Below are 141,656 nucleotides of genomic sequence, written 5' to 3'. Positions count from 1 at the left end.
GACACAAGGAAAGTCCTTCTAGTATTATACATAGATACACACGGACTCACTCACACACACATACCGGAACAGAGATATGCACACAGCAGCCGCCGGGAAGGATGCAGAAATCCAGAGGGATGCTCAGGTGTCCAGAGACACACCCAGAGGACACCTGAGCACCCAAAGACACATGTAGACTCACATATAGATATACAAAAGGACATACAGACATGCTCCCCTCACCAGCTGTGTGACCTAGGTACATGGCCTGACGTCTCTGAGACTCAGTCTTGTCACCTGCCAAATGGGCACCACAATCCCCAGCTCATGAGGACAAGGGGAGGAGTAATGAGAAAAATGTCTACAAGTTCTTAGATGCCTTCGTTCATCTACTCAACCAATATGTACTGTGCACCTGTTATGTGTCAGGTATCTGCTGAGCTGCAAGAAGTGAGCTAAGAAGGGCCTGCTCTCAAAAAGCTTGCAATCTAGTTGGGGAGATAAGCCAACACAAACAAAACAATTTTGAATTGTGAGACTTGCCATGGAGACAATAAAACAAAATAAGTGACGTGGGAGAGAGAGAGAGATTAGGGTAGTCAGGGAAGGCTTCTACTAGAGGAGGCAATATGAGCCCAAGTTGGATGATGGAGCTGGACACGGAAGGGTGTAGAGAAGAGCATTCCAGTCAGCAGGAACAGTGGTTGCAAAGGCCCTGAGGTCAGAGCAGAGTGCTCCTGGAGCACCAAGGAGGACAGTGTGGCTGCAGCGGAGGGTGACGGGTGCACGATGAGTCCAAGAGTAACCAGGGACCAGATCAGGTAGGACCTTTCAGGCCAACTTATAGACTGTGGGTTTCATTCCACATGAGATGGGACCCACTAAAGTGTTTCTGTCAGGAGATGACCTTGTCAGAGTTGCATTTTAATAAGTTCACTTTGGCTGCTGGGAGGGAACTGCCTTAACGGGGTCGCACTGGACATGGGAAGACGAGAGTAGAGGCTGTGGCAACATCCAGGACACAGATGACTGTGGGCTGGACCAGGGCACTGGCAATGGTGGTGGCGAGAGATGGTCCATGAATTCATGCATTCAGTGCATTTTTGTTGAGCTCCTACACCGCACCAGGTACTGTTCCAGGCACTGGAGACACGGCAGCAAACCAAACAGAAATCCCTGCCCTCAGGGGGTGTATGATCTTGAGGGAAGAGAAAGGTAAATGAGTAAATAAATTATAACAGAATCATCAGCAGGTGATGAATGGTACTGAGTGCTGTGGAGAGAAACACATCAGGGAAGGGAGGAGTGGGGGTGAGGGCAGAAAGTCTTCACAGAAAAGGTGACATTTGAGCAAAGATCTTAAGGAGGTGCAGGAGTGAAATCAGGGGTCAGAGAGTTCCAGGCAGTGGGAACAGCAAGTGCAAAGGCCCTGAGGCAGGATCATAGCTGGGTGTGTTTGAGGAGAGCAAGGAGGTCCACGTGACTGTGGTGAAGTAAGGTGGGGTGAAGGGAAGAGAGGGAAGGAGAGAGGAGGAGGAAGGGAGGGAGGGAGAGAGGGACCTGGATGCTTACAGGAGGGAGGGGAGCCAGTGGGGGAGGGCAAGAGCTCCAGGTCAGGCCTTGTCCCATCCCCATTTGCCCAGGGAGACCCGGCTCAAGGAAGCAGAATTTCCTCCTTTTATCCCCTAAACTTTCCCTCATTCATTTTCCTGAGCAAATATCTTAAGGGGGCCTGTGGCTTTCCAGGGGCGGGGGGCGGGTAGTGTGCCCTCAGACTGGTCTGGCAGAGTCTCAGAAGTCACAGAAAGGGGTGCACGGCCATTGGTGACTGGTTTCAGGGCTCCCAAACCTGCTCGCAGACACCCCAGCCTTGATACAGGGTAGTGGGTGGTCCCCAGAGCTGAGCCCCCTCAGCTTCCGGTGACAGAATGGATTTCCCGGGCAGCAGGCAGTTCATCAGGGCGCGGCCTCCCACTGCTCTCCAGGCCCTGGGGTGCCCTGGGATGGATTTCAGGCTCGTTAGTGTCTTGACACAGACGAGCAGAACCTCTCTGGCTATGAGCTCTCCTGCTGCCCAGCCCTGCCTGGCAGGAGTGGGGAACCCGAGGGGGATTCGCAGCGACACGGTACGGCCCCACACCCCAGTCACCCCCAAGGCGGGCCTGGGTTCAGGCAGGCGGCTTAGGAGCACCCCTAGCCCTGCCCGAGCCTCATTCTTCTTCGTTCAAAGCAGATCAGAACTCTTTCCCCCACCCTGGCGCCCAGGGCCAGGAGGAGGTAGATTAAAGCACGGAAGTCAGAGTGGCCGGAATCATGAAGGGGACAGGGAGACCTCCGTGTGCCACCACAGAGGGTTCTGAGGACAGTGTGAGTGAGCAGCAGCTTGCTGGTCTCCCTGCTTCTGCCCTTCCCTGGGGCCTCTCTCCCCACTGCCCTGGGACGCCCTTTGTCAAATGCCAGATTGGAGAATGGCCGTAGGATCCAGCAAGGCCACTTCTGGGTGTAAATCCAAAAGAACCAAAAGCAGGGACTCGAACAGATTTTTGTACACCATGTCCGTAGCAGCATTTTCACAACAGCTAAGAGCTGGAAGCAATCCAAGTGACCATTGATGGATGATGAATGGATAACGAAAATGCGGTAGACACATACATACAATGGAGTATTATTCAGCCTTTAAAAGGAAGGACATTCTGACACCTGCTACAACATGGAGGAAACTCAAGGACATGATGCTAAGTGACACGAGCCAGTCGCAAAAAGACAAATACTGTGTGATTCCATTTATATGAAGTCCCTCGAGTAGTCAAATCCATAGAGACAGAGAGTAGAAAGGTGGATGTCGGGGGCTGGGAGAGGGGGTGAAAATTTGAAACTCTGTCCCCATTAAACAGTAACAGATTTTCAAGATGAAGAGAGCTCTGGATGGTGGTGGCAGCACAAGGATATTTAATGCCCCTGACCCTATACCTACAAATGGTTAAAATGATATCTCTTATGTTGTGTATGTGTATTTTATCACAAGAGAAAATCACGCGCACACACACACATACACACAGGAAAAATCCACCGTAGACCAAGCCTCTCTTCTGCTCAACATCTTCCTGCGGCTCTCATCACCCTTCCGGCTCACTGCAGCCCCCACAGCGCCCCCTCCCCTGTGCTCTGCACCCCAACCTCTCTGACCGCACTGCTTCCCTCCCCCGCTCACCCCGCTCCAGCCCCATTGGCCTCCTTGCTCTTTTTCCAACCCACTAATTTCATGCCAGCCTTGGGGCCTTGGCATCCACTGGCCTTTCTGCCGGGAAAGCTCTGCCCCAGATTTCCACAGGGCTGCCTCCTCCTCAGCCGCCAACGCTCAGGTCAGATGTCACCTCCTTGGAGTGCTCCCCAACCACCTGGACTCATGGCCCCCAGCCCCCTCCTGTCATTCCTGCCCCCCTTTGCCGGAATTTATGTCTCTTCATAGCATCTATCACCACCCGAAGCGATACGTTATACTTACCTGCTGTCTCCTTTATTGGACTGTCAACTCAGAAAGGCAGGAATCTCGCTTTTATAGGCCCTGGAATGATACCAGGCACATAGTAGGTGCTCACTAACCCATTTTGCAAGGGAGGAAAAAGGACCAGGAAAGGCCTGGAAGGATGCGCCCCAGGCCGACAACGGTGAACCAAGGAGAGTGGGCGGAAGGGGTTATGGGCAGCGGAACTTTTGTGGTTACTCAGTACGCCCAGGTATTGCCTGAGACCGACAGTGGAGAACAAGGTCAGTCATGCGGCACCTATGTGAGCTTTTAAAAAGAGATCTGAGGTTGTGATGCCATGTGCCATGTAGTAATATCCCCATGTGATTTTTCTCACCTCACCTTCCAGCAGCGCCTAGGAGGGTATTGCTACTACCACCCGCCTTTCCCAGTGCGTCTCTTTCTCCATCCCTCAGAGACTCACTACATGCCAGGCACTGTTCTGGGCCTCAGAGACACCGGAGGGAAGAAACAGTCCCACCTTCATGGAGCTTACACTTGAGTGGGGGAGACAAGCAGTCAATAGATAAATAGAAGTGGTCTATGGGGGAATAATGCTATGTATGGCTAAGTGTACAAGAGTGACAGGGTGGGGGCGGGGGGGGGCAGAGGAGGCACATGGAGGAGGGGTTGCAGCTGAAGTAGTGAGATCACAAAGACCCTCACCGGGAAGGTGACATGTAAGCAAAGACCAGAAGGAGGTGAATGAGGAAGCAAGCCATGTGGATCCATGCAGGCAAAGGCGTGCAAAGGCCCTGAGGCAGGCGCATCCGTGCCCTGGAGCACTGGTGAGGAAGCCACTGCGGCTAGGGGGCATGTTCTGGGTAGGGGAGGCTCAGAAGGGTGAAGTCACTGGCCTCACCAGGAGGAGGGCAGCTGAGAGCAGTATGTTGGGCCGGACCGGAAAGCCAGCGTTCTTACCTACAAAGGGCCTGACACTGTCCCAGGGAGGACAGTGGAACAGGTTGAGAGCAAGTTAGGTGCCAGGCCCTGGGCCAGGCACCGGGGTAACCATGTGGGTGAAGCCCCACCCTCCTGGGGTTGCTGTTCCGAAGGAAAGGGGGAGGAGCCTGCGAGGAGTCAGCTGAGAGTGAGACCAGTTTCTGCAAGAGTGCATGTGATGTTGTTTCCATGACTGTGTGTGTGGACGGGGCAGGGGTGGGGCCTCCAGGCTCCCCGGGCACACGGCGCACCTGTTCTGAGTGTGGGTCTGCGCGCATAGGCTGTTCACAGCCGGGGTGGGGGTCTGGAGTAAAGTGGCGGTTTACTCAGAGCCCCGCGTCCGGGGGAGTGTGAGTGAGCGTGGGCACCCTTGTCTTGCCCTTGTGGCTGTGCATCCCAGAAGGGCTCCGTGTCTGTCACGGGGCATGTTCTCTGGGTCCACGTGTGTAAAGCGGAGACTGCGTCATTGCGTGTGTGAGTTGCAGGCGTGTGCAATGATGAGGCGCTCTCTCCACAGCACGATGCCTGGGTTGGAGTGTAGGGTCTGCCACTTACTTAGTATGGCCTCCAACGAATTACCTAAGCCTTCTCTGCCTCACTTCCCCCATCAGAAAAATGGGGATTTTTTTTTTTTAAGATTTTATTTCTTTATTTGACAGAGAGAGAGAGAGCGCGAGAGAGGGAACACAAGCAGGGGGAGCGGGAGAGGGAGAAGCAGGCCTCCCGTGGAGCCGGGAGCCTGATGCGGGGCTCCATCCCAGGAGCCTGGGATCATGACCTGAGCCAAAGGCAGACGCTTAACGACTGAGCCACCCAGGCGCCCCATAAAATGGGGATATTAATAAGACGTGCTTCATGAGGTTGTTGTGAGGATCCAATAAATTAATATATGTGAGATGCTGGGACGGTGCCTGGCGCATGCTAAGAGCCATGTGTGAGCTGTCATGTTAGGGATCTGTCTGCAGATGTCTGTTTGTCTGAATGTGGGCCCCCTCTATGTATCTCTCTGCACGTACAGCCTCAGTCTTAGCCCTGCCTTTGCAGGGCTTGGTGTCCTCTCTGGCCTCTGACAGCAAATGTGCTGGCTGGGCCGGGGGCCGGGGAAGGAATGGCAGGAGGCGGTTCCTTCTCCGGCCCGGCCAGATGGACTTTTTACAGCCCAGTGCCTCTGTCCCTCGGAGTGGCCAAGCGGCTAGACAGGCAGGCATGAGCCTATGGTGGAGGCACTGCTAGCCCGGATCCCACGGCTGGGGTCTACATTTCTCATGCTCCAGGGATTGGAAGATCCCAGAGGGCAGGGCCGTATCTGAGCCACCTCGGAGTCCCCATGTCACAGCATTTAATCTGTGACACTGTGAGCTGGCTGAGTGCCAGGCCCTGGTCTCCACTCGTACATAGCCCGACTTGCTGAATCCTCACAGCGGCTTTTCAAGACCGGTCCTCTCATTGTCCCCACTTTACAGATAGGGAAACTGAGGCATGGAGAGATGAATTGTTTATTTAAATCACACAGCTGCTGAGTGAAAGACTAGAATTCAAACCTGGTTGTCAGGCTCCAGAAGCTGCAATCTTCTACCCCATCTCTTTTACTGAGGTAAATATACTGAATTAAATTTACTGATTAAATATATGTGAAATGAGTGAATCAGTGAATGAGAGAGAGAGAGAACGAGGTGTGGGGTGGGCCGAGGCGGCTGAGAAAAAGGTGGCGAGTGATTCTGGCAGAAGAGGGGGCCAGCTTGGTGCCCTGCTGTGAAGCCCTGCGAATGGGAGGGGGAGGTGGATGGGACCGAATGGTGGGGGTCTGCAGGGCCAAACAGAGGGGCTGGGATCTGAGTGGCTCCACTCTTCAGAGACCTGGCCACACTGAGGTGCCATGGGGACAGGCCACCTGGATCCTTCTTTGTGGATACATTGGTAAGCTGAGTCCAGGCCTCCGGGAGCTCATGGCTGAAGGCAGACTAAGGGAGTGGGACAGAACAAAGGCTCTGCAGCTAATGTGGGGCTGGAAACCCAGGGCCCTTGCTTCCTGGCCAGGGGCCCCGGGGGCAAGTCACCTCCTGTTATCAAACCTCAAGTTTCTCATCTGAATCAATGCGTTCAAGAGATGAAAGTCATTAGCGCAATGCTTGACCTACAGTACTCAATAAATGATCCTCTACTAGAAAACAAGGACTTTAAAAGAATTATATATATAAAAAAACCCCAAACAATGAAAAGGTCTAGTGGAAAAGGTGGACAACATGCACAAACAGATGGGGAGTTTAGGAAGGGAAAGGGAAACCATGAAAAACCAAGAGCTGACTGGAAGTTCCAGAACTGTGCTAAAAAGAAAAATACGGTATCAGAGAGGAAGAGTTCTTTTGATGAAGTTATCAGCAGACTGGACCCAGGAAAGGAAAACAAACTTGGTGATGGGGCAAGAGAAATCCTCCAAACTGGAAAGTGAAAATGAGAGTAAAAATTCATAACGCAGGCTTCCTAGATTTGTTAAGATGGTTGAAGCCCAGTGCCAGACACATGCTGGTCAGTAGTCTCAGTCCTTCACTCACCTGACAAATACGTATTGCACTGTTCAGACACACCAGACAGTGTTCTTGGTACTGGGATCGCAGTGGTGAGCAAAAGGACAAAGGTTCCTGCCCTCATGGAGCACACACCTGAGACACGAGTCAGACTAATAATAAATAAGTAAAACATATAGTATGTATAGGTGCTCTATCCTATGGAGAAAAAATTCAGGAGGGGGTCAGGGAGAGGAGAGGTGGGGGATGCACTTTTAGAAGAGTATTCAGGGAGGGCCTCAGTAAGAAGGTGACATTTGAGCAAAGACTGGAAGGAGGTAATGGAAGGAGCCACGTGATTATCTGGAAGAGCATTTGGAGCAGAACAGCAGCGAGTGCAAAGGTCCTGGGGCATGAGTGCTCACAGCATTTGTGGGAAATCTGGAAGGCCAGGGTGGCCAGAGCTGAGTGATCAGGAATGATGGAAAATCAGGTTAGAGAAGTAAATGGGGGGTGAGGGCCACCAGGAGGGAGGCAGATGGTCATGTAAGGATTTTGACTTCAACTGTGGATGAAATTGGGAGCCTTTGGCGGATTTTAACCAGAGGAGTCACATGACAAAACTTCTGTTTTAATGGGCTCCCTCTGGCTGTTACGTGAAGAGCAGACAGGAGGGGACCAGGTGAAGCAGGGAGGCCAGCGGGAAGTCTCCAGTGACTTCCAGGTGCAATTATGGCACCTGGAGTGGAGGTGAGGGCAGTGGAGGTCATGGCAGGTTTTGGACTCAGGGTGCATTTTGAAGGCCGGGCTGATGTTGGGAGAATCATAATTGTTACCGTTGCTATTGTTAGGACTAATCAGCACCTGGGGAGCTTTGTCAGGGGGTCCCCACCCACAGAAGCAGGAGGAAGCTGCCCACCTGGCCCCTTCTGCTGGGGGAATCTCACTGATCCTGCTGGGTGGTGAGCTGCCAATGACCTTCCGTCCATCGGTCTCTGGAGCTGGTGGGGCAGGCTCCTAGCCCCCAGGCAGCCCTGCATGGGTGGCAGGCTCAGGTCTGCTCCGCCAGCAGCCCCCCCCCCGCCCCCCCACTCCACAGCTGTAAGGCTAAGTCATTTGTTTACTTGCAATCAACAAAGGTCAACAGCAGATTCATCTGGAGAAGATGGTCCCTGCAGCATCAGGTGGCCCCATGTCTCCCCGTGAACCTTCACAGGGAGAGGAAGCAACCTCTCCTAGACCACCCACCTCCTGCACCATTCCCCACCCCACCCTCTCCTTCACTGCGCTGCCCAGGCTGGCCCCTGCCCTCCACCTGGCTGGCTCTCATGGGCTCCTTGCTGGGGCCTCGGCATCCATCCCACTCTCTTCCAACCACCGCGTAGCAGAGGGGCCTTTCTGAAAATATGACAACAGCGTGGAGTCCTCTTCCTACATTTCTATACTAGGCAAACTTCCATTCATCCATCAAGTCCAATATCAATGCTCTCCTCTCCAGAGGGGCCTTCCTTAACCACCCGCAGGCTGGCTTCTCCTTCTGGCTCCCACAGGCCCCGTGTGCCCTCCTCTTCACTGATTCACATTGCATTACGAGGGTGACTCCGGCACATATGTCCCTCCCCACTGGCCATGGCAGACATCACTAAGCCATCAGGGTGCTCTTTCCCACTGAGCCCAGACCCAGCCTTAGAATCGCGGCATCCTAGGACTAACTGCAATTAGAAAGAGGTGAACAGATAGGTTAAAACCTATTTTTTCATCTGCAATTCCTGGTTAATGTTATGCACCACACACACACACACACTCACATGTGCACACATGCACGCGAGCACACACGTGCATGCACGCACGCACACCCCTGTAGACCATGGCTTCCTAGAGGGCAGAGACTCATCTGTCTCTCTGGGATGCCACAGAGGGGCTGGCACTGCGGAAGTGCTCACCCAGGCTTGTCCCCCGCTCAGCCCCTGCCGTGTCCTGGAGACAGCTGAGAAGCGCATCACTGACAACCGGGCTCTGTCCTGTTTCACAAGTGAGACAACTGTGGTCTGGGAGCAGGCGTCCCCCCGAAGCTACCCTCAAGGACAAGCAGCAGCCCCAGGTCTGGAGCCTGGTGATGTCTACCTCCCCTGCCCAGCAGAGGTTCTCTAGGCCACACTGAGCTTCCCAGAATGTCCTTTGCACCCAATTCCAAGGAGCATTTGTGTCTACCCTGTTCGACACTGGGCCTCCCTTCGGAGGAAACTCACAGACCATTTGAGGAGAAATTTGGGGAACTGAAACCTTTACCCTATCTGGATTCTCCCCCCACTCTGTCTACACTGCCTGTTATGCTTCACTGCAAGTTAAAAGCCATGGTTTATGGGGTAGGGGTTCAGCTTGACAGCATTTCTCAGAATTGTCCCATGTCCACTGATAAAAGGATTCTAGGGACATAGGTTCTGGAAATTCTATGTGAGATCTTCCCCTTGCGAAGCTTCGCACTTTACATAAAAGAATCTAACTCAGGCAAAAAAAAAAAAAAAAGTTTGTTAAGCTTTGTCTGATCTGGTTCTTCAGACTTCTTTAACCACATGCCCTTTTTTTCAAAGTTCCTGTTTGCATCTCTATCAGTTACCGTCCTGTGTGTTACATCAGAAAACTCAGTCGAGCTAGTCTACACAACTAAAAGAGTACGCGAGCTCTTGTGACTGACATGTCTCGAAGTCATGACGGTCTCAGGTATGGTTACAATAAGGGTTCGGCTCCGTTGCCAGGGAGTTCCCCTCGGATGTCTATTCCCTCCTCTGGGCCTTTGTCAGCTTCTTTGTCTGACTTCTCTCGTGGCAACAAAATGGCTACGGCAGTTCTGGGCATCCCATTTGCGCACCCACTTCACAGAGGAAGAGAAGCCTTCTCTCCTCCCTGTTATGGACTGCATGTTCTGGCCTTATTTAGTCCAAGTGCTCATCCCTGAGCCAATCACCAGGCAAGAGGAATGGGGTCTCGCAAGCCCACCCCAAGGATGAAGTCGTCGCGTTTTCTACAAAGCCTATGGAATATCCTGTCTCTAGTAACACTCATCCCACCTACCCCCACCCCCTTTCTTCCTGCTAAGATCCTCCTAAGGACGGTTAGGCCCCTTCCCGAGGCCTGGGTTTAAATCTTGATTTGTAGAGACATGTAATCCTCTTGACTAACAGCTGGTTCATAAGACTTGGTTCTAGCTAATTAGATGCAAGCAAAACTCTGCTGGGTGGGGCTTCTGGGAAAACTTTTGCCTTTCTGATATAAAGAACAGACCTGGCTGGCATGCCCCTTTGCCCCATTACCATTCCTTCTTCATCAAACCCAGAAGGAGGATTCAATACCTCAGAGGCGTGGCAGCCACCTTGGGACCATGAGGCAGCAACTGTGAAAACTCACGCCACCTTGCCAGAGATGGCAGAACAGAAGGACGGGTCCTGAGGCCCAGACAGCATCTCCAGGCAGCTACACACACCCCGGACTGCTATCTTCAGTACAAAATTAGAAATTCATATTTGTTTAAGCCAAAGGCATTTCTCGCTGACACAAGGCCGAGTCATTTTTTGCAAACTAGGACTTGTGTGGGCATAGAGACACGGCCCTGAAGGCACGGTTCAAGTTTCAATGAATCCCAACGACTTCTTAAACACATTCTGCCCCCCGGATGTTTGTGAGAGAGCAGATTATCCAAGCCTTTATCCACTCCAGCAGAGGGTCGAGTGCTCCCTGTCTGAGTGGGGTACCAAGTGGCAGGCCGCAGAAGGCAGCCACTGGTTCCTCCTCCCACCCCAGGGCATCCCAGGGTTGCTTTGCGGCTGATTTCAGAGGCCTTTAGCAACGCCAGCACGAAAGGACGTTCTTCATTCCAGATACCGGTCGGGGTCCAGAAAAGTCTCTCTAGAGCCTTAAACTTACTCCCCCTTCCACCCCAGTCATGCTGGGGCCTCTCCTGAGAAAATACCCCAAAATAAAAAGAGAAAAAGCCAAGAACATAAACATTATCATCACAGCCAGATACACCGTAGCCAAAAAAAAAAAAAAAAAAAAAAACAGAACAAAAATAAATGTCCTATCGCAAGGGAAGGACTAAGAAACTGTTTGGTGGAATATTACATGGACGTGAAAACGATATTTACAAAGTTGGTACTACCAAAGGGAAATAGGCAAAATATTTGTTACTAAGAAAGCCAACCACAACCTCTTATATATATGGTATGATCTCAATTATACAATAATTGCACCAGCGAGGAAAGAGATACACTGACATGTTAACAGCAGTGGTGCCTGGTTGGGGTTACCATGAGTATTTTGGGGGGGTATTTTTCCTGCCGTTCTCTATTTTCCCATTTTGCCTATATGTTCTATTTTGTAAGCAGAAAGAACAAAATTGACTTTTCTTTTTAAAGCTTCCAGGCCCCTCCACTGCATGAGATCATTGCTGTCGCCTCCCCTCCAGTAAAGCAGATAATCAAGGGCTTCCTAGAGCCGGTGACCCCTTCTGCACTGGGCCAAAATAAAAACAAGCTTCCAAATCTGGCATATTTGATTAATAGCTTAAAACTCTTTCAATAGGCAAAGGGAGTGGTAGGGAAAGGGGAAGATCAACACCCTATTTTTAAATGCTGATGTAAGCTTACAGGAACTAAAGACAAGAGGAGATACGCACCATTCCAGTCCATATGCAAATCTATGCAAATGAGATGCAGTCCCTAGCTAAGTGAGAATTCTGGGCCTGAGCTCCCACCTGGATTCCTGGGTCTCACTGAGCTGGGCAGGGAAGACAGGAGGGAGGGGAGGGAATAGTGATGACCCCCATTTGTTGAGCACCCTGAGCACATCCTGAGGTGTAAGTGAGATGATTGTCCCCACTTTGCAGTTAAGACAAATGGGGCTCAGAGAGGGAAGTGATTTATGCAAGGTCACAGAGGGACCAGCCAAGTCTGAAGCAGGTGATACCTGTGACCTGGCCAGATAGTCCTGGGGCGCAGGATGTGGCATCTCTGGTCCTCCAATGAGAGGGTTGGGGGTGGGGGAAGGAGAAAGGAAGGGAGGGGAGGAGAGAGAGGCAATGCCATTAGACATCCAGGTGGGATACGCGCACAGACCTTACCTGGTCTTTGCACCTGCTGTGCCCTCTGACCGAAATGCCCCACTGATGTCTACTGGCTTGTTCTAACTCCCCAGTCGGAGGGGCCTCAGCATCACCTGCCCGTAACTCCAGCCCCCACATCTCTGCCCTGCCCTGCCCAGCTTGCTTTCTCTTCGTAGCACTTACCACCTCTCTTCTCTATGTATTTGCTAATGGCAAGAAAATGTGCTCTGTGATAGTAGGGAGTTCAGCTCTGGGGTTCACCTGCGTTTCCAACACCTGGTACATACCTGGTGGTCAAGACACAAGCACCAAATGAATTAATGAGTAAATAAACGAATCCCAACTCCCTCTGGACCTAGCTATACAAGCTTGCACAATGACCCAATGACAGTAATAATAGCATAATTATTAATGGTGCATTATTATTATTATTATTATTATTATTATAACTAACATTCCTGAGCACATGTTTTTACATCTGTCACTTAACCCTCACACTGACCATCTGAGGCAGGAGAGAGACCTGTTTCCATCAGACAGCTGCAGAGGCTCAGGCTCCAAAGAGTCCGCTACATGGCCCAGAGTCAGACAGCCTCACCAGCAAAGCCAAAGCTTGAATCAAGTACATCTGATTCTAGAACTTACTTCCCTACCCACCATGTGATGATGTGCTGGGTGGATTCCACCCAATGAGAAGAAGGGAGGTGCTACCTCTGAGTTATTCACAGCTGTATTCCCTGTGCCTGGCGCTCTGGATGAGAATTAGTTAAATAAATCAGTGGTTCCCAAAGTCTAGTCCCTGGATCAGCAGCAGCAGCTTTGGGAACTTGTTATAAACGTTGACTCTCGGCCCGCTGCCGACCGACCGAGTCACACCAGGGTGCACCTAGAGTGTCAGAACCACAGGCACAAACGAACAGAAGCCCCAAATTGTTGCCCCATCCCTACAGCGGGGCTGATCATTCAGTAGGGTCTTAGTGAGGGCAGGATGAGATCTCACCCCGTGCCGGACCTGGCAGGGCTTCCAGCTTTCCTGGTTCTTCCCACAAGTTACTGGAGGAAAAGTTTTCGGGCTCACATTTCAGGCCTTTGATTTTGGCCTCATCTGGCGGGGAAGATGCTAGCTTGTCAGAGGGAGCAAAGAGCGGGGAGGGATGGTGCTGGAGAGGAGGATCTATTATTAATTACCATGTAACATTGATTAAGAGCCCACAGGGCACCGCAGCTGCAGGAGCTTGGGACAGCCTCCACTCCTGCCTGGAGGGGAAAATGATTAGCCACATTACCAAAGGAAATATTCATCCTGTAGCAGCCCTGAACAAACACCTCCAGGGGCGGGGGATTTCTTTCTCCCAGGGATCTCTCTTCCTGGAGCAGGGCAGCTGGCTCAGGGGCCTATTGGGGTAGGAGGCTGGACCAGCTGCCCTCTAACCCGCCTGCAATCATCAGGTGGATTGACAGATCTGAGAGTACGTGCACCTTCGCCCCGTTCTAGGTGGTCCGAGATGCCCAGCTCGGCCTCTTGAGAAAGCAGTTCAAGGTGGCTGGATCTTTCTGATTGAGAGACAGAGGCAAGCTGGATTGGGATGTCAAATCTCCCCATTTTTAAATATGGTTAAAATAAATTCTGGGTTTCTAGCTACTCAGCTGCCATTGTCCCATTTAATCTTTTCAACAACCCCATCTCCGTCTTCTAGATGAAGAGACTGAGGCTCAGAGTGGTCACCAGCACAGCAGGTTAGTGGAGGAGCTGGGATTCAAGCCCACGTGTACTTCCTGAGTCCTACTGGACCACCCAGGTGTCTTGCCCCTTGTGTCCCCAAACCACCTAAACATATTCCAGAAAGTCTACAACTGCTGCCCAGTCCGGGCTACCCCCCTCCAAACTGTGCCTCACACCCAGGTCTAGCATAGAAATCCCTAGTCTGACAACACATCTAGGTGTTCGGATTCGAACACCTGGTCAATCCACCTATGCTGTGCTTCTGGAGGCGACTCCCTGCTGCTTCCCGAACCAAGTGCCCATGAGCCAGCCTCCCCCTCCCACGGGGCCTGCTTCTGATCTCTGATCTCACATTTCCAAGAGAGTCAAATGGGACTGACCAACTGCCTCTCACTTTGGGGCCACGAGAGCACCACAGGACGCTGTTTTCTTCTGCCACTGACTAGTCTCAAGCTTTAGGCAAGACCCTACCCTTCTCTGGGACTCGATATCTTCTGTGTGCCAACGAGGACTGTTTAGACCCAAGAATCAAGTTCCTCACTTCGTTAGTTCTATGATCAAGTCACTGGCCAAGGTGATTCCTAAATTCCAGAGCAAGAAGACGGACCCTATAGATGGTGGTGGCGATGAGGATGATGCCAAGATACCAGCTAACGATGTTTCCATGCAACCTATGGAGCGAGGCACTTAGCGTGGGTTCTCTTGTTTGAGCCTCATGCCAGCCCTACAGACAAGGCCGTATTGTAAGTGCCGTTTTACAGAGATGAGATTCAAGCCCAGGGAGGGAAATTACTGCAGAGCCCACGCTCGGAGCCATCACTCCGCTGTCCACCCTGTACCTTCTCCCTTGGCCCCTAAACATGAGGCACATTGGCTCCTTCTAAATTTCTCTATCTGTAGTCCAGGCCACACAAGATCCCTGGGGGCTGAGCAGGTTGTTCTTGTTTCCCAGGAAACCATTTTGAGCCCTGCAGACTTATTAAGGAATCCACAAACTTGGGGAAGAGTTTTTAAATTGGTCCAGGTGACTACCAATCCCCAGGGAGGTAGTAAGCTCCCCGTCCTCTCAGATGTGCAAGCTATGGCCAGGCAATGAATCTGGGGGAATGTTGTAACAGAGTTTCCAACACCAGATGCAGAGACAGAGGATGAGCTAAGTCAGCGGCTTTCTGGGGAGAAAACAGAAGTAAGGAGTCAAACTGCCTAGGTTCAAACCCCACTTGCTTTGCTATCTGACCTTGGGCAAGTTGCTAAGGTTCTTTTTGCTCCGTGCCCTGTCCTTTAGAACAGAACTAGTAATAGGACCTACCTCATTGCACGGCTGTAAGATTAACAAATTAATATGTGTGAAGAAACATTTAGCAGAGTGCCTGGCACATGGCAAGTTTATAGCATATAAGTTTAAAGCATTAGCTATTACTTTCAAACTTTTGATTGGAACTTTGGAGTCCAATCTTCCAAACCTAATTGCAGCTGATGCTGATACAAGAAACGAATCAAAGAGAAGCCGCTTGCCCCAGGAAGCGGGCGCAGGGGCACGGGAGCCCGGCCAAATCTGCCCCCTTCCTGCAATGGCCTCAGTACCACATCAAGGGTCCGTGTGGCCGATGTGCCAGCCACAACCTGTGTTACCTCGCAGGCTCAGACACGCTCCCTGCCATCAAAATCCAGTCTATGTGGGACTCTCAGGACGATGACGTTCAGCTGCCGTGTTTTACAGATGAGGTCCAGAGGGGAGTGGGAGCTTGCTTGGGTCACCAGCCCGTGGAGGGACAAGTTCCCCTGATAGGGCAGAGGGGCTTCTCAGCCCCATTCCCAGAAAAAAACAAGCAACACATCACAGAAGGGCCCGGGGAGACTCCTCATCGCCCCCTCCCCAAAGCAGGGCCTCCCACGGCAGGAAGCTGGCTTCGGAGAACAGTTGTGGCCTGCTGGAAAGTCAGTGAGAGGAAGTGATATTTAGAGAAGGAAAGAGGGGTGGCAAGAGGAGAGAAGGTTGAGGTGGGGGGGCGGTGGGAAGGCAGCTCAGGCCTCCCCGAGACAGAGAGAGGCTCTGCCCAGCACCACTCGCCAAGCCTGGGAGGGAGGAACCTGCAGTCAGCAAACTTGGAGTAGCCCTCAGACTCCCCCCACTGCCCCCACCAGGACCCTGCTGCCCTCCATACTAGGCCTGGCTCTCAGGGAAGGCAGGGCCACAGGCTGCCTGAGGTGTCCTGTCTGGTAGGATTCTGTCTGAGTTCCAATCGGGAGAGGCCTGTAGGAACGGTCAGATTCCAGACCCTCATTATACAGAAGGGACACCAGCCCAGAGAGGGGCAGCAGCTTACCCAAAGTCACACAGCAGGTTGAGGCCGAGTGGGGACCAGCCCTCTGACACTGGGGCCCTATCGCTTTCACTGGCATCCAAGCTTATCAGAACAACAATTGAAGAAGCAGGCACAATTCTAAGTCCTCATAAAGCAACCCCATAGAGAAGGACCAGGATCCCCATTCCACAGACGAGGCATCTCGAGGTTACCGAACGTGCCTGGCACACGGCTGGTACTTGGTAGAGTGGGGATTACATCCCACATCTTGATCGCTACTCTGTCAGTGGGGAGAGGACCTTTTTTTTGGAAGTTCGAGCATTAGTCAACATGGGTGAAGGGGACTTTAGGGTTTGGGGAACCACCATAGAGCTGTTTAAGCCATGTGTGGACAGCTGCCGTCCACACAGCTAATATTCCTCTCCCACCAGCTATAGGAAAGCCAAAAACGTGATTTTTCCCAGCTTCCCTTGTGGCCCGGAGTAGCAAGTGGCACTGATATGGTCAGTGAGTTTACGTAGATGCCTCAGAGGTAGCATTTCTCCACAACTAGAAAGCCCTTTCTTTTTACTTAGTCCTTTCCCTTCTTCCTCCATGGAACAAAGATGCAACACCTGAGACCAGGCAGTCATCTTGGAACCACGAAGGCCCAGGAATGAGGACAAAGGGCTACACGCAGAAGATGGGAAAGACTGGTGAGTGGAGCCCGGGCAGGGCCCAGAGGCATCAGCAAGAGCCATAGTGGTTCTGGGGGCCCACCCTGGACGTCTTGCCATTTGGACAGTAAGCACCAGCCAGGTTATGCCTTAAGAGTAGGGCTTCTGCTATTTGTAGCTGAATGCATTACTAATTCTGTTAATGGTGGGGACGAGATGGGACCACAGGCCCGTGTGACCCCAAGCCCATGCTCCGTCTGTGGAATCCCACCGCCTCCCAGGGGTCACCCCTTTCCTCCTTCCTGTATCCCTAAATGCATAGCATTAAGCCTCAGCCTGGATCAGGGCTCAGAAAAGGCTCCTGAGCAATTAATTGCCCCTCAGGCCACACTGTCACCAGCCACCAGACCACCTGACACGAACCCACTGGAGAATTGTAAGGAATGGAGTCTTGGGGTCTTGCCCTGAAGCACCGACATGAAAATTCTAGGGTACCAAGTATCCAGAAACTTAGACCTCCAGGCAGCACATTTTACTGGGACTGCGATTATCCAGTGCACCCACCCTTCATTTTACTCTGAAACAAATATTTATGGAGGGCATGCCAAGTTCCAGGTGCTCGCAGGTGACCAAAGCCAGCCAAGTCCCTGCGGGCAGAGCTCAACATCCTAGCGGGGAGGCAGACCATGAGCAAGCCAGCAGCTGCATTCCTCTTAATAGCACCTCTCGGCTTTACAAAGCACTTTACCGTTGACATTATCTAACTCCATCCCCTCAATGACCCTGTCAAGTCGGGGCCACTTTCTGGTTTTACAGAAGAAACAAAGATACCAAATGGGGAACTAAGTAGACTTCCCCAAAGTCACCCAGCCACGTCCAGGAGGCAACAAGGTTTGAACCTTGATCAGGCTGGCTGCAATGGCCCGTCCCAGGGCATGTCCTCTGTCACCAGAACAATCAAAGCACGTCCCTCGGCCACCGGGATCTGTTGCTCTGGGCACCACAGACCCACCATCAGAAATAAAAGGCCTCCACCCAAAAACCGAGTTGGGCTGGGGCACGGCATTCCCAGCTACACAGCAACACCCTCACCAAGCTGTTGGCGCCTGATGGTTCTTTAATTATTCATCCCCGCTGAACACAGGCCCAGGGCTTAAGCCATGCTTTTGGAGTTCACCCGTGGGGGAGCCTGGGTAATGAGTCCAGACCTGTCAAGAAGTTTGGAATCTGGGGCGCCTGGGTGGCTCAGTTGGTTAAGCGACTGCCTTCTGCTCGGGTCATGATCCTGGAGTCCCGGGATCGAGTCCCGCATCGGGCTCCCTGCTCGGCGGGGAGTCTGCTTCTCCCTCTGACTCTCCCCCCTCTCAGGCTCTCTCTATCTCATTCTCTCTCTCAAATAAATAAATAAAATCTTTAAAAAAAAAAAAAAAAAAGAAGTTTGGAATCTGTCTGCCCACAACATGTTCCCTGGTCCTCCCACACCAGCCCCGTCAGGCAGAGCAGAGTATGACAACGAGCCAGGATGCTTCCAAGACACCAGGGCCCCGGCTGGGTTTGCAGTTTGGAGAGCTCCAACCCCTTGGCCCGATTTCCATGCCATCCAGCCCAAGGACTTTCAGACTTCGAGCTAAGCAGAGGAAGTTGTGAGGGTGGGGGAGGGGGGAGGGGGGAGGGCGGGGGAGGCATTTCTTCAGGGGACCTGCGGGGAGGCAGTGGCTCAGTGGTTTGAAGAAGCCACCAGAGAAGAAGAAGATCTCCTTTCTCAACCTGGACAGAGCCCCACAGACCTGGCTTCGATCTTGGTTCTGGCTGGCTAGCTGCGTGTCCTTGGGCACTTACTCTTTCTGAGCAGGTACCTTGGATATAAAACGGAGATCCATTCATCCCATGAATGTGTACTGGGCCCCTCGCATGCTCGGGCACGTGCGATACAGCAGGAAGCATAACAAACAGACCCCTCTGCTCTCACGTGGGGCTTTTGTGAAGACTGGAGTACATACACGGCATTGTGGTCCGATGGATAAGGACTCAATGCCCGGGCATTATGACTTTGGTTATTATAAGAGAATTTAGGCTTTATATATCCAATTCTTTTCTATCACCCACCCCGTATGATCATTTTTACTGCAGCAGAAAAGGATGCCCCCTTGCCACTCACGCAAGCGCACATGCACACACACACACACACACACGTGCACGCATACACACGCGTGCCAGCCATTTTGAGGGAATTTATGTCCTTTTCCAAAGTTGCCTTTGACACTCATATTTTCTGGCCTGCGAGTTTTTTGTCTCATTTCCCCTCCATCCCAAAGTCTCCTAACTTGACCTGGCGTCGTCCGGCACTGAGCAGGGACCAGGGACTGTTGCCTGCCCTCACTCCCTGTTCATTCGGCCATTCGTTCATTCACTGGACAGACATCCATGGAGTCCCACAGTGTGCCAGGCCCTGCTGCGACCAAGACAGATGGAAGGCCTGCCTCGTGGAGTTTCCATCCTCAAAGGGAAGACACAGGACAGGTTAAAGTACAGTGTACCTGCAGGTGTTGGATGCCAGGAGGGGGGTGGGGTGGGAGGGCCATTCCAAAGGGGCTGTCGAGAGAAGGTGCACTGCAGCGGCGACATCCGAGCCCCGCAGGGTAGCCTGCCCTGGGTTCCCAGCCGGCCACCACAGGTGATCAGGCAGAAACCCAAAAACAGGCGCAGATAAAGCCTGGCGACTCCCTGGATGCACTCAGACTCCTAGAATAGGGGCTCGAGAGGTTACCTCCGACGCCAACCCCTGTCTGAAGAATTGGGAGAATGGGGAACAGAGAGGGAAGGGGGTTCCCCAAGGTCACAGAGCCAGCAAGAGCACACCTCCTAACTCCAGCTGGTGCTGTAGTCACAAAACCACTCACTGCCCTTCTGGATGTCACACTAAGGGGTCAGGAAGATCCTGGGAGACACAAAGGGTCGCACAGGTTCACGGACAATCTGGAGACAGAGAAACGCGACGTGTATCTCCACTTCCAGCCGTGCTTGTCCTCATGCTCAGAGAACCACAGGAACCCACAGCCAGCAGCCCCCATCCTGGCTCAGCATCTGGGAACCATGGTTACAGCTGCCTTTTGATGGGCAGGGGATCCGGAACGCCTTCGAACCACCCCCTGGTTCCTAGAGGTTGTGTCAGAAGCAGGAACAAGGTTCCAGGGGACAAGCTGGAGGTCACTAGTCACCCTGGGATACCACCCCTTTCACCTTCCCCTCCCGAGCCGATCATCCGGGCACCTTGCACCACCGCGAAATCCTTTTTAGAGCCCTGAATTAAAAATAAATTTGCAAGCACATAACCAGATGTTACATGGGGAAAAGATAAATAACTCAGCCTGTCAAGGAACTGCCTCATCTCAGTCAACCCTCTCTCTTTCACAAGGTTTTAATTTTTAATTTCACAGCGGTAACTATAGCAACCTGCAAAAATAATATATTCCAAAGCAAAACAACTTTCTTGGCTCTGGCTTGGCATCTCCATGTTCCCTCCTTCCCTCCTCTCTACCAACTTCACGCAGGTCTGTGCCCAGAGTGGATGAATGTTCTCAGCTTTGAACTCCCTTATTCATTAAGCAATTAGTTCAGTCATATGGAAGTATCTCTCGCCACCCAAATCCACGCCACTCCTGAGTTCAGGTGGCAGAATGTTGGACAATGTGTTCAGAATCGTGAGGGATGCCATGTTACCCAATGTACTGGTTCCTAAGTTTTGAGTGGATAGGAGTAAGGGTTTGGCTAGCAAGGGACACCTGTATTCATTGGACGCCTAATTTGTCCGAGGGTCAGTGCTGGGCACTGGGACGAAAGAGCTGAGGAGGACTCAGCCTGCCTTCAAGGAGTCCAAAGTCCAGTGGGGAAGACAGACATATAAACAGATCATTGCAGGGGTGCCTGGGTGGCTCAGTCGGGTTGAGCATCTGACTCTTGATCTCAGCTCAGATCTTAATCTCAGGGTCATGAGTCCAAGCCCTGCTTTGGGCTCCCAGTGTGGAGCCTACTCAAAAAATTAAAAAAATTAAAAAAAACCCCAGATCATTGCAATATGATAAGACAAGTCTCAGATAAAAGGGGTGAATAATGTATACAAATGGGGCACAAAAGAAGGAAGAAGTTTCAATATCTAGGGGGGTCTGGAAAGGCTTCCGAGGGGAGGTGACTTCTGAGATGGGTCTTGCTGATGAGCAGAAGTTTTCTGAGTACCTAAGGTAGGAAAGGGCCTGCCAGGCAGGTGGAACGAAGTGCAAAGGCAGAGACACGGGAGACAGGTTGGTGGGGCCCACAGGCAGGATGCAGGCTGGGCCTCAGTGTGTGGAATGCTAGAGAGGTCGTTAGAATATAGCACTCAAAGCCTGGGTCCTGAGGATTTCCACTTGGAGGCAAGGGGGAAATCAGCGAAGTCGTGGGGATGGACAAAACATGGTTTAAGAGGTGACTCTGGGGACAAGTGTGGGGAATGGGTTGGAGGGGACAGAGTGGAGACAGCTTGTGGGCAAGGCGGCGGGGAGTGGCCTACAGTGAGTCGTGGCTGCAGGGCAGGAAGGAGGGTAGAAGTCTTAGTTCAGGTTCCCTAAGAAGCAGACCCTGAGCCAAGGGTTCAAATACATGGGAGGTGATCCCCAGAAGCCCTGACTGTGGGTGAAGAAGTAAAAAGAAAAGAGAGGAAGCCATTGAGTATTTAGTAAGAATTGACTGGAGCTGCGCTCTGCTGGGAAGCTCGGGGAGCCAGTGTCCAGGGTTGTGTCCCCTGACGGCAAAGGACCTGGAGTATTTAAACGCCGGTTTCTATGCTAATTGGCTGAAGGCAGCTCCCAGGAAACGTCCATTCCCTGGCATGTGTGACCTGCCTCGCAGAGCAGCTCTGGTGGCCAGAGAAAGTCCCCACGCAGACTTTGGTGCTGGCAGCTGAACGATGGGCCAGAATGCCCTGTAGTAGGAAAGAAAGACCAAAGGGATACGGAGGGGGCATCAATGAATAGCATCTGCCCAAATGAAGTTGTACAAGGTAAGAAGTGGGCATAATGGACCCTGACATCGGGGGCGGGGAGGGGGGGGATAGGTAGACTCACCAGCTCAGGCAGCCCGGTACAGGGCTCAGGGCAACATGCCCCAAGTAGGGATGGACCCAAGGCCGTTGGATGCAGGCAGGCTAAGGCTGGCCAAGGGGAGACTGATCAGAGCAGCCCTTGGGGCCCACATGGGGTGGGCTAGACCTTCTCTCCGAACAGGGAGACTCCGGTCTCAGGGATCCCAGTCTCTGGTAGAATGTGGAACGTGGCAAGAAAATGCGCCCATGGGGAAAATGCATGTGCAGGGAAGTATCCATGCAGAGTTGTAGCACGAATGTGTGACCTTGGGCGAGTGACTTCACCTCTCCTGGCCTCAGTTTCCCCCTCTGTAAGGAGATGTGGTTTATAGAAGTGCCTATGCACAGGCTTGTGAGGATGTCATTAGATGCTGCTTCGTGATGCCTGGAAGTCACTTAATAAATGTGACCTGTTATTATTGTTATTTGGGGCAAGAGTTTTGAGCATGGCACACACGTCAGGTCCCCGGGGAAAGAGTGGTCGTCATGCACACACACGGTTCCTGCCCCCTGCTCACATGCTGCACATAGCCTCATGGACATGCTGAAGTGCTTTATATAGAATGTTAAAGAAAGCAAGATAGGAAATTATGCATAAAGCTTGATTCTAATTTTGTTTAAACACACACTCACAAAGGCCCGAGGGATATATGGCAACATGTAACGATACTTAACACTAGATGGTAGAATTGAAGGTGGCTTGCATTTTTACAATTCTTTTCTTTTTTTTTCTTTAAAAAATTTTGCAGTAGATTGTATTATTTAAATAGCCATTTTCCACAAAGAAAGGAAAACAAACATGCCTCTTTCCCCGACTTCCCTACCCCTCACGCATTTCATCTGCTTTCTGGGGAAGCAGGAGCTCCCCCGTCTAGGGGCGGCTGGCTGGTGCTTACCAGGGGTCCCGGGGCCTGGCTTCATCCCCAGCGCAGGGTGCTGTGGGCCAGGGTTGGAGGGCTGCCATCCGAGTTCCGATCCTGGACTGACTGACCGTGAGTTGGGAGGAAGAGCTGAGCTCCCTGTCAGTCTGTGAAGATGGACTCTGCCTCTGGGGTCTGAGGACGCGCTCTGTGCTTGTCCATCAGCCTGTGACCAGAAGCAGAGCTGTCCAGTGCTGCGGGTCGGTACGAGCTATTGCATGTGCCCGCATGTCCAAGCCACGTTGTCTAGATGGCTTTCTATAAGCTAACATTTGTTCTTCATCTCTAGGCTCCTCGGCCCCTCTACTGTTTCTGAACTTGAGTGGGGGAGAAAGGAAAAGTTGTGTGGACACCATCAAATCACAGGGTCCGCACCTGGATCCTAGAAATGGGCTATTCATAAAGATATTAGCCACTGATTTTTCTCAAGTTTCCTATCCAGTTTGACATCTAGGACTGTGTGATATGCTCAACGTTCATGGGAGATTCTCATAAGGCCCCCGTGGTGGACTTAGTGGTATTACCTATCTGAGTCCCTTGTTGGGAAATTGGTCCTTTCACTACATCATGTGGGCTTCTCGGAGCTTCCATTGAGGGCACTCAAACAAGAGTGGTCATGGGTCTCGTGGAGGACAAAAGTGATTTTCTGGGATGGATGTACGGACGTATACATGGATATACGACACGTGGGAAAAAGAAGTCCTCTCTCCAGCCAGATTGCTGATCTTAGGGCACACGAGTCTTGGTCTGCTTGTTAGTGGCCCTCTTCCCTATTACATGTGGAAAGCCGGCTTGTAGGATAAAGCTGAGCAGAAAAGATGACTGTCGAATCGCTCTGTCCAGCCATTCCTGAAACGGCCTTCCGAGACCAGAACCAGTACATTCCTTTTCCTTCTTAAGTGAGGGCAAGTTGGGATTTTATCTATTGAAACAGAGGGAATCCTGACCGGCACGATGGGGTGGACATCTACTGGCTGGAAGATGGTGGCCACCCGAATACATGCCCCCTTCCTATGCACCCTCACTGAAAAAATCAGGAGTCGTCCCTGGGTGATGACCCTGTCCTCTATCACTTCTGGGTCACTACGTGGATCCCCAAACAGACCAAGTGAGTTGGCCATGAGCCCCTTCCCAGCGTGCCCGTGAAACCTCCTACATGGTCCTCCAAGCCTTACCGTTCCCTCTCCTCCACTGGGGGAGGCAGAAGATCCAGAAAGGAACTAAAACCCCCAAAGGTATGTCAGAGCCACTGGGTGAAAAGTGGGGCGTCCCAATGACTGTGACGAGTTGACCCACATAGGTCTATAGCATGAGTGGGAAACACACGTTATTGGGTTGAGCCACTGAGATTTGGGACTATCCTGCCCTAATCGCTACAATAGGGTGCTACTTTGGAGATCATACCCGAGAGCTAAGACCCTGTGTGGTCTCAGAGCTTTCATCCCACCAAAGATATTTATTGAGCTCCTGTTCTGTGCTTGCCTGGCCCCGCTGCGTTTCTTTTTATCCTACTCTGGTCTCAATGTCCTCCTTCTCCATCTATCTGTCTTATCCGCCTGGACCCTAAGCTTCCCAAGAGCCAGGTCCTTGGTCTGTCTTCTTACTCTATGCTGTGTCCCAGAGTCTAGTTAAGTGCCAGGCATACAGTAAATGCTCAATAAATATTGATTAGCTGCTTTGCAAACCGACTACATGCACAGAATTGTTTGAGGCTTGAGTGAGGTTTTGACTGTGACGCCACATGGCACCCAGCAATTCCTCAGGAAACACCGAGTAAAAGGAGCTAAATAAAGACACCTGTGGGCTGGGCAAGGCTCTCAGAGGGAAGGCAGACGTTAGCCAGGCCTGTCCTATGCCACACCATCCAGAGTCAGTTGTCTGGTCCCTGGTTGGCCCCAGAGTCCATGCAGGAGGCAGAACCGGGACAGAGAGGACAGCAGAGGGAACCAATGCTGCTCTCAGGGAACCCCGGTCCCAGGGGTTTGGGCTGTGGTCGGGGTGAGGAGACACTTCAGGAAACATCACTCCGAAGGCTTTTGCTATGTGAGCAGCCTAGGAGCAGACTTCTCACCACCTAGGATGTGGGAAGCCTGATATGCTTGTGGGGTAATCTTCCCCTAGCAGTCTGAGATCTCATCTCCGGAAATGTTAACTCCTTGCGCTCAGTCCTACTTCCCCGAGTCAGGCTCCAGGGATTTAGCCCAAGACTCCAAAATAATGCCCAGACTGCACGCCTGGGCTGGGGATTGGGGATGGGGTGACGTGTCCTGGCAGCATAACGTGGTCATTGATAGCTTGAGCTCTGGAACCAGAAGGCCTGGGTTGGGATCCTGGCTCTGGCTACTTACTAGCTCTGAGACTTTGGACCACCTAGCTTATCTGAGCCTCAGCTTTCCCACCTATAAAGTGGAATGATAATAAAAGTAACCACCCTGGAGAGCTGTTGGGAAGAATGAAGGTGTTAATGGGAGTCAGGTGCATGACACCGTGATGGCCCCCACGTCTCTCTGGGGATGGTGGGCAGTGCGAATCTCATGTGACAGTGCAGACCACTTAAAAGCTTGGATGTTCCCTAACCTTGTGATGGCACTATGCTGCATTTTAAGGTCTTTGGATCTTTGAGACCCCACTTACTACATCCCAGCAGCCAGGTAGTAAGTCCGTCCTTCTTGCGGGGGAGCTGGGTACCCACCACACCCCCTTACTTGCTGTGTGATCTTGGGTAAGTTCCTGGCCTTCTCTGCACCTCAGAGAAAGTGACTTGCAGAGGGATGACGATGATGAAATGAGATTCTTGCTGCTATTTATATTCATTCCACAATTGCTTTTAGTGAGCACTTACTATATGCTGGGCATCGTTCTAGGCCCTGAGAACATGGCAATGAACAAAACAGACAACAGCCCAGTCCTGATGGGGCCCACGTTATCACAGGGCTGCCACACACTAAACAAATAAGTAAAATACATGATGTACTGGATGATGACAAGTGTCGTGGGAAGTAAAAATTAAACCAAGAAAGGGGAAGGGGGGTGGGGTGGGGAGAGGGTGGCCAGGGAAGGCCTCCCTCAAAAAGAGCTTGGCAAGGTGAGGGGGCCAGGCAGATATCTCAAGGAAGAGCTTTGCAGGTAGACAGGTTCCAGAAGCACGTGAACGTGGGGAGACTGGCTGGAGGCAAGGTCAGGGGAGAAGTGGGGTGGCAGGGCAGGGCCGCCCAGGCCACTGCAAGGACTTGGGTTTTTCTCTGCATGCAACAGGGAGCCACGGGAGCTTTTGGGCAGATGAAGGCGTGACCTGACTTGCATTTTACTAACAGCATCACCTGGTTGACGAGATGAGGCTGCCTTGTCACCACCCTGCAGAATACTTGGAGGGGTTCACGGGCCCTGCCTGCTGAGGCAGATGCTCCGTGCTCGCTCTGCCCTGCAGCCCAGTCGGCCCCACCTGGCAGGCCGCGTGCTGGAGCTCCACACCCCCATCCCCTCCACCCTGTTCTCCGTCTTGTGTCCTGCTTGTTTGCCACTCTAGCCTGTGTCCTACCTCCTAGCCTGCCCTCCTCCCTCCCTTTCCAGAGAACCGGGAAGCAGGAGCAGGGGACAGGTCTTAGCAGCCACGTACCAGGTTCAAATCCTCCCTCCTTGGAATCCCTGGGCCTCAGTGTTCTTCATCCAGAACAGGAGAAGTGATAACAGAGTCGCGCTCATCTAATGAGCAGAGTCCCAAAGATCCAACCGTGTAAAATGCAGCCGAGTGCAATCGTACCAGAGCTTTGAGTGGGTCTGCATTTGCAGAAGAGGGAAGGCGGGAAACTCACGTGGCCCAGTACCACTGCAGAAAGGCCCAGCGGTCACAAGGTTCATTCCCAACCGTCCCCCCCCCCCCACATCCCACTCAAACCAAGACTGTCCACATTTCAAAACAGGTGCTGGACTGAGGTCAGCTGCTCCTCACCACCAGAGGGATGTCACCCCCTGTGGAGAGGGGTAATGAGTCCTGCTGTGAACCGTCCTGGGGAGCGCGCCTGGCGCATTCAGGAAATGTCACCTGTTGCGACAGCTCCCACCACATCACGTGGGAAGGAGCTCCTTCCTCCTCTGCTTGGTCCCAGCCTATGAGAGAGATGCGAGTAAGGACCTGCTCGCATGTATCACCCATGCCGGGTACAGAGCAGAGGCCAATACGTGCTCACTGGAAACACCTAGAGCACAGCTAGGGGCGGGTGTGGGTCCCAGTGGTACTGTTTACCTTGTGGCCTGGGGTGAGTCCCTACTTCTCTGAGCCTCTGTCTCCTCATCTGTAAAATGGGACGACTCATTCCTCCCAGCAGGGTGAAGGGGGCATCCCTGGGGCTCCCGTGCCTCCCCTGGGTGCTCTATTAAGGTGCCCAAAGGATACCTGGCAGAGAGACCCAGTGGACCCATGGTGCCTCTCAGGGCCACCGCAGCACCTGGGCAGAGCAGACTGGGGTGCAAGCTCTCTCTCATGAGTCACAGGCTGGGAGCTCCCCAGGAAGCCCAGGTGAGGCTCGCTGGGCCGGGGGCCTGTAGCAGCAGGTGTTCCGGTGAGCGGGCTCATTGTTTCCGCCCCACCAGTGACTCCGTGTTTGGTAGGTTTGCCCTGGACTTAGAGAAGAACAGGACTCACTGGGAGCCTCTCCCCGTCCCTTGCCCCAGTTCAGGGCAAAGAGGGCGCCAAGAAACACACCATTTGTGACGCCCTTCTATAGGACCCCTGCGCTTCTAGGTACTTCCAGATGCTAGCTGTTCCCGAACCCTCGCTAACATAGGTTCTGCTCCTGGCCACATCAAATGGGGCCTCACAACAAGCCTTTGAGATGGGTCTCACTGGTATCCCCAACTTGCGGGTGAGGGAACTGAGGCACAGAAGGGCTAAGCAGCTCGCCTTGGGCCACACAGGTAGCAAGCGGTAGGGCCAAGATCTGGGTCCAGGTCCGAGCCCCTTCTCTGACTGCCTGGTTAGGGAGGGAAAACAGGCCACCAGCCTATGGCCCAGGCCTCCAGGACTCCTGGCCGTGCACACCCAGCCTCCAGCCTCTCAGGCGACAGGGGCCAGCTCTCACCTAGTTGCCCCTCTCTCCATAAGCCTTCTGTTTAAGAGGCGGCCTGCCTGTTGGTGAGAGCCAGCACTTCTTCCAAAGCTGGACCCCGGGGCTCCAGCCTCGCTTTGCTCCTTTGTTCTGCAGCCCTCCGTTTCCTCCTCCAGAAAATGAGAGCAACAGGACTCCATCTTGTCTCATTGTAAGACTGTAGTGAGGGGCTCTGTTCTGAGGGCAGATGGTCAGTAGAGCTCACTCCAGCCCTACCAGATCACTCCTTCCCTAAAGTTCTGCGGTCTTCTCCCCGCCTGTCTCTTTCTACCTATTTCCCTCTCTACCTCCTCTTCTGAGGCGGATCTGTCTTGCTTTGAAAAGCTTCTCTTTGTCACTTTCCTCTCTTTCTCACGCCCTCCTGGGTCCTAAATCCTGGCTCTGCATTTCCGCGCTGCTATGTAAGCTTAGGCAGAGTGCAGAGCAGACATCCCGGCAGGGGACACTCTCAAACTTTACTCTCTAGAAAATTTTCCTGGGGAAATTCCTAAGCGCAGATCCCTGGCCCCACTCCAGAGATTCTGATTGCATGGGTCCAGGGCAAGGTCAGAGAACCTGTGTTTTACCCAGCACCCTCCCCGCCACCGCTCAGGTGAGGTAGGCTGGCTCTTGGACTAGACTTTGAGAAGCCCTGCATTTGCCCTCAGTTTCCGCATCTGCAAAATGAGAGTAAAACAGAACCGACCTCCCAAGGTGGTAAAGGCGAAATGAAGTGTTTGTCTGCAAAGTGGTGCACGCTTCTCCATTTTTCTCTCTCTTGGCTTCTGTATGATTTCTTTTGTCTCTGTATTTCCCATTCTCTGTTTCTGGTGTTTTCATGTTTCTCTCTCTTCTCTCCCCACCCTCTGCCTAGAAGTGAACTCAACCCCAGAGCTGAAAGGGCAGAACTGGAAAAAAAAAAAAAAAAAGAAGAAGAAGAAAAAAAGAGGGGCCCTTCTGGGGGCTGGGGGCCCCATGACCATCCGAATCCTCTCTGCCTCACACCCGCTGTCCCCCCAGACGGAGCATCTCCCGCCCCTGCAGCCCCCATAGCAGCAAAGCCCAGGGACGATGGGGGATCCATTGTGCAGGAATGGCCCTGCTGCTATGGAAACCAGCGCTTAGGAACCGCTCAGAGAGAGGATCTTTCTGGGGAGCGGCCTGGCCTTGGGGGAGGCGGGAGAGGCCAAACTCTGCGCCTTAGACCTTGCCCTCCCATTACGGGCCCTGTGACGCTGGGCAAGTCACTTAACCTCTCTGAGCCCTCTCTCCCTCCCTGGCCTGGGAACGCAGCCCCCATTAGCCGTGGGTAATGACGGCCGCCAGTGACTGAATGCCAGGCTGCGGCTTTCAAGCCTGAAGACACGCCAAATTGCCGTTTGCTTCCATTACTGCAAGCTCAAAATATTCTAGTGTCAGCTTGCTGTGCGACCCTGTGCCGCCCAGGGGCCACCAAACGAGTTCCATGATAGAATTCCCTCCCGCAGAGGCACGGGGTCCACTCGGAGTCACCCTCTAAGGCACACACACACACCAGCCACTGAGCTAAGCTGCCCAAACTGCGCTCCCTCCCTCCCCAGCCCCCACTGAGAAATGCTCCTTGAGGTTCGTCCGTCCGCCAGAAAGGAGAAACAAGCATGAGGTCTGGGGGATGACTCCACCTGCAATGCCCGGTGCCCTGCAGCCGCCTTGGCAGCACCAGCCTAACAGGGATCTTCTCTGCGGGTGCATTTTCTTCCTCGAAGCTTCCCTGCGCTCCCTGTTCTCCGGGGGCCTCCAGACCCACATCTGGGCTCATCAGCCTGACCTTCAGGGCTCCCACCACTGGCCTGAAAGGTTCCCCAAAGAGGCCTGCCCTGTCCCGCGGCTGCACACCATGGCCCCCCTCTGCCTGGTCCCTCCCTATGAAAGGGCGGGAGCTGCCTGTCCCGCGCCCCGGAGGGGCATCAGGCAAGGGCTTCACCCCTCTCTGTGCCTTCGCTTGCTCACACACTCACGCACTCCAAGACGCGCAGTACACACAGCACATTCCCACCCACGCCACGGGGCAGGAAGACCACCGGTGCCCCGCACATCGGGCCCCTCCCTCGCCTTTGGAGCCACGTGTCTTTCTTCCTCCACTGCACCCTTTGAGTCTCAGCTCCAATGTCACCTGTCATCCCCTTCCCCTGGAATTGTTCCCACATGTCTGTCCGGAATCCTCTGGGATCCTTTGCACCCGGCCCTCCTCACTAACCCACTTCTGCAGAGAACACTGTGACTTGCCCAAGGTCACGCAGGAAGCCTTCCACTGCAGAGCCTGTGTTAGAACCCAGTCCTTGGGGGGACACGGAATCCTGCTGCTCTGAAGAGCATCCATGCATTCGTTCAGCCAGCCAGGCGTCTGTTTGTTTGTTTTCCAAACACTTATTACGCCCCAGGCAGGCTGCTCGGTGCTGGGGACCCAGCCATGAACAAGGCCGGCCGAGAATGAGAACGCGCAGCCCAGAGAAGCAGACAGATGCTAAACAAGTAATTACAAGCGTGATGAATGCCACAGGGAGGAAAAGCCGAGAGAGCCCTGGGAGGGGACCAGCGGGGGCCACTGAGGTTCCCATTTGTACGGGGTTTTACAGCAGCCTCGCCCTCGGGGTAGTCCTCCAGCCCCCTGCATCAGAACTCCCCAGGAAGCCCGTTTAAGCCCCCCAGGCCTGCAGACTAGCATCCCTGGGGAGCAATGCTTCCTCCTGAGCACATGCCCAGGGAAGGCTGCTCTGAGGTGTAAGAACCACAGCTTTAGAGACCCGGAGGGGGTGGGGGGCTAATGTTTTCTTATCACCCCCCTCTCCTGACTCCACCCCCCTCTTACCAGTCTCCGACATATGGAGAATTAGCCCCAGTGTACGGATGAGCAAGCCAAGGCCCCGAAAAGCCCATTGACTTAGTGGGTGCAGAGCAGGGACACAACCCAGGCCAGTCAGATTCCCGATCTCCAGGAGGTCCTGAGAGAAGGCCAGGCTTCTGGGTGCTCCGCACACAGCCCCTCTGAATGTGAAAAGGAACACAAGTAGCCAGACCCAGGGAGCCCAGGGCTACTGGTTACAAGGTATGTACTTCACCAGAGGGGATCTTAGTGACATGGTGAGAAGGGGCTCTGGCATCAGAATGAGTAAGTGTCCAGCCAGGTGCCTCCGTTTCCCAGCTGTGTGGCCTCTTCCTCTCCACCTCGCCACTCCGGCTGCCCTGGCCTCTGGGCTCTTCTCAAACAGGCCAGCTCCTCTCCTTGCCCACGGCTTCGCATGCTGTTCCCAGCGCCTGAACACCCTTCCTCCAGGGAGCCACGTGTCTTTCTTCCTCCACTGCACCCTTTGAGTCTCAGCTCCAATGTCACCTTTTTGGAGAGACTCTTACTCATCCTTCTGGCAAAACCGGCCCCTGTGATAAAAAAAAAAAAAAAGAAAAACTACAGCACAGGGAATTTAGTCAGTGGTATGGTAATAACCTTGTGTGGTGACTGGTGGTATGATGCTTGCAGTGAGCACAGCAGAACATACAGACTTGTCGAATCACTATGTTGTACGCCTGGAACTCATGTAACTTTGTGTGTCAGCTGCACATCAATGAAAAAAAAAGTGAAAAAAAAAAAAAGCCCGGCGCCATCACCTTGTGTCCCCTTGGGCTCCTTACTTTTCCTCCCTGTACTGTCTCCAGCTTTGCCCCCATCTCCCTGCAGGCGAACCCAGCCTGCACGAGGCCAGAGCCTCTGTTTTGTTCCCTGTTGTGTCTCCAACCAAGGCATGCGACAAAGGCCACCCAAGCACACAGGCCTCCTGCATCCCCATGGCCCGCGTGGACCCCGGGCAGCCCAGTGAGGCGTCTGTGTGGGCAGGTTCTCGGCACCCCACCCCCAGTCCGGCAGATGACAGGGCCTCCGCAGAGCATGTCCACCACTCTGCAAGTCTGCTTCGGCCTCCTCCACCCTAGCTGAGGCTCTGGAGCAGGGGCAGTGAGTCCCCCCTTCCCCGGGCCCCTCCCCGAATGCCCTGGAACCGGCAGGCAGTGGGAAACCAGGCCCAGGCTTGGCAGAGGCTTGGCAGGGGCTTGGCAGGGGCTCAGTGCCGAGGGGCAAGGCCCTGCCAACCTCACTCCCCCAAACAGCAACCGATTGTCCCGGCTGCTCCCAAGTCCCCGAAGACCTTCCAGCCGTCACTCTCTCACGGGGACACCACTCTCAAAGGGACCGGCAGTCTGGCTGCTTCCGGCCACCACAGGCCATGGTGGTCCCGGCCTCATAAGAGGCCCTGGGACTTCCGGGCCTGCTGGAAACTCACAGCCTGGTGCTTGGCAGAGAGCAGGCGAGGACAGATCCCTAGGCTCTTGGCATTTGTATGCAGGTGCAGGTCCCGAACATGAGCTGGAATCCATCACCAGAAAATAAAACACTCAGGGAGAGCAGGCCTCGGAAGACAAACGGCTGCAGGGCGAAGGTAACAGCCACCCTTGCCTGCTGAGTGCTCACTATGTCTTGCTCTCAGGGGTGTCTCTGAATGAAGACTCATCCAACCCTCATGACAGGGAGGTGGGAGCTTCTGGAAGCTCCACTTCTCAGAGAGGGGTATGGGACACAGAGGAAAAGCCACCAGCCTGCAAGACGGGAGTCGGGATTAGAACCCAGGCCTCCCGTCTGCAGAGGCAGGGCCTTGACTACTCTGCCACATCCCCGAACCTTCCTCGTTGGGGCAGTGGATGGCAGTAAGAGGAGCTGGTCCCTAGAGTCATGTTTCCATGGCAAAGCCCTCTTTTTTTATACACACCGCCCTACCCCCGCCAGAGCGGTGGGTCTGTCTGGTCTTGCATCAGACTGGGACACAGGGAGGGGCGCTGGGGGGCTCAGTCGTTAAGCGTCTGCCTTCGGCTCTGGTCATTATCTCAGTGTCCTGGGATCGAGTCCTGCGTTGGGCTCCCTGCTCCGCGGAGAGTCTGCTTCTCTTTCTCTCAAATAAATAAATAAATAAATAAATAAATAAATCTTTAAAAAAACAGACTGGAACACAGGGAACTTGCTAAAAAAGCTCATTCCCAGGCCCACCCAGGACCCGCTGGGGCTGACTAATCTGTCTTTTTCACACCACCCTAACCAATTCTGATGCTCATCTGAGTTTGAGAAACACTGGCTTAGAGGCAATTCTGACCTAGACAGAACAAGTTTTTTATTTGTCAGGTGAATGGACCTTTCGAAGGGCTGCCTATGTGGGATCTGGAGGTGACGATAAGAACTGGTATTTACTGAGCATTTGTCATGTGTCAGGCCTTCTTCTAAGCACCCCATGCTCATTTCATCCTCAAAACAGCCCCAGAGAGGAGGTAATAGGATGATTTTGCCCATTTTACAGATGAGAAATTGGAGGACAGGGAGCTTAAGTTCCTTTGTACAAGGTTGTGCAGCTGAAAGATAGCTAAGGCAGGATTTCAAGCCAGGTCCCCTCAGGTGGAGACTCCAGAGCCTCTTAGAGCTAAGTTCAAGTCAGAGTCCGTCTCTGCCTGCCCACTGCTCCCAGCCCACCCCTCTCCTGGATCCCACAGTCTAGGGGGAAAGGAAGAAGGTGCACAGGTTGTAAAGCTTTATGGGGACGTTACTAAGGGAGGCAGCTGCGTAGCCTGGGACCCCTATCCCGGAATAGGGAGCTTGTTGGAAAAGCCTCTTGAAGGAGGCCCTTGAGAACCGGGTTCCCACGCACGAGTAGGAGTTTGCCAGGCAGATGTGGCAAGATGGTGCTCTTGTGCAAACCCTTGGAGGCATACGCAGAAAAATGCCATGTGACAGCTCCATGGGGCTGGGGGAGCCCTTGCGGCTTGGAAAGACCCTGAAGTCCTGGCCAAGAAGTTGGACTACCCCCCGAGGAAGACAGAGGCGCCACTGAAGGCTGCAGAACTGTCTTGACTAGCAGAAAGCCTGACCCATGCTGTGTGGAGGCCAGATTGAAGAGCCATGGCCTGAGGGTGGGTGGGTAGCTGGCAAGCTCCTTCCTAGGGCCCGTGGGGCATCCAGGAGGGGTGTCCGGGAAGGGTCAGAGATACTTGGCAGCCATCGCGGGGGCGAATCTTGAGGTGGGTAAGGTGACCCTCTGAGGGGAGACTCAGGAAGGGGAGGCTCCTTTGGAACACCCCTCAAGTCCTAACCTCCCAGCCTTTGCCCACATTGGGAGTCCCGCCTTGACCAGACCTCTCCCCTGCAGAGTGTCACACCCATTCTTCCCTCCCCTTCTTCTCAAGCAGGGGTGGGGGCACTGCTCTTTGTCCTGCTGTCTTCCGAGATATACACAGTCACTTGGGGGAGGTCCATCGTATCTCTCTGGGTGACTCCAGCAACTTCCAGGTGCCCTGGACATGCTTGAGGCACTAAATGTGAATTAAGCCAGGTATGCTTGGTGGTGTGGGGTCACAGGATAGAAGTCTCCAAGGGGGCAAGCTTTGGGAGCTCTCCTATCCCACTCTGCCCCCATGTTCATACATCCACCTTCCTGGGCTCCCTGGCAAGAGCAGAGAGTCCCACCCCCCCACAGTGGGCCTGTGAGCCAGCGCCAACCTTGTCTCCATCTGTAGAGATGCTAATATGGAACTGATAGAGAAATAGGGTCTCAAGGGGTCACAAGGATAAAGCCCTAGGAAGGGATGGGAGAGGGGGTCAAGCCCTGGAGTGCATGTCCAGACCCCACTGGACCCCCATTTGAGGGTACACGGACTTCCATCTCCAAGTCTGCACGACGGGGGTCAGAATTGTATGCAATCATGTGAAGACTGAAGAGGCAAAAGGCCTGCACACAGTGGGCCTTGCTTTAAGGTGGCTGGAACAGGACTGGTGACTTCCGGGCCCGAGCCCTGCAGGGACTATGGGGGGGGGGGGGGGGGGGGGGGGGGGGCAGGGAGCGCTCCAGCCTGGCCTGGGCTGGAGCCTACAGCAGGAGGTCTTTGGGCCAGGTCACAGGGAGATCAGAGCCATAGAACTGACACTGGCAACGAAAAGGTATTTGTTGCAGATAATAGGAAAAGTGCCTTGTTATTCCCTTAACTAGCATAGCAATGACTGCAGCAGAGAGAAATGGTGCTGGAAACCCACAGCGGGGCGGGGGGCGAAGATCACTGCCCAGCAACCAGACGGGGGGGCTTCCAGGAGCTGCAGGGGGTGGAGGAGCGTGGGTGAAGCTGAGCTTCATCCTAGACCCTCAGCCCCCAGCCTCAAGGCGGCGGGAGACCCAGCTGGGAGCAAAATCAAGAAGCACATTGCTGATAACACCGTGGCCACCAGTCCCGGGAAGGTCTCAGGAAGAGGGAACAGCAAGCATGGAGGCCCTGGGTTGCATCTGGCCAGCACATCGAGGGCAGGAAGGAGGCCAGCATGGCTGAAGTGAAGTGAGCAACAAAGATGGTATGACCTCAGGGTTGGGAGGACGGAGGGACTGGCCATATAGGGCAGTGTTAGCTATAGGACTGGGGTTTGATTCTAAGCACCAGAGCAGCCCTGGAAGTTTTCAAAAGCAGGGGAGGGACATGACCCAGTTTAGACCATTCAAAGGCCTCTTGGCTGCTGGTTGGGGAAGGGTTACCGGGGCCAGGGTGGGAGCAGGAGCCGGGAGGGGCCGGCACAGCGTCCAGGGGAGGGCAGGTGCTTGGGGACAGTAGTGTGGGCGAGGTGGAAAGAGGCAAATGGACTCGAACTGGGGCTTAAAGGTGCTGTCAACAGGCCCTGTGAATGGGTGAGGGGGTGAGGGGAAGAGAGAGGATGAGGGTGACAGGGAACTAAATGAGACTCTACGCCAGTAAAGGGTTTCCTTAGCAAGGCACCTTGCACATAGTACATGCTTGAGAAATACTGCCCGTCAAAAGCGCGGAGTGTCTTGCCCAACCTTCCTCCAGGACCAGCCCTGCATATCATGCAGGCTAGCATTCTGGGTCTCAGTTTCCTGGGTGGGGCCAGATGACCTCTGAGGGGAGAACAGAGGACCTTCTACACTGGAAGCATCCAGTGCGTGCAGCGAGAGCATGAGCACTGGGCAGGGACCTGCCCAAGGCCACTGGGCTTATTAGGGGCAGAGCAAGACCCAGAAACCAATCTCCTGATGATGTAAAATCCTCTCCGGGAACTGAAAAGTCTGTGATTTCCCAGGCATGAATTCCAGCAGTACCTTCCTCCAGAATCCACTGAGAAACTCGTTCTGAAGACTGTTTCCCTGGCCCCGAGGCTTCAGCAGTGCCAAGAATCTTCACCTCAGAGCCTTCGCATTTATTGTTTCCTCTTCTTGAACCTTCCCGTGACTGCTCCCCACCCTTTCCCCTAGCAGTGCTGAAGGGGCCGGCTCCCTGGGCCTGCAGGATTTCCCAGTACAGGGCCGTAGCTCGGGCAATCCTGAGGGGCGGGTCACTCTAGCCCTGCCTCATCTCCTTCCACAGCCGACTTGGAAGGACTCCCCAGCCCTACACCAGGAGAGGCCCGCATGGCTGCCAACACCCACGCCATGGTGCCACAGCCTCTCCACCCCCCCCATAGGCTGGCCCTGGCTCCTAGGGGCCAAGCCACATAGGATAGACCCACCTTTCCTGCTGGGATACAGCCCAGGCGGAATCCCCCTTTCCTCCTCCTCACCCAGCTCGGATGTGAGTCAGGGAAGGTCCCATTGACATTTTTCCTCTGTCCTCCTCCCGGGCTTACGAGGGCATGGGGCAGGCGCAGCCTTACATGGTGGAGAGGAGAGGAGGAGTCAGCTGGAGCAAAGGCACCCCCTGCCTTGCCTGGTAAGGTCATCCAGGAGCCTCAAACTGACGGGCATTCCTTCCTTCTGTCCCCAGGGCTCTGGCCCGATGCTGGCCCCAGACTCAGGATACGGGCCTCATAGTTAACCCCAGGGTGGTCCCCGCCTCACTCAGGGCCAAGTTCAGACAAGAGGCAATCAGGGGTTTAAGTGGCTGCCAGAGAAGGCCAGCCACCTGGTTATTAAATATTAAGTGGCAGGAGCCTGGGAACGTATGATTGTAAATGAGACTTTGGAGCAGATGTTGCCAACAGCTTGGACCAGCACTCACAGTTGGGACCAATGGGGGATTTCAAGTCACCAAGCTGGGCTGCTGGCAACTGCTCTGCATTTACTGGGCACCTGCTAGGTGCCAGGCTCTGAACTGGACGCTGTATGTACAAAGACTGATCAGGCATGGTCCTAACTTCAAGGGGTTCCTGGTCTGGTAAAGAAGACAAACACAGTAAGCAAAGACTCATGACCTAGGGCGGTAAGTTCTGGGCCACATGTAATCCTAGCGGAGGTGTGGGCCCGGGGAGACACCTATAAGGGGGTGGGGACTAGAAGCCTCAGAGGGGAAATTCTGAAGGATGCATTCGATCGGTTAGTCAGTCAACAAACATTGATTGAGAGCCTATGGTGTGCCAAACACTGTTGTAGATTCTGGGAAATAAAATATTCAATAAGTCCAACTCTTTCTCTTGTGGCACTTAAAGTTGAGTGAGACCTTGCATTCCATGGATGGATAAGAGTTTGCATCATGATGAAGAGGCAGAGAGGAACAAGCCCATGCAGATTTTTTTTTTTTTAAAGATTTTATTTATTTATTTGACAGAGAGAAACACAGCGAGAGAGGGAACACAAGCAGGAGGAGTGGAAGCGGGAGAAGCAGGCTTCCCGCCGAGCAGGGAGCCCGATGCAGGGCTCAATCCCAGGACCCTGGGATCATGACCTGAGCCGAGGGCAGACGCTTAATGACTGAGCCACCCAGGCGCCCCCAAGCCCATGCAGATTTGCAGGCATGAAGAAGTTCAATAGATTCAAGGTGAGTAGGGAGTTCAGTTGGCTGGACATGTGTGGTGGGAGAGATGGGACAGTTAGCAGTCAGGGTCTGAAAAGCTGCCATGCTCCAAAGCTTGGGTGAGTCCCGGAGGAGGTCAAAGTACAGTGGAGTGACCTCCCTCAGAGACAGTCCATGGCTCCCAGGATCCCTGCAATAGGACTAGCCTTTTAAGCGGCCGTCCTGGGAAGCCATGAAAGGAAGGAAATACCCGAGTGGGCAACCTGGGGCATGTGGCTGCCTGGTAACCCCCAGGCTGGGTTACTGAGCCTCCACAGCTGAGGACTTCAGAGAAGCCCCGCCCTGGCTCTCCTCATACCTGTGGGCTGTTACACCAGCTCCTGCACGGCTAAAAACATATCCTGGGAACACAGACGTCTTTGTCTCTGAGGGGAATGCAGTTCTAGCAGAAGGTGGCAAGGGTAATATGAGAGCCCAGGCAATTCTGGAGACAAGTCCTTGTCAAGGAAGATTCCAGTTCAATATCCCCAAGAATGTCCTAGCTGAGTGGGCCAGCCTCTCTCCACTGCCCGGCCCAGGGCCAGGGAGTGGACAGGATGAACATTCAACATCATTCCTTGGCCATGATTCTCTACAAAAAAGGCAAGAGAACAGGGAGAAAGAGAAGATCTGTGTTTGAAGATCCTAAGATCCCAGGAGGATTAGAGTCCCCAAACATGGTTCTAAGAGTCTGGGGTTACATGATGCTGAGATTCTAGAATCCTATAGATCTAAAATTCTAGAATTCTAGAGTCCTGTGACTCTAAGACTCTAGCTTGACTAGAAAGAAAATATCATAGACATCACATCCTCTTGATAAAATCCGTGCCTCTGGAGAGAACCCTCCACCCCTAATTCCAAAGCCAAGCGGGCGTGTTTTTCCCTTTCTGCCTTTAAATTGTCTTCTCCCTCCTTGGTGTCTGCTCATCTGCACACCCCCTCCACAGTCCCTCCTCCCAGCCTGGCAGCCACACATTTGCCATCTGCATATAAGCCAGTGATTAGCACAGCCTCCGAGCAGGAGAGGAGGGGTGTGGAGCCCTTGCTGCCCGCCAGTCAGACGGCCTGCAGTCGGCCAGGCTGCAGGGGAGTCACTCCTGGCTCCCCGGTAGGGCTGAGTAGGGGAGGGGAGACATACTCATGCAGACACACACACACACAGAGGCAGGCACACAAAGACACAGAGAGACTTGCACATCACACATGGACATCTGCAGACAGCATGCACTCACACACATTCAAACAAATCAAAGCAGACACACGCCCCTCCAGTGACACCCCCCCAACACACATATATACAAAGACCTAGAGAAAGACATGGCCAGCACACATGGATATGTGCAGTGGGCGCCTATGGAGACAAAGCCACACAGAGGAGCACGAAAGCACGCACACATACGTATGGACAAACACATGCAAACAAACCCATAGACACATATTACATAAACTGAGACCCTCCCAGAGGGACACAGCACTGAGTTGTTAGTGTACCCTCCAAAGGAGAATTGGCAAGAAGGTCATCCTTCCCATCCCCCTCTCATCTCTCTGCCACCCCACTCATTCATGGGACATTACTGAAGGCCTACTGTGCATACAGCCTGGCTTTTGGCCCTCGGGAGGGAGATCCCAGAGCTGTGACACAGGGGAGCGGAGCTCAGAAGCAGCTGAAACACATGTAGGCATTGAGTTCAGGAAATCATTCCCAGAGCTGAACAAAATGGATTGCCCAGAAAGGTAATGAGCTCCCTGTTGCTGGAGGCAATCTAGTATAACAGAGAGGTTTATACATCAGATGGGAGAAGGAGTGCTGGGGGGGAACTGAAGGCCTTTAAAATCCCTTCCAGCTCTAATATTCTCTGTTTCTATCAATTCCACTGGGTTTCAAAATAGTGATCTCCAACATTTTTATCATATTCCTTATCAGCAAAAACATTTTATTTTATTTTTCAGTAAAAACATTTTAAACATACACCCCCCTGTATGTTTATTTATAAATGTTTGTATCCTTTTTGGATAATACGTTAGATACTTCATAGACACACAGACACAAAAATAGAAAAACTTGAAATAATGAGATGAAAACACATAGATCCCTACCTGAAAGGACAGGTAGGGACTGGTGGGAAAGTGACAGAACATTTACTGCGTGCCTCCTGTGTGCTAGACTTTTGATATATATTATTTCTTTGAATCTTCAGAATCACCCTGTAAAGAGGCTATCATGTTGTGTGTGTGTTGTTTTTTTTTCCTTTTTACAGATGAGAAACTGAAGCACAGAGAGGCGAAGTCTCTTACCCAAAGTCACGCCCCCTGTAGCTGGCAGGCCTGCAATCTGGACCCAGGCAGCCTGGCTCTGAAGCCTACTGCTTCCCAGGGAAGCCTGGGCATCAAGCAGTGGAGGGGTGGGGTTTGCGTGGGGTGGGGGAAAGATCCATTTGGTTCTTGTACAAATGGTGGCGAGTGTGAGGCCCTTAGGCTGGGAGGAAGAGGCTGTAAAATGGGGCAAGGGCCTCAAATGGATTTGGGCTTGAACCTGGGCAGCGGGCAGGATTCCCAGACCAGCAGGACACCTGGGCAAGACACGTAACCTTGCTACTCAAAGTGCAGTCCGAGGACCAGCCGCTTGGGCCTCACCTGGGAGTTTGTTAGAAATGGTAGAATCTCGGGCCCCACCCCGGACCTGCTGAGTCAGAATCCGCATTTAACAAGGTTAAAGTTTGAGAAGCCCTGGGTTACATTAAATTCATCTGGTCTGTGATCCCATCTCACCTCGACGAAGGCAAGCAAGCCCCGCCTTGGTCATTCCGAGGGTTTCCTCCTCTCCAGCGTTGGCTCAGTTCTGGAGTCGTAGAGAGTCCCAGAAAATCTGAGGTGGTTTCCAGGAATCTGTCTGCGCTGCTTTCCCTGTCGCTCCTGGGCCCCATCTTGCTCTAAATCAAAGCCAAAAGGCTGTTCCTATTGCCCATATTCGGGTGTGGTTCTCCTTCTCACTTCCTTCTGGAAACTCTATTCCTGGAGCAAGACACTCCCGGCCACGCTTCTCCTCAGCAGCTATCACTACCTACAGAGTCCAGGGTGTATTTCAGCCCTGCGCTCACCTTCCCGCTCCCGCTCCAACGGGAAGGCCCCCAGCCCGCGGCAGGTGCTCAGTCCCGCTCTGTGACTGAAGGATGGCCCAGCCATCCTCCCGCTCAAGGGGCCCCACTGGCCCAGCAGTGCTGTGAGGACCTGGGGTCTGTGGTGAGGCCCGAGAACTTGCAACTCAGGTCTGGCTTCCTGGGGCCACCCTGACGCTTGCCCCAAGGCCCTGGCCCTGGCCCCCAGGCCCGCTCAGCGAGGGGCAGCGTTCGCCAGGCTGGAAGCCCCCCCGCTTCTCCACCATGTTCTTCCTCTCCCCCAACCCCGCCCCAGCCGCTCCTGATTCTCTCTGGTAATTTCTTCCGTCTGAGACTGACCAGAACACAGGGGGTCTTAAATATGGGCCACCCTTCTGCCCAAACCCTGGCAGTACCTAGTGACTAAACCCAGTTATTTGCTTGAAGCTGGGGAGAGGAAAGCCTAGGGACGCCAACTCAGGCTAGCATTGCTGAATTTGGCCTGTCTCTCTCTCTGTGCCTCAGTATCCCCTGCTCCAGAGGGATGGCTACTACTTTCTTGGCTGGACAGGGGAAGACACTCAGAGAGGAAACTCGGGAGGCGGATTTCAGGCACCTGGGAGTGGGACAGGGAGGAAGAGTGGCGTTGGGGATAAAGAAGACATGTAAGGGATTTGGTACCAAAGGGTCTGGTTCATGATCTCACCCTGTATCACCCAGGTGGTCTCTGTCCCTCATGGAGCCTCTGTTTGCTCAGTTATACAAGTGGGAAGGCGTGAAAGGAGCCAACTCTGGCCAGGTGAGGCCTGCTTCCAAGCCCAGCCTTCACCCTGCATGGCTGTGAGGCTCCCGTGACTTACCGAGCTCTGGGGGGCAGGGGGGGGGGCCCTCCCATCCCACCTTCATCCTTGCTCCAGAGGCAGCGGCAATGTGGAGGCTGGCATGGCCACCTGCTGCCCCGAGACCACAGAAGCTGAGCGGAGAAAGTGGTGTGTGTCGCCCTGGCTTTCCCTGAGAGCCAGGCCAGTTCCTGCCCAGGGACAGATACTTCCTCTCGAGAACAGGAATGAGGCCAACTGGAGTCCTGGCCTCCCTGCCTGGGAAGGAAACCCAAGTTCAGTGAGGACATCTGTTCCTCGAGGAATCCCAGGCCAAGCAGGGCTGTCGGGGCAGAAGAGCCCACGCCCCTCGGTCGAACAACCAGTGCCTCGTGGGCAGAGCTGCTGGCTGCCCGGTGCCCTCTTTCACTCTGTCTACGTTGTTTATTGAGGCCCTGCTCCGTGGGGGCACAGCTCCAGACACTGGAGAAACAGACACAAAGACCCTGCATGGAGCTCAAATTTGAGATGGGGGAAAGGCAGAGCAACCAAGGAGTATAAAATACTTACATGCTATCAAGAAAAAGAAAGTAGGGTAAGGGCATAAGAAATGAGGGGACACTCATAGAGTGGTTGGGACAGGCTTCTTCGTAGCGGGGACATGTGAGTAGAGACCCAAAGGAAAAGACGGAGCGAGCCAGGTAGCTAGCTGGGGAGAGGGGGTTCTGGGCCCGGGGGAGCAGCAAGTGCAAAGGCCCTGAGGTGGGTACCTGCTGAGCATGTTCGAGGAATGCGGAGGAGATGAGCATGGCTGGAGTGGAGTGAGCCAGGGCAAGAGAAGGGGTCGTGGGTGAGATCATGCAGGGCCCTGGGGGCCACACTGAGTCCTGGGTTTTACTGCAAGTGACAGGGACAGGGAAGGCTACTGCGATGTTCGGACTGAAGGCGGCACAAGATGGGGAGGCCGGAGAGCAAGCAGGAAACCAGGGAGGAGGTAACTGCTCGAATCCAGGTGAGAGCAGGAGGTGATGGGGCCAGAGGGTGACACAGGCGGTAAGGAGGGGTCAGATTCTGAGTCTATTTCAAAGGTAGAGCCAAGAGGATGCAGCGGTAAGACTGTGAGCGGGGAGGAAGAGAGAGAGGCGGCTTGAGGAGGACATCTGAGCAAGCGCATGAGCAGAGCTGAGATGGAGAAGTCGGGACAGAATCTGGCACCAAACACGGGTCTCCGAGGCCGTTCCTCCCACTTTCTATCTCTCTTTCTTTCATACACACGCCTGCCCTTTCTATCTATTAATCCTGCCCTCAACCTGTTACCAGATAAGGACACTGAGGCTGGGAGGCACCCAGATCACACAGCTGGTGCCGGCCGGAGCCTGGAGTTGAACGCACATCCCAGCCTGATCTATACTGTCCCATCACCACTGGGAAGAGTGACGCCTCTCTTCATTCATTATTTCATTCATCATTCAGATGCTCGTGTGCCAACAGGCCCGGGGCTAGGCACCATAGAGGGGCCTGGAAATCACGGAGCCAGCCCTGCGGCGGTGAGGGAGACCCTGAGATAGCAGCATCGTGGGGCCCCAGGGCTCTCAGCAAAGTAGAAGCCAGAACATGCCGGGGTTGGGAGCAGGGGCTGGGGAATGAGAACTCCTGGATTCAGAGTCTAATGCTGTAGCTCACGAGCTTACCCTTAACCTCCCTATGGCTCAGTTTTCTCATCTGTGAAATGGGGATAAGAATCGTGGTCATGTGAGTGAAGAGCATGAGAGAATCTGCTGAAGTTCTTCAAGCCTGGGGCTCAGTAGGTGCTCCTACACTTTAGCTATATTTGTATGATTATCGGGCAGAGTCCGTACTTGACTCAGGTCTCTCGGTGAGCGCCAAAGCAATCAGCTCTCTGTCCTGACGCCAGCTGTTGCATCACCAGCCTGCAGGGCACTCCCACCCAGAGGTGTTTGGGGAGGCTTGGCTCCACACAGCTGGGCTCAGCTCCTGGCACAGCCAGAGCCCCAGAGCCTAAGAACAGTGTTTAGGGCCTGACAGCCTGGTCCCACCCCTAAGGAGCTCAGGCGAGCTGCCTGCCTGCTTGCCTGCCAAGATACTTAGTTGCTGACTTCCCTTAGAAAGCACTAATTACAGCATGGCTCCCCCAGGCCCTGGCTCCGTGATCTGTCACAGCCCCTCAGCTCCAGGGCACTGGCTGCAATCTCTGAGCCATGCTGTTGCCCTCTCTGCTTTCCCCTGGGCAGGGAGGACAGGAAACAGAAAGGTAGACAGGACCCATCAACGGGAATGCTGGGACTGGGCTCAGTGGTCCCCGGACCGCAGCACCAGCATCGCCTGGGACCTTGTTGGAAATGCAAATTCTCAGGCCTTACCTAAGACCCACTGAATCAGAAACTCTGGGGCTGGAGCCCTGGGATCCACGTATGAACAATCCTTCGGATGACGACGATACCTGCTCACCAGGAAAACCACAGTTCTGATTCCCGTGCAGCTATGGTGGAAAAGTGGGGTGCTGCGGAGAGGTGATTATGAGTGGGGCACTTTGAAGCACAGGTTCAAAGAAACCCCCCAGATCCAGGCTCTGCCGATTTCTTACCCCGCCATCTTGGGCAGGTCACATTTTTTAACTGAATACATATTTACTGACAACCTACTGTTTACTGTTGGAGGCCCTGGGGTTGCAGAAGGAAGAGAAAACAACAGCAATCAGCAATATCTTCTCCTATATTAACTTATCCCTTGCAAGAGACGTTTTAGGTATGCTTCTATTAATCCCCAGTTGGGGCAAGTGAGGCACAGATCGTCGAAGTAGTTTGCCCCATGGTGAGTCTGAGCCACACAGGATGTGCCTCCAGAGCAAGGCACTGAGCCCACTCGGCTGGGCTGACCTGTGGCTCGTCAAGGAGATGGACAAAACGCCATAAAGACCCCAACCCCTGGCAGGTCATGCTGTGTGCCGGGAAGACAAAATAAAGCTAGGAAGGGGGTAGAGTGCTTTGGGGTTTGGAGAGGTGACTCAACAGGGTGGTCTGGCCAGGTGATCTGTGAGCAGAGACCTCTCTAAGGCGGCTTTTCTGTCTGTAAAAAGAAGGCACCGTCCGAACCCCTCCTCGGTGTGGTCTGAATATGTCACAAGAACATGCCTGTAAGGCAGAGTAGCTTCTGGACAAAGGGGACCAGTTACCATCCAGAGCACTGAGTTCGAATCTTAACAGGCCCTGCCACTCCCTAGCTGCAAGTCACTCCATCCCTGTGAGCTGGGTTCCGGGGCTATGAAATGGCTGCCTGGGGGCGCCTGGGTGGCTCAGTCGTCAAGCGTCTGCCTTTGGCTCAGGTCATGATCCCAGGGTCCTGGGATCGAGCCCTGCATTGGGCTCCCTGCTTGGCGGGGAGCCTGCTTCCCCTTTCCCTGGGCCTGCCGCTCCGCCTGCTTGTGCTCTCTCTCTCTCTCTCACAAATAAAGAAATAAAATCTTTAAAAAATAAAAAAATAAAATGAAATGGCTGCTGGGAGCCTTGGCCACAGCCCCGCACAGGTCAGGGAGCAGAGCAGGTGCGGTAAGGACACTCCGACTGCCTGCCCCCACCACGCTTGCTCGCCCGCTCACCAGGAGCTCCTCTCTCCCGGGCAGTCGGTTCCTGGGGCCAGGCTGCCCTGGAGTCCTCCCTATTTTTATTTTTATTTTCCTGGCTCCCCAGCGGAGGCCTCTCACTCCAAATGGTTCCTGTTGCCCTGAAAATAAGGTGGTTGGAGCGCAGTCTCCTGACGGGCCCCGTACAAAGGCAGCCTGGCAGGCCTACCTGCTGACACCAGCCCAGCGTTCCAGGAAGGAGCTGGGTCCCTGCAGGTTCTGGCATGCCCCGGTCGGTGGAGTGACACTGTCCCGGTTGCTTTCCGCCTCTAGGGACACAGTGCTGTTGCTGGGGCCTCAGTGAGATGACACATGACGCACATGGAGGGAGCTGGCACACACACGCAGGGCGTCCCGGGCACCCGCAGAGACAAACTCCAGATTCACTCCCACCATGAGACTATGACCCCTCATGTCAGCGTGGGCCTCGTTATTCCCATTTCACAGATGGAGAGACTGAGGCTCACCAAAAAAAAAAAAAGTTTCCCCAAGTCACACCAGTCAAATTGGCAAAGTCTTGGCTTCGAAGCCCCTGATTCCCCACCACCACCCCATGCTCCTTGGAGTCTTCTTTCCAGCGGACCATGGACAACAGGGATAGGATGTCACCTGACTTCCAAAAAGGATCCCTCTGGCTGCTGAGTGGAGAATGGAGGGGAGAAGGGGGGCGGAGGGTGGCAAGAAGGTGCCCAGGCGGAGGCACTGAGAAGTGGTTTGGTTCTGGATGTGATGGGAAGGTAGAGCCAGGGATTGCAGACAGGATGCCCGTGGGGAGTGACGGAGAAAAGCAGAGCAGGCACCACTCCCAGGTGCCTGAAATCCACCTCCCGAGTTTCCAGAGAGGGATGAGGCTGCCTCTGGCTTCCCTTCTCAAATCTTACAGTCTTCCCTCAAATATCACGTCCTCAGAGGCCTTCCCTGACCCGTCTCCCCTCATGGGCACTCCTGGGCCCCTTCCCTGCTTATTTTCCCCTGTAGCCTTACCCCCACCTTACTCGCTGAGCTGTTTGCCCCTGCTAGCAACTGTCAGCTCCTTGCAGACAAGGGTTTTTGTTTGGCTTTTTTTTCTCCCACTGCTGTATCCCCAGGGCCTAGCACAGTGCCTGGCACATGGTAGGTGCTTAATAATATTGTTGAGTGCATGAATGAAGGGCGGTTCGATTTTTATCCAGAGCAACCCAGGACATCTCCTCTGGAGGTTGCTGATTCACCTCAATTAACTGCCGTAATCTCTCTGTGTGACCTCGGGCAAACCGTCCCCCAATCTCAGCATACCCAGCTGCCTATTGGTCTCAATGACCGCCCAGCCCTGACAGTGAAGGGCGATTTTTCTGTGGTGGCTGGACCAGGAGAACTGGGCCAGACCCCCTCCTGGGGCAGAAGGGAGGATGAAGCCTCCCCACCCCACCCCCACCCCCGGGGCAGCCCTGCTGGCCGCCTTTGCCAAAGGTGCGGGATATAAATAGCAGGTGGTTCAATTATTATCCTCCCTAATCCGAGGCTTCCTAATCCTGGGCAGGTCTGTGTGTGTATGTGCTGGGGAACGGTGAATGGCAGAGCCTTCTGGAAGCCCAGGCCAGGAGACGGCCTCGTCTCTGACCTTCAGCAGCAGTTCTTGCCCTCTCCTTGCACCCCAGAAGGATTCGGGTGATGGATTTTCCCAGGAGCCTCAGCTGGTCATGGCCAGATGTGGCCTGCAGAGTCGGAGACTTCCTACTGCCTACCTCAGATATGAGGAGGACCCCAAAACCACCTCCTCATTGGTGTCCTGATTCCATGCTCCCCTCCCTCAAGCCCACCCTCCAGTCGCCACCAGAGTGGCCTTTTAAAACACATAAAACAGACCATGGCGCTTCCCTGCTCAATACCCTCCCATGATTTCCTAGCTGTAGGATACATGCAGGGTTTTTACTAAGGTCTGCAAGGCCCCGGGGCTGGACCAGCATCCCCCATCTTTGCTTATTCCTCTCTGGCCAGGCTGGCCCCAGGGCCTTTATATGTGCTGCTCCCTCCTCCTGGGATGGCAAATCTTCACCTTGTTGTCTCATCTGGCTCTCAGCTCCCAGCATCTCAGGAAAGCCCTGTGCTTATCTGAATGAGCCCTCACTTCTCACTCTCTACTCTCAGTCTTCTGTTGTTCACGAATTATTTCTACTTGTCTACTTATCTGTCTCCCCACTAGCATGTAAATTCCTTGTGGACAGGGACCTGGTGTAGGCCACTGCTGTACCTCCCACACCCAAAGAAAAGAAAATCCCCCTGCACTTCATATACTGCTTAGAACCCTGTGGGCTCCCAAGGACCATTGTCAAGCAGTTTACTTACTTATCAAAATGCCGAGTAGCACTTGGTAGATGCTAGGCACTTTTTGAAGTGCTGTGCAAATATGCATTCATCTAATCCTCGCACCAGCCTTTTTAGGTTGATCCTCCCGTTAGCCTCATTAATGGCAGGTGAGGAAGCTGGGGCACATAAATGGTAAGGTATTTTCTCAAGTCTACAATCAGAAGAGATGGGTGGCAGGATTAGAACCCAGGGAGCCTGGTCCATGCTCTCAACAGGTGTACCTGGCCTGCCTCCCTGTCTTAGCACAACTCCAGGACCCGGCATTGACAGGGAGGCTGGGGTGGGGTCGAGGGTGGGGTCCCTTGCAAAGGTCTTCAGCCTGGAAATCAGGGATTAAAATCTTGTTTTTACCCCAGGCCTTGCTGTGTGGCCTTAGGCAAGTCCACTCCCTCTCTGGGCCTCAACTCCCTCTGTATTTACAGGGCTGGCCCTTCCTCCACCTTGCTTCATTCATACCCTCCTATAGGCCTTGTGAAGCAAAATTGGTTATAGCTTATTTCCAAGCCCCAATCCCTCCAGTTAGCAGAGGGTCTTGGACTCCTCTGCCGCCTACTGTCTGGTACCTCCCTTTGCCAGGTGACCAGGGCATTCCCATTCCCTATCACTGATCTGGCTGCTGTTGGGGACACAGCTTTCCTTCAAGGAAAAAGAGTGACAGAGACTGAGCGGCGGGGAGAGTGGTTTCATCAGGAGGCTCTGTCCTCTGTCTCAAAGCCCCTTGCCCCTGCTCTCCTTTGCCCTCATCTTCCCCCCTGCCTGTCATTTTCTGGGAGGCCAGGCCTTCAAGCCCCACCTCTTCCCCGCACCCCTGCCTGGGCCTTCTGCACCCCTTGAATCGCCCCTGCCTGACACAGAGGCACCTTGCCGAGAGCCCGCTGCCCCCGGGGGATGCCCGGACCCTTCCCCTCTGGTTTCTCGGCCATAACCCCCCCTTCTCGCTCCCTCTCCTCCCTGCTTCCCTGCGCCTCTTTTCCAGGCAGTACTGAAGTCCTTCCTACACACACGCTATTTTTGTACCATCACTCTCTCCTTCCTCTCCCCCTTCCCCCTACATTCACTTACTTCCTGCTTTTCCTTCACCTCGGCCCAGCTCTGAAAGAACCGGGCCCCTCGGGCGCGCGCGTCCACCCCCCCCACCCCCGCCAGAGGGGCCTTCAGCTTTGGGGCCCAGGGGCAGGGCCACTCCGGGAGGGACAGAAGGCAGACACCCCCGCCCCGTCCCCCCCTCCACCCCCTCTCCCGTGCCGCCTGCAGCCGCTCGCCAGCCGGCGGGAAGCCCGGACTAACCGCGGCCCCGAGTCCGGAGGCCGGGGGAAGGAAGCCGGCCGCAACTTCCCCAGTCCACCTTAAGAGGACGATGTAGCCAGCTCGCGGCGCTGACCTTAGAAAAACAAGTTTGCGCAAAGTGGAGCGGGGGCCCCGGCCTCTGGGCAGCCCCGGCGGCGCTCCCACTGCCTCCCAGCCCTCGCCGGCGGCGCAGGTCCGAGCGCGGCGGGCGGGCGGAGCGGAGCTGGGGGCCGGGGACCGGGGACAGGGGACAGGGGAGCGGGGAGGGAGCGGCGCGGGCGCGCGAACTGGCACATTGTTGCAGCCGGCGGCCCGTCCGGTCCCGGGCGCTCGCGGGGCGCGCCGGCGGCGGGGATCGCGGGGCCGCTCCCCCGGGCTGAAGCCGCGGGGCTCGGCGGGGGAGCTGGGCCCGCCGCGCGGGCGAGGGGGCGACGCAGCCCTCCGCCTCCCCCCCTGCCCCCCCCCCCCCCCGGGCGCGCGGCTGGCGGGCGACACGGGGCTGGCGGGCCCGAGCCCCGCAGCCTCCCCGGGCGGGCTGGAAGGAGGGAGGCGGGGAGGGCAGGCGAGAGGGGGGCCGGGCTACCGGGAGGGCGGGGGCAGCGGCCGGGACTGCGGGCCCGGAGCGAGCCGAGCCGAGCCGCCGGCGCCGCGAGGAGCCCGGGCGGGGCAGGTGGGCAGCGGCGGGGGCGGCGCGGCGGGGCTCGGCGGGGCTCGGCGGGCTGCCCCTCGCCCCTGCGCGCGCGGTCCTCCTCTCTCCCGCGCTGGCGGCCGCGATCTGCGCGCTGCCTCGCTCACTCCTCTCCCGCTCGCTCTCTCCCTCGCTCTCTCTCCCTCTTTCTCTCTCCCCCTCTTCCCCTCTCCCCCTCTCTCGCCTCTCCGTGTCCCTGGCTCTCCGCCTGGCTCCCTCGGGTCTGTTTCTCTCTCCTGCCGCCTCTCCCTGGCCGTTCCCTGGCTTTATTTCTCTCGCGCTTGGGGTCTCTCTCCCTCTCCGTCTCTCGATCTCTCGGGGTTGGCGGGGGGGTTCCTCCGAAAATCGCGGCGGTAACGGCGGCTCCTAAGCCGCTCCAGGCGCCTGTTCCGGGGAGGTGGGGGGGGAGGGAAGCCCGGCCGGGAGGGGAGGTGGGGGGGGGGAGGAGGGGGGAGCCTTAGTCATTTCCCCGCTCCAACCTGCGCCCGCCCGAGCGCGCACTCACCGCCGCTCTCCCTCCTCGCTCCGCAGCCGCGGCCCATGGAGCCCGCCGGCCCGGCCCCTGGCCGCCTCGGGCCGCTGCTCTGCCTGCTGCTCGCCGCGTCCTGCGCCTGGACGGGTAAGCACCCCTGCCCCCCGCCGCTGCCGTCCCCCCAGCTGCGGGCCCAGGCCTGTCAGAGCGCCACTGGGAGCCACTGGGCTAATGTCCAGCAGTAGTAAGGGGAGACACGTCTGTAACCGGGGTTACAGATGCAGAAACTGAGGCCCAGAGAGGGCCAGCCACTTGCCCAAGGTCACACAGCCATGGATAGGACCCACTCTCCCTCTCTCCGTTGACTCTGACTGTGTGGGCATTGTGCTGGGCACTGTGCTGGGCACTGGGACATACCCAGATGAGTTGGTCCACCCAGGCCCTGCCCAATCTGATGGGGGAGGAAGGCTGTCAGCAGCTTTCAGAGCTAGGTGCCCCTGGCTTCTCTAGAAGCTCTTTCCCTGGACTTATGCTTTTCGCACGTCTGACTTCAGGGTCTGAGAGGAGGGGGTCGGGGCAGAGGTCCCCCAGGTACTGCCTGGAAGGGAACAGAAACAGGCTGTTGCAATTAGGGAAGAATGAGCTCTCCCCCTGGTGCCCAAGCAACACGGTGTTGGTGTGTGTATGGGAGAGAGAGAGGAAGGGAGGCCGCAGTAACTCTGGGCTGAGCTGCTGTGATCAACAGATCCTGATGCGAAAGCACGAAAGCACGGGTGGATTGTCCCTGTGCTTGCCAGAGCCTCTTGCTGGATGGTCTGCTCCTTGCTGTTCTCCCGGCTCCCCCACTTCCTCCTGCCTGCCTTCCCTGGGCTTCCAGGCAGCTCCCTGCAGTTCAGGTGCTCTGTGGGGCCGTTACCTGTGGCTCTGAGCATGTCTTTTTGTTGGCCTACATCAAACACCTGGCTGTCTCCAGCAGGCGGGCTCTGAAGGCTACCGTGTGTGTTCGCCAAGGGGTGAGGTCACCACTCAGGAGTCCTGCTTCTTAAAGGGGTTTTGCAAAACCATGGGTCTCCTGGGAGGGCACAGGCGGCTGGGTAAGGGCTTTAAAGGAGTTGGGGTGGGGGAGAAGAATGGGGAATCTTGTTTTTTGGCTCCTTGAAGCTGTGTTGTAGGCAGAGGGGTCTGCGCTACCCTCCTCAAGGAGGAAGGTAAAGATGAGCTCAGTACCCACTCTCCACCCCCCCCCCCCCCCCCCCCCCCGCCTTTTGCATTTGCCTAGAGACTGGTAACCATCTGATAGCAGTGAGGAAGGGAGAACTAGCAAAGAGTGGGTGGAGGGAGAAGTGGGGGTGGACAACAGCTTCTCTCTGCCCTGCAGTTTCCCCAGAACCCCAGGAATCTACGTAGGCATCCCCCACCCCACCCTGGGTCTTCCCATTACATTTGGGTCCTGGCTGGGCAGAAATAAGCACTGATACATTTCATGTCTGCCTGGTGAGTGGCATCTCCGATCTGATCTGCTCCTTCCTGCCTGAGCCAGCCATTTACACCCTGCAAAAGTCCTAGTTCCTGCCCCACGTCCTTCCTGGATCTGGCCTGGAAATGCACAAGTGTCTCTCACAAGTACTTCATTTTCCTGAAACGGGGAACTGGGCCCAAGTTAATTTCTAAATGTCTATTCCAGACCCTTCTCCAACCAGGACGCTGTGGTTCAGTTTCTGGCAAATGACCGGCAACGCTGATTAACAAGTGTTTGGATGGGCAGCCTGCCTTTCCTGGGGTGCTGGCTGGGAACACTGACACCCTTCTTGTGAGCAAATCTTCCCTTTTTGCCTATAAAAACAATCTATAAAATGGTAAAGATTAGGCCATAAAACTTCCGTTCCAATCCATTCAGCATCAATAGCCTGAAAAAGTGGGAGCAGCAGAGGGGCCAAGATTAACTTTGAAATAAATAAATCTTAGGAGGTGAGAATACATTTCTTGGCTGAGGACGGTGGGGCAGGGGTGGGGTGTCGCCTTCACAGCTGAAGCCTGCCAGCATTCTTCACTCTGTGTCCTCCGGACTCCCGGTCACACTCTGGACCCTGGCATGGGTTCACCTGGTCTGGCTGCAGGATGGGGCTTCGGGGCCCCCCTCCCTCAGCTGCTCCCAGGATGGAGTTTATGACAAAGCAGAAGAGAGGCAGGACAGAAGGGCAGGAAGGTAGAAGGAGGCAGTTGTCCAATTTTCCAAGAAAATAGATTTGTTCGAGTGAGAAACTCAAATGTCAGGCTTAGGAAGGCGGCGTTAGATTGAATGACTACTAACATCTTTCTGAGACCATCAGCCTGGGAGGTGTCACATGATTGCTGGGGCTCCACATGATTGCTGTTTGCAGGGGGCTGGTCATGTGAGTTATCTGGGTTGGGGAAGGCAGGAGAAGACGTTTCTAAAGATTGCCTTTAGCACAAATGCTGCCAAAGGGAAATTCTAAAAAGATGCCAGTGAAGTCACCAACCTGTGTTCTTGGAGCCAACGTGAGGCCTGTTTCCTAAAACAACCTCACTGAGGGAGATTCGAGGCTGGGAGCAGGGCAAGGGGCCCGGGGGCACCTGGGCACCCCGACTGCGGAATAGCCCTCAGCCCCTGGCATTGAAACTGCAGGCTCCTTGCTTGGCCCCACCGAGGTCATGGGCCTCCGGGGCCCCCACTGGGCAGACCTTGGTGAGCTCCCGCTGGCTCCTCACTCTGGCCTGGAGGAGGCCAGGCCAAGTTGGGGTTCAGGCGTTCGGGGCCAGCTGGGCTCTCTAGGGACCTTCTGACCCTTTGGTAGAGGGGGACATGCTGGTGGCTCCTGTGTACTTTCCTAACTGGTGAAGTTAATCTCACTTCCTCTTTCTCAAGAGGACAAAGAGGGTGGAGGGCACTTTGGCCCCGATGGGCTCAAGCTGTTGGAAGTTTCTTTTAAAGCCATGGTGTTCTCTGGGTACTTTCTGGCCATGAAGTATTCCTTTACCAATTCCCTGGAGACCCATGGTGTGATTCATTCCTGTATTTGTAGTCATTTGGCACATTTGAAGTCCTAATGTGAGCCACATGTGGAGAGAAGGAGAACCCATGTCTTTGAAAGTTAACTGCACCCCAGACTGTGCACTAAGGGCCTCCCTGTGTCATCTCATTAATCAGCAAAGCAAACATGAGGTGGCTATTATCCCCATTTTGCAGATGAGGAAAATCGAGTCCCAAACTGGAGAAGTAACTTGTCTAAGGAATAAGTGGAAGAGGGCTGGGATTTTGAATCCAGCCTCTGAGGGAAGAAATTTCCTGACTTAGTCCAGGCTGGAGGGAGTGAGAGGAGCCCCCTCCAGGCTCAGACGGAGGTTTGTCAAGAGTTCCTTCTGGGGCAGAAGCCCTTCCCTGAGTCATGGTTGCTTCTCGGAAGGCACACTGAAGATGGAAACACTAGAGGCCCCTCCCAAGTGACAGCTCACGGGAGTGATGTGGCTTCCACCAGAGCCCCCCATCTGGGCTGCCGAGCTCTGGAGGCCCCCAGAGCTGGAATATTCCTCCTTGCATCTTCCCGGTGCCCTTTGCAACAGATGGAGAGGGGGTGTTTGAGAGGAAGGGAGTCTAAAACTGTTGTACGGAGCCCACACACACTCGCTCGCTGCTTCCAATGGCTCCGTGCGACAGGTTATTTTCTTATTTGTAGAGTCTTGGACTGATGGAAGGTTCTCCCCCCTCTCCCTCTTTATAAATGTGCTCAGATTTCTGGCCTGTCAACACAACGCAGATCATGTCCCTCCCCGGCTCTAAACTGTTGAGTGGGTCCAAGTTTTCTCCAAAAACATTTAAAAAGAAAAGAAAAGTACAGCTGCATGGGCGGGCTTCCTCCCTGACAGGGCTTACTCTCAGCCACATGTTTTCCCAAGAGCTGACCTGAGATGTTGCAAGAAGCGCGGGCTTCCTCCCTGTCGACCAGAGCTTGCCTAGCCCCTCGGCTGCGTGAGCACCTAAGACCTGAGAAGCCCCGGAGTTGTAGAATCCCACATTGGACCCTGTTTACTCCAGCGTTCCGCAAACATATGAACACGAGGCGTTTGGCTTGTGTAACGCTTGTGAACATGCGGCCTGACCCAGTTTGGGAAACGCTTTTGTACCCATCCATGCCCTCAGCTCAACCCTTTTCATCTCTGTGCCTTTGCTTATGCTGTTCCCACCAGCAGAGCCGCCCTTCCCTGTACCTCCTTATCTTCATGTGCCCAAACCTATTCCTCCTTCAGTTTAATCCGAGGGAGCTCCTCCTCCTCTGAACTGTCCCCACCCCCAGGATTGTCTCCGCCCCTGACCGAGGCTACTTGTTGCTCTCTCCTTGTTTTCTCACCATATGCAAACGTGATTAGCACCTGGTGGGCGTGGTGGTTCTGGATCCCTCCCCCCAGCCCCAGCCCCACCCTGCGCTAAGTCACAGGCCGGCTTAGCGTGGTGGTGGGCGGGAGGGGGGGGGGCGGATTGTGAATCCCAGCTCCACCGAGTCTGGGGCAATCTCCTGCCCTCGGTGTGTGTCTCAGTTCCCTCCTCTGTAAGACAGAGATGACATCAGCTACTCTGTTTCAAGGATCAAGTCCACTCATACACATGTGATGCTTGCGCCTGTACCCGGCGTGGAGCGAGCCCTTGGCACGTGCCAGCCAGCCTCGCAGCCACCTTCGCTTTGTTCTCTTTGGAGTTCCTCCTCCACCAAAGTGGGGCTGGCTTTTGTAAAGTACCTGGCACAGTCTCTTGCACCCAGTGGGCACAAAATAGCAAAAGCTCCCAGATGGGAGTGCATGCTATTCCGTTTGGGGTTTTTCCCTGTAGCTTTGGGGCCCCTGGGGGCTGGACAACTCGAGCGGAACCCCAGGCTAGTGGGATTTAATCGTCTGTTCCTGGGACTGAGGCTGTGGATGCAGGCTGCCTCTAGGTGTCTCTGTCCGGATCCACAGGTTTAGAATTGTGTGTTCCCAGACCCGGAGAGCCAGAGAGGAAGCCTGGGAGAGCCGTTGGGGGTCTCACCGAGCGCCTTGCTGTGCCCCACTGTGAGAGAGAGCCTGGCACTCGTGGGCTCACACAGCAGATCCACTGCAAGGCCGGGGTGGGACGCCAAGCGCCCTCTCTTCCAGGCCAAGGCTTTTTAAAACTGGCTGTGCTGGAAGTTTCCATCGTTAAAGCCAGAAATCTGACAGGTTCCCGAATTCCATGGAAAAATACTAAAGTAATAATAATGGGAACGATTGTTTCCAGCCACTTACTGGGCTGAGCACTTGGCCTGTAGGACCCCGGTGGTACTCGCCGTTAGGTGGTGTGCAGTTATCGGATCCACTGGACCAATGAGGAGACTGGGCTCAGAGAGGTGGAGCAACTTACCCAAGGCCGCAATAAGTGGCAGAGTCGGGATGACAGCCCAGATCAGCCTGACTGCGGAGCGCAGGCTATTAGGTAGACATGGCTTAGCCTTGTTTGACAGGTGGGGAAACAGAGGCCTGGGGGAAGGGGCGGCTGGCATCCTGCTCTCTTGTAGCTCCTCTCGTATTTCTGTCAATCAGTGTATCCTCCCAGGAGTCAGAGGTGGCCGGTGTTCCCAAGATGGGTTTCCGTCCCATACTGGCGAAGGAAGCATCTATTTTCACAGCTGAAACTGCTTTCCTGTTCCCTTGGGCGTTGCTGGGGCAGGTCTTCAGACGGAGCCCTCCGCAAAATGGATTTTCCCCGCCAGGTGTCTGGCCAGGCCATCCGTCCAGAGGGGTGCAAAACAGCTGAGGTGGAAGTCAGGCCGTGATACAGATGGGCTCTTTGTGTCTGTGAGGTTTCCTGGCACATCCATTTGGGGTCGCAGGGGGTGAGATGGCCGCAGATTGGCGCCAGGAGCCCAGGGCATCAGGGGGGAGCCGGGGAGCCAGGAGCGAGCGAGTGGGGAGCCTCTGCCTGGAGAGCTGGCCAGAGGGGTGGGCTCCCAGGCCCGGCTCCATTGCCGACAGACCATGTCCCCCAGAAATGGAAGTCTCCGTGGAAGGAAAGAGTGCGCTGTGGGCTACAGACGAGCTGAGCCTCGAATCCGTGCTCTCCTTCCTTACCTTTTTATTTTGGAAGATTTCAAACATACACAAAAATGAGCAGGAATGGTGGGGCGACCCCTGGCTTCCACACTGATCTGTCACTCTTGCTTTGCCTGCCCCCCAATTTACTGGGAGTGGAGGGTTTGGGGGAGTTTTGGAAAACAAATGCTAGGCATCAGGTGTCACTTCAGCCATCACTAGTCTGACGTGCATCCCTCGATGTGCTCCGTGGTCTGACGCTCACAATGTGCCAACAAGCATGGGTGTCCTCCATCCGCATTTCACGGATAGGGAAACTGAGGCTCCCGAAAACCAAGTCGGGGTCCTCCCACGGCCACGTAGCCACTGAGAGGTAAAGCCAGATCCCAGCCTCGGTTTACTCTTAACCACTTTGCTATTCTTGTTATTATCATTTTAATTATAAATATTGGTCCAACAAAAGTTTTGAGCATCTACTATGTGCCAGGGTGATTCTAGTTGGTTGGGGATACGACCATGGATGGACAAAAACACCTGTTCTCATGGAGCTGACGTTCTAGTGAGGAAGACAAATAGACCCAGGTAAATATTGCATCAGGTGGAGACAGGTGCTATAAAGAAAGTAAAGCAGGACGAGGGAATAGAAGGTCGAGTGGGGACAGAGGGAGGGCCTCTGTGAGGAGTGGAGGCCTGAATAACACCGAAGGAGCAGCCATGGGAATATCAGGAGAGCGAGCCACATAGAAGGAATAGCAAGTGCAAGGGCCCTGAGGCTGGAATGAGTTTTCTTTGCTCCAGGAATAGCAAGGAGGCCAGTGAGGCTGGAGTGAAGGGAGACGGGTAGTGTGGCAATAGGGAGAGGTCAGGGCCGGACAAAATACGGTCTGGCTCACTGAGCACCTTGACATTGAACATGTCGGACCTTGTGATAGAATTATTACTCTGTGCATCGCCTCATTAAATTCTCACCACAGTTCTGTGATATGGGAACTATTATTATACCTATTGGACAGATGAAGAAATCGAGATTCGGAGAGGTGCAGTGACTTGCCCAAGGTCACACAGCTTATAAGTGCAGAGCTAGGATTTGAGCCCAGGCCCTAAGGGCTGCAGCATCCTCGTCACTGCTTTCCTGCACCTCCTCCCATCTAATCATCCAGAGCAGCTCACTGAATCAAATCCTCTTTGTTCCTGCTCCAAACTTTTCAGTGGTTCCCACTGCCCTTAGAATAAAATAAAACTTCATACCGTGATCCACGGGGCATGGCATTTTCTGGACCATGTCTCTCTGTCTGACCCTCATCTCATATCACCCTCTCCTTCCTCTGTGGGCTTTGGCCACAGCAGCCTTCTTTCTGGCCCTCTTATGCACTAGCCTCTTTCCTGCCTCAGGGCCTTTGCATGTGCTCTTCTCTCCTGCTGGAACACCTTCCCTGGCTCTTGCTTCCTTCAGGTTTCAGCAGTAATCTCGCCTCATCAGCGGGGCCTTTCCCAGCCACGCCATTCTGAAAGCGGGTCCCCCTTGTTATTCTCAATCGTGACAACAAATTTGTTTTTGAGCACTCCTAGCCATTTCTATATTTGTGTCATTCTTTCAGCCTTGTGTCCCCCGCTAGGATGTAAGCTACATGAGGGTAGGGACTGTGTCCATCTTACTCATTGCTGGGCCTCCTGGGGCCTGAGCACCAGGGCTGGCAGCAGTAGGCAGGCTAATACATATGGCTGAATGAAGGAACAGGTGGGTAGTAAGAGCTCCATTTTCAGGAGAAGGCTCAGAGCCCTCAGGTCACACAGGCAGTAACCCTGGCCTGAGAGCACAGTCCTGCCCTCACTACTACACAGTCCCACTTCTGTGGCTGGGGCCGTGGCCACGGCACAAATCCCCGCCCATCTTGCTGTCATAGTGATCCCTAAAACGTCAAGAAGTACACAGATAGCAGGGCCACCCTGGGTGGAGGGAGGTAGCCAAGAGACCCCAGAATTGGTACTGAAAATTCTGGCTATCCGAAACGGCTTGCCCCAGTGTAGACACCGTGATGAACGAGCTGGCAAACCATGAAACGTGATGCAATTAGTGCTCCAGTCTCTCGGCGGGGTTTGGTTGGGAGGGCCCAGCCCAGGTCAGCCGCTCCCAAAGATTCATTCATTGTGCGAGGCCGCCCGGCGCAGCGGGTGACAATGCAGGTGGAGTCGGGTTCCTCGGCAGCCCCGTGACCCTGAGCTTCAGTCTTGTCCTCTGGGAAACGGGAGCCCTGTCTTGCTGGGTCCCTGTGGCGGTTCACCGGGGCCCGCCGTGCTCCTGGTACTGGCGGGGCGTGATGCTGTCCAGCCGTGGTTACTATTACTGTTATGGTTGCATGGTCATCGTGTCCTGGTTTGGGGCTGGAAAGAGCAGGTGGGACCCCCGTCCCAGCCTTCACTGGCGGGGAGACCTGAAACGCAGCCTCAACTGCTCTTTCTGCGAAGCGGAGGCTCACTTTGGTTGCCCTCCCGCGGGCCCCTACCAGCTCCGATGCTCCAACCCAGATGCCCTCCCCACCCTTTGTCTTGCTGACAGCCCAGGCCCCCTTCTCCAGCAGGGGTGGCAGTGAAATGGGCGCCCGCTCTGGGGCCCGTTCCTGAGTTCGAATCCAACATGTGCCTCTTAGTCTGTAAGCATGTGCTCCGGAGCAAGTGCCTTTCCCTGTTCTGGGCCTCACTTTCTCCATCTGCAAAATGGAACCTCTGCCTGTTTCCTCTCGCGCGGGGACTGTTGAGGGTTAAAGGGAATGAGGAGCTGTGGAAAGTGCTTTGTGAGCTGCAAGGAGCGCTATAAAAGGCATCAGTGAATGGTGTCAGCTTGGGGGAAAATCTCATCCAGAGACTGTCTGCTGTCGGCAGCAGAGTGTGCTGGAGCCTTGGCAAATGCCGTTAAATAAATGCGGGTCGCTTTTAAGGGGGCCTTTATCTCGGCTGGGAAAATGTGTGTGCGTCCTTGGCAGCCTGAGAATCCAGAAGCCTGAGCTGGAGGGGACCCCATCGTCACAGGGAGAAGCGATCGCGCACCAGCTCCGGGAGCAGATGTCTGTTTGAGCCTTGCCTCTGCCCCTGCTCTGCCTCTCAGGGTTACAACTTCCTCACCGAGGAATACTCGCCGGGCTCAGTTTAGTGACGGCTCCCTGTTGTGTGACCTCATGCACACGTGGGACCCATGGGAGCACCGGGCCTGTCCCTAGAGGAACAATGGGGCCTGCGGTTGGAAGAACTCCCCTGGGTTCTCAGCCTGTCCAGCCCCCACCTTTGGGCCTCAGTTTCTCCATCTGCAAAATGGGAAGGTGAGAAGAAGGTCCTTAGGTCGTCGAGGCACCAAGTACAGTGGATGGTGGGGTGGTGTCCCCTGTCTGTTCTCCCCACGTCAGCAGGGCTGCCTAGGCCTGCTAGACACAGAGCGTGTTTATAGCACACGTACTGATAGTTCCTTCCCTGCTGCTTTGCAAACAGGGCCACATTGCAGGCATGGCTTCATCACCTCCAGGTCCCTCTTACACCCTGCGAACACTCACTGGGGCCTTTGAGCCGCCTCACCTCCGGGCCTCCTAGTCTGCAGTCAGCTCAGCCTGCTCACAGGTGCCGCGATGAGTGGTCTCGTGCATATGTCGGGCAGAGCTGGTTTTGCTTCAGAGAGAATCCTTAGCTTCTCGATCTTAAAATTGTGATCATCGTCATCCCTTCCATTCTTAAATGTCTGCTGCATGGTCACGGCTGTCCGGCTTTACGTGCTTCCTCTCTGCCAGGCACCAGACTGAGCTCTTCACACTCGTTAGCCTGTTTCATTCTAAACAGCCCTAGTGTTATTATCATCCTCCCCATTCTACAGATGGGAAACCACAAGTCCGGAGGGGTTAAGACATTTCCTGGAGTCTCGTAAGTGGCAGAGTTAAGATCTAAACCCGAACATACATTCAGTGAATACCAGGCACTGACATAAAGCTGGAGGATCCTGCAGGGAACAGAACTAAGTGTCTGCTCTCAGGGCGTTTAGATGTAAATCTAGGGTAGGCAGATGGCGCTAATGAAACTGACAAATACCTATGTGATATGTCGCTTGGTGGGTGATATGTAGGAAAATAAAACAGCAAGGGCCATGAAGGGGGTAGTGTTTATACAGAGTGGCCAGGGAAGGCCTTTCAGATAGGCCTGAAGGAGGTGAAGGAGCCAGAGTGTAGATATCTAGGGGATGAGAGTACGACGCAGAGGCAGTGGCAAGTGCAAAGGGCCTGAGGTGCTTAGAGACTCTGGCATGATTGCGAGCAAGCTGTGGTGCCCTGGCAGCCACCAGAAGGGTTCTGGGTCTCACTCAGAGTGCAGTGAAGGCTGCAGGAGGTTTTGAGCAAAGGAAGATGTTATCTGGCTTAGGTTTTAGAGGCACCTCTGGCTGCAAGGAGAGCGTGTATTGTAGAGAAATGAGGCGGAGGCAAGAGGGCCAGCTTGGAAGCCGAGGTGAAGATGCAGGTCAGGGACGGTGGTGCGGTCAGGTGGCTAGAAGAGATCAGAGTCTGGCCAGATCCTAGCAGTAGGGCTGGCAAGATCTGCTCGTCGATGGGCTGTGGGGCAGGGTGGGGAGGGGGACAGTCCTCAGTCCAGTTCTTCTGACCACTCACATCTGACCTTGGGGAGAGAGACTGTTGGACCCCCTTGTTTACAGGTTCGAGAAAGTGGAGGCTCAGAGGGGATGAGACATAGGGGTCTTCTGGCCCCAGAGCCCAAGCTCTGGACTGTTGGCCCCTCAGGAGTTTCCCTGCTGCATGGAGGGGGCTGCCGGGGTCTGCCCGCTCCCTGCAAGGATATGGCACAGTGCCCAGTTCCCAGAGTTGCCTGGAGTGGGGGTGGAGGAGAGAGTACCCCTGTTTGATTTGCAAGGCCATGTGCATCCCCATTTGCGCTGGTTCTGATGCAGCTGGTAGTTTCTACCGCAGCACGATGGGTCTGTCCGGCAGGACCAATGCTGGCCTCCTGTGCAGATGCCCCGAAGCCCAGTCCCAGGTTAACCCCAGCCCAGCTTGCTCATGGCCCACAAGCATGTCCCAAGGACTCCGCCCTGGTGCCTGGATTGTGCAGAGCCCTTTCCTCCTCTGCACCTTTGCTCCTGTGGTCCCCCTTTCCTGAGATGCCTTCCCGTCTCCCCAGCCTCTGTCAGCCTTCATGACCCAGCTCAGGGGCCACCACCTCCAGTAGGTCTTCCCACATCCCACCCCTCTCCCAGGGCCCGGTCCCCAAGCCCCTCTTCACTCACTGATCTCCCTCCAGGTGGTCAGTGCCTTGTGTCAGGGACTCGGTCCCACAAGGGCCGGGACCCGTCGTACTCAGCTTCATGTCCTGTAGCTTCGAGGACCGGGGCTGGCATTGGCGTGGGGTTCGAGAGGGCACAGATGCACCAGGCCCCCTGCAGAGAAAGTCAGTGTCTCACTGTGGCTGTCGGAACCCCCGCACACTTGCGTCGAGCCCTGAGCCCCCCTCTTGGGAACCGCAGGGTCCACGAGCCCTCCACCCAGGCAGCCCCCCATGGATCGGCCCCAGGGGCTGTGTGCTCCCTGCCTCGGGGCGTGGGGTCCAGAGTTTAGAGCTGGCCTCTTGACCACCTAAGCACGTAGAAGGCAGGTGCCCTGGGCCTCGCCCACCAGCAGCTGATGGCAGAGGAATGTCCCGCCCCTTCTCTCACCACCCTTGTGTGTAGAAACCCGTGCGTGCCAGACGCCGTCACAGCCGGGCGTGTGGACACACGGGTGTTATGCCGACAGTGGTCCCCTGCCGTGCACACACTCACATTCACACTCGCGTGTACGCCATCACCCCCGCACACTCTCTACACATGCATGCACACGCCCGTGCACAGCCCACTCCTGAGCTCCCCTGCCCGCACGCTCTTGAGCAACACTCTTGCACTCGCCTGCCCATATGTGCATACCCCTGCGTCTGCTCCTTCACTCCTGTGTGCATGCTCATCCACACTCCTGCATTGCACGCTGTCACACACAACCCTTAAGTCATAACCCAGAAGACACCAAAGGCAGCCCCTGACAAGGTGTGTGTGGGGGGGGTCCTAAACCAGCAGCCCCCCGCGAGGAGGGCCGGGAGCGACGGTGGCCCGGGGAGGGGCCGCTGAGCGCCCCTGCTGCGGGGACTGGGTGTGAGCTGCGCCTTCGCGGGGTCCTGAGGCCCCGGCACGGCCAGAGCTCTGGCCATGGCCTCCCAGGCCCCTGGGCTCCTTGAGTTTGTGGAAATCTGAGGGTGGCCTCCAGGCTGTCTCGCAACAAGTCCAGGGGGCCGTCACCACCCGCTGCGCTGACTGCTTCTGTTAGGGAACTTACTCGCAGGTTTTATTTCATGACTTTAATTTTGTTCCCAAAGGAGTAAATGTTCACTGAAGACACAAGATTTTAATATATTGTTTACTCTAGAGTGAAAAAGAAAACGGGCCAACCCCCGGCCTCATTTCCCAGACCTGGCGCACCTCAGCATCATGGTGTTTGTCACGCTAGATCTTTTTCTCGAGACATTCCAGTGGTCAGTCAGTATCTGCAGACAGTTTCTCGAGTGTTGAGTCTGTGCTGAGCACCGTGTCAGGAGCTGGGGGAAAGCAGCAGTGAACAAAACAGACAAGGTTCCTGGAGGGGAGGCTTATTTAAACAGTAAACATAATATGTAACATAGGTATTAGATGTAGAGATTTTTCTTATTATGAAATAGAATACTATAAATATTTAATAGTCATCCAGTTTAGGAAATCTGAAAAATACCCCAAATAGAAGGAAAAACCCCTCAGTTTTAGTTAGATTCATGACCCAGAGACAGTTGCGTTTTATAGCCTTGTATATATAATACCTTGCTGTTGTTTATTTAAATATAGTTTTATTTTATTTTACAAAGTCATAATCATACCGAAAGCACAGTTTTTATTTTTTTATTGTGCAAGTCATGCAAACAGAAAACATAAAAACAAAATCCCTTGCAAATCTATTACAGAATTAACCACTGCTAATCTTTAATATGCACTTTTTTTTTTTTTTAACTTAGCAGTCTGAGATCACACTGAATGTGCCACTCGGTAACTGATCTCATAATACATTTTTGTGTTGATAATTGTCATTCTACACCATCATTTTTAATGGCTGTAGACTCAGTCCTCGTGTGGGGTCACCATCACGGGATCAATCAGTCTCCTTCTCTTGGACATTAGGACATTTCCAGTTTGTTATTTTTTAAGAACACCTGAGTGAACGAAGCAAAATGTTTGCTCATATTCTTAGTTATCTGAGTATGATTTTACATTGTTTTTACTCAATCATATTTTAACGACATCAAAATGTGGATTGCAGTTACCTTTGATGGTAAACTAGGAGATTATTGTTGTGTTTTTATACTTTTTCATTTTCTCTAAATGCTTTGCAATGAACAGGTTTTATTTGCATAATCACAAAATCATTTATAATTATGCCCTGCAAAAAATGTCCAGATTACCAGTTTTCGTGGTGGTGGCTCTTTAGGCCTCCGTGTAAGTCCACGTAGGGGATAGGCCGTAATTCACTTAGCCATCGCCTCTCACGGGCCGCCCGGGTTTTTTCTCCAGCTTTTTCAAGATCATCATGTGGGAACCCCACGCCCTGTTTGGGGTTGTGTCCTTGCAGAACAGCCCCGCAAAGGCTGGTGGACAGCTTTCACACCTTTGGTACATCCTGCCAAACTGCCTTCCCAAGAGGATGTTCCAATTTCCACTCCCACCAGCAGCGTGCGAGAATGCCTGCCCAGCCGCCCTACTCACCCGGAGATGGTTCAGGCCCCTGGACCGTGGCTCTCCCTTGCCAGGGAGGGCAGGGAGAGAGCAGGAAATGGTTTTGTTTGCGATGCCAGCATGATGACCCCAGGCCCAAAACCGCAGCAGTGATTTTTAACAAGCCTGGTTCCTAGAACAGAACCTGCCGAGAAAAAGAGAAGCAAAGCAAGCAAGGGAAAAGGAACCTCTCTGCTGGAAAAAACACACATATACACAGATTAAAATAATATTTGGCACTTACGTCGCACTTTTAAAATTCTTCAAACGCTTTATAAACACTAGCTAATTAATTAAGCCTCCTAAATCTGGCTGCAGTGGTGGAGAGAGCTCAAGAGGAGCTAAAAAAAAAGGGGGGGGGCCAGCCCTCCCCAACTCCAGATTTTATTGTCGCCTGCCCGGGGTGTGATTACAGGCCTCCGGCTGCACCCCAAGAATAGCCCTGCTCCAACACGTTGCACGCCTGGTTCTGCAACCATCTCCTGCTCGCGCCGCTCCCCTCACCAGCTGCTGACTCACGCCCCTGCGCCACGTTATTGATAAGGATAATAATAACTGACATCTATTCCGTGTGCCGGGGGGGGGGGGTGCCAGGCGCGGTCCCGGGCTCCCAGCTCGCGCCATCTCCTGGATATGCCTGTGGCAGCTCCACTCGACAGATGAGCAAAGACTCAGAGAGGGGCTTTGCCCAGGAGCAAATGCAGTCCCTCCTTCATTCATGAGTGCGTTCATTGAGCGCGTAGTTATTGAGGGCCCGGAGCGTGCCAGACAGTTCCAGGCAGGGGCTTGGAAACAGTTCCTTGTGGATGCCACATCCTGGTTGGGGGGAAACATGACAATCAAGTATATAAATGTTGTATCTGTGATAATAACGGGAACAGAAACTCAAATTTACCCAGCCCCTACGAGGCCGGCGCTTATGTCCTATTGTGTCCTAGTGCTCAGGACGGTCCTGGGGGGTGGACGCCGGTACCCCCACTTTGCGGATGATGGGATGGAGGCCCAGGGAGGGCAGGTGCTGAGCGGGTGCGGTGATGTTCTTGGCCCAAGTGATGGTGGGCTAAGAGGGGAACCAGCGCCTGTGCTCTCCCCCAGTGGCATTTCCAGTGCCTCCAGTGGCCCGTGCTGGAATGCAGACCCATTGGGGGTGTTCTTGGCTGCATGCTGCTGGTAGTGGCTTCTGGTATCTTGGGGTGGCCGGCTGCCTCTGGGGGCCTCCTCCGTGTGCCTGTCACACACCTGGCCACCAGCTCCACCCTGAGCCCCGGCCCTCTGTGGGCTCTGGATTCCTCCCTGCACAGGGAGGGTCGGGCCGCCGTCTGGCTGAAGCTCTGCCTCTCGGGCACTCGCCAGGAGAACCGGGTAACCCCCAGCCCGGGAGTCAGGCCTGGGACAATGGGCACAGGGGTAGAGAGGCCTGTTCTGAGGCCCTGGGCTTGCCAGCAGCGAGGGCAGAGACTGGAGTCCGTGGGCTTCCCAGGCTTTGGGCGCCCTGCCCCTGCCAGCGGGTGGTGCCAGGCCATGGGCTCGTGGCAGATTCCCAGCTCTCTCCTGCCCAGCCAGAGCCAGAGGGCATCAGCGGCCCCCTGTCTGGTGTACAAGGCAAAGGTGGCCTAGGACAAGGTGTCAGGATAGGGCAAGGTCACACTGCGGGTCAGTGAGTGACCAGGAGGAGACAGATTGACCGTCAGTACCTGCACCAGTTGCCACGACCCCAGGTCTGTTTTTTATTCTCTCTTCCCGTACTCCGTCCCCCTCCTCACTGTCCCTGCCTGTCCGCGTCTCCCTCAGCCTGTGTCTGTTGTCCCCACTCTCTGTCTCCCGGCCTCTGTGTTTCTCCAAGGGCTTTATGATCTCTCCTCTCTCCCCCACCCCCACCTGGGTCAGAATTGGGCCCTGGGTGCACTGTGACATGAGTATCTCGGCAGCTTCTCTCGGCAGCTTCCCACTGCCTGGTCACCTTCCTGGCTGTGTCCCCCCGACCCCCCCCACACCATGTCCTCTGCCCGGAGTCTCTGTCTCACATGCCCCACTGCTCTCCAGTTTGGGGCTCAGGCCCCTCCCTTTCACCACGCCTAGGAAGCCTTCCAGCTACCCAGCCCGGAGCCCTTGAGGCCTAATGTGCGTCCAGCCCCTGCTTGTCCCCAGTATCCAGGATGGCCTGGCCTGCAGGTGCATTAGCAAGGGTGGGGGGGAAGTTCGCACAACAGATCCCCCCCCCATTTATTTGTTGTGTGATGACAATAGCTTCCCTGTGCCCCACGTGGTGCTAAGTAACTTCTGTGTGTCATTGCATTTTCTTCTCAGAACAAAGCAGAGGGCTAGGGGATGCTCTACCCATCTTGTAGATAAGGAAACTGAGTCTCAAAACCAAAGGATAAACGCGGGTCACGTGTGAATAAAAGGCGAGCCAGGTTTCAGACCGGCTCAGATGGTTCCAAAGACCAGATGCTTCTTTTTGACGCTGTCCCTGGCCACGGTTGTTGTTTGGTCCTGCCAGAGATCCATCGAGATGGGGTCACAGTAACTGACTGACAGATGAGGAAACTGAGGCTCGAGAGCCATGGAGAGACCTGCCCAGACTAAGGGCAGCACTCCCATCCACATCCACATCCTGTTGGATGTTCTTGGCCCAAGTGATGGCCATAGTCACGGAGAAGTAAGGCCTGAGCCAGGACTCAAATCCAAGTCCTCCCGCCTCATGACTCCAGAGCTTGGACGAGCCCCAGCTGCTGGGTGTGGCTTCCCTGCTCGGGGCCTGCTTCCTGGGCCAGGCCCAAAAGAACCTAAGCTCCCCATAGAGCCCCACGCACACCGTGCTGCCCCCCACCTCTGAGCCCCTGCCCCGCTGTGCCCTCTGTGAGGAACACTGTGCCCCTTACATCCTGGGAGGTTCAGAGCTCAGCTCAGACATGACTCTTCCGGAGAGGACTCAGGACCTCCAGCCTGCTCCCTGACACATCATGAACCTCAGTTTCCTCGGTTGTGATGGGGTCTCACGTTACAGGCTCGTGGTGAGGGCTGCATGCCACGTACATGCAACGTGCCTAGGTCAAGGCCCGCTCACGGTGTGCACTCACTCACTGAGCTGTTGTGGATACACACGTGAGGAGACACCCAGGATCACGTCAGGATGATCTTTGTTTTCCCTCCAGGTGTGGCAGGTGAGGCGGAGCTGCAGGTGATCCAGCCTAAGAATTCAGTGTCTGTCGCAGCCGGACAGACAGCCACTCTGCACTGCACCCTGACCTCCCTGCTCCCCCTTGGGACGGTTGAGTGGTTCAGGGGAACAGGGCCAGCCCGGGAGTTAATCTTCAGTTTCAGAGCAGGCCGCTACCCCCGAGTGACAAATGTTGCAGATACCACAAGGAGAAACACCACGGACTTTTCCATCCGCATCAGTAACATCACCCCAGCAGACGCTGGAACCTACTACTGTGTGAAGTTCCAGAAAGGGAACCCTGATGTGGAGTTTAAATCTGGACCAGGCACTCAACTCATAGTGAGCGGTGAGTATGGCCGGGGGCTCCTTTGTCCTCTGGTTGTGACAACAAGTCAATAAGAATGCCCTCCATTGTCTGAGCAAGAGCTAAGGATCAGGTTCTGAGGTGGGTGCCCCTGACTTCAGCCCCTCCCACAGATCAGGGAAGTTGAGACCTGGGGAGGTCATGCTATTTGCTCAAGGCCCCCCGGCTGATAAATGGTGGGAAAATCTAGAACCCCAGTCTGAGGGCTCCACAGCTCTCGCCTTTTCCTATCCTGACCAGCCCTCTGGTTCCAGGGATGAGGGACTAATAGTCTGAGTGACTTGCCCAGTCAGAAGGTCCCACCTCACTCTTACCTCCAGAGAGCACCCCCCTCCATGTGGGTGACTCTTCTCTTTACTCAGCACTTACTGAGCACCTGCTGTGTGCAGGCTCTGCGCTGGGTGCTGGGGAAGCAGCAGGGAACAAAACAGGGAAGGGCTCCTCTCTCATGAAGCTTACGTTCACTTCTGTTCCAACGAGGACAGACCCATCCAGGGCAGAGAGAAGGAAGAACGTGTTTCTTTATTTCATCTTCAGAAACATCACACAGAAAAGACATTCCTGAGAGGTACAGACTCACTGTTTACTCTGACGGCCCAGGTTGGAGATGCCAGAGGTTGGGCCTTTGCTGTGGGTCTGTCCAGAAACAGTGGAGCCTGGTTCAGGGACCGACTCACACAGTGGCTGCAGGCTCCGAGCAGACCTGGGGCACCCAGAATGTCCTCACCCAGGGAAGAGGGGCCCATGTGGGTGAATAGGGTTGTCCCGTTGACGTAAAGATGATCATTTAGGGTTTTCTGCCAGGGGCCCGGGATCTGGAACCCTGAGCTGTCAGCACGCAAAGGCCCCATCTAGCCCAGCCTTCCATGTACACATTCAGAGCCTGTCACGAGATGACAGGTCTTGCTCATGCTCATGTATCCAGTGAGTGAGGAGATTGTTCCAGAACCCATCTGATTCCTGGCAGGTTTCTTCCTGCCCCAGCTTTGGATACTGTTTCCATGGAAGAGCCTGGTGCATAGTAGGTGCTGAATAAAACCAAGTTACACTGACCCTTTGAACAGGGAGCCAGTATTTCTCCGTTTCATCATTTTTCCAGAGGTTCAGATGGTACATCCCTCTCCTTTAAAATACTGTATTCTGTTCTTCAACAATATGCATTAAGAAGAAGAGTCTTTGGGGGGAGGTGGGCTAGCTTTGCACCCCCAGATCAGACAGATATGCAAACATCTGATGAAGTGTTGAGCCTGTTCCTGGAGGCCATGGTTCCACATACATAAGAACATCAGGAGTCTTTCCCTGTTGCGTGGTGTTGCTCCTTCACTGAACAGCCTGGGGGCAGCGGCCCGGAGAGAGCAGAGGGATCCCCGCGATCCCAGCAACACCGGGCACCCCATTCCTGGCTCTGCAGACAGGATGATGGGGAGGCACTTCCTGGTGGGTGTCTGGAGCCCTCTGAGCAAGGGTTCATATTCTAGACTCAGCTGTTGGGACCCCACATCTTTGCTCCATTGCTACAGGGTCAGCAGCTCTGGGCACCCAGAGGGACCCCTCCTCATAAGTGTTTGCAGTGGAGAATGTCAGAGGGACAAGGAAGGTGGTGGTCACTGTTGGGCTAAAGAAGGCGCTCTGTTGTGAATGTGAAGGCTAGGGGCCACAGGAAATCCCCCCTGGGGTTACAGTGGGGAGTGAGGAAGAGCCCCTTGGTTTCCCTCAGCCTCAGTCTCCTCACCTGTAAAATGGTGATATCATGGACTCCTTTTCGGAGAGCTGGAAGGATCTAAGGCGCTCTGTCTGTGTCACCGGCACAGAGGAGGGGGCCCCAAATCTAGGTGTGCCTTCAGGGTTGTGACCCGGCTCCCCTTGCTGGGTTCTGTTGCCTCGCCATAGAAAGTGGGTCATCACGCCAGCCTCGGCAGGATGTTAGGAGGCCACAGAGAGCCGGGTGAGGGGACAGACCCTCAGTGAGCCCTGGGTACTCCCCCCAGAACTGTGCGATCCTGGGCTAGTCTCCGTTTCCCTTGGGGCCTCTGTGTCCCGTCTGTGACCTGGGGATAATCAGGCTGCTGGTCAGGGGGGCTGACGATTGGAGAGGAGATCCAGGAGGCCCCAGATGTGGAGGTTAGGCGATTCTTGGGCATCCGTACACAGCGGCCGAGAGCACGGCCGAACCCCACTGCCCGGGCTCCCGGCCAGCTCTGCCTCCCCTGCTCTGTGACCTCTGACAAGTCATCCACACGTTGGGTTTGGTGTCCTTGTCTGTCTGCGACAGCCTGACCCCACAGAGCCACTGCAGGGACTGAATGAGTGAATGCCTTAAAGCACCTACAGCAGGGCCTGGCATGTGGTCAGTGTCCCAGGAATGTAGCTAGGATATGCCCGGGCCACAGGACCTTGGCCGGGTCACTCTTCCTCCCAGACCTCGAATGTAAGTGGGGTTTGGAGGGTGACGTTGGGTGCCTTGCAACCTGGGCTGCTCATTTAGAATCACCTGGGAAGGGGCGCCTGGGTGGCTCAGTCGGTTAAGCGACTGCCTTCGGCTCAGGTCATGATCCTGGAGTCCCGGGATCGAGTCCCGCATCAGGCTCCCTGCTCAGCAGGGGGTCTGCTTCTCCCTCTGACCCTCCCCCCTCTCATGCTCTCTCTATCTCATTCTCTCTCTCAAATAAATAAATAAAATCTTAAAAAAAAAAAAAAAAAATCACCTGGGAAAAAAAGATCCCCAGCCCCTGGCTCCCCCCTAGATATTCTGACTTATTTCGTCAGACGTGAGCCTGGGCAGGTGAATTTTTTAACCACTCCAGAGGCTCCTAATGCACAGCCCGGGCTGAAGAGCCCTAAGCTGGATGTTCCCCGAGGTCACAGAGGAAACACTGAATTTTTTCCCCCCTTGTGCTCCTGGGGCTGGGAGAGGAGATTTGTGGTGGGTGGATGTTTCAGGAGAGCTGTGCCCTCGACAGCTGTTTGGGAAATGAGCCTGAATGGAGTGGCCAGGACACCCTCCCAAGGAGCATGCCTGGGGCTGAGCTGCTCCCTGCCCTCCAGCCCAGGGAGGGGCAGCCAACACCCTGCTCAGATCCGAGCTTCACAGCTAGGGGACCTTCCCATCTTTCAGCATGCGTGCGTCCGAACATGGGCCGGAGTCCCCACAAAGACTCGCCACTCAGCCCCAGAGCCCTCCCTGCCTCAACACACCCCAAATGTCATGACCAAAATCTGTCCCTCTTTCGAAACGCTCCCAGCTTTCTGTAAATAGCTAATCTGCTGGAATACGCTGTGATCTTGTTTGTTTTGAAAGCCAGTTCGCCAAACTTGTTTCCTGAGGGGATTATTAAAAGAGGGAGAGAATCATAATTTGCTGGTTTCTGCTGCTTTTCTCATTTGGGGTTTTGCATGGCAGGCCTTGGGACTCTTCTTGTGTTCCCGCTAAGCTTTGGTTTTGCCTTCTTACAGCCGAAAGGACAAATAGGTAGTGTCAGAAGTAGTCACGAGCAGATCTTATGATAATAATCATCGGTGTTGTTTATTGAGGACCTACTGTATGCCAGGTTCTGCGTTTTTATTACATACATCCTCACATGTCACCAAGGTGGTGTTTTGACCCGCTTTGTACCAAAACAGACACGCAGGTGCAGGAAGAAAAAAAAAGAGCAGCTAAAATGAATCAGTCTTGTGTGGGGTGGGGGGAGCTCTGCCCTTTATTCACTGCATGCCCTGGGCCAGCCATGGCATGGCTCAGCCTCCCTGAGCCTTGGCCCATAAATGGGACCATACTGGGGCCCCCCTCAAAGGGCTGGCTGAGGGATAAAGGAGCTGAGGGGCGAGGAGGAATCAGCCCAGTGTCAGGTGCCCAAGACACTGCCCAGAGTGGTAACGGAGCCCAGCACTTTGTCCCTCTAGGGGTATCCGGGCTGCTGGTGATTTTATGACTTCACTTATTCACGTGACCTCAACATGTTTGATGTGTTTTAGGAAGCAAGTTAAATATTTACAAATGTGAATATTTGTAATATTTTCTATGTTTGTTGTGGAAGGTTTTGGGTAATAATTAACAATTTGGAGACACCCTATAGGACCTTCTGTGGGCGAAAGGCATCCCCCCCCCTTTTGATTCACGGATGTGTGTGTGCTTTCAGGACACAGGACGGCTTCTCCCTGCTTGTAGTCCCGTGTCTCTGTCCTTGAAATTAATTCACGATTAAGAAATTAACCAACTTGGGCTTTCTCAGCACTCAGCAATCTTGGTTTTCAACCCAAAACGGACCCAAGAGAAGAACGCAGTTTCAGAAAAACATCCCGTCATTTCCTCCCTCTTGGATTTAGGGATGGCACAGATTAGACCCTATGGAATATTTGTGGAGAGAGTGAAAACTAAAGTAAATTCATAAATACCTGAGCGGAGGGCTCTGGGTGTGAATTAGGTTTGGGATAAAGATAGATCTGTGTTTGTTTGGTTCTGAGAAGCATTTCAGTGTTTTATTCAAAGTAAAACCGCTTACATTCCCTTACTTTCCCCTCCCTGCAACCCCGGGAAGGAGAAAGGCATGCTGTCCCATGTCACAGAGGAAGAGCCACGCGGTGCCACGGCCACCCCTCCCGTGGACTGGCCAGCCTGGTCCCGGCTTCCATGGGGGTCCCGCCGCACCCCTGCTTCCCCTGCACAGCCTGCTGCACAGCCTCTCTGAACTCAGTGAGGTTTGCAGGGAGGCGGCTAGGATGGTTGATACCAAGAGTGAGACCCAACAGGAATGTCGTTCCGGTGCCCAGATCGGTGGGAAGTCACCTGGCAGAGGCGAGAAGGGGGACTTGAACTCAGGCCTGGACCTGCACCTGGGCCCTGCTCCCCGACTCAGAGTTCAGCTCTGGAACCTCAGGTCCTCCTCTGTGGGATGAGGGGATGACACGGCCCTCCCCACGCTATCAGAAGGGCGGAGGGTTCTCCACAGTGTCACACACGTATCCTTGGTGCTGATGACCACAGTCATGCTTACTGTTCATAAATGCTCCTCTTGTAGCCAAACCCTCTCCCCCCGTGGTGTCGGGTCCCACGGCCAGGGCCTCGCCTGAGCAGACAGTGAACTTCACCTGCAACTCCCATGGCTTCTCCCCCAAAAACATCACCCTGAGATGGTTCAAAAACGGGAATGAGCTGGCAGCCTCCCAGACCACCGTGGACCCAGAGGGAAACAGCACTTCCTACAGCGTCTCCAGCACAACCAGGCTGGTGCTGGCCCCGGGGGACGTTCGCTCCCAGGTCATCTGCGAGGTGACCCACGTGACCCTGCAGGGTCCTCCTCTTCGTGGGACTGCCAACTTGTCTGAGGTCCTCCGAGGTAGATGCCCCTCACCCCCAGCCCAAGCCCGGGTCTGGCCCCCAAGTCTCTGAGCCTGCCCCTCCCCCCACTCTCTGCCCCAGGCGGTCCATTGCCTGAAGTCTGACTCCTGACAGACCCTCCCAGTCACCCTGCACCTAGGTGTACGGTCCCCTCCTATGGTTTTCATGGCAGCTGGGGGGTGAACACCTATCATGTGCCAAGCACTGTGCTGGGTAGGTCATTTAGTTTAACATAGCAATTCCAATTATTGAGCACCTGCTGTAATCCACGCCACCGTGTGCTTGGTGATGTCATTTATTTTGCTGATTATTCTATTCCGGCTGCATGCCACGGGCTGAGGATCTTGATTTCACTCATTCTTACCCTAATAGGAGCTACCAGTCCTTGAGCACCTACTGTGTGCTGGGCACTGTGCTTAGGGATTTCATTCATATGCAAAGGCTACCCTCAGTGTTTGAGCACCAGCTGCATGCCTAGCCCTGTTCTGGGTGATTCCCTTGCTGTGTGGGGGAAGCTAAGTTCTCGAGCCCCTCCCCCGTGATCTGTCTGTTCCATGAGGTCAGAGCTTCTGCTCTGTGCTCTTTCAGTTCCGCCCACCTTGGAGGTTTCCCAGGAACCCGTGGCAGGGGACCAGGTGAAGGTCACTTGCCAAGTGAAGAAGTTCTACCCCCAGCGCCTACAGCTGACCTGGCTGGAGAACGGAAACATGTCCCGAACAGAAACGGCCTCGACAGCCTCGACAGCCTCAAACCTCATAGAGAACAAGGATGGGACGTTTAACTGGACGAGCTGGCTCCTGGTGAACTCATCCGCCCACAGGGAAGATGTGGTGTTCACCTGCCAGGTGCAGCATGACGGGCAGCCCGCGGTCACCAAAAACCATACCTTTATGGCCTCTGCCCACCAGAAGGATCAGGAAACCCATAAAACCCAGGGTGAGGCCTCAATGCCGACTGTCCTGGCACTTTAAATTTTATCTTTTTTTTACCACTAAAAGTAGTAATTCCTGTTTATTATGGAATAATCTAGAAGTCTGTAGATATAAAGTCAAATTTTACAGTGAGTGCCCCACCCCCAAAGCCCACACCTTAGCAGTGACCACCGGTAAGAATTTGGTACATATCTTTGTAGATCTTTTGACAGAAGCATGCATTGGAGAAAGACGCTGGGGGTGGGGGGCGGGGGGTGGGGGGACATTGGCCTTTTTCTAGCTTCCTGCCTCCTGTTTCTGCACCTGACAGAGACTGTCACCCCCCAGGCCAGCCATCCCCTCCTGCTGTTCTTTCTCACCTTGGCTTTGTCCCCCTGGCTGCCTTCGCAGGCCTGCACCCCTGGAATGGGATGGGGGCTTCAGAATCTTTGCGCCTTACCTCAGGTAGAATCACTGCTGTGATGAATGACCTTGCACAGACTCTGTTACTTGTGCAGCTGTTTTTGGGGGACGATTTCCCAAAGAGCATTTCTGGGCCAAAGTGCATGCCCAGTTAAGACGGCGACAGCCCTGGCACTCCCCCGTTCCAGGGAGAGGTGTCGGGTGTGATTTTCTCAGCCCCTCCCAACCTGTTGTCGACATCTCTATCTTCTCTCTTCAGAGTAGCAGCTCCTCGTTGGCATTTTCGTGCCACTGTGGAACGTTCCATCACTCGTCATTAGCATGGCTCTGCCTTGCATCTGGCTGAGGGTTTCAACAGAGACCATTTCTTTCCCCAGTGCATCCTGTGAGGGAATAGGGGAGCTCTGGGAGCCTTGGGGCCCGCAAGGTGTCCCTTTGATGTCACTGATGCCTGGTTCTCATAGGATGAGGCCCATACTAGGAGATAGGACGTGTGGATTTCGACTCTGGCTCTGTCATAGACGTGCTGGGTGACCTTGGACAAGTCAGTGCCTCTCTCTGGGCCCCTTCGCTTGCTCACGGCAGTGTTGGAGCTTGACCCTTCAGCTCCGAGACTCAGCTGCCAGGGACCATGGCTGTCTTGTTCAGCATCGTAGCTTCAGGACCTGGCACATAGTATACACTCAGGAAATGCTTTTAAAAAGAATGAGAGAGTGAGTGAGTGAGTTGGTTGATTGTTTAGTTAGTAGGTTAATCGTCAGAGCTATCCAATGAGGTAGAGAGGATTATTGGCCTCCGTAACATGAGAGGAGGTCAGTATGTAGAGGGAGGTTTGAATGACTGGCTCAAGGTCACCCGGCCAGGCACGTTGATATGAACCCACGTTTCTGCAGCTCAGAGCTCTGCTCCTGACTACCCACAATGCTCTGGTGCAGGAGCCCCCACTTGTGCCCTGGCTCCAGCCCTACCCACACGGTCGCCATTACAAGTGACCTGGGTTCCGAGCTCCTCTGCCCCAGTCCCAGGCACAGATGAGTAGACAGCTCCTGAGAACTCTGTAGAGTCCAGTAACCAGCTGCACATGTCTGCCATTGGTCCCCATCCCTCGACAGCCCCCCTCCCAGTGTGTGAGAGCCAGTTGCGACTCAGAGTTTCGGACAGACCTGGGCCGCCATGGTGGCCACTCTGGTTCATTCCAGGTGAGAAGGAACATGTTTCTGTTCCTTGGGAGTGAGATTTCTGCCCATGTCCCGAGGCCAGGCTTCCTCCATCACCATCAGCAACGAACGTTTTCCCTCCTGGCACCTCGGCATGGGTTTGGCACGGCCCACGGGTGACCCACGTGGGGAAGTGCGTGCCTACCCACGAACGTGCCCGTGTGGCTCAAAACATGTGTGGCCAGAGGTTCTCAGTTAATGATGCCTACCTAGCGGTGAAAAGGGGTGGTGGGTATTAAGTTTCACTGTTTTTAATTTGCATACATGAAACCTCTATTCCCTGTGGTCCCTAGACAATAACGACAGCCGGAGTATCTTCATTGTGGTGGGTGTGGTTTGTGCCTTGCTGGTGGCTCTGCTGATCGCAGCCCTCTACCTCCTCCGAATCCGACAGAAGAAAGGTGCGTGTGTCCTCCTCTTCCTCCCCAAGAGTTGGCCCCTGGGCTGTCCTTCCCCGAGGGAGAGGCCATGAGGGTGCTTTGAGCTAACGTAGCTGAAGCCGTGAGGAAGTCCAGTTGCTTCCACAAGAAGCCCAGCGGTAACAGTGTCGAGGCTGACACAGACCTTCGCCAGGCAGGAATGTGGATGGTATCCGCCTCCCCCCAACCCGGTGGGTCCCTCCCTCAGCCTCACCTTGTGGTTCCAAGATAGCCGTCACTGCTCCAGGCCTCACATCCTCCCGGGACACCTACCAAATTGGGAAGCAGGGAGATGCCGGGGCACGAAGGGGATCTCAGGAGGGAAACATTATTTGCCAGGAACCCCAGGAAACATCTGCTTTCCTCTTACCCATCCAGGTACATGCCCAGCCCCTAGGCAGGGGGTGGGGGGGGTGGGGGGGCGGGAGGAGGTGCGGATCATACGAGCACCTCCTCCAAGAGTGCTGAGAAAGATTAAGTGGGCGATGTCATGTAAAATGTTCAGAGAGTGCCTGGCACACAGCAGGGTGCTCAGTAAACGTTAGCTCCTGTTGTCAGTATTGTACGCGAGCCCAGAAGCAGGCGCCGCCTTCCCGGAAAGCTGTCGTCTCAGCGGCAAGGCACACAGCCTTGGACTCCGCAGCAGGAGGGTCCAAGCGCAAATCTAGGACATCATACCCTGGTTTGTGTGCATGCCTGTGTGTGGAGTTGTTGCTTTGCCAAGGCTTCTGACTTCGGAATCAGACAAACCAGCGTTCCACAGCCTTGTTACATGTTCTAAACGATCAGTTTGGCCTCTGCGAGCCTCAGTTTCTGCATCTGTAAAATGGTTATAGCAATGCTTCCCTTGGAGGAGAGTCACGAAACACAAATAAGCTCACAAGTAAGCTAATATTCTCAGACCTCAGAAAATACATGTTCTCTTTGCCACTCATGGAGGAGACAATTTTAAGCCAGTGTTTCTGAAACTTATTTGACTACAAGTTATAAAAACACGTGTCATGTCTCCACTCAAGACACACCACACTCCTGTAGATAAAATTGGAACTCTGATATTTTCTTTTCTGTCATATTCTAGACTAAATTCTCTTTAAAATGCTGGTTGTGACCCACCATATGCCACAGACCGCAAAGCGCTGTCCTGAGCTGCATTTCTGCACCCGGACCCCTGGGCTGGGCTCAAATGGGCGCGTTGTTCATCAGTCACACATCTCTGTACCCCCTCCCCTCTGCTTCCCACGCTTCCCTCCCTCCTGGACTGGCTGGTAGGACTCAGCTGTGAGTACTGGCCAAGCCTTAGCCTCCCCATCCAGAAGGGCTGGCATCCGGCCCCGCCTCTCTGGAATCTGGAAGAGTTTCTGCCAGGTGATCTACCTGGTGGTTTTCCCTCAAGTCCAAGCCTTCACATCACAGGGGAAGGGCAGAGAAGCAGGCTCCACTGCCCACTGAGGGTGACAGGCCAGCCCATCGGATGGCATTCATGGTGGCCATGAGTGAAATCCCAGCCCCTCTTTAGCAGGCTCATCCCTGGGCGCCTTGTCAGGCTCTGGCACATGCGCACTCATTACTGTGGGCTTGGGCGTTAGGAACCGGGTGTTCCAGAAGAGGAACGGGGCTTGGAGAGCTGCAGACGCTGGCGAAGGCTGCCCAACCCCTGAGTGACGGGTCTAGCTGTGTGCAGAGCCCAGCTCTCACACATAGGCTCTGGTGACAGTGACAACTAGCGCTCGCTCCGTCCTTCTGACGTGCCACACACTTTTCTCACCACAGACCTCTGTGGTGGTTTTACTAACCTGCTTTTACAGAGGAGCAAACTTAGGCATGGAGAAGTTACAAAATTTGCCCAGGGCCTCAGCTGCTAAGCGGTGGGGCCAAGATTCAAATGTGACCTGAGGGACTGTGTCTGGGACCGCTCTGCACATCATCTCTGCCTTAATGAGATGACCCTTCTCTCCTCGGTGGTCCCTGGAGGGGTCTGCCCATCCTCTACATCGATACTTGCAATGAAAATGTCCTGATTTCAGCTCTATTGCTTACTAGCTGTGTGACCCTAGGCAGCCCCCCCAGTCTCTCTGGTATAAAATGAGGGTGATTGGTGTCCTATGATTGGACTCCCTGAGACAGCTCGTATCCCAGCACTTTGCAGCCCATCAGCTTCCATTCAGACATTGGTTGCTGAGCTGCAGCCTTCCCATCTGGTACCACCTCACCTAAAAAATCCACTACCTGGCAGGGAGAATTCTTGCATTGTGGCAGCCTCTAGCCTGGTAGAATGCAGTGCAGAGCACATTTGGTGTGCAGGTTGCTTTTTAATTACAATTTTACAGTGGGATGGGAGTCAAATAGTGGCCAAACCCCAGCAGCTTCTCTGTGGTATGCCCCATATCACAGGCTTAAAATCTCTGAACCAGATGGACCCTTTCTTCCCACCTAAGATCCTTTTTTAGAAAGTGGTGACATGAAAATAAATAGATGTCCAGCCCAACTCTGTGAGCTGGAGAGCTGAAATCCAAGCTCAGAGAGGGGAAGTGACCCAGCCAGGGTCTCACAGCGAGTGAGTTGGGGGCAGACGTGGGATTTGCACCTGCTCTCCCAACTCTAGCCCTGCTAGAATCTGTTCCTCAGCTGTGAAGGGCCCTGACTGGGACCCAGGCTCCCATGGGGTCTCAGATAAGGTATCTGGTGAGTGGAAGTGAGGCCAGACAGAGGCAGGGCAGATAGCCTCTCCTGGGCTGAAGGCTGCTGTGGGATCTGACCTTGGCAACCCCCCGAGGTGGGAAAGGGGGAAGGCCCAGCCCGCTGGTCCTCCTGATGGAAGATACTAGACCACCCCACTGGAGTGGGCATGGGGGATTCCTGTGGTTCAGAAGAGGTGATTTCAACAATTCCTCACAACCTCCCTGTAGGCAAACCTTTGGCCCACCCCCCACCCCGCAAAAAGTTATGTAAGAACAGTGTGTTTCTAGGTTAAATAACTGATTTGGGTTTCTTTTCTCTTTCAGCCAAGGGCTCCACTTCTTCTACGAGGTAAGTGCGCCGCTGAGCGAGGATCCTCAGTAGTGGGTGGTTGGTTGGTTGACAGCCCCCCAAAACTGTGTAGCACCATCCACACACCCAGTGACCCTCACTCCTGTGCCGGGCAGCCTTTCTATTTCTCTCCTTTGTGTCCGTGTTTGATAATTGTGTGAAATGAGGGGATTTGAGGGGATTTCTTTGGCACAGAGGCTCTGATTTCCTGCCTGCGGTCCGCAGACAGCGAGACCCTCCCCCAGTCCTGTTTGGATGGTGGCGGAAACCTGCCACCCCCACACGCAGCCCCCAGATCCAAGCTGCGTACTTTGCTCTTTCCTTCCTTCGTTCAGTGTGTGTTGAGTACCTTGGCATGGGCGGCCCCGGGAATGCCGGGACAAGTAGGGTAGAAACAGTCTGCCAACCGGCCGCCGAGGGCCTGCTCAGAGCCTAAGGCCATGACGTTATAGAACAGACAGTACATTAGATTGTTGCTTTTCAGCGGCTTCTGCGGAGTCCCGACTGCGTCAGCTCTGTCCCGGGTGCTGGGGATACAGCAGTGAGCAAGCATCCAGGCCTTCCTGGCGCTCAGGCCCCAGGGAGAGAAGCAGACAGTGAACACAGAGGCAAAACGATGTGTACTGTCATGTCAGGTGGTGACAAATGAGGCCCAGCAGGGGATGGAAACTGATGTCGGGGGCTAGCTTAGGCAGGGAAAGTGGCCTCCACTGAAGAGGGGACGTGAACAGGGACCTGAGCCAAGGAGCTGTGAAGGGGGATGTGTCTGCTGGGTGAGAGAGCAGGAGTGGTCAAGGTGGGAGGATGAGAGGAGGCCTGTGTGCTGGGGCAGAAGGAACGGAAAGGGCAGGAGAGGAGGCCAGGGAGATGCAGGCCCACAGTCTCAGCCCAAGGCCATGCAACCAGGTTTGTTACTAATTCAGACTTTCCAGCTTTTAAATGAAAGCCCCCGATATTCGCCCCCAGCGGAGAGATCCAGAACCCCATAATCTACCACTTGAATGTACCTGCCTGGAAACAACAAATAAATTGCACGGGCATGCCCCGCATGGGCCATAAATAAAAGCCATAAATAGCTTCATGTCGGTGCAGGTCAGGTTTTGTTAACAAATGGGTTGCGCAGATCTTTCTTTCTTCTTTCTTCTTTTTTTAAGAACTTTGTGGATTTCAGAATTGCAGAGCAGAAACTGAGGTTCTGGAGTGGAGGCCAGAGGTCTAGGGTTTGACTCCCAGTGGAACGAGGAGCCATAGGAGGGAGATGATCTGACTTGTGTTTTGAAAGTACCACTCTGAGTGGCGTGTGGGGAACAAGCTGTAGGAGGTGAGGATGGAGGCAGAGAGGCCCAGGAGGAGGCCGCTGCAGTGGTCAAAGCCCATGCTGGTAGCCTGGACCATGGGGAAGGGATGGCTGAGAAAGGGGCAGATTCTGGATATGTTTTGGAGGTAGAGTCCAGCGGACTTGCTGATGGATTATAGAGTCAAGGACAGTCCCAAGGTTGGGGGCAATGGGAGTGCTGTGTGTGTGTGTGCGCCAAGTACACTCTTTTCAAGGGCAAGACTTCACTTCTTTTTTTTTTTAAGATTTTGTTTATTTATTTGAGGGAGAGAGAGAGCATGAGTGGTGGGGGTGGGGGGCAGAGGGAGAGGGAGAAGCAGGCTCCCCACTGAGCAGGGAGCCCGACAGGGGGCTTGATCCCAGGACCCTGAGATCATGACCTGAGCCGAAGGCAGGAACTTAACTGACAGCCCCCCCCCCCAGGTGCCCCCAGACTTGACTTCTGTCCTTTGCCTGAAAACCTTCAGTGGCTCCCCGCGGCCCTCAACAGTCCGACAGTGCCACTGGGGCCCTCAAGCCCCTCGTCGTCCAGCCCCCATTGACTTGGACAGTTTCACTTCCGGCCACTCCTCAGCCCTCACACTCTGTGACTCAGCCACGCTGCATTCCCTCCACGGCCTCCCACATGCTCTGTCCTCACTCTCCTCCCAGTCCTCTCCCTGAGATGCGCTCCTGCACCACCCAGGGTTTCCACCGCGCCAGGGGGCAGCAGTCACCATGGGCTCTGCGAACAGCGCCCCCTGGAGTTGTGCAACATAGGAGCTCGAGTGGGCACCCCTCCTTCCACCTGCTTACCGCCTTCCCTTCCCCCAGGGACAGGGGCTTGTCCTGGGACCTCTCCTGGTGCCCCTGAATTGACACCACAGTGTATTCAAGCTGTCTCTGCACCTGCCCCACACTATAATCCACCCCCCACCCCCGGTTGAGGGCAGGGATCCTTTCCCTCAGGTTCTCCTGAACCTGGCACCATGCCTGGAATGGAATAGGTGCTCAGTTCAGGGTTGCGGAATGAACCAAATGCATGAGGAATGAATGAATGCCATCCCAAACCACCGCCCCAATCCGTAATCTCTTCCCCTTCCGAATCCCTATAACTCTCCTCGGTGCCTTCACGGCCTCAGATACGGGAGGATCGCTCTTTTTTATTTTGTTTTTATTTTGTCATTATTTTTTGCTTGTCTTAACTCCCGAATTAGACAATAAGTTCCCAAAAGAAAAGGACAGTGTCAATAATAGTAATGACAGGGGCGCCTGGGTGGCTCAGTCAGTTAAGCGTCTGCCTTCGGCTCAGGTCATGATCCTGGGGTCCTGGGATCGAGCCCCGCATCGGGCTCCCTGCTCAGCTAGGAGTCTCCTTCTCCCTCTCCCTCTGCCCCTCCACCCCCACTCATGCTCTTTCTCTCTCAATGTCTCTCAAATAAATAAATAAATATTTTTTAAAAAAAAATAATAATAATAGTAACGACAGCGTCAGCAGCTAACATCCATCCGGCGCTTACCGTGTCCCGGGAACCGATCTATGTCTTTTCCTCTAGTGGCCCAACAGTAATTTTAATTATAGCAAAAACCCTCTGATTTACTATCACCCCATGTTAATTGAACAGAGCTTCTCAAACTCGAGCGTGTGGCAGAATCTCCTGGACGGCTTGTTAAAACCCAGATTACTGGGCGCCTTCTCCCCCCGAGTTTCTGATGCGGGGTTTGCATTTCTAACAAGTTCCCAGGTGGTGCTGATGCTGCTGCTTCCAGCCCAGACTTTGAGAACCCCTGTTCTAGAAGGTTATTCTTGTCCCTGTGTATGCAGAGGAAACCGAGGTTCAGAGAAGTCGTGTGACATTCCCAAGGCCCCACAGCCGGCAAGGACCAGAACTCCGGCTCCAGCCCAGGTTTCCCTGCCACTACTGCTTTCATGCCTCCTGCTGCCTATTTTTTCTTCCCCAGAGAAGCCAACCATTTTCTGCCTGTGTTTTATTTTTCTAGCGTGAACCTACCAAGGGAGCCGTGAGATTGCTTGCTCCCTTTCATCTCCCTAAACCAAAGCGCTAGCTGCTGAGCGGGGATGGTGGTTCCCATGCAGTGGCCGCCTTCAGTCAGCCGGCTGGGATCACTTTCCAGAAGACGCGGGTGTGGAAAACAACTGAGCACCCTGGAGAGGGTGCCCGGGGAGGGTGGAGGGGGGCTTGCCGCCGCTTTGAGTTCAGAGAGCCCTTCAGGTTGCAGGGCTGGTGGAGGGACTGGGTATCTCTAACTCCCTGGGTTAGGGACGTACTGGTAGAACATTGTCTGTAATCCTCCCCAGCTCAGACGAGAGAAAAATAGGTCTCTGCTCCCTTAATTGGGCACTGGGGTTCATTCGGTCGGCCATTTGTCCACTTGTCAGACATTCACTGCGTTTATTCTTGGAATATTTAGGGCTTCTCTGATCCTTTCATTTATTCATCTGAACTGAGCCCAGCTGAGTGCCTGGTCTTAAGCTGGGGCGTTGCAAAGGAGAGCAAAAAAGACACCAGCCCTGGTCTTGTGGCCCTTTTGATTCAATGTTCATTCATTCATTCATTCATTCATTCATTCAACAAATACTTAGGGCATGCTGACAGCACCAGCCTGTTACCGGGTGTTGGGACTCTAGTGTGGAGCCCACAGTCCATCAGGAGGCAGGTCACCAAACAAGCTGGGTGGGAGGTTAATGCATGATGTAGTACAGTACACTTTATCTGGCTAGATAAAATAGAGCTAGGCAGGGAGCAGAGCAGGGGGTGGGGGGCAGCGGGCCGTCAGGGAAAGCTGGTGTACAGAGGTGACATTCAGAAGGCAGCGGAAGGATGGGAAGGTTCCTGCTGCGGGAATATCTGGGGCAAGAGTGGCCCAGGCAGAGGGGACAGCCAGTGCCAAGACCCCGAGGCAGGAGCAGTTGGACACGTCCATGGAACACGGAGGAGGCTGGGGCAGCTGGGCTGGAACAGGCAAGGAGAAGAGATGGGAGACTAGAGCATTCAGCGGGGGCCGCCCGCACAGGTGCGCCGTTCTGGATACGGAGATGGATCTCACTGTGTGCTGACAAGGGGTTGAGGGTTTTGAGCCAAAAATGGCATGACCTCACCATGTGGAGAATGGCACGCTGAGGGGTGGGAACAGAAGCAGGGACACCAGGGAGGAGGCTCTTCAGGAATCCAGGGAGCTGGGATGGTGGAGGAGACTTGAGTAGCTGAGTTTGATATGGATTTTGGAAGCAGGGTCAACAAGAGTTGTGAGGGGTTAACATGGGTTGTTAAGGAGGACAGAGGAGAATCAGGGATGATTCCCATTTCTTTAGCCTGAGCACATGGAAGGGTAATAACAGTGCCATTCTGAGATAAGAGAGACAGACACAACAAAACGGATAATAGCGTCTCATCTGCATTATTGCTCTGAAAGGGAGGAACCCAGTGTTCTGAGAATGGAATGGAAAGTTCAGCGAAGGTTTCCCAAAGAAAGGACTATTTGAAATAGAATCTGAGGAAAGAGAAGCAGTGAAGCAAATGAAGAGGCAAGGAGGGCTGCCCGTGCAAAGGCCCTGGGGCACTCTGAATGTCTTCATTCTAAGTCACTTTTATGCACCTGTACCCATGGGCTGAGGAAGCAAGGCAGGCAGGCAGCAGACGGACACATATGCCAGACAGGAAAATAGGCAAGGAGGCTTGAAGGTAACCTGGAGGGGCAGCCCAGCCAGCCCAGCTCTGTCGGAGAAGCTTTCCCAAGGAGGTGACACCATGGTTAAGTCTTGAAGAATGCACAAAAGTTAACCAAGAGGAAAAGTGATTGAGGGCGGCTTTCCAGGCCATTGTTGATACAAAGTATATCTCATTGAGTAGCCGTTGTGAAATATTTGGTGGGTGGATATGTGGGTAAAGAAGGCCAGGCAGTGAAAGGGCCTGGGGCAGTACACAGGGGCCAGACCACACGGGGCTTACGATGGGTTGATGGGTGATGGGTTTTACTTGAACCAGAGGCAGTGGGGAGCCTTGGAAGCGTTGGAAGCAGTAGGGGTGTGGATAGATCTTCGTGATCTTCCTTAGCAGCCGGTGTCCCTGCCCCCAGAGGTCTGTTTCTGTGGCCACGTGGGCCTAGTCATGCCCCAGAACTGCTTTCTGAGCCAAGATCTCATGCCAAATCCATTAATAACCCTGCTGCCAAGCCCCATTGCTCATTTCTGACATTATCCAGGCTCACATCCCCAGAGTTGCCGGCCTGAGAATTTACACAACTCCTGCAAAACCGTGGCTCTGGTGTGCTCACCACCTTGACCATGACCCAGCAGTGAGCCAAGCCACGGCCTCCAATTACAGAATCAAGTGCATGAACGGCTTCTTTGATTAACCAGGACACTGTGACTTCTCTTTTCTTTTTTTTTTTTTTTTTAATGCTAAGACCTAGATGTGTAGAATGTAGAACGTGTGGAAAATATGGGAACTAAAAGGAAGAAAAAAAAAAAAACCTTCCAAAGACCACCGCTGTTAGCATTTTACTATATTTCCTTCCCGTGTTATCCATACATTTTTAGAATTGAGATCATTCCATAGAGAATGTTGCCTTTTCGCTTATCATTTTAATGTAATCATTTGTAATAAAAAAAACTCTCATAAACCTTTTAAATCTCTATCTATGAACCTATCCTAATTTCCTTAACCAGTTCCAATTGGCAGAGCTGTAACATATAAACCTTCCTTCCTATCCTGCTCTGGGACAAACGCCTCTGTGCATAACGCTTTTTCTATATTTTGAATTCCCCCCAAAATGCTCACTTATGAGTCAAAAGATGAGGACACCTTCCAAGCTCTTGATTTTGCCAAGCTGCCTACCAAAAGGCTTATACGGGTTTGCCCCTCCTGCCAGCAATGTATGAATGTGTCTGTTTCACCATACCTTCCCCAGCACCCAGTATTTTAACTTTTAAAGATCCTTGCTGAAAAATTAGGTTAGGGAAAAAAAAAAAAAAAGATAGTGCACTGCTTAAAATTCCTTCTTAGTGAGATTGACCCTTTGGTCCAAACATTTGATAAACAGTTGTGTTTCTGTTGTGACTTGCTCCACCCGTATAGGAAATGGAACGAAATGTTATTCTTACTGATTTGCATGAGCACTGGAGATAGTGAGGATATTTTTATCTGTGCGTCTCTTTCCTTTTTAGGTTGCATGAGCCTGAGAAGAACACCAGAGAAATAACCCAGGTACAGTCTTTGGTGAGATGCCCTTCCTGGGAATCTTGATCGTGTGATTTCCTTGCCTCCACCAGAGTTGCAGATCCTGCTCTAAATTAAGACTCCTTCCCCAGAGTGGGGGAGGGGGGAGGGGATAGGGAGAGTGGGGGAGCCTGGCATTCCTGATGTCCCCCTCGTCCTCTGTGCACTCTCTCCCTCTGCCCCAGCCAGGAGAGTGTCACAGTCTCCTTGACCTAGCACACCCATTGTACAACTCCAGGGGGCACTGTCCACAGTTTGCTCACTAATTGCCTCGTGCAAGGGCATACTCCCTTTCTAGCGCCTTCTCTTCAACACTGCTGATGCAATTGGGCAGGCAACGTGGTTGGCCTGATTCCGAGAAACCCAGCCCTGCTTCTCTCACTGGCTGATGCTGTCAGACCTTGGAGGCAGAGGGCTGCCTCTTGTAATGAGACAGGCCCTGCCCTGAACCCGAGAGCCGTCCTTGACATTTCCCGGGCTGTTGTCATCGTTTTAGACACAATCTGTTGTAGAGAGTCGGGGCTGGTAAAAGGCACAGCGTTTGTAGGCCTAAACACCGCGGCCTGCTCTCCTGACCCAGTCAGCCCCCAGTGGCCCTGGGCTCGAGCTCGAGGGGTAATTCGAAAACAAGGCCTTGTCCCTAGTCATTTTATCTCTGGATTTCTTTCTGGGACCTTCAGGGGTCATTGAACTGGTCATTGAAACCCGCCCAGAATTCGCAGCCAGCCAAGACTTCCTGAGCACCTACTGTGTGCCAGGCCCTGGGTGGTGAGAAAGACAGTCACAACCCAGCCCTTGTGGACCCGCAGCCTTGTGTTTAGAATCCCCAGGGCCAGGTGCAAGCCTCTGCCAGGGAGGGAAATTAATGCCGTTGCTGTAGGTTTCCCAGAGGGAAGTAAGGGAGTGTGCGGGGTTCGAGACGGAGGGGCTGTGTGGTGAGACCACCGCTAGAGTCCAGTAGACTTTGGATCCTTTCCAGCTGTGTGACTTTGACCCAAGTACTTAACATCTCTGGGTCTCAGTTTCTTCACTTGTAAAATGCGGTAAGTAGTTCCAACAGGCTGAGTTGGGCCTAGAGAAGGTGCTCCGTGTGATGGCATGGAGCCTCCAAGCCCTGCCGAGCTCTGTGGGGATCACTGTGCACCAACCAGGGGGAGTGGTTGCTGTCGTGCGCCGCCCCCCCCCACCCCGCTTCTACGGTCTAAGTGCGGGGCACAGAGGGAGCAGAGTCTGTAATTCGTGATGAGTCATTTTAAGGCGGCCATTGTTCGTGATATGATGAGCACGTGGGAGACCTTCAGGTTGGCTACATGGCAGATGATGGCTAACATTTATTGAACATACGTGTTCATTCAACATGTGCCCGGCTCTGTTCTAAGAGCTTTACCTGGGTAATCTTATCTGATCCTCACAGGGACCCTGGAAATAGACACTATTATATTCCTGCTCTACAGATGGGGAAACCAAGGCCCAGAGAGGTTAAGTGAATTGCCCAAAGTCCCTTAGCTAGAGAGAGCCCCACCAAGTCTCACTGCATCTGCTCCCTGGGGGCTTGTTCTCACGTGCTCCTCTCCTCTGTCTCCCGGACCCCAGCCTCACCCTGAGTGAGGCTGAAATTTCTATCCATCCATCCATCTATCTATCCATCCATCCATTCATTCAACACTGATTGGGCTTCTTCAATGCTGGCCTTGGTTCCTGCATTCTAACAAATACCTAATGAATATGTGTTGAAGAAACCAGTAAGTAAATGACTATCTCCACCCACTACGGGTCGGCATCTACTTGGACCCCCAAACGGAGTCAGTCCTGGGTCGTGGAGAAGCATGGGTTGAGGAAGCACAGCGTGGGAGCCCTGGAGCCGGCCGAGGGCAGGGTCTTAGGATGAAGCGGTGCTTGAGCTGGAACGTACGGGGTGAATTGGGTTTCATGACGAGGAGAAGGGGGTCGGACACCAGGCAAAGGGAAGAACGCTGAAAAGGCAGGATAGAGCTTCGGGAGGAGGGACACTGAGGCAGCGCTGTGAAGTGACCAGGCTGGCTGAGTTCAGGAAGCTTCTTCAGGCTTTGTGGGGATTGGAAGGGTAAGGTTGGAGGCAGGTAACCTGGGCCAGAGAAGAGTGGGTCGTGACTTAGGGCTGAACCAGTGGGGCCCAAGGGGAGACAAAAGCATCCAGCCTTGGTGCCAATGGGTGAATGAGTGGCTGGGGGCTCCAGAGTGAACATCTCTCCACCACATTTAGATCCAGGACAACAATGACATCACCTATGCAGACTTGAACCTGCCCAAGGGGAAGAAGTCTGCGCCTCGGGCCGCCGAGCCCAACAACCACACAGAGTATGCCAGCATTCAGACCGGCCCGCCGCCCGCATCCGAGGACAGCCTCACCTATGCGGACCTGGACATGGTCCACCTCAACCGGGCCCCCAAGCAGCCAGCCCCCAAGCCCGAGCCATCCTACTCGGAGTATGCCAGCGTCCAGGTCCAGAGGAAGTGAATGGGACCGTGGTCGTCTCTAGGGTCTGTCCTTACGAGCCTTCCTGTCCCACATGGGACAGCCGTGATGGGGACAGCCAGCCCAGTTCCCAGAGGGCCGGGATGGCGCAGGCCCAGGGACTCCAGGATGAGGCTGGCTCTCATTTCCCCAACCCACTTGGCTCTCCAGCATTTCCAGGGCAGCCACCGTCCCCCCCACATCGCCACACATGGAGGCCAATGGTGCCAGACCAGCGGGGGGACCGACCTGGGAACTGGCCAGAGCCGCTGGGGGTCCAAGAACCCTCATGCCTGTCTCCATCAACATGTGGGTCTTGGTCATGGTCTTGGAGACCCTGACTGCCCCCTTGATGCTCTGCAGCCTGATCTTCCAGGGTGAGGAGAGAGAAAACACCATCTCCTTTCACCACCACCCAACTGGGGCTTGGGGAAAATGTTCCGTTTAGATTGAACTGCCCCATCCATGGAGAAGCTGGGAAGAAACAAACAAACAAAAAAAACCTCTGGGACACACATCCCAAGACTTGGTGAGATTGCTGCCAATGGTCCTAGCCTCCCCATCCCTGGACTGATGCGGCACAAGCCCTGGGGGAGGGGAGGATCCTCCAAGGAACTCCCACACAACCACCACCACCACCACCATCAAGGACTGAGTAACAAAACCCTTCTCCTGGTGGCCCTCTGAGACTCCTTGAGGACCCATCATCCCAACCGTGACGCTCCACATGGCCCCTCCTCTCCTTTCTAGACCTGAGCTTGCTTCCTCCAGCTAGCACTAACTCAGCAACATCTCGCTGTGGACGCCTGTAAATTATTGAGAAATGTGAAATGTGCAATCTTGAAACTGAGGTGTTAGAAAATTTGATCTGTGGTGTTTTGTTTTGTTTTTTCTTAAAACGACAGCAACGTTATCTTGGCTCTTTGTCATGTGTTGAAGTCCCTGGTTGGGTCTTGTGCGGTCTAAGGTTTACCAGTTGGTGGTCCTGGAGGGATCCTCTTACAGCAGAAACGGAGTTCCTTCACGTCCCAGACCCTGAGGATGGGGAGGAAGGTTGCCGTGTGGCTGCTCCATGGAGACGCTTAGCCTTAGTCTCTCTCCCGGACGAAAGTGGCCACGCCCTCAGCCGAGCCACGTGGCTGGTACTGCTGCCTTCCGTGCCCCCAGCGTGCAAAGCCCAACCTGCCCAGGCTGTGTCTCCAGGCTACGTCCTTCACAGTGCAGTCTTGTGGAGACCTGCGGCCTCAGCCTTCTCATCCAGAAAGAGGAGAGAGGAAAGATGCCCTCCCCTTAGCGACGGCCCCCCTTCCAGCTCTCTGAGCTGACCCCTGCAAGAGGAATCTTCTATTTCTGCTCTCAAACCCTTCCGGGATCAAACTGGAATAAATCCAAGACAGCCAGGAGGTTGGGCAGATGCTGTGACCTATTACCCCTGCCCCCCCCCCACCCTTCTGATGGGGGGTGGGGGCCTCACTGGGCCCAGGGCCAGCACGTGTAGCAAGCCCTGTTTATTCAGTCTCCACGTATAACCGACCAACTCTTCGAGCTGAGGGGTTCCTCTCCCTGCCTCCTCAGTCCAGCCATTCGATGCCCCAGGGATTCCAGGCCATCAGAATGAGAAGCTGAGCCATCTTGCCCATCAGCAGGTCCTACACGTGGAACACTGAGCTCAGCTCAGACCCAGTTCTCTGGGGACAGTGATTTGGCATTTTACATGGTGGCATCCAGGAAGCAGCTGAGCCAACAGGCCATGTGGGCAGCTTTGGCCCGATGAGCCACAGTTTCTCTGTGGCATGTGGGAGCACAGTGGCCCAGCCACCTGGCTCGGGCCATTTCCAGATTCCAAAAGGTTGGCTTGTAAACCTCAGTCTCCCTCGCTCCTGCCCAGAGAAGGCACACACGTCAAGCGTGCACACGTATGCACACACACACACACAGAATTTTAGAGAATGTTTTCTTGGTGCCATTTTAATTTTATTTTATTTTGAATTTTGGAAGGGGAGTAAGGGAATGAGGCCAAGGAAGTTGTGCAGCTTTAGCTCGGCCTGGCAGCCTGGAGATTCCCATACCTTGTGTATCGAACCCCAGGAAAAGGAAGAGGTCGAAACAACACTGCGGAAGGAGCGTGGTTTCGGGAGTTTACTTTAAGACTGCTAGGAAGGAAACAGGCCCCATTTTGTATATAGTTGCAACTTAAACTTTTTGGCTTGCAAAATATTTTTGTAATAAAGATTTCTGGGTAACAACAACCACTCTGGATATTGAGTGTCTTTGTCTTTGCGAGTGTGACCCCCTGTACCCAGGAGCCTGGGAGAGGGTGGTGTGTGGCCCCGGGGTTTGGAGACCGCAGGGCTTGGGTCTCTCCCTTGGGTTTTCTAGACACGAAGACTTTGTTTCCCCTGGCGCAGAGCGAGTCGGTGGAAGATTGTGCCCCAGACACCTGCGTAAGCCGAATTCTGACAGACAATCACGTTTGAATCCTGGCTCTGCCAGTTTGCAGAGTTCACATAGCTCGCCTCCTCCCGGAGACTCAGACTCATCATGTCATCGCCGCAACGGGGACAGTCGTACCCCCAGCCAGGGTTCCTGTGCAGATCGAAGAAGGCCAGGGGGTGCCGAGCCCCATGCTTGGCGCGTGGCAGGCCTTCACGAAGTGTTGGTCCTTCCTCCCTGCTCTAGAGGTTGCACAGCTGGGACTGATCGCCCCTCCCCACCTATGGGATCTTGGACAAGCGGGTCACCCTCTGGGCACCTCACTTCCCCTTCGACTGACTGAATGAGGAATATCCTCGCCAGATGGTTCATGTCAAGTGCTTGCACATAAAAGGTGCTCAATGAATGTTCGCTTCCTTACCTCGCCTCCATTGGAATATTAATAATATTAATGACAATTGTATAATGACAGTCATATGATATTAACAGCAAGTGGTGCTTACTGTGTGTCAGCACTTGACCTTGATGAGCTCCTACAATCCTCACAACTGAGGTAGGAAATATTGCCGACGTCATGAATAGGTAAGGCACAAGGAAGAGGTAGAATCTATGCAGGGTCACACAGCTGACGAGTGCTGTCACTGAGTCTCAGGCTCCAGCTGTCCGACCTCAGTGCGCAGCTTCTAACCCCCGAGACCTCACGTATGGGCACTGACCGGGCCTTGTGGGAAGTAATGCGCCAGCGCCTCACACTCCTTACCTCATTTAATTCCCCCCATCCACCAGACGAGGTGGGAACTCTTGTCATCCCTATTTTATGGATGAGTAAACTGAGGCCCAGAGAAGCCAAGTCTGTTCCCCAGTGTCCCATGGCAGAGTGAGGCTTTGAACCCAGAGAGTCGTGCTCTTCCTCATCACATCCTATCGCCTCGTTCACTTACAGCGGCCAGATAGCAGTGGCTGTGCCCATTTGGCAGGGAAGGAAGGTGGAGGCGCGGGAGACGCGGGGCACCCGGCAGAGCTCACGCAATGAACCCGTAGTCGGGTTGGGACTCGCACTTGGATCCACAAGCCCACGTGGGATCATTCCCGAGCCCTCGGCCTGATCCCGTGTTCAGGGATCTAAGGCACCTAAGGCAAAGGAGCCTCTCGCGGGGCTCAGGGCAGTCACCTGCCTCGCAGGCTGGGCCAGAAAACTGTGACGGAGAGCTCAGCCTCCCTCGGCGCCCAACCTGGGAAATCTGTGTGCTGCTTGTGGGGATGAGGTGTTCAAGGCAAGCATCCAGGCTGAGTGGGCCGGGAAGTGACTTGCGTTTTCTGGGAAGGTGGGGGGATGACGGACGGCGTGTCCGGGTAAGGAGACTTGGGGGATGTATTTCCTGCAGCACCTGGGCCCGCCTTCTCCACGGCCCAGATCTCCAGGGCTGCGGGTTGGCAGGCAAAATGAAAGTTGATAGGAGCCAAGTGACTCTCTTCCTGCCCACCAGGAAATCAGTCTAGCAGTTGGCATTTATCGGGTACCTCCTCTGGTTCCGCGTTGTGCAAAGAGGACCCAGAGGTCATTTGCAGCGCCCCACCGGCCCCTTTTACATGATCATCAGGAAAATCTCTGCCTTCTCCGCAAGATTCTAACGCCCAACTGTGAAAAGCCCTGCATGTTCTAGCAAATTCCCACCAGCCAAAATTTGACCGAAGTTTATTTAATTTTTACATAAGTACTTTTTACGTATCAGATAGTCTCCTACACTCTGTACAAATATTAACTTATTTAAAATCAATTCACTCCATCCTCTTAACAAACGTAGAAGGTAGCTAGTATGATTATGCTCTGTTTAATAAAGACATGGAAGCACAGAGAGATTGCGTGTCTTGTTCAGGGCCACCGTCCAGGAAGTGGTGTGTCACTGTGGGTGTGGGTGGGCACTGGACGGACATGGTGGGGGGGGTTTGCTGGAGACACAGCAAGGGGCACAGACAGTGGGAGCCACGAAATGCCATGTGGTCTCAACCACCAAAACATCAGAGGATGAGGGCAGCCCCAGTCGCCTGCCTGGTCACTGGTCACCCGACATATCCTTGAACTTCCCTGGGGCTCAGCCTGGCCCCATCAGCATCTCTACTGCCCCCCGCCCCCCGCCGCCCTTAACCATGGCACTGTGTTTGCAGGGGTCTGGGTTTGTTTTATGCACACAGGATTTTGAAATGGAAAATGCTTTCCAAAAAGACATGTGCCCCAGATGTTTGAAAACAGGCAAAACCTTGGTGACAGATTGGGGGATGGGGGCTGTCCTTGTAGGGAGGCAGCGATGGGGAGGAGTCTGAGGGGCCCTCCTGGGCGACAGGATGTTCTGTATATCCATCTGAGTGGGGTTACCTGGGGGCTTGTGGATGTAAAACTCTATCCAGTGCACATTTACTATGTCTGCATTTTCTCGTGTATAAGTTACACCTCAAAAAAGACAGGTTGTCCCCCTGGGGCTTCAACCCCCCTCCTCAACGTAGGATGCCTGCCCCAACCTAACAGTCCTGGAGCCCAGCCCCAGGTGAGGGCTCTGGGAACACTGTTGAGCAACTCGGAGAGATGGCCTCCCCGTGACCAAAAGAGAACATGATAGAGTGAAAGAAAAAGTACAACATGGGGAAGGCCAAGGCTACAGGACAAGCCATTTATCTGGCATCATCTGTCCACTGAGGCTGCCTTGCCAACTCGCCCCACACCCACACCCCTCCTCCCGCCACCTGGCTACAGAGGCTGCTGCACGGTCTTCACCCTGTGGCCTTGGGCAAGTGGCTTCACGACTGAGCCTCAGTTTGTGCTCCTGGGAAGTGCGATGGACTCTTCATCTTCGGGCTCTAGTGAGGATTCCATAGAGAATAAACCTAAGACCCTTTGCAACAGTGTGTGTGGGGCAGACAGCCGTCCACACATTCCCCATTCACGCTCACACACTCATTCAGACCCATGCAATTCACACCTACACACACCACCACATTTACACACACACACATCCACACTCATAAACACACACATCCATACACAATCACACTCACCCCCCTACACACTCACTCACTCACACACACACATTCACACCCATACGCCAAGGCCGGGTTCTCAGAGGAGCTCAACGGTGGTGGATCTCCCTTTCCGGCTGAAGCAATATTCCCAGCTCCCTCCTCCCTCATTAGCCTGGGGTGGCTCCCTCTTACCAACTTTGGGGAATCCAACACCCAGCCTGGCCTTGAGGCTCCTCTTCCTCACCCCCCACCTGACCTCTTTGAGGACACTTCCTGCTCCTCCCAGGCTTGGACTGGACTCTCTGGCCAGCCTATCCGGCCAGGTACCAGGTGGAGCTACCTTTGACTGCCCTGGCCCCACGGTGAGTCACCCTCCCTCCTGCCCGGCCCCCAACCAGACCATGAGCTCCCTAACACCAGAACATCACTTCCTGCCTTTGGGACCCAGCCCCTGGGAGAAGGGGGACTGAAGCCCGCCATGTGCCAGATGGGGTCCCGGGCACTTGAATTCTTTATTCCTCTGAAGCTGGGCACTATGTTGTCCATTTCACAGATAAGAAAACTAAGGTTCAGGGAGATGAAGAGACAAGATCACTCATTCAGCCAGTAATTATTTCTCCAGCTCCTGTTGTGTGCCTGGCTCTGCAAACCTCTGGGGAAAACACGCTGAGTAAAGCTAGGCACACCCTTATGAGGTCATGGGGTGCGAGAGAGCCAGATCATGTGGACAAGGGGGTGTCCATGTGTAATTCTCAGGAAGTTACAAAACGGGATAGATGTAAGTACAGAATGGCAAAGCCAAACTCAGCCACACTCCTTGTAGAATTAACCAGTCCTTCAGTGGGCCTTCTTAAACAATGCCCCAGGAGGCATTGAAAGGAAGTTCCACCTTCTTTGCCTTATTTCCAAGTATCGGATACTTTTTCTTATTACGAGAAAGTACACAGACCTCACTCAGAGTGCATAGGGCAATAGAGGCCTTCTGAAGAGGAAACCCTGAGCTGAGGCCTAAAGGATGAGTAAGAATGAGCCAGATAAAGAGGGTGAGGTGAAGCCAGCGTTCGCAGAAGCGATCCTTCCAGCCCCTGCCAAGCTCTGCCGCCCCGTCTTGCATCACTCCCCCCATCACTCCTTGTACTGGCGACACAATTCCTGGAATAAACCACAGGGCCTTTGCCCATGCTACTCCCTCTGCTTGGAACACCTGCTGGGACTCTTTCCTGCTTCTCCTCCAGTGCAAAGACTGGGCTGAGTTCCCTTGTTAAACACCACCATAACAACCCGATCCAGAACCTCTCTTTGTACCCCTGGTGACTGTAGCTTGATACTGACCTTGTGGTTCCTTGATTAACATCCCCCTCCTCCACTGCCCTGGGAGCTGCCTCAGGCTCTGGAGGGTGTTGGCTTTGCTCACCAGTAACACTCCTGCACCTAGCCCATGGGGTGCATCCGGTAAATATTTTTTGGATGGATGTGAGGAGGGAGAGAAGGATGGGAGGGAGGGAGGATGACTGGGTGGATGGAGGATGGATGTGTGGGTGGGAAGGAAGGAAAGAAGGAAGGGGGGAGGGAGGAAAGGTGAGGAAAGGAGAGCATGTGGAAAAGCCCAGAAGCTGGAGACTGCGGAGAACAGAAAGTGCCCCAGCTGGCAGGTTTGGAACTAGGATTCAAACCCCAAGCCATCTGACTTTCCCCACTGAGTCACTCTGCCTTTCATCGTGATCCTGGGTTCAGAGCAATCACTTTTTAAAAAATGGATGTGTGCCCCCCAACAGGCAAGGGGCCAGTGACCCTTGTCTGAGCCTTTGATGCCTCCTCTGGGGAGAGTGGGGCCGTACTTAGAAAACATGATGAGAGATCCCAAAGATCTTCCTCTACCCTGAGATGGCACAACCCCGCGGCGGCTGGCCCAGCTCCCAAGCTGGTGGGGCTCAGCCGCCCGCCCGGCAGACACGTCCTCCAGGCCCCGCATCAAGGACAACCCATCAAGGCCCCGCATCAAGGACAACCAGCCAAGCCCTCACGGGGGAAGGTGCCGTTCCCAGCCACCTGGGCCTTCTGCCCCCACGGGCCCGCTCTGGGCAGGGTCCGCTGGTGTGGCGGCCGGTCGCGGTCGCATGGATCTGTCTCCAGAGGAGGCAGGGTGAGGGCTTAATGGCGAGCGGGCTGGGGCCCCACAGAGGCTGTCGCCTCCGTCCCGCCCCGGCTCCCGGGGTGCCAGCAAATGGGCCCCGTGCACGTGCGATGAGCGCATTACCGCGAAGATCATGTGCGGGAGGCAGAGCCGCTGCGGCGGCCGGGCCCGGAGCTGCCATTACCCCAGGACCTTTCGCTGGAAAATTTTTCTTGGGACAATTAAATCTTCAGCTGTCTCCTCGCAGGGAGTGCCTGCTTGCATTTTAATTATCCTTAAAAGAGAGAAGTAGGGGAAAGGACACAAGGCGAAGAATTAAAAAATAACAAATCTGCTTTATAAACACAGCCATCATCTTGCCGCTGTGCATCTATTCAGAGGGCTGCTCCGCAAAGCCCTTGACCCTTTGCGCTCCGGGCTCCCTGGGGCGGTGGAGGGGGCCCCTCTTGGGGGGACAGCCGGGGGCGTGGGAGAAAGCACTGCTCGGGTGTGGCTGCGGGTCTTCGGTGCGGGCTGCGGCACGGCTCAGGGTCCTGCTGGGTCCTCACCACCCGCCCTGAGGAGGAAGTTACTGCCCTCGTTTTCCAGATGAGAAAATAATCGGTAATAGGATGAGCTACAGCAATAAAAAGGAACAAAGTCCTGATGCATGCAACAACACGGATGGGCCTCAAAAAATGCCCTATGCTGGGCGTCTGGTGGCTCAGTTAAGTGTCTGCCTTCAGCTCAGGTCATGATCTCAGGGTCCTGGGATCAAGCCCCGCATCAGGCTCCCTGCTCAGCAGGGAGTCTGCTTCTCCCTCTTCCTCTCGCTCTGTGCATGCTCTCTCTCTCTCTCCCTCTCTCTTGCTCTCTCTCTCTCTCAAATAAATAAATAAAATCTTAAAAAAAAAAAAAGACAGAAAACGTTATGCTGAGCAGAAGGAGCCAGACCCTAAAGGGTGCACACTGTGTGATCCCATTGATATCAAGTTCTAGAACCAGCAAAACTGATCTACCATGCCGGAGAGAGAGAAATAGGGGCCGGGGAAGAGGAGGGGTTTGGCCGAAGGGGCAGAGGGCACTTCTGGGGAGATGCAAATGTCCTTTAGGTTGATTGAGGTGGTGCTTATGTGGGTGCGTGTAGCCATCAATACTCATCGGACGGTATACACTTAAAATGAGTGCATTTCATTGTTTGTTATATCTCAATAAAGTAGATTTAATAATAATAAAATAATGTGAGTTCATGTTTATCTAGACTTCCTCCGTGCCAGTCCTTATAGTCAGTGCTTCCCATGTGCAAAGCTGCTGGGCCCCCACCGACCTGTGACACAGACATTGTGAGGGCCCCCGTTTCCCAAATGAAGAAACTGAGGCACAAGGAAAGTTACGGAATTTTCCCAAGGTGATGAGGCTAGAAAGAGGCAGAGCATGGGTTCAAATCCAGACAGGCTGACGACGGGGCCTTATAGTTTTGAAAGCAAAGTTCAAAGTCACCCAACTAATTAGTCCCTCAACTAATGAGTCCTGGGATTCAATCCCAGGGCCTTTCCAACATGGCGAAGCTGGCGGAAGCGGAAAACTCATTCATTCAAGAAAGATTTACCCAGCGTCTAACTGGAGGTTATACTGTGGACACATGGGGAGCAAGAGAAAAGTCCCAGGCCCTTGGGGTGTCTGTGGGGGAGGGGATCACCAGATAATCACAAAAATAAGTGTGGAGTTGCAGTCAGCGAGGTGCGCTCGGAAGGGGAGGTTACAGGGCACCCAAACGAACGGGGAGTGAGCCCAAGACCACAGCCTGTTCTCTCCTCTAGCGCTGGGGCTTGCACCACATTCCTGAGCCACCTGCTCCTCACTTGGGTTCCCTTACAAGCTGTGTATTCTGCTGATTCGGAACAAGTTCTAAAGTCTTGTCTTTCAAGAGATGTGGCAAAGGCCCTTTGAAATCGCCCGCCTGCTCTGAGCACCTTGGGCCTGCAGCTCAGCTATTTTAGGAATGGCCCCTGCGCATTCCCCTGGCCCAGCAGCCTGGGGGTCACATTCCAGCCTGCTGGGAATAGAACGTGGGGCAGGGGCGACAGCTGGGAGCGCCTGGGCCCCAAAGGGAAGACCCTTGCCTTGAGCCAAGCACCCAGGCCCCTTGGAGACCCACGTTGCCTTGCCTCCAGGAAATCGAACATGGCTTTCAGCCCGTTCCCTGAACATTTACAACTTTGCTGATAGCTACCATGTGTTGAGGGCCCGGGCTGGGCACTTTGGTTACGTGATACAACTTAATTCCTCTCAGGAGCCCTAGACCACCACCCTGGGTTCCCAGGTGAGCACAGAGAAGGGAGGTGACTTGCCGGAGATCGCACAGTGCTGGCGTCTGGGCCCCTCTCCTGCCATCCAGCGCCTCCCGAATCTCACTTTGGCCCCTCTCCTCCCGTCGAGATCATCACTCTACTCCATTGAGTGCATATGTTTTTGGAAGTCAGATGCTCTGGATTCATCTTCTGCACCCCCCACACTTTCCATCCAGCTGTGTGACCTTGGGCAACTTTCTCCACCCCTCTGTGTCAGCGTCCTCCTCTGTAGAAAGGCCCCTAAAACTCTCCCTACAACAGAGGATTGTCATGAAGCTCAAACGAGATGAGAAATGTAAACATGGTTACAGCCGGGCCCAGATGATTGCAAGTCCTCCACACCCAGTAGCTCTTTCTGTTATTGACATAAATGGGCTCCTACCCAATGACTTTATATATCTGCGGCACCTTTCCAAGTAACACACAGAGACCGACCTCACGCTTTTAAACAGCTTCATAGTATTCTTATTTAGTTGTTCATCCATGCGTTCATTTGCCAAACAATGGCAGCTTCTAGACACCAAGCCAGGGCACCCAACACATAAAGCTGTTCTCAGTTCTAGTGGGGCAGACAATCCACAAATACACAAACAAATACTCGAGATCAAATCACCTTGTGCTGAGGGCTTGGAAGAAAATAAGACGGGTCAGAGAGATGGAGAGGTACTGATAGAAAGGGAAAACTATCGAGATACAGGGCTCTAACTCCCTGAGGACATGACAGGGCACGTTCCTACTGCCACCAGCAGAAAGAGAAGGGGGAGGCAGAGGAGGAACCTGGGCTCGGAGACTCCAGGCGGAGCGAACAGCAAGGGCAAAGGCCCTGAGCGTCGTGCAGTTTGACTGGAGGAAGAGAATGAGCATCTTTGAAATGGTGGTGGAGGGGCAGGCTGGGGCCACGGTGAGGAGCTGGGGGCTTATCTTGAGATACTGAAATCGGAAGCCGCTGGACCATGGGAGCAGTCTGCTCTAACATGGCTTTTTGCAAACCGCCCTGGTTGCTGGGCAGGAACGGATCGCAAGAGCAGTCATGGAAGGAGGATGGTCACGAAGTCCCCATTGACGGAGGTCTGGGCTCCTGCTATTTTTTCCCCTACTTGCAAACAATTTTGCAGTAAACATCACGGCACAGTACTTCCTAGAAGTGGGATGGTCGGCTTTAACACGCCAACAGTTTTTATCCTGGTGTCCAGATTGCCACACCGCATTCCGTGGCACCTCCAAGCCCACGTGCAGGCGTTCCAGCTGCCGCCCCCGATCGGCTCCACCTGCTTTGCTCCAGGCTGCGCGCTCCCCCCAGCCTCTCCAGCCCTGGCACAAACCCACGAGTCCTGAATGCATTCGTAGTTCTGGCGGCAATCTGGAAGTACACGGCGTCGAGAAGAAAATCTCAGAATCAGGCTAAGTGGCTAAAAAGACTGCCCAGGGGCCGCCTTTTCTAGTAGGAGTCAGAGACAGGCCTCCAACACCCCCAAACGGCCAATTCGCCCCTATTCTTTCAACCACGGAGAAGTTGCTTTTTTTCTCTCTCCTTCTGTTCAGCCATGAAAATCAGGCACAGCACAGAGATGACATTGAAAACAGGCATTGGGTTTATACATGATGGAGGGACTAGTTGGAAAACCCTCCTCTCGACCACTCTCTGAGCACCAGGTCTGGAGAGAGCTGCTGTCCTCTGAGCCCTCTGCCTCCCACCTCTCGGGGGCCCCCGTCCGTGTCCCCTGGCCGTGGCCACCACCTGCTCACGGGTCTCCCGGCTTCCATTGCAGGCCTGCTCCGCTGCCGATTTCCTTTCCATAAGTGGTCTTTTAAAAGAAAGCATTCTCTATTAATCAGCAGTGTGGAAGCACAATTTTACTATTTTTCTTACCATTTCGGGCTTGTTTCTGTTGTTTATTTTGGGGAAGGGGAAGCAGTGCTAAGATCTCAGTCACTCACAACCGGCGTGCATGATTTTAATCTTGGCCTTGGGAGATGCTGTTGAAGATGTTATCTTTCCAAGACTGACCTGGTGAGTTACTTGAGAGAAGATATTGCAACAGACTATTCTTAATATTTTATCTTTTAAGACAAGGGACTTTCGTGGGTTTTGGTTTTTTTTTTTTTTCCGTAGCAAAATAGCTGGATAGCAAAGTCTTTGACACGGAGAGGAATTATTACTCATTACCTGCTTAAGAGATGTCAGCGGCCAGATGGGACACATTGTCTCATTTTGTCTTCTCAGCAACTCTGTAAGGGAGGTATGAGTTTTGTACACATTTTACAGGTGAGAAACCAAGCCATTGAGAAGCTGACTTACTCAAGGGCCAGTCAAGGGCGGAACTGGGAAGCAAATCGGGCGCTCCCAGGGCCCTCCCTTTGCGATCACGGTTTTCACCAGCCACAGGGCCTTGAACTGTGTCAGCCTAGCTGACTTGGAACTGCGTGCCCCAGAATTCCTTTCCCGTACGGTTTGGGGGTGATAGCGGCCCCGTGCCACATTTTGCTCAAGGTTTCAAAGACACGGGTGAAGAAGCCACCATCGTTTTAGGCTCTGAAGGTCGGTGCAGGGCCCACGCGTGTTGTCGCTGACTTGCTTGTTCATCTAGTTGGCAGGGGGTAGGGGTGAGGATGAGGGGTTGAGAGGTGCGGGATACGGGATGGGAGGCTCAGCGCTCAGATTGCCAGGACCCTGCAGCTCCCACCCAGATCTTCAGCTCCTCTGAGTCCTGGGCCAGGGGCCCCGGCCCTCCCCTGTGACAGATCCGTGGACACAGCTGGTGCACAGCGGGTGTGAAGGTGACAACTCCCACATGGTATGAGGTCACAGCCCTGTGATGAATTCCTCCCTCCAGATCACTCATAAAGGCTCTGCTTCTCTGGCGGGACCCTGACTGATCCACAGGATGAGTTCAGATTTTATTTGGAAAGTCGTCCGCTCCCCTCCGCCTAGATTTGACAGGTTTAGCAAATAAAAATACAGAACAGCCAATTAAATTTGAATTTCAGACACACAAAAATGAAGACTTTTTAATTTTTTAAATTTTTTTAAGATTCTTTCTTTATTTATTTGACAGAGAGAGACACAGCGAGAGAGGGAACACAAGCAGGGGGAGTGGGAGAGGGAGAAGCAGGCTTCCTGCCGAGCAGGGAGCCTGATGCAGGGCTCGATCCCAGGACCCTGGGATCATGACCTGAGCCGAAGGCAGACGCTTAACGACTGAGCCACCCAGGCACCCCAAATGAAGACTTTTTTAGTGTGAGTATATCTCAGGCAATATTTGGGGGCATACTTAGACTAAAAATGATTTGTTGTTTGTCTGAGATTCAAATGTCACTGGGCGTGGGGCAGCCTGTATTTTATCTGGACACCCTCTCTCCATCCCCCCAATAGATGCCCTTCCAGGGAGACCCCCATAGTGGAGCCTCTTCCATTTGACAGATAGGACAAGAACATTTGAGTAAGCACTCGGTCAGCATGTGAGAGGATGTAGGACAGGCTGTGTTTGACCCTTACAGGGTCTCAGTTTCTCCCTCAGGCTACACTGTGAAGCTATGAAGTCCCCAGGGAACCCCAAGTCCACATGTTGATCATCATCACCTTCAAGACAAAGTCCTGGTTCCTTACTGAGGCATCTGAGGGCCCAGCCTGCCACCAGACCTCACCTGCTGCCCAGCTCACACAACCACCTTGAGGGACTTGATATTTCCCCAAAGACAATCTCTTCTCATCTGTAGGGCTTTACCTTGACTCTTCATGCCTTGAATGCCTGTCTCTCCCTTGAATGCTATTTAAACTCCTATTCACCCTTTACACCGCTAATGCCACTTCCTCCCAGGAGTCTTCCCTGACCACTGCAGGCAGAGAGACATCAGCCTTCACTTCTCTGTCCCTTTGGGCTTCTTTCAAGCTTACATTACCATGGAATCACAGCTAATGCATGTTTAATATCCTCTTAAGAGAAAAGAAAGATGAATAATTAAAACACCAGTGGCCCAAGGGGCACGTGCACATCCTGACCGGATGTGAGATACAGGTGAGAATCTGTTCTCTGGGGCTCAGTCCCCTGGGGTCGCTCATCCTAGAACTACCTGGCCTAAGTTCAGATTCCACCACTACCACTTACTACCTGTACAACCTGAAACAAGCTGCTACCTCTCTGTGCCTCAGTTTCCCTATCTATACAGTGGGTGTAAGAATACCGACTTCATAAGGTTAGGAGGGTTTACAACACGTCAGGTGTTCACAGTGGTGCCTAACGCCCACTAACATGACACTCTAACATCACACCAGGCCCATGAGCTCAGGGGCGGAAGAGCAACCTGGTCCAGCGCTGCAGAAAAACCTGGCTGTGCCAGACTCACCAGGAGACATCCCCGACCCGGGGTCTCCAAAGGCTACATCAAGCGCAATTTTTATTCTCCTTGATTTTTGCTTTCCAAGCTGACTCTATTGAATAGCACCTTCCGAGGAATATAACCAGCAGACAGTTCTGGGCTAAAACCTCCATCCTGCCAGTTCTAGTGGTGTGAACTTGGGCAAGTCATTTCAGCCCTGCTCATTTCCCCAGCCAGGTGGAGATGGTGTCCCCACCTTGCAGGGCTGGGGGGAGTTACCTCCCACCTGTGCTAATACATTTGCTACCTGGCGGCTTCTAGTATTTTACTCTTCATGCAGCTGTTATCACACCGTGTCGCATTTTCAGTTCATGTGGGTTCCCGACAACCTGGGGGAGGACGGGCATTAGCTGCAATTAGTCTGGGCTGCCAAGGCCAAGTCTATTCTTGGAATCAAGGAAGCATCCATATATGTGGAAGGAGGGAAGGAAGGAAGGAGGGAGGGAAGGAGGGAAGGAAGGAATGAAAGAAGAAAGGAAGGAAGCAGGAAGGGAGGGGCAGAGGGAAGGAAGGAAGGAAGAGGAAAGGGAGGGAGGGAGAGAGGGAGGAAGGATCGACCACTTTCTTCCCAGGCTTGTCTGACAACAATATGATAATCAGAGGAATGGATCAACAGCCCCTGTTCATTCTCATATCTCTTTTCTGGAATCACAACTTAGGTTTGTAGCTGTCTAATTTATTATTATATGGTGCAGTGCGGGGTAATTATATGCTGTGGTATAATTTGTTATAACTTGGGCTGAGGCCTATAACTGTATAATTTATTATTATACAGTACACTGTTAAATAATACAAAGAGTATATAATTTATTTCAGGCTTACGAGCCTAACCTGTAATCCAAATGCTGCACGAAGTCTATGTGGATGAGTTCATGTTTCCACAGAAGCCTCAACTTAGGGATTTCTTCATTGCCAAGTTCTTTCCTTGGGCTTCTCGGAACTCCTAGCCGAGACTTACAGAGTTCCTGATACTGGTTGGAGTGAAGCTAGAATCTGAGGCAGCCCCAGCGCATGCTGAGTGGGGCTTAGGTGTCACCCTGCCCAGCCAGGCAGCAGGTGCAGAACCATGATCAAAACCCAGTCCCCTGGATCCCCAGCAGGACCTCCTGGATGGCAGCGTCTCCATGCATTTATTTGATAACTCCTTTTGTTCTGTTCTCAGCCCTGGGGATACATCACCTTGAACCAGAAAAGGTTTCCCCTCCTAGAGCTTGCATTCTGGCAGCTGAGCGCTTGTTTCTCTCCGGTCCCTGTTTCTCCAAGTATGGTTCTTGGGCCTGCATCATCTGGGGGCCAGTTAGAAACACAGACTCTCAGCCACCTTGACCTCCTGAATCAGAGTCTACATTTTAACAGACCCCCTGGTGATTCATACACACTTGAGAAGCACGGCTTGAGCTTCTACACAATTCAGGAAAACTGTTTCCTTCTGTACATGCCCCTGCCCTCCAAATATATACCCACTCGCCGAGCTTTAAAGAGCAAAGTTCCTTCTCTCCTTGGGGCTTTTTTTCTTTTCTTTCTTTCTTTTTTTAAAGAACATCTTTTTTTGTTGTTGTTGTTCCAGATCACAATGTTCATTGTGTAACTTTTTGAAAGTGACCAAAAAAAAAAAAAAACCTCACAAAGGAGAAAATCGAAATTACCCAGGATCCCACTACCCAGAGATAACACTGTTCATATTTTAGTGGCTCATTCATCAGACATTTTTCATACATGCATAGACATTTTTTTGAACGAAACTTCAAGAACAGGTGGAATAGGGGTGCCTGGGTGGCTCTGTTGGTTAAGCATCTGCCTTCGGCTCAGGTCATGGTCCCAGGGTCCTGGGATCGAGCCCGGCACCGGGCTCCCTGCTTGGCGGGGAGCCTGCTTCTCCCTCTCCCACTCTCTTTGCTTGTGTTCTCTCTCGCTAGCTCTCTCTCAAAAAAAAAAAAAAAAAAATCTTAAAAAGGAAAAGAACAAGTGGAACAATATAGAGCAATGGTTCTCCAAATTCAGCATGCATCTGCCTAGAAAGCTTGCTCGAACACACATTGCTGGAGCCCCCGCCCCCTTCTGAGTGGGCCTTGGGCTTCGCATTTCTAACAGGTTCCCGGTGACTCAGAGCTGCTGGTCCAGAGACCACGTTTTGGGATCTGCTGGCAGAGTTGTTAAGGTCTTGGCCTCTGGGGTTTAGCATTAGGGGTTGGAGTCCCGGCTCTGCCACCGACTACCTGCCCACAGGGAAGTCACTGGGCTCGGCGCTCTAGCTTCTGCATCCGCAAGGACACCACCTGCCTCATAACATTATGGGAAGGACTAAATGAGTTAATTACATAAGTGAAGCACACAGGAGTATTAATTATAATTAATGTGACTATAACTTTCTAATCGAGTTTCCTTAACTCAACCATTGTTCATAAACATGTTTCGAGTCAATATTTTTCCACATATTTGTTTTGAAAGGCCGCAGAGTTGTCTTTCAAATTGATGCATTTATCAAGTCCCTGTTTTTTTACTAATATGGTATCAACAGGGCTGCAATGAGCATTTTCATGGATAAATCATGGTGCACCTGTCCGATTATCTCCTTTGGCTAGAATGTTCTAGATGTGAAATTGCTGAGTCAAATAGTATGAACAATTTAAGGCTTTTGATAAGCTTTGCTAAATGGCCTTCCAGAAAAATAATACTGATTTATAATGCCATCAGCAGCATCTGAGTGCATCTTTTTCCTTCTATTTTTGTTATACCTGTGTTGGTTTTTTTTTTTAATTATGCTAATATTTTATTTGTTAATTTGAATTTTTTTGATGACTACTGAAGTTGAATATTCTCTTCCAGTACCCTAGGACTTATATTAAAAAAAAAAAAAAAATCCCTCGGGGCGCCTGGGTGGTTCTGTTGGTTAAGTGTCTGCCTTCGGCTCAGGTCATGATCTCAGGGTCCTGGGATCGAGCCCAGGGTCGGGCTCTGTGCTCAGTGGGGCGTCTGCTTCTCCCTCTCTCTCTGCACCCCCACCCCTGCTCGTGCTTTTTTTTCTCTCTCTTTCTCAAATAAATAAATAAAAAATCTTTTAAAAAAAAAATCCCTCAAAAGTTGTGTTTACATGAAGTCAACCAGGCCTTTTGCCCTCTAATGAACCGACTATCTTGGCATGGCTCCTCAGCCTCAGCCCTGTGGCACCTCTCATGGGTAACAGCTGCCTGATTAAATCCCACCTGTGCTGCTGGTAACATTCCTCCCACTTAATACACAGGTGTGGACTCCAGAAGGCATGAAACATGAATAGCGCAAACAGAGGGAGAGAAGTCCTTTGTTCAACAAAAATTCCCTCATCATCTCCCACAGGTCAGGCCCTCCGCAAAACATGGAGGGATGGGAACACGAAGACCAGGAAGTCTCAACATCTGGGGGTGAGGTGGGTGGAAAGGAAAACACAGTAAATATACACCAAACAATGTGTAATGAGGGTGCAGATGAGGACCAAAAGGTAGGAATTTCTGAGTAAGAAATGGCATGGCTTTGAAGTCAGAGTGGACCCGGGTTCAAATCCTGTGTCTTCCGACTCCTAACTTCAGGCAGGTTGCCTGATTTTTCTTGAGTCTTAATTTCTGCACCTGTAAAATGTGAAGACTATTTGGGGGCTTGAATGAGTTAAAATAAATAAAGAATACCTATATTTATAGAATACAGGTAGGCAATGAATCTCAAAATGGTGACCCAAGGGCCAAATATGGCCTAGAGAAGGTCTTGTTTGGTCTATCCAGTGTTTTGGGGGAAAAAACCTTAGAGAAGAATTAGGATGGCTTGGGCCAATAGTCGTCCATCCTAGCTGACAAACAGAAACACCTGGAAATGTGTGGGCTCCTTGAGAAAGTATCTGGGCTCGTTCATTGACCTTTCTTCTGGCTAAGTAACATGGACTGAGTTTATCCTCTTATCTGAAACAAAAAACTGGGCAAAATATACAAAACAACAGTTTTCAAGACACTGGGCATCAGACAACAAGGGAGTGATCCCTGAGAGATAAAAAACAAAAGAGGGGAGCCTGACAATTGCCCCCCAGCTTACTTTCTAAAGAGAGTTTTCAAGCCACAGTGCAGGAGGGGGAACCTAGGTGGAGCCAAGTGGTCTCCCTGAGGTGAGGAGATGCAGCTGGGAGGCCAAAGCAGCCAGGGTTCACAGGGTAGAGTCACTGAGGAGAGAGAAAGATAGAAAGGGAGGGAGGGAGGGAGGGAGGAAGGAAGGAAGGAAGGAAGGAAGGAAGGAAGGAAGGAAGGAAGGAAGGAAGGAAGGAAGGAAGGAAGGAAAGAAGGAAAGGAGGGAGAGAGGGAGGGAGGGAGAGAGGAAGGGAGGGAGAGAGGGAGGGGGAAAGGGGGAGAGAGAGAGAGAAAGGAAAGAGGCATTGATCTCGAGAGAGAGAAAGAGAGAGCATGCAAAAGTTCTGGAGATCTGCAGAGAACCCCTGGAGTCTTCTTCTGAGTACTGATGAGCACATTCATATTCGCCAGAGTTTTCCAGAGAAACAGAACCAGTAGGATAGATATATCCAATACATAAAAGCCCAAGAGAATCAGGAGTGCCAAAGGTGTAAGTCTGAGCGAGCTTCTGTCTCACGGAGTTGAAGAATGAATCTCGTGGACAGAGAGGGAGCAAAGCGATAGAGTTTTATTAAGCAAGAATACAGTGAAAGCTCTCAGGAGTGAGAGGGGTCCCAACTGGGTTGCCTATCTGGCTTTTCATCTCTGACCTTGTATTAGGACTTTACCAGAAAGCTTGCCGGTGGTTCGGTCAGTGGTCTGGGACTAGACATTGTGTGAGAGTCTTTGTTTCTTGGGACATCTGTGATTTATAGGTATGGGTTGCTAGGTCTGATTCATCTTTAGAGCTAAACTCTCCTTTGAGGCCTGATCATTTTTTGTGGTTATTTGTTATTTTCTGTGGTGACAATGTAATTATTAGAAAAATATTTTTAACCCTAGTAGTTGGGACAGGGTGGTCTGGTTTTTCTTCCTCATCTTTCTTTTTGTTCTTAGTGTCTGCCCACATAAAATACCCTCAGAGCCTAGTCAGGGGCCTCCTATCTCTCCCTGCTTAAAGTCCCATCCTTTCCCTATTCAAGTCCCAATCCAAGTCCAAAAGCCCAAGAGCCAGGGGCATGGATGTCTGCTGTCTGAGGGCAAGAGCAGAGAGGCGTCTCAAATCAAGCAAAGAGAGAATTCATCCTTCTTCCATCTTTTTGTTCTAGTCAGGCCCTCAAGGGATTGGATGAGGCCCACCCACATTGGTGAGGGCCTTCTTCATTACTCAGTCTACCAATTCAAATACTAATCTCTTCCAAAAAATGCTCTCACAGACACACTCAAAAATAATGTCTTACCAACTCTCTGGGCATTCCTTAGTCCAGTAAAGCTGACACATAAAATTAACCTTCACAGCATGCACGGAAACTGAGGTCATGACCATCATAAATCTACCCCTTGTCAACTTGGTGCACATATATATTTCCTCAAGCCATACTTAATCTCCAAATAAAAGCAATAAAATTCATAATTCCATCTAACATGATAAAATTACCCTGTGTACAACAAAAAATGCACCAATCCCTTCCCCAAAAGAAGAGATAAAGTTCTTGAATGATGTTTACTCTCCTGACAGCCCATAACTGAAATGCAGTAGTTCTCCTTATCTGCAGGAGATCATTCCAAGACCACCAGTGGATGCCTGAGAACGTGGATAGTACTGAACCCTATGTATACTATGTTTTTTCTTATCCATATATACCAATGATAAAGTTTAGTTTATAATGTAGGCACAGAACGAGATAAACAACAACTAATAATAAAATAGAACAATTATAACAATATCCTGTAATAAAAGTTATGTGAATGTAGTCTCTCTCTCTCGAAATATCTTACTCTACCGTACTCACCCTTTTTCTCCTTGTGATGATGTAAGATGCTAAAAAGCCCAGGTGACGAGTTGAAGTTAGATGAATAGCATTGGCTTGGTGACGAAGCATTAGGTTACTCTGGATCTTCCGATAATGTCAGAAGGAGGATCATCTGCTTCCAGACCGTGGTTGACCGCGGGTAACTGAAATTACTGAAAGCAAAACCGTGGATAAGGGAGGATTACTGGACTGTGATGTAAAGTTAACGAGACTGGAATACTGATATAAAGTCAAAACATCTTATGTTTACATGATAAGGCAATAAGAGAATGAAGAGCACAAAGATATTTACTTAATAAATATGTATACGCACAAATGTATTTGTAATTAAATAAGGAGGAAATACTCAAGACAATCATGGGCCTTACTTCTGTACCTGGATCTGCTGGATCAGATGGCTCAGTGACAGCTTTTTGCTCTGGACCCCGCTCAAAACCAGCAGCTTTTCAGGTCACTCAGTAAATAGGGTGGACTAACACACTCCAGTGAAGAATATGTTGCCTCTGAAATCTGTGGAGGCCCACTGAGCATTGTGCCTCTTTCTCGGCCATAGGAGGGGCCAGATGCAACAACTTTACTATCACCCTGGAAGGGATATCTCGCCACGCCCCACCCCACCGGACCTCTAGAAATTTCACGTAGTTAGAAGACACCAAGTTTTCATCAGATTTACTTCCCACTTTGTGACACACACACGTCTTACCAGTAAGTCTAGAGTAGTGGCTGCCCCCTGCTTACTGCGTCCCATCCACATAGTGTCATCCAGGTCAGAGACCAGCGTGATGTCTTGAGGAAAGGGAAGGTGATCAAGATCCCTGCCAACCAAATCATAATGTGGGTCTGGAGAATTGATGTACCCCCAAAATAGGACAGGGAAGGTGCATTGCTCGCCTTGCCCGCTGAAAGCCAACTGCTTCTGGTGGGCCCTGTGGACAAGGATGGAGGAAAAGGCATTTGCCCGATCAGGAGCTTCACACCAAGTACCGGGGGATATGTTAATTTGTTCAAAGAATGAAACCACATCTGGCATAGCAGCTGCAAGAGGAGGCATCACTTAGTTAAGCTTCTGATAATCCACTGTCATTCTCCAAGCTCCATCTCTCTTCCATACAGGCTAAATAAGAGTGTTGAATGAGGAGATGGGACTCACCACCCCCGCATCTTTCAAGTCCTTGATGGTGGCACTGACCTCTGCAATCCAACAGGAATGCAGTATTGCTTTTGATTCACTATTTTCTGAAGCAGAGGTGGTTCTAGTGACTTCCATATCATAATATCCCTTTCTTACCATAATATCCCTCACTCCACAGGCCAGGGAACCATTCCGCCAGCTGCTGAGTCTGCTGAGTATGTCAGTTCCGATTATACATTCTCGAACAGGAGAAATGACCACAGGTTGGGTTTGGGTACCCACTGTGAGACAGATCTTCGAAAACCCCATTGATCACCTGACCTCCATAAGCCCCCACTCTGACTGGTGGGCCACAGCAACATTTTGGGTCTCTTAGAATTAATGTCAGAGCCAATGTCCAATATTCCCTGCGTGATCTGATTCCTTTTTCCCTAATGTACAGTTACACAGGTGAAAGGCTGTAGGTCTCTTTGTAGGGAAGACTGGGAAAAGATTATCGGTATAAATTTTGGGGAGTATATCAGGTCCCCCTTCCTCAAGGGGACCTGGCCATTTAAGGGGTGTTGGGTCTGTAGACTGACTCAAGTCTGGGGATCAGTTGAGGGGCCGTGACTCCTTTGTTATGATTTCAATTAGACTCTTGTTCACTTGACCTAGAACTCTTCTGCTTATACAGATCAAGTAAGAATTTAGTAGACTTCCTATTTCACTTCTAGGAATACCATGATTAATACCATGAATACCTGTTTCACTTCTAGGAATGCCATGGGTCAACATGAGTCACACTATTCTAATTGCTGCTTGGATTCTTCTGTCCATTATGGTCATCACACCATCTTGCCTTTGATGGTTGAGTGCAGCCACATGGCTCCTACCACCCCAGGACCCCTTTGCTCTCATTGCCTAATTTAGGTTTACCAGTTGCGTGGCTTCAGTTCCCACTGTGAGGTATGACCTACAGAGAAAAACGATCATGAAGTTCTTCAAGGATACTGGGACTCCTCTCACAAATATATTTCTCAGAGTATTTGGTGAAAGGTATGTCTTCTGAACCCTCTTCATGTAAGCTAGATCTTAAATGACAAATCCACTCTAACATTCCAGTCTCCCTAAGCTTCTGAATCCCTATCTGTACATTAAATCAAGGGAGGTTGGGCATTTCCAATTCATTCACAGTGGGCTGACCACCTTTTGGTCCATCCTTCAGCCAGTCAACCAAACAGTTAAAGCCTTTCCTAAGCTGCCTCATTAAATGTGGAACCCTTGCTTAGTGAACCCATGTCAATAAATTCTGCCTAATCTAGCTTTCTGTTTCTTCTACCATTTTCCTACTGCCTTAGTATTCATTCTCACACATGTTCCAGGGATTTCTGTCCATAAAAATTAGAAAACTCAAGTAGTTCTTTTGGATTGTAGCTCACCTTATACCTCAAATGTTGGGACCTACTGGGATTTGAGTCTAGTTACAGGTCTGGAAACAAAGAGAGGTGGTGGTGGTGGATCCTGGGAAGAATCAGCATTGTTTTGTATGGCAATCTAGATTCATCATATGTAACAAATGTACCCTCTGGTGGGAATGTTGATAATGGGGGAGGCTGTGCATGTGTGAGAGCAGAGAGTATGTGGGAAATCTCTATACCTTCCTCTCAATTTTGCTGTGAACCTAAAACTGCTCTAAAAAATAAAGACTTTAAATATAAACAAAAAAAGTTATAGCTAATAAACCAACAAAGGAGATAGAATGGAATCATAAGAAATAGTCAATCCAAAGCAGAAAGCAGAAAAAGAGAAAGGAAACAAACAACAAATGGGACAAATAGAAAACAAATAGCAAGATGGTGGATTTAAACCCAACCATACTAATTATCACATTAAATGTAAATGCTCTAAATGCCCCAATTAAAGGAGCAAACACTGTCAGATTGGATTAAAAATCAAGACTCCAGGGGTGCCTGGTTGTCTCAGTCAGAAGAACATGCAACTCTTGATCTCAGGGTAGTCGTTCAAGCCCCACATTGGCTGTAGAGATTACTAAAAAAATAAACTAAAAAAAAAAAAAAAAGACTCCACAATAGTTAGGCACTTGTGTTTGCTGCCCTTGTGGCAAAGACTCAGGAAATGATAACAGCTAACTCTTATTGAACATTCGGTTTGCCTCATAGTGTTTTAAGGGCTTGAAATGTATTATCTCATCTAATCTTCTTAATGGCCCCAGAAGGTAGGTACTAATGTCACCTTTGTGTTATGGCTGAGGTTATACTTTGAGGCCCAAAGAAGTGAGGAAATTTGCCAAGGTCACCTCCTAGTTAGAGGTGGAGCCCCAGGAGTTGCGCTCTAACATCCCACTCTGCCTCCTCTTGGACATGCGGTGCCTTCCTTATAGGGCCAAAGCAGAAGGCTGGGCCATCTGTCCCGGGGGCTGAGAATGGGGAGGACTTCCCAGCATGTGCTATAGGAATGTCAGTGCAGAGCAGCATCAAGTTAGCCTGGGGAAGCAGCTGCTAGCACCTTCGGATGAATCTTCATGTGCCACCGCCTTCTTCCCAAGGGCCTTGGCTCTGATTCCAAACTTCAGCTCACTGACAGCCTGGCAGCTGTGTAGTCTCTGGGTGGCCTGTCCCACCCTCAGAACATTGTTCTGCCCATCAGCATTAGAGATAAGATCTCTCTGGGAAGACAAGCCCTTGGAAGCCAGTTCCAAATGCCAAGCAACCAGATTGTCCTAGCATTTTTTCAGACCTTTGCCAAGGTTTTCAGAGCTGCTCCAATGGCAGGATAAAGGGCCAGGCTGGACACACATCTCAGAGGACCCAGGAAGAGTCATTGGTCCAATCCAGACTCAGGCATCCATAGAGATATTTTGTTCATTCATTCATTCATTCTTCTATAGATTTATTGAGCACCTTCTGCATGTCAGGCACTATTCTAGGCTCTGAAAATGCAGTGAGGACTCTGAAAAGTCTCTGCCTCCCAGGGGCTCACAGTCCAATGGAGGGAGACAGACAGTTGGGAAAAAGTCTTTGCAGTAAAGCATGATGACTGGCGAAATAGCAGCCACGACAAGGTAAATGGATGTACCCACCCATGTTTTGAAGGTGAGCAGGAGGCTTCTGGGGAGACAAGATAGGGATGGCCATTGCAGGGGAGGGCCAGTGTTGCAGAGGCAGAGGTGAATAGGAGCAGGATGTGTAGGGGAGTTCCTGGAATATACAGGTAAGGAGGTGGAGTCAGGCAAGCCTGGAGAAATGGAATGTACCAGATGGCCAGGGAGTTTGGACTTGACCCATTGGCCTGGAACAAGGTGCCCTTGAAGGGTTTTTTGCAGGTATATGACATGAGGGTATTGGAGTTTCAGGCAGAGGAATGGCCATGTGGGTAGGGGCTCCAGGAAGCCACTAGAGTCAAAGAGATGAGAGAGGGGACTGGTAAAGAGATACTGGCAAGAAATAATGGGGGGTCAAATTAGGTAAATGTCAGTCTGGCTAATAATAAAAAGGTGGATGGGGTGAAGAGGTGGAATGTCAGGGCCTAGAGAATTACCAGATATGAGGGAGGAAGTGGAAACCAGGGAGGGCTGTGCTGGAGTGATCTAGAAGATAGAACCACAGACAGAGGTGAGGGCTAAGGGTGACTCTTCGCCACCAGCTGTAACAGTGATCAGGAGAGGCGGGCTCTGTCACCAAAGACATATGGGGATGCCTGGATTTCTCATAGTCCTACAGGACTGTTCTCTCAGTGCTAATGAAGACCAGAAGGGGATTAGGGCAGACAAAGCTCTAAACAAGGCCATCTTCATCATGCACAAAACCAAATATCTAAAGTCAATGCCTGGGAGAGAAGGGAGTGTGGCCCCAGGCAGTCACACTCACCTTTGCTGCCTCCCTGCCCTTCCCTCTATTTGTTTCTAAGTTCCAGGCACACTTGCAGGCCCCTGCTCTGCCTCCAAGAATACATGTAAGTTATTCCCTCTGCCTGAAATTCCTATTGCCTCCAACATGCTCCATTTGGCTAATTCTTTCTTTAGGACTTTGCCTGGTTCTCCTCCAGGACTTCTCACACTCCAGATGACTTAAGATTCCCTCTGTGCTCTGCCAGCCCCTTGTCATGCATGATTCTAATTACAGTGAAGTGTGGCCTTTCTTCTTATTCCCCACCACTGGATGGTGAGTACAGCAGAATTTAGAACTGAATTTTATCCACTTCTTGATTTTTAGGATCAACATGAGGCCTGAAAGAATAGAAGTGGGTGGGTGGGTGGATGGATGGAGTTATGGATGGATGGAGGGATAAAAAGATATGTGAGGGATAGGTGGAAGAATGGATGGATGGAGTGATATACAGTTAAGCAAGTATATGGATTAGTGAAGAGATGAGTAAATGAGGATTAGAGAAGTGAAGAGGTAGAGCAAGAGAAAGAGCACATAATGAACAGGCAAATAAATAAATGAATGAGTAAATGATCCTAAGAATGAATGAGCAAGTGAATTGATGAGTGAGTGAGTGGATGAATAAGTAAAGGAGGAAATAAGAGAGAATGAATGAATAGATAAGTAAACAACTTGCATGAATAAAATTAAGAACAAGTAGATTGGTGGATGAGCTAATGAACAAAAGTAGAGAATGAGGGTAATCTGGGTCACCCAAACAATCACTGCTCGGAAGATGTCTGGTGCATAATAGGCACTCAGTAAGCATCTGTTGAATAAAGGAAGAACACACACCAAAAAAAAAAAAAAAAAAAAGAATGTTGGGGGACACCTGGGTGGCTCAGTTGGTTAAGCGACTGCCTTCGGCTCAGGTCATGATCCTGGAGTCCCGGGATCAAGTCCCACATCGGGCTCCCTGCTCGGCAGGGAGTCTGCTTCTCCCTCTGACCCTCCCCCCTCTCATGCTCTCTCTATCTCATTCTCTCTCTCAAATAAATAAATAAAATCTTTAAAAAAAAAAAAAAAAGAATGTTGGTTGACCAGTTGACCCAACTCTGGCAAACACTAGGGCTGCTACTAGAAGACTTTGGTTCTAATCACAGCCCTTCAGTTTTCAATTATGTTACTTTGAGTTCATCCTTTTCCTTCTCTAAACCTCTGTTTTCCCATTGGTAAGAGGAGATGATTGCCTTTATTTGTCACGCCTGTGATAAGGATGCACTAGTAAGAGCCACGTGGCAATAACAGGGGCTCAACAAATGTTAGTTCACGCCCGCACCCCCACTTTTTTGTACTACTTGAAGTACCCTGAATATTTTTTTAATATTACAAAGCCCCTGCTAGTGTCCCCTCTCATGGAAGCACACTTGCTCACTTACACATCTGAGCAGCTGAATTCAACCCATAGTGCCTCCCAGGATTTGGTCTGTCTGTGCTCATGAAATGCTCTTCCACGCAGGTGTTTCAGTCTTCGTGGAGAACCCTCAGCATTATTATTGTTGCTTCTATCATCATCATCATAGCTTCAGGGCCAGGTGACAAAATAAATCGGTCCTGTTTTTATCTTAATTTTAAATTTTGAGTGGAGAAAAGATGAGGCGGGTGGAGAAAGAAAAGCGCTTTGTTCTTGTTCAATTTCTGAAAGCCAATTGCCCAAGCTCACTGTCCTCCTTGCTGAGGAGAGCCACCGCAAGCCTTACTTCCTCTTCTTCGCAGTGAGGAAATTGCTTCATCATCTCCAGCCAAGGAAAAAAGACAGCCATGAAGAACAGCCTATTTTAAGAGGAAGTACAGAGCATAATTCTCATCATAATGCTCACAAGCGCCCATTTATATTAAATAGGTCCCTGCGCTCTCACCTAAATTCTCATTTTCTGTCTACAACCGCAAGGCCCCACCCCCGACCTCGGGATGGAGGGAAAACCTCCCTCAACCTGTGTTGCTCTGTCTCGGCACGAGGGGGCGCTCCCAGACCAGACACAGGTGGCTCTAAGCCACCTGCCTCGCTGCTGCCACCTCCTGTGGATGCAGCAACTTTGCAGACCTATTCGGAAGAGCGGGACCGAGGAGTTCCTGCCCCCTTAAGATCTCCACGAAGACCAGATGCAGTCCTCAAGACTGAAGCAAGGTCACTACAGAGGAACAGGATGTTGCTTGAGACTTCCCTGGATCACCACAGAAGAGACTGGGCCTCTGGAGAGGCAACGGGATCTAAATTGAAGGCCTACCGTGTGCCAGGGCTTTCCATAACTCAAGTCATTCACTCCACAAACACTGAGGGCCTTTGGTGATGGCTATCCAATATGAAGAGGAGACTGAGGGTCCAGGAGGAAGCTTGACCTTCATATGAGTCTTGTTAACAGCCAGCACCACTTCCCATAGCATGTTGCTAAGCAAGAAAGTGGTCTCAGCTGTGGACTAGTTTCAGCCCCATCCCAAGTTAGCTCTGGAGTTCGAATCACACCCACATGAGGGAGGGGATGGCCTTTTGCAACCCCAGGCATGGGGTGGGGGTGGATAGACTTGCTGAAGAGAGGGCACCTTTCTGGAGAAGAGAGCAGTGGGGTACACCAGCCAGAAATGGGGTATGGCTCCCACAGCCTTGACTACCAAAGTCGGCGATGGTCGTTTCCAGAATGTTATTATGTCCAGGAGTCATCCCTTCCCAGGCACAGAATGAGAGCCCTTGTCTTCCAGAGCTCCCCAGAGGACCTCCGTGTCCATCCTGACATTTTCATGAGTCCTCCCTCTCTCCAAAGGAAAGTCTCCAGTGAAGGTCAATGTGTAACCCTGGGAGTTAGAGCCCACGGAGATGGGGCAGTGGGGATCTTCCCAGGGGCACCTGCAGCCTACCTGGACTCTGAGCACACAGCCTGTGCCCGACCTGCAGGCAGATGGTTCACCGTGGCTTTTCTCTCGACACCCCTCCCCCCACCGCCCTGACCCACCATCCAGCCAGGTGCCACATCCTGCCAGTTCCATCTCCCTAATGTTCCCCACCCAGGCTGGCACCACTGTGTGGCCAGACCATAAGCAGGGACTTCGGGTCACCCAAAAAATCCCAATTTTGCTCTTGAGTGAGCTTGGGAATATCAGTGAGGGGAAGATTTTTTTTGTGTACAGAAAAGGTTCCTTGCAAATGCTTGTTATTTAATTAATATTCAATGTATTACAGTAGCTTTAAAAAAAAAACCTAGTTATTCTTAAGCTTTTAAGTTCAATTTACAAACCATTATTCTGTTTCTATACAGTCACTTTCAAGAGAGTTTTTGATTAATGGTCAATCCACTCATACTCAGTTAAATGATTCATCCCATTTGCAAACTTGGTTAATTAAATTATCTTCAACATTTTACACAGGACTTACTCATTTAACACATTCAATTTCCTTTTTTAAATACTCCCATTGCCTGATCTGACAAGCAAAACTTTCCTAAGCACTTAAACCACTTCGAAAAATCTAATTTAAAAATTTTTACATACAATGAATCTCAAACTCTCTTATACATTTTGGTATTATTTATAAATTTGGTGTAAGAAGATTTGTTTGCTTCTTGACAGAAGAATCACAAGTCTAAAATTCATTACACAGTTTAAATTGGAGTCACAAGGCTAATTTGTTCATACTCTAATATGCAAAAAAAAAAAGTCTCTTCAATGTTATGAATGCTGTAAAAACCAAATACATGATGATATGGGTTTGACTTCTAAACCCTTGTGGGATTATGAGCATTTGCCTAGTGAGGGGACAGTTCCACCTCCTATGTGAATTGGGGTGACTTCCTTCCGGGCATTGTATCACCTCAGGGGTAGAATTTCATATTGTGTCAGAAACTGCTGGGTCCCCATATCCATGCTCCCCTTTCTCCTTAGAAATAGACCCTTGGATTCTGAATGGGCATTTGGCCACCTGGAATAGAGATGGTAGTTTCCCACCTCCCTTGCAGGTACATGCGGCCACGTGACTAAGACCTGGCCAGTGAGATCTAAGCAGGAACGTTCTGTGGCAACCCCCAGCAACCCTTCTGGAAAGTCAGCTGGTGTTTGTGTCCTTTCCCCCATCTTTCTCGTTCATTCCCCCAGTATCCCAGCTGAGCCACAGGTGTGGTGGGCAGCATCTAGCTCTTCTCTTGGACCTGGAGGACCCAGGGCTCCACTCGAGGGATGGGGGAGCGGTGAGCTGGAAGGACCCTAGGATTCGGATGACTCCGTGGAGCAGAGCATCCATTTGAGCCTGTGAAAGAGGGTTTGGAACGATCCCTCCCAACCCGATGCCTCCTGGCAATGTGCCTTTCCTCTCTCTTCCATCAGGAGATGTGTATTTCCCTCCCCTGGATCTAGACTGGTCCTGTGACTTGCTCTGATGGGTAAAATGAGGCAGAATCGGTGTTGGGGTGACTTCCGAGGCGAGCCCATTGCCATGCAGCTTCCGCGTGCGCCCTCTGAGAGTGCCGACCTGAGACCCTAGGTGAGGAAGCCAGCTCGGCCTGCCATGGGGTGAGGGTCTCAGGCGCCAGACAGAGGCCACGTGGGAGCAGTAGCCCGGACCAGCCTCCCGCTGACTTGGGAGCCCAGAGAAAACCAAGCAGGGGCGGTGCTCCTCTATCGCACAGAAGAGGAGAAATAAATTGTTGTTTTCAGCCACTAAGTTGAGGGGCAGTTTGTTTATGCAGCAAAAGCTAAATAAAACACAGCCTGAGGCTAGCCCACCTCTGATTTTTTTTCACCAGAAGGAAACTTCATCTGGTTTAAGCATCGGTGTTATGGGCCCCGATGCACCCGTGGGCCGGAGATCTTGCTGGGATGTGATACCTCAGTGTCCAGGGTGATTCTCTCTTGCTGCTGATGGACCTGCTGAACCCCACCTTTTTTTTTTTTAATTGGTTGCCATGACAACAAGGGACTCCATTTCCTCTAAAGAGGTTGGTCTCCTGGGCAATTAGATTCCGGCCATACCCATTACATAATTCCTCTGTCTGATCTGAAACCACAACCCCCCCCCCCCCCCCCCCCCCCTGCCCCCCCCCCCGCCCCGGAGGTCAAAGCCGACTTCCTCCGCTAATCTCCTTAGAGCCTAATTGAATTCCGAAGCTGTCTGCTCAGGCTGCAACTGAGAGAGAGACTCAGAGGCTTCCCTTCCGATTCTGCATGTCTCTCTTCCCAGGCTCTGGGTGGCAGCAGCCCTGGAATTGAGTTAGACGGGGATGGCGAGCCTTCTCTGGCTCAGAGCCTCAGTTTTCTGATCTGCAAATGGAGACCGTGTTCTGCCCCTGTCAGGTGCTGGGAGACCCCTGAGGTAACGTCTACAAGCACCTTGCAGTTCTCAGCCCTGCACCCGCTGCTTTAAGGCCCCGCATGACTTCCCAGAGCACTGGCAATGAATCTTGGACACCCACTGTGGCCTGCAGGCCTGCCTAGCTCTCCACCTCCTCCAACCAGCACCGGCCACACTGGCCTCATGCTGTTCCTCACACCCCAGTGTCTTCCCACCTTAGGGCCTTTGCCCTTGCTCTTCCCTCTGCTGGGGATGCTCTCCCCTCAGCTCTACCATGCGGGCTCCTTCCCACCCTTGAGGTCTTGTTTTGAAAGTCATCTTCTCTGATCATATTATCAAAAGAGCCAGCCCCTTTCATCTTACCCTACCGATCAAAGAGCATAGGAAAAAAAAAAAAAAAACAACTTTAATAGTTAAATTGTAACTTTAATAAAAAGTAAAATTCTCGGTTGAAAACTTTTGCCCACACAAAAACCTGAACACAGGTGTTAATAGCAGCTTTATTTAGAATTGCCAAAGCATGGAAGCAACCAAGATGTCCTTCAGTGAATGGGTAAATAAATTATGGTGCCTTCAGACAACAAAGTATTATTCAGCGCTAAAAAGAAATGATCTACCTGGCCAAGAAAAGACATTGCTAAGTGAGAGAAGCCAATCTGAAAAGGCTACATACTGTACATCATACATACTCTATATACTATATAGTATGATTGCAACTATATGACATTCTGGAAAAGGCTCAACTATGAAGACAGTAGAAGAACAGTGGGCATCAAAGGATGGAGGAGAGGACGCCAGGGAGATAACAGGTGGAGCACAGGGGACTTTTAGGGAGTGAAACTATTATTCTATATGATACTACAGTGGAGGATGCATGTCCTGACACCTTTATAAAAACCCCTAGAATGTGCAGCACAAAGAGCGAACCCAAATAATAACGTATCGGCATTTGGCTCATCGGCTACAACAAATGCAAGATAGTAATAGCAAACACCGTCGGTACTGGGGGAGGTGAGGTGGTGGATGGGAACTCTGTACTGATGCTCAATTTCCCCGTAAATTTTAAAACTAAAAATAAAGCTCATTAATGTTTTAAAAAGTAAAGCTCTTACGGCATCTAACTTCTATAAAGATAAAATGGGGATTTCCCGGGTCGCAGTTGTCTCATCCTCTGGAGCACGGAGCCCAGGAGAACGGGCAGCTGGCCTGTGCGTCCCCGTAAGGAATGAACGAGCGAGCCAGGGAGTCGGGTGACAGCTCAGGGCTCAGCACAAAGCAGCATTCGGTACACGGACAGCCGGTAAAACCGCGTCACCGTCACGCCGACAACCCGTGCGGTAGATTCTAAGCTCATTACCACGCACAAAGCCATGATCTGAGGCTACCTTGGCCCGCAGTGACTAGAGCTCCCTCAGGTGATGCTGGTCCTGCTCTGAGCCCAGCCCCGCACCGGAACCCCAGAGGGAGATGAATCAGGGACAAACATTAAATACAGGGTCGCGCCGAGAGTGTGTCTGTGACAGGTGGTGGGTGGATGTCTGAAGTTTGAGGAATGCAACCAGGTGAATTCTGAGGGTGTTTTCAGCAAGGACTGGTGGTGACCCTCTGGTTCGTTTAAGCTGATTGGCTGAAACGCACATATCACGAAGTTCTGTACAAGGGCGGTACGATAATATTAATAATAACATGAGCAACTCAAGCGTCTATCCCCTAGGAAGGGGGATCGTATAATTTCTCACTCAGGATTCTTTTAAAACTGAAAGAGTTGCAAGGATGACAGCACAGCAAAGCCACAATCTCGGGAATATTCCATGCAGATGGGGATGTTCAGTCCTTCTACCCATCGGGGAATGCTTGGGTAAATTATGGTACATCCAATTTGTGAACTATTGTGATTATGTAGATTTAGAAATGGCACTTAGGAAGGATGTATAAAAAATGCTTAAGACGGGGGCGCCTGGGTGGCTCAGACGGTTAAGCGTCTGCCTTCGGCTCAGGTCATGATCCCAGCGTCCTGGGATCGAGTCCCACATCGGGCTCCCGGCTCAGCGGGGAGCCTGCTTCTCCCTCTGACCCTCTCCCCTCTCACGCTATTTCTCTCTCGCTCACTCTCTAAAAAATAAATAAAATCTTTAAAAAAAAAATGCTTAAGACATAGAGTGTTAAATGAGGACAGCATGTCATCCAGGGTTCAGAGATAAGCAGAGAAGCTGCCCTGGCTGGAAGTACGCTAAAACAGTAATCCAGCTATTTCTAAGGAGTGGGATCCAAGGTGGTATTGTTTTCTTTGTTGTAGGTTTGTATATAAATATTTATGCCTCACCTTGTTCCAGAAAACTCTGATTCAGCACACCTGACCATGTTACTTCGTTGCTTGAAAGCCTCCACTTGCTTCCCTTGTTCTTAAAATAGAGCCATTGCAATGTGGCCTACAAGTCTTGCATGATCAAGCTCCCTCTCGGTATCCCTGCACGGCCACCCTGGCTTTCCTCCAGATGCTCGCCCACACAGGACTGCTTCCACCTCTGGACCTCTGCCCTTGCTGATTTTCTCCTGAAAACCTGCCCTACGCTAACCTGCACTTCTACTCGGCTACTTTCTGCTCCTCCTTCAGATCTCAGCTTGGGTGGGGGGAGCGCGGCTTCATAAAGCCTTCTCGGTGCTGCCATCGGGCCAGGCCCCTGTTCTCTGCATCTGAAGCTCCCTTGGAAACACACTCCTCCCCGGAGCAACTCCTCATGTATTCTTCACAGTTATTTTGTTCCATCAGGTCTTCTCGGCTGAACTGGAAACTCCTTCAGAGCAAAGGTTACGCGAGTTTTGATCCCCACTGTGCCCGGGCCCGGGATGGAGGCTCAGTAAACGTCTGATACCTGAACCCTGACTCTTGGTGCATTTCACAGGAGCCTTCTTGATGCTTTTATGACTTGGTCAAATGTCTCTAAATGGGCAAGAGGCACTGTCGTAATCTGTAAAATCCAAAAGGAAATTGAATAGCAATATTCCCCCGTGCATTAAAATGCAATCCGATTTGTAAAAACTAGATTTATACACTTTCGAATGATTCACCTTTTATGTAAAGCAAGTCCCAATTCAGGGACTTTTCTCCCCAGAAGCTCAAAACTCACACCACTGAGGCAACATTTTTCAAAGCTGAGCTGGGGCAGGGCAGGTGGAGTTTGCTGTCAGCTGACTTCTGTCCTCTGGTTTCTTAAATGCAATCCACCAACACCACTGGCAGAGTCCTGATACCCCTATGCTCCCTGCAGCCTGCTCTCCACATGGCAGCTAGCGTTGATACCTCTGAATTTTTGTGTCAGGTAATGTCCCTCTTGTGCTTAAGACCCTCCAGTGCTCCCACCTCACCCCGAGCAAAAGTCAAGGTCCTTCCCGTGCCCATAAGTTGGGCAATGAGATGCTATATTACCCAAGACAGGCACTTTGAGAGTAAAGGAGTCTCTAGTAATTCTATGGGTAATGGTGCACACCGGGACAGTGCCGAGTCCTGGGGCGGGGTGGGGGGGCGGGTGTCTGTGACCTGTCCTATCTGCTTCTGCAGCCTGCCTCCTACCCTCTGCCCTCACTCCTCCCCTTGGCTTTCTTACTCTTTTCTACACAGTAAATATGCACCCTCCTCTTGGCCTTTGCACCACTGCTCCCTTGCCTGGAATGCTCTCCCCCAGATACACACAAGGCTCCCCCTCCCCACCTCCTACACACCTCTGGCCAAATGGGCTCCCCAACCAGAGAAGCCTCTGGGACTCCCCTGAGTAACTCCTCCCATCTGCCAACACTTGCATCTTGTACCCTCTAATTTCCTTCATAGCACCCATACCCCCCTGAAACATTGACCCATTGGTTAATCTATAGGTGATTGCTCTCCTCCCCCTAGAAAGTGAGCCCCATGAAGTAGGGACTCTACTTGATCACTGCTGAATCCCCTGCCCCTACCCCAGTGCAGGGTATACAACAGTTGCTCAATAAACATTCATCAGGTGATCGGATGAATTCAGATTGGGATGGTGTTAGCACTGTTCCTGTGTCTTCTTATGTGACCCCCACTACCTGCCAGGGTAGAAATCATCACCCCCATTATCAGACAAGGAAACTGAAGGTCATTTGCTTTGTTCATCATTTATTGGTACAGGGCTTGATGCAGGACAAGTGTTATGTGTCAGCTTTAGAAAGGACAAAAGTCCTTATGATATTATCCATTTTACATTTTTCATGTTACAAAAGAGAAAACTGTGTCCTGGAGAATCCAAAGCCCACCCCCATTACGAGTTAGCAGAGCCTGGCCACACTCAATCAGCTGCTTAGGTCCCCAGACTCTCAGTCCAGTGCTCCTTCCTTCTCCAAGTCCAAACCCCGCATGGATCTTCCCAGGGACAGGAAAGCACTCCCAAATTTCACAGACACGGGGGCAAGCCCTTTAGGAGCTATGCTGGTGTAACAGGGAGGTTAAGAACGAGCTAGGTGGGCATTTTCCGATGGCAAACTTCACATCAAAAGCAACTAAGAATGAGGGGAGTCCTGGGGACAAAGAATAATGGGGCTTGGCTTAAGTTAGACAGGAACAAGACAAATAGGGTAGAAGTGCAACTTACGTACGAATTTACATATCAGAAGAATAATTATAAATCTTTGTTATAAACCTCCAGAGCTACAGTGGGAGTCCACATGGATGCAGCACATGAATCAAGAATGCTGAAATGACACCTATTAGGGAACCATTGTTCCCAGCACTGTCGTGGGGATTTTTGTTGTCTTCACTTGGGGGCCCTTAATTAATAGACAAGCCCCATCACTGGGCCTGTTTGTGTGAAGGGCTTGGAGCTGGGGGTGGGGGAGGGATGATCTAAATCCGAGAGATCATTATGATTGTCATGATCATTATAAAAAGACTTTCCTCGCTGCGGATGGTGTATGGCGTTGTCGTGGAAACGGCGTGCTTATTAGTAACATGCTCTTCTAAGGTTACCGGGATGTTGGCATCCCTTAACCAATGACTGATCGGTGATTGCTGCACAGTGGCCTTGGTGACATGGACAGAGAATCAGGACTCTGCAGGGTCTGCGATATTTTTGTTCCAATCCTTCCTCTGGCTTGCTCTCCATCCCTCATAAAAAAGTGATCACCCCTCTGGGGTGCTGGAAATGTTTTATATTGTGATCGGAGTGGTGGTCACAGGGGTGTATACATATGTAAGAATCCACTGAGCTGCACATTTAAGATTAAGTACACTCGACAGCATGTATGTTATAGAGCAACAGAAAATAATTTTTTTTTTTTAATTTCATCCTTCTCTTACCATCAGGAGAATTTTGCTCTTTCCACAGGTGTCTGCCTCGCTCAGGTGACATCTGGAATACCATCATCAGAGGCATCACCCTTCAAGATGAGGCAGCATCTCGTGTCATAAGCCTCTTGTGTGCCAGATGCACCTGAGACTTCCCATTACCGAAACCTCACCTTCGGTGAGGGAAGTCAGAGTTTTCCTCCCTAGTCGACAGATTGAAAACTGAGGCTCGGGGGCGCCTGGGTGGCTCAGCTGGTTAAGCATCTTACTCTTGGTTTCCACCCAGGTCATGATCTCCCTCTGCGCTCAGTGGGGGAGTCTGTTTCCCCTCTCTCTCTCCCTCTGCCCCTCCCCGCACTTGCGCGCATGCGCTCTCTCTCTCTCTCTCTCTCAAATAAATAAATCTTAAACACACACACACACACACACACGACCAAGGCTCAGTGAAGTGCAGTGGCTCTCCCAGAGCCACCCAGGAAAGTGGGATCTCCGCCTAGCTCTCTGTGACCCCTAGCCAGGTTCTTTCCACCGTCCATGGCCATGCCTCATTGACCAAGTGAAATGGGTCCAGAAAAGGGAGTAGAGAGCAATAGCATTCTGGAATCATGGCATATGCAGAGAATGTAAAAACCCAAAAAAGAAGTGTTTCTTATTTAAAAAAAAAATATTTAGAGAGGTCACAGAACAGTGGTAAGAAAGTGATGTGTCTTGTCCCAAAGATGTCATTGTTTGTCCTACTCAATACTTCTTTTAAAAAATTACTTACATGGAGAAAAAGCAAAGTCAGATTTCCGTGGTCTCTTAAAGATCAAATCTGGCTACCCTGAGCCCATATTCCCCATGACATACACTCTCCAGTTTGCCCCAGGTCCCACCCAGCTAATTTCACTCACTGAGGTGGGGGGGGGGGTTGACAATCTATTATTTGGTGGGCTGGCATTTATTCTTTCTCCTACTGGGAACCATGCTCCAATTGTCCTCAGAAAAACTTCCCCTTCCCCACTTCTAGTCCAACTACTTTGAGTTGGATTGTTTTGTGTTTTTTTATTATTATTATGTTATGTTAATCACCATACATTACATCATTAGTTTTTGATGTAGTGTTCCATGATTCATTATTTGCATATAACACCCCATGCTCCATGCAGAACGTGCCCTCTTTAATACCCATCACCAGGTTAACCCATCCCCCCACACCCCTCCCCTCTAGAACCCTCAGTTTGTTTTTCAGAGTCCATCGTCTCTCATGGTCTTTGAGTTGGATTGAATCGATCCCTGGCTGCCCATGTGGTTTAATCCTGACAATCAGAGCATCACATTAACCTGTCCATAATGATTGGCAAGAGCTCAGGACTGGACATATGACCCAATCAGAGCTAATGAGGTACAGTGAAACTCTGATGGGGATTTCCTGTGAAAATAGCATGCTAGACATGAACCTGCATGGTATAGCCTGGAGCTGTTGTCAGCAACTGAAAAGCATGTGGAGTCTGAGAATGAATCCAACACAGAGGAGAAAAAATCTTAGTGATAGAGAAGTGTCAGTGTTCTTTTTGAGGCCCTTGATCAAGCTGTACCTGAAGTAAATATCCTGTATTCATTTATGTGAGCCAACAAATTACTTAGTTGTTTTGGTTTTGGTTTTGGTTTTGGTTTTAGTTTTGGGTTTAGGTTTAGGTTTTTCTTTTCTTTTCTTCTTCTTCTTCTTCTTTTTTTTTTTTTTGTTATTGTTCATTTAACTTATTTGAGATAGTCAGGAGCCATTTGTTTGCAAGCAACAGAAAATTCTGAAAAGGTTCCTGGGCTGGTAGACAGCAAAATCAGGACCCAATGCATCAAAGTGACAAGAAACCTTAATTTCAACCCAACATAAAGATAGAACTTCCCCACACTGAATTATTAAGGAGTAGCAATATGTTGTGAAATCCAAGTTAAAAATTTATTGTCAGTGTGTCAATTTTGGCACAGAGTAGGTAGTTGGAGGAGATAATCTCAACCTTAGGCTCCTTCCAACTTGATGATCCTATGAACAGCAAGAATAGAATATCCCTCAAGGAAGATTTCCTGAACACCCTGGGGATATTCCTCCCCTACCCCTATTATCCATTATTACTAAATCCCAGTTGTTCCTTTCACAATAATTACCACTATTTTAAATTTCATTTATATTTAATTTTACATTCATTACATTTTTATTTTTTAAATTTAATTTTTAATTTTAGATTTATATTTTTGTTTACTTGTCTGCCCACCCATAGACTGTAAGTTCCATAAGAGCTGAGACCTTGTCCATTTTATTCTCCTGTACCTCCAGCACCTAGAAAAAGACCTACCACACAGTAGGCTTTCAATGAATTCTTTCTTGAATGAAGGAAAGAAGGAAGGAGACCGAACTCCCTGGCCCTGTGTTTTCTATAAAGTCACTCAGAAAACCAGTGGCCAAATGGGACCCACGAGGTCTGGAGCTACTGAGACTCTTCCACACCAGCCCTATGTAAAGATATCTCCTCGATGCCATTTAATAAAGCATGTCATTTTAGTAAAGGACATTATGCCACGTACTCTCTAGAGAGTTCACCTTTGTCTAGGAACAGTTGTCCCTCTTGCCTTAGTAATCCAGCATAGGAGACGGTCCCTGGGAGTCAGGGGGTCTTTCTTTTACAGGAGAGGAAACTAAGGCTCAGAGAGGCAAATAACTTACCCAACATCACACAGATCTCAAATTTAGGGTGAAGGCATTCTCAAGTCTGTGCTTTCTGTTATCCTACACTTAGTTTTCTGACATGAATATGTGGGTGTGTGTCTGTGTGTGTGTGTCTGTGTGTGTATTTTTCATTCCCCAGCACTCTTTTCTGCAAATGGTCTTTCCATGCTCTGGAGACTGAGGCGCACACATACACACCCCGAGTCATCACCATCTTTCTTTTATTTATTGCACTGGAGGAGTAGGAAATAACATAGGCCTGCTAAGGAATAAGCAAATTCTGGGTAAATTGCATAAGTGGGATTTTTTAAAAGCACACGAAGTTAACCCTACAACAATCCATACATTTCAGAACATCATGAGGGACCTGGGGGTTGTGCATGAAGAGGTATGCTCAGTAGCATCTTATACAAATTAACTGAACTCAAGACCCTTTCCTCTCCTATCCAGCCCAGCCTCCTGGACCCACAGACCAAACCATAGTGCCTGGGGATGAGCGAGCAAGAGCAACAGAGAGAGAAGACTTTGATTGAAACCAAGACATTGGGAGGTCTCTGCCTCTGATTCTGGATTATTTGAATCAAGAGAATTCATTTGGCCTCAAGCACTTAATCACTTCATGCCTCTTTCTGGTTTTATTCTGAGAAATCAAGAGGAAAGAATCATCACAGGGGTTGAAGAAGGCCTTTTTGTCTTTCTAGCTGTTGCTTCTGGATTCCCTTACCCAATGCCCAATGCATATGTTTGGCCAGATGGCTAAGACTCTTGGCGGCCAATTCAGCTGCTCAAGAACATGGTTGTGCTTAACCTCATCAACTTGACTCAGCTTCAGTTCATCCTGGGGTAGGAGTGCTGCTGATCTGTTTAATTAGTTTAATGAGGGCGGAAGGAACTGGTCCACATTTTTAGTTTGCTGCACAGAGCAAATTGGTTTGTCTTGCTCCCTTCCTGATCATTTCAGTATTCAGTGGGAGAACTGCTCTCATTACCATTTTGGAAGGGGTTTTCATGCCCTTCCTCTCACGTGAGGAGTTGGGTGCTATCCAAGGTACCAACATGAACTGGAGTCCAGGAACTCGGTTCCTCGAGAAGTGAGTTTCTAAACGATGAGAACACAGAGAACACAACTGAACACGTGCCCACTGGAGGACTGAACGCTCTAGTGTAGAACTTCCTGCTCCAATAAAATGCAGCATTTGAGTGTTTTACCTAAAGCATGGTCTCCGAAGTGGGGAGCACAAGGAGGTCCTTTAAGGTTTGGGATAAAGTGTTAGGATTTCTATTTGTTTCTTTATCTTGTTTTGCTATTTATCTAGAGGGATGAAGAACAAGTCAGTCTGGATTCCTGGAACTGGGGAGTCACATTAATGGGGGGGAGGGGTTAATAGCAAAAGCTGCTGTTGGCAGTAGTTTCAATGTTCTAGAGTTGGGACCAAGCACTGAGCCTACTGGAGAGGGGAACCTCCATCCTTCCTCCTTGCTGACTCCAGACAAACACTGCACCCCAGGCAGAAAAGAGGCAGGCTGGGTTTGGATGTTTTGCAGACCTGGCTGAACTAAGCATGGGTTCAGGGGATGTAAGGTAGGATGGATGAGGGCACTCCAATCTGGAAGGGTGTCAGGGGGAGCTCCTGACTCAACTCCACGATGGGGAGGGGTTTACCCATCAAGAAGCTCTCCAGAGTAGGCATTGGGGTCTTCCTGAGACCGAGTCACCACCTTGAACTGGCGCCGGAGAAAACCTCCATAGCGCTTCTGGTTGTCCCATTTGAGCTTGGGACGGATGCGCCTCAAGAAGCCACCGTAGCGTTTGTACAGGTCCTCGTGGCCCGCCCTACCTCCGTCCCCATCCCCCTCCCCAGCCACTTCTGAGCTTCTCTTGGGGTATTTACGCAAGAAGCCCCCATAGCGTTTGACCTGCTCCTTGGTGTCCTCCTCATTGGAATCCAATGCCCCAGCCTCCAGGGCATCATCATTCAGCTGGGTGTCCCCCATCAGCTCAGACTCCCCTCCCTCACCCAATCTGCCAGAGAAACCCCAGAGCTTCTCCGCCAGGCTCCTGCTCAGGGCATTCTCCTCTGTCGGAGTGCTGAGGAGAAATCTGTTTTCCTCAAGCTCCTTCGGGAAGGGCCCAGAGCGCTTGGCCAGCTCACTATAGGGTTCCTCCAAAGCGGCCTTGGTCTCCAAGTCTTCTTTGCCATTGAGCCCGAAGGTGAAGGGGGTGAAAAAGGACAGAAGGCCTTGGCATGTCTCCCACTCCTCAGCCGGTAGCAGAGCGGACTGGCATTGCAGGGAACAAATCTGCAAACCCCCCCAAAGACCAGAGTGGTAACATCACCCCCGTCGGACCATCAAGCGCCATGCACTCCCCTGCCCCAGATAGTCCCTGTTCCCATGTCAGAAAATCAAAAGTAGCTGCCATTACTAAGCCCCAGGCTTCCCACTTCAATGCTCCCAGGAGTGCATGAAGGTAGGGGACTGTGCACCTGTGTGTAAGAGGAGGAAAGAGACATGGAGAGGTGGAACAACTTTCCCAGGGAAACGCGGCTACGAAACGCAATGCCAACATCCCAGGTAAGATCTTCCTGGAGTTCTCTGTGGTGTTCTCACTCATCCTCTGAGCTCCTGACTCCAGAGGGAGTATTTGGTTCTCCCCACCTTTCCCAAGTGTGAAGGATATTCTTGCCATGTGATAGAGAGACACGGAAGCCATGCAGGCTGGTGGAGAGAACACATGTGAGGGGTCTGAGGACTCATCAAACCCGGGGGACAAAAGTATCTCCTTCATAGGAGTGCTGGGGGAATTTGAATGTGAACATGATGATGGTCATGAGGATAGCAGTGACAACACTGGACAATTCTGGAACTTGGACCCAGGCAGGCTAATGCCACAAGCCCTGGTGCTTAACCTCTGTGCTCCCCTGTGATCATGTGCCTCTCGCTGAAGAGCGACTAGAACTGTGTGTTGAGGACTTCGCATTGTTATCTCATAGAATCACGCCCATTTTGCAGGTGTGGAAACTGAAGAGGCGGAGTTCCGGGGTCTCGGAGTGAGAAAGCGGCAGTGCTCCATCCACCACACCCTTGGGACCTTTACTCTCACCTGTCTGCCATCAAGGAAGAGACACGTGGGGGAGTTTGATTCAAAGCAAAGCCAACAAGGCCAGGCCAAGAGACACTAAGACCCAGGAGAAGGGTCAAGGCTTGGATCCTGTCCACCAGATCCTGGCATTTGGTGGTGGTGGAAAGATCTCCTTCCATGGGAATGACTAGACTGGGAGGCGCCCAGCAGCCTGGTGGTAAGAAGCCCTGGAAAGTTACCAAAAGGCTATCCACTCCCAAAGCCAGCACTGCCTCCTTAATGACCCTCCTTGTTGCCAGGCATCAGGCTCCCTGGAGACCTGAGTGTCTTTCCCAGAACGGAGCAAGCCGGTGGTGGTGGTGGTGGTGAGGTCCGAGGTGGGGATGGAGGTGGGAACCTGCGCCGGCCGACTCAAGGGCAGGATCTATCTGGCACAGGTAGGACGAGTCTACAGGACAGACACACAGTGGCCCAGACTCCGCACAGATGGCCCCTTCCACACACAGGCCCAGGACCTGGGCATCCTAAAACCTACCAGAGGGTCGACGGGCTTGGGCCCGTCCTGGGTCTTCACAGCACACAAGGAGCACCGGGACAGGCAGTCCGCCATGGCGGAGGGGAACACGAGGAGGTAGGCGGCCAGCACCAGCTCCTGCCAGGCCATGCTGTCTCTGCTCTTCCCGCTGGGGAGGGAGGAAGAGAAGAGGATGAATCTGTGAGCACCTACTCTGTGTCAGTGTCCTGGGCCATCTCGCCAACCCCTGCGGAAATACTGCAAGGCCAATGTTCTCATTCCCATTTCACAGTCAGGAAAATAGAGGCCCCAGGAGGCTCAGTGGGTGCCCAAGGCCAGGGGTCAAGGAAGGGAATTGACGTGCTGAGTACCTGCCACATGCCAGCAACTTTTCCCCGAGCTCACATTCATCTGCGTAATAGCTCCGGAGGTGGGCTCTGCTATTTTTATCAGATAGGTGGGGAAGTTGAGGCTCAAAGAGGGCAAGTGATTGCCCGCACAGCTAGGCAGTGGACAAGCCAGGACTTGACCTGGGTCCGTCAGCCTTCAAAACCCACTTTGCCCATCCCCCAAGCCAGAAGACCCTCAGCATCTGCTTTCCTGGATTCTTTGAGGCCCCATCACCTGCCTTTGTCCCCAGGCCTCAGCTTGTACCCAGACCAGTCCTTTCTGCCTTGTAAGTTCTCTGGAATTTGCCTTTTTCACCCCAGCATTCTACTTGCCATGGCCATCGTTCTACCTTCTCCGAGCTGGCCTCCCTGCCTCCAGTTCCTTCTTGGAACCCTCCTGCCCACCCTAAAATGTCCCGCTCAGCATGGCAATTCTGCGTTCACATCTGTTAGGCTGGGTCAGGCCTGGCCCCTTTTCTAAATGACAGGAACACCCTCAGTCTCATCCCTACACCCTAACACTTGGTCCCAACCATATCCGGCTACTTGCAATTCCCCTAATAAATGTATCAGGCCCTGTCCCATCTCTAGGACTAGGCTTATGCTGTTCCGTCTGCTGGAAAACCCCTCCTCTCCTCTTCTGTTACCTGCTAATTTAGGCCCTACATTTGATATCACTTCCTCCAGGCAGCTTTCCCTGATCTCCGAGGCTGGATAGGATGCTCCTCCTTTGCATTCACCCTGAAACTTGTGCTTCCTCCATCAAAATATTCCACTATTTGCTAATTATCTGAGTCTTCAGGCTTTGGCTCCATGAAGGCAGGAGCTGTGTCTTGTTTTCATCTCTCTCTGTGTTCCTCAAACCTGCAAGCTTGCTCCTACCCCAGGGTCTTTGCACTTTCCATCCCCCGCTCTGCAGTACTCTTAGCCCGATCTTCACAGGGCTTGCTCCTTCTTGTAATTAGATGAAGGCAATGTCAAATCACCAGGGAGCCATCTGCTGCCCTCTGCATTTAATGCCGCTTCCTGGTCCCTCTCCTGTCACGCTGCTTTGTTGGAACCAGAGCGCTCACCATCTCATAGGATCCTATGGATTTGGTGTCTGTTTGCTATTGTTCTTGGCGAGCATCGTCACCCTCACTGGAGTGTTAGCTCCTTCAGGACACGGGCGCTACCTGTCATGGGCTGTGTCCCTGACCCGCCCATAGCAGGCACATGCAGTAAATGCTAGGCATGGGAGTTCATGCTTCACAAATAGTCTGTTAAAAGCTCTTCCTCTCATAATTAACTCTTATAAACCAAATATCAAGACTCAACGCCATTCAAAAGGGGGCACAGGACCTTTCTCCCAACTGGAAATGGGGAATTCCCCTGAGACACCCCACGCAGGGCGGGAGGCTCCAGGCTCTTCCCAGCCTCGTCTTTGCAGCCGGACGCCTGTCACACTGCTCACAAGGATGCTGTCCCTCCTCCAAGTCTCCTGCGCCTGCCTTTGCAGCAAACTGCCCTTGTTTGCTCAGGGGATTTAGAGGATACCTCCCATGGCCCCGGAGTCCCACGTTGTAGCCCAGAGACGGGTCTCCCCCTCGGGGCACACAGTCCTCTCCCCCCCAGCCCAAGTACACCTAGTAAGATCCCAGCCAGCATTTACGGAGCCCTCCTGTGCTCCAGGCCTTGAACTGAGCCCCTAGGCCCATCATCCCATCTACTCCTCCCCAGTGAGGTGGGCACTTCCGGTTCAGTGAATTGCCCAAGCTGGGGTGCAAGGCTGTTCTGCTTGACTCCCCACACTTGTGCCCTTAATGATTACAATTTCCAGAGCAACTTTGATTCATTACCAGCTGAACCCTCTGTGAGACCCAGAGGACCCATTGTCTAGGGCCTTCGACTTGTATATTGTCCTCAATCCACCCACCAACTATGGGAGGTTCGTATCACCATCCCCACTTTATAGATGAGAACACTGGTGCTCAGAGAGGCTTGGCAGATCTCCTGAGGTCACACAGCGATTGAAGGAGAGAACCCGGGCCTCTCTCGAGGCTGGGCAAGTTCTGCTCCCCAAAGAAGGGAGGCTCAGAGAAGAAAACCCAGGAAAGTGGACGTGGGTCCATCCCACCTCTCTTGCCCACCCTGGACATTCTCTCATGCTCTACCAGCTGCTGGGCGGCTTTGGGCTCCAGAAGAGTGAGCTATACGTCTTATATGCAGACACAAAGCAGCGAGCTCCTGTTTTCTCCTTTATCAGTGATGGCGATGTCGGGGCTGGCCCCTTAGGAGATCGGCAGTGATTTACCTGCTGGGGAGGAGCCTACACTACACATCTCCTGGCCCCCAGGCTTCCCACACAGCGCAGCTGCCAAGGTAGGAGGCCTGATTTGAGATCCTTTTTGTCCCAGGCAAAAATAACGTCAGCAGCCTTTCCTTTCATCCACTAACTTTATATTTAATAATAATCCTAGCTGATCAGATGGATATTAAGTACTCATGACGTTCTGAGTGATTCTCATGAATGAACTCATTTCTACTCATCATGACTCTCTGGGGGGGGTACTATTGTCATGCCCACTTTACAGATCGGGAAACTGAGTTAAGATGCTTGACAAGATTCTAGAGCGAGTAAGCGGTGAAAGCAGGGATTTGCATCCGGGGGGTCTGCCTCGAGCCCACCTTCTTAACCAGGGGGTACTGGCCAGGCTCCCCCTTTCCCCCTCCCACCCCCACCCCCAGGCTCCAGCTTCTCCCTTCCTCCCTCCCTCCCTCCCAAGCAGCCTCCTCCTGGCTCCAGAGCAGCCTCCAATCTTCCCAGTCTGACTGCACCCCTGCCCTGCATCCCAGCTCTCCACTGCCCTTGAGAGGAAGCTTGCCTCTTCCCCAGATGCTCATGGGCTTTCCCACCAAGCGGAGCCGACGCTGACTAGTGCTCACTGCGTGCCAGGCCCTTCTGAGACCCATCTGCATCTTAACCCATCTGCCTCCTAACAACCCCATAAAACTGGGACTAATATACTTTCCATTTTATAGGTGGGGAAATGGAAGCACAGAGCTTATGTCATCTGTCTAAGGGATCCCAGCAAATGCACAGCACCCAGCCTGGCTGTGAGCTTTGTCTGATGTGGGCCTGACCACACCACCTGCAATTTTAACATGAATGCCCCATGTGCCCCATCTTCCAAGCTTCACCCAAGGGTTTCCCTCTGCCTGGAACACCTCTGTCACCCCACCCATCCACTCCCATCTCCCTCTGACCTGGCTAACTCTGACTTGTTCTTCAAAACTCAGCCTCAGTTGCCTCCTCCAGGAAGTCTGCCTGGATTAGGCCCCTCCTCAGAGCTCCCACAGTCACCTAGGCTGGCTCTATCACATAACTGCTTCTTGTTTTCTGAGTTCCCTGACCAGGGGGGACTTCAACTCCGCAAGTGAAAGTCGCTACGGTGAGGGTGTGTGGTGCGTGTGAGGATAACAAAGAGGCCAGGGTGGATAAGGGGGCATGAGGCAGGAGACTGGGCTAGAAAAGCAGAGAGATGAGCTGTGGGCAGATAGTGAGGAATGTGCATTTCACTCTAATGCTATGGGAAGACTAAGGCCATCTGAGGACTGATGAATGAACGGATGCGTTAACGGTGTGCCCAGCACAGCACACAGGGCTCCAATGCGAACAATAGCTCCACCCAGGTTTGTTGAGTGAATACACAGGCCACCCCTGGATGTCTGGGAAGCCTAGTTTGAATTTTTCTGGATCACAGCTCCGTGCCCCCAGAGAAACCTCACAGGGACTGCAGTTGTCTAAAACCAACACTGCTAAAGGAAATTCAGCTAATGTTTTGGAAACCAGGGAGCCAGGGGAGGGGAGGGAAGAGGAGGTAAAAGAGGGCAGACAGGAAGGGGAAGGGAGCCAGAAGGAGGGATGAGGGGGTGGGGAAAGGCAGAAGAAGGAACCAGGTCACATGATGAATATTAGGGGCTTTATTCTGAGGCTTTGATTCTTTCCCTGACTTGCTCAAGGCGTGACCAGAGCTGTGGTTCCTTGGCCCTGGGAAGGGCTGAGTCCCTGTCTCCCAGCAAAGCCCCTCCCACCCCATCTCCCCCCCACAGGCACCCCCACGCCCCGCTGTCATAGCCTTGGCTCCCTGGGCCTCAGTGGGTTTCCCAGGAAGAGCTGGGGAGGGAGGTTAATGGCATGGGGAGCAAGCAGAGGGCTGCCTAGGGAGGATTAGGGCAGTGATAGGGGTCAGGCAGGGTCAGGCAGGGCTGAGGCCTCTGGCTTCCTCCTCCCCAGCCTGCAGCCCTCTCCCTGCACAAGGCAAACATCCAGATGCTGCAGACTGGCCGCCTGACTTGCACAGGGATTTTTTTTTTAATTCTGTTGCCACCATTTTTAAATTGGGACATTTTTACATTTCAAAATCTTAATTTGCAGCTTATCTTAAAAAAAAATCAGAAGTTCTGGAGACATCGGGCCTGCATTGTAATATGGCAACAGTCACCCAAGGGACATGTGCAGCCTGGTCACCACTGTCCCCACCCAGTGGTTTCCCTCACGTCTGCTGCTGAGCGTCTGATAGACACTTGACTCTGCGGCCCCTGCATTGCCTACTCCAACAACTTGGAGAAGCAGCGTGGGGTCAGAGAGGAGAGGGGTGCCTCCAATTCCTTCCTGACCCAGAAGCAGGGTCACCAAGTGCTTAGTTATGCGGATTCAAATCCCGACCCACCCCTTAGCCCCAGTCTGGGAAATTTACTTAACTTTGCTGTGTCTCCGCCTCCTTGGCTACATAATAGGGCTAATAATAATGCATCAGGGGGTGAGTGTAGGAATTAAGTAAGAGATCATGCACAGGGCACCCGGCAAGGTACCTGGCACATAGTAGGTGCTTTAAATAATGGAGTATGCAGGCTCCATGCAACTTTTAGGCTATAGGAGGTGCGAAAAGAAGAAGGCAAAAAGGAGTGATAACAAAGGCCTGGAACACAGTTGAAACTCCAAAAAACAAGTTGTTGAATGAATGAACGGCCACATGCGGAGGGCCTACTGTGTGCCAGGTGGGACTGCGTGCTCCGTATGCATGGTCGCATTGGTCCAATAACAGCCACCACAGCTCAAGAGCCTACTAGGTGCCAGGCTGTGCATTCCCACTTTACACACATGACTCTAATTCCTCACCACAACCCGGGGGTGAATGTCTTTATACCCTTTGTACAGAGGAGAAGACTGAGGCTGGGGAAGGCGAAGTCGCTTGCCCCAGTTGGCTTGGCTTGTAAATGGGAGTTAGGCTTCTGACCAGATCTCTTTGGGTTAAAAGCTGACTCTAATAATGACACATCAGCCCTGAGATTTTCACCATGCAATCCTATTTCCTGCCTATTGTAGGATAAACAATTATTGTGCCATGCCAGATGGGTCCTTTCACCTTTGCTCGGGGGATTTTCTTGAAGTCGTACATCAGAGATAGCCCTGCCAGCTCATCAACTCCGATCCAGAAAGAGCTAAGAAGACACGGCACTTGGATGCTCATGGGCTGAGAAGTGGAAGCAAGCCCACTTGGGGGGCAGAAGGGCAGCGTCAGGTGCACAGACCCCAGTGGAGAGCATGCCTTGTCCCCCAGGGAAGGAGGGGCCCCCTTCACGGACTGGGTGGGCCAGGGGCCCTCCCCACAGCCCCTCCCAAAGAAAAACTCTCTTTACTTGCAGGTCTCTGAAGGACTCCTCAGCCACTGCCTCGTGGGCTTTGTGACAGCCCAAGGAGGGAAGCAGGGGCTGGTGAGGAGGAGGGGTGATTCTCCCCTAACGGGCAAGGAAATTTTGGACCCACCAGCCTCCATGATCAGGTGATCCAACCCTTTCTACTCCATCTCGTTCTCTCTATGCACACATCTTATTGTTTCTGTATCTCTGGAGAACCCTGAGATCGTCTCCAACACCCCTCCCCATCCCATCTGCTTACTATCATAAGCGGAGGGTTGAGACAGGGACTGGAAGCCCAGGTGCCCCAAAATATTGACTAGTTGGTCTTTCATGGACCAAGTTTGCCGATCCCTGCTTTCATTTAATCTTATCACTGTTTTTCTAATTCAGATTATTCTCACCATTTTGAAGCTTTCTTGGGAAAAATCGGAGGGGAGTCGCCCCCTCCCCGAGCCTCGGCTTCTAACTTCTTGTCTGTGAAGGGGCTGTATCACCCCCTGCCCTGCGCCAGGGCTGCCCCAGCGACACAGAAGTCCCTTCTCCCACCCAGGCCCCAGAGTTCCTGGAGAGGGAAGGGACTGCCTGCCCGCCCTCTCATCTCCTCTCGGTGATATTTCTATATTGTAGTCAGAGGGCTCAGAGGATTAAAAAGCCAGCATGGAATAATAATGGCTTGATTTAACATTGCAATTATCTCTCCCAGCACTTTATCGCATATGATTATCCCTATTTGATAGCAGAGGAAACGGGAAAAGGTAGGAATGAAGTCACTTGTTTAAGGTCACATCATGAGTCAGGAAGGAAGTGGAGACCGAGCTGGGACCTCCCACACCCAGGCGGTGACTCGAACTGAGGAGATGGCGTTTCAGTGACCCTCCAACCACCTGCCCCATGGCGGCTGAGGGGCGTGCCAGGCCCGTGGCCTCCTGTGGCCACTACGGGGGCAGCCACAGGCTTAGGCGGGAAGGGTGAGGACCAAGGGACCAAGGGCAGGCACGGCTGAGCTGGGCTCTCTGAGTCCGTAGCATCCCTGCCTGGCCCAGCTACAGGGCCAAACTCGCTTTCAGCTCCATTACTGCATGTTCGCCCTCAGGAGAATCCAGGAGGCTGGCGCGATGAGCCTCATTTTCCAGATGGGGAAAGAGAGTCCCAGAGAGGCAAGATCACCAGGTCAAGGCCGAGAGGCAAAGACATAGCAGAGGCAGGCTTGAAAGTCAGTCTGCAGCTCCACCCACAAACAGTCCCTGAGGCGTGGGGTCACGTTAAATGTCCTCCCACCAAATTCTCATGTTCCTGGAGATGAGACTGTTTCTGGAGTTTTACCACCACCACCACCCCCACCTGAAAACATATAAAGTTCACCTTTGAGGGTCTTCAGGGGCTGGCAAAGGGAGATCCTGAAAAGTGGAGGAAGATGTTCCTGTGAGGCCTTTAGGGTCATTAACAAAGAATGGATTATCACCTGGGGGGGATGGGAGGCTCGGATCCTGGATGGAAAGTGAACCCACCGTGTAGTCTGGCAAGAATCAAACAAAGCACAGAACATGTGGGATGGGGGCCCACGCACAGGGCCAGCCCTCTCTCCTGGGCCATTTGCTGTTCGAGGACCAGAGTGAAACAGGGCCCTGCACTCCATGGTCATGGGGGTTATTCACTTTGTTTTTAAAAGAATGATTCTTAAGAGCAGGAGTCACATGAAACCCCCGCCCTTTGTTATTTGACGCAATTAAGGGATGGGGAGAAAGGCAAAGGAAGATGGGTCAGAGAGAGGGGGGGATAGAGATGCAGAAAGAGAGACAGAGACAGAGAGGAAGACAGAGACAGAGAGAGGCACGTGTGCCAAAGAGTAGCAGAGACCCTTGTGCACAGAGAAAGAGATAAAGACACCAGAGAAGCAGAGAGATGGCGCAGAACAGAGAGGGAGAGGTGTGGGACCAGAGGGAGAAGGTACAGGAGGAACAGAGGAGCGGGGGAGGGGAAAGAGGAGGAGGGGAGGGAACAGAACCAGAGCCAGTAGACTTGGATTCAGCGCATTGACCTACTGTGTAATCACAAACACCAGTTCCTCCTCCTGCCAGTGGACCAGGGAGCCAACCGCATAATAACTGCTCACTAAACCCTTCTCAGCTTAAACTAACTGTCCGATGACAGGTCAAAGAGCCAAATGACGGCGGACAAATATGGTGAACAGGCCTGGAGCCTCCCACTCTGGCCAGGGGGACAGCTGGATGGCCTCAGGGAGAAGCCTCCTGAGCCCAAGGCTGTGCCTTGTGGATCTGGGCCATTTACCCTCCTGCCAGAAGCATCAATCTGGACCTGGGCTGGGAGGGAGGGCCCAACATCAAAGGACCCAGGACCCCGCTCCATCTCCAGGGCCTGATCCTGGGCTTACTGAGTGTCTCCAGAAATATTTACTGCCCTCCACAATGGCCAGCCCTGTCTCAGTGAAATCATTTTAGCCCTTTGTCCGACGCAGTGAGATTAACCAACATTTATGGGCTGAGATGAGCGAAAACGGTGAGAGAAATCAGCTAGCCAACTGCACCTTCTCAGACACGCGTTGAAATCAAACCAACTATTGATCCCACTTAGAATGATGGAAGACATCTAATAAATACAAAAATTGTACAAGAATGGCCCAAGGAGGTAGGCAGCGGTAGGGGGGCCAGGGAGGATCGATCAGGAAGAGACTTCCTGATCCCGAGGCAATAGATGAAGAAATGGTCTTCTCTTGGTGTGGAGAGGACAGGATTGGGAGGGGAGGGGAGGGCCGGCCCCACAAACTGAAATACCAGATGTATTTCCTGGACGTAAGGCACGGCTCGATGGTGTGGGGGTGATGAAGACTGAGGGGGCAGGGGTCCAACTCTGCTGCTTTGGACAGTGAGAACTTGAACAGGTACTCTAGCATTTATTGAGTACCTACTGAATGCCAGGCAAATTACAGTATCCCATGGGAGTCTCACAATAACCTTTGGAGGTGAATACTATTACTAGTACTGCGTGGATGAGGATATGAACACTCGGCTACTGTCCCCAAATCACACAGCAAATGAGTGGTGAGACCTGGGATTTGAGCCCAGATCTGGGTGATTGTGAGACACACATTTAGACAATATACGGACCATTCCTGGCTCCCAGGAGTTATCTCAAGACCCGAATCCCCGTCCGTTTGCTTTATGATGATGGCAAATTTCTCAAATAGCTCCCGAGCCAGTCCCTTTGCCTGCTCTGCTAAAACATGCCGGGTTCCTTGGGAAGCACGGCGACATCTCACTCCCAGCTGCAAGCGGGGACACAAGATTTGCCTGCCACCCATCACACCTCTAGCTCATCTGGAGCAAAGCAGTGGGCTTGAGATCCCGTCAGCAAACGCAAACCTCCCCCAGGCAGCGCAGCTCACCCTTGGGCTGCTGCAACCGCTCCCCCACGCAGATCTCAGTGCCTGGAGATAAATGACCTGCAAAAATAGAACAAAAGGCAAGGTGGAGTGGGATTGAGGGGAGGAAGAAAGGGGGAAAAGAGAGGGAGATGTGGCGGTGGGAGGGGGAGGCCAGGGGTTGGCATTCTGAAACATTTGCCATGGATCTTGACTGGAACGCCTGTCAAATTAGAAAGACTTGTATATTTTATCAACCCTTGGAAGAAAGATGGTAATGAAGACTTTCAGTCTGTGGGAAGGGAATTGAAATCAGATCCAATAACCTGAAGAGCTTGTTTCCCCTGAGAAGGTTGGAGGCTTAATTAAGGAATGTTTGTAAAGCTTGGAGAGATTCTAGATAAAAGATACCCAGGAAAAAAGTACGAGGTCACAGAATTTACTATTCAACCTCCGTGTCGTCACCAGACTTCCACCCCCCACACCGCCTTTTTTTTTTTTCCCCCTTTTTCTGAAGCTCACCAGCTTTTTTGCTGGAGTCAAACTTTGGGATTCTATAATACTTTCCTTGAATAAGGATATCTTTACCAGGGAGCAAATCACTTTCCCATCTGAGCTGCTTCTTCCCTGCCCAACTTGGCTATAATTTACATGAAAGCAACAAGTCCTTTCAAAGTAAAATTGACAAGAAAAATCCTGCTAAGCCTGAGTCTCTCTGCATGCTGTCACTCTTTCCCCATTCCCTCCCACCAAAATAGCCCCAAACTTCATTTCTGTGTAAATTATGTCAAAGGAAACCACTTAAGCCAGCACCCTGTCAGCAATTAAACAGGATCCAAAAAAGAATGAGAAGGCTGAACTTGGTTGTACATTGATGTACATGATACCTGGTAAATGCCAGAGCCCCGAATCTCATTAACGTTCCCCCAGACCTTGTTGTCTAAGTCCGGTGAGAATCAGTGACCTTTAAAACCGCCCTGGGTGGCTAAACTCACTTCTTCCACCCAAGGTATCCCATCTTCACATGGGAACCGTGTATGCCGACTGCTGGGGAAGAAGAAGACCCTGGAGCTAAAACCAAGGGGTGGTCCTCTTGGGGGAGAAGAACCCTTCCACCTATTTAAGCCGGGGCTGCACCGAGGGGGGATTCCGAAGAACTGTCCATCTCACACGGACGGATCTGGCGTTTGTAAACTAGCTTCATAACTGTGACTCTATCTGCTGGATTATCAGACCCAGACCTGAAATCCCCCAGCCCGAGCTCCTACCACCTCCGGGTCCAGAGGACCAGGAAAAACAGATATAATCAAAAGAGAGATTCCCATGCCCCTCCGGATATTACCTGTGCTCTTCTTTGTCCCTGGGCAGCTTCTGGCTGAGCAGATCGGAGGGTGGTGGCAGGTGGCTGGGTCAGGACTCAGGCAGGGGTCTCCCTGACTCTGGCTCGGAAGGAGGTGCCAACGAGGCGGCTGTGAGCATCACCAAAGCCCCTCAGAATGGCAGTTCTGGTGCCTCGCCCCCCCCTTTTATGGACTAGAGCCTCCCCGAGTCGCTCAGCCCTTGCTGAGCACCGGCTGCTGGGAGCCAATGGGGAAGCAGCTCAGAGCAGTCAAAGGAGCAGACCCCCGGGCCCTTCAACTCCAACTCCCTGGGCCCCACACAATAGGCTTCTCTTCGTGACAGGGGATGTGGAGGAGGAAGGCAGCCGTGCAGGGAGGGGGCTGGATCCTGGGTGTAGTGCTGTTTGTCACTTGAAATCCGGCCACTTCAGTCTTTGATGCGTTTCCAGGAGAGTGTCACAGAAAAAAGAGAGAGAGAGAGGTAGGGAAGGACAGAGACAGAAAGAGTTGGAAAAAGAGACACAGAAAGAAAGAGATGGGCAGACAGAGAGATACAGAGACAGATGGAGACACAGAGAGAGAGTCAGACAGATCTGGAGACAGACAGAGGGAGTCAGACAGATCTGGAGACAGATGGGGACAGAGAGAGAGAAGCAGCGAAACAGAAGATTCAGAGAATCAGAAAGAGAAGGAGACACTGTCAGAGAGATAGTGTGTGACACAGACGAGAAAGAGTTGGAAAAACGGAGAGACGCGGAGTGCCAGAGATGGAGCCACCCAGAGAGACGGGGGAGACGCAGGGAGTCAGAGGAAGAGAGAGAAGGAAACTGGGCAAGAGGACAGGCTCTGAGCCTACAGGGATCTAGAGACAGCGGAAGAAGCAGAGAGCCCCCCGACGAGGGAA

At 52.5% G+C, this 141,656-nt stretch overlaps 2 protein-coding genes across 4 annotated transcripts; one reads left to right on the top strand and one right to left on the bottom strand.

The window, feature by feature from the left end:
• Positions 1-48,971: 48,971 nt before the first annotated feature.
• Positions 48,972-92,042, top strand: SIRPA (signal regulatory protein alpha). 3 transcript variants are annotated; one of them, XM_035006023.1, is made up of 9 exons: positions 48,972-49,064; positions 50,091-50,178; positions 67,051-67,404; positions 72,438-72,755; positions 73,346-73,693; positions 75,602-75,709; positions 78,730-78,754; positions 85,258-85,297; positions 87,552-89,881. In XM_035006023.1, the coding sequence occupies exons 2-9, from the start codon at positions 50,100-50,102 to the stop codon at positions 87,804-87,806; spliced, it is 1,527 nt and encodes a 508-aa protein (XP_034861914.1). In that variant the 5' UTR covers positions 48,972-49,064; positions 50,091-50,099; the 3' UTR covers positions 87,807-89,881. The 3 variants fall into 3 exon arrangements, with proteins under 3 accessions (XP_034861914.1, XP_034861915.1, XP_034861916.1); XM_035006024.1 differs by lacking the exon at positions 48,972-49,064 and adding an exon at positions 49,524-49,541; XM_035006025.1 differs by lacking the exons at positions 48,972-49,064; positions 87,552-89,881 and adding an exon at positions 90,212-92,042 and having other exon boundaries at positions 50,019-50,178.
• A 34,381-nt stretch (positions 92,043-126,423) lies between these two features.
• PDYN (prodynorphin) lies at positions 126,424-140,914 on the bottom strand. Its single transcript, XM_035006022.1, has 4 exons — positions 140,755-140,914; positions 139,437-139,493; positions 129,984-130,131; positions 126,424-128,667 (listed from the first exon to the last, which is right to left on the bottom strand). The coding sequence occupies exons 3-4, from the start codon at positions 130,110-130,112 to the stop codon at positions 128,026-128,028; spliced, it is 771 nt and encodes a 256-aa protein (XP_034861913.1). The 5' UTR covers positions 130,113-130,131; positions 139,437-139,493; positions 140,755-140,914; the 3' UTR covers positions 126,424-128,025.
• Between the last annotated feature and the right edge of the window lie 742 nt (positions 140,915-141,656).

This window comes from Mirounga leonina, unplaced genomic scaffold, assembly GCF_011800145.1.
Source record: "Mirounga leonina isolate KUSES-001 unplaced genomic scaffold, KU_Mleo_1.0 Mir_150, whole genome shotgun sequence".
NCBI classification, from domain to species: Eukaryota; Metazoa; Chordata; class Mammalia; order Carnivora; family Phocidae; genus Mirounga; species Mirounga leonina.
This window is presented reverse-complemented; position numbering and strand designations above follow the sequence as displayed.

Bases quoted from the DNA above. Each gene is read 5' to 3' on its own strand.
- SIRPA (XM_035006023.1), top strand. From the start codon at position 50,100: ATGGAGCCCGCCGGCCCGGCCCCTGGCCGCCTCGGGCCGCTGCTCTGC. The intron at 67,405-72,437 runs GTGAGTATGGCC...CTCCTCTTGTAG, and splicing joins CACTCAACTCATAGTGAGCG to CCAAACCCTCTCCCCCCGTG. The intron at 78,755-85,257 runs GTAAGTGCGCCG...TTTCCTTTTTAG, and splicing joins GGCTCCACTTCTTCTACGAG to GTTGCATGAGCCTGAGAAGA.
- PDYN (XM_035006022.1), bottom strand. From the start codon at position 130,112: ATGGCCTGGCAGGAGCTGGTGCTGGCCGCCTACCTCCTCGTGTTCCCC. The intron at 128,668-129,983 runs GTAGGTTTTAGG...GGGGGTTTGCAG, and splicing joins CCAAGCCCGTCGACCCTCTG to ATTTGTTCCCTGCAATGCCA.